Source organism: Lolium perenne, chromosome 5, assembly GCF_019359855.2.
Source record: "Lolium perenne isolate Kyuss_39 chromosome 5, Kyuss_2.0, whole genome shotgun sequence".
Taxonomy (NCBI): Eukaryota; Viridiplantae; Streptophyta; class Magnoliopsida; order Poales; family Poaceae; genus Lolium; species Lolium perenne.
The window spans coordinates 91,926,698-92,039,435 of NC_067248.2; the positions used below are offsets into that span (position 1 = coordinate 91,926,698).

Sequence of the window (112,738 nt, forward strand, 5' to 3'; positions counted from 1 at the left end):
AAAAGGCTAAGAACTCTATATGTGGTGGGTAAGGAGTGGATAGAAAACGAAAAAGATCAACGGAAAAGTCTATTGTCAAATGTGGGTAAGATCCAAAGTCAAATGTCAAAAGTGGTGATCTATGTCAAGGAAAAGACGGAAACACACACAACGGAGAACAATGGGGTTAGCGCGACCAAGGAAGTGAGCAAGTAACAAAGATGGTCCTAACGAAGACTATATGCTCGGTGTCACGCCAACACAAGAGAGACCGTAGCTTGGTTGCACAAGATAGAAGCAAAAAGATTTGCACAAGGGCCACTCTTCTCTTATCTCTCTTAGTGCTCACAAACTTTGCACTCTTTTTGTATCGGTGGACACACACTCTTTTTCTATTCCTTTTTCCTTTTCTCTTTTTTTCACTTTTTTTTTCTATGCTTAGAAGCTTTATTTTTCTATGTATATGTCACGTTTTTCTTCTTTTGTGTATCTTTCTCACCGAGCTTGCTTCGGAGCTTTGCTCAACACAACGCGCACACACACCCTCTCACGGTCGTGACACTTGTGCAATGCTTCGCAACACTCGGAAAACTACTCTCGATAGGATAGGTACACAAAGAAAAGAAACGGGGCTACAAGGTGTAAGGGGAGGCAAGTTATACCTATTGACGTTAGGCGGTGTCAAGCACACGAACTTGCGATGATGGTGATGACGATGGTGTCGAAGATGCGCCGGAATACGGGGTGCCGATGCCGTTGTCGCGGTGTTGATGTAGGCGCGAAGCGGTTCTCACGGTCCAAGGGCACTCCAAAACGGAAACCGGGCAAATTAAGTCAATGCCCGAAAAGTTGGGTCAAAACGAGCGGTCAAAATTTGGGGTCCAAAAATCATCAAAAATTAGACGTAGACTATGTAGAGTTGTTGGAGGATGTTGTTAAAATTTGGAGTCTAACGGGCTCCGGAAAGTTGTCAAAATTTGAGGCAAAAAGAGGAGTCAAATGGGCTCGGGAAAATTGTCAAAATTTGGAGTCAAGATGGTGGAATTATGGTCAAAATTTGAGGTCAAACGGGTTCCGGAAAGTTGTCAAAAGTTGGGTCAAAGTTGGGATCAAAAGTTGCTGAAATGGGGTCAAAAAAATTGCACGGGCGGAAATTCCGGTCTACTTCCGGCCAACTTCCGAAAATACACAGCGTGTATCCAGGGTGTTACTGCGACCAAATCTGCTAATTTCGGAACAAGGCCGGAACAAGGCCGGAAGTTCCGGTCATTCCGGCTGACCGGAAGTACCGGTTGGTTTGAACGGAAGTTCCGGTCTCACTTTTTCTGCGCTGAAGAAAAATTGGCTGTGCGATTTGCTTGGTGGCGGCGCTGGTTGCGGGAGATGGCTGTTCGATCTGGCCTGTTGTGCGTGGAGCAGGAGCTGGCGGCTGCTGCGAGCAGGGCCAGGAGCGCGCGGCTTGAGCGTGCGCCTGCGAGGCGGGCAAGTGGAGCGGCGGTTTGCTGCTGCTGTTGTGGGCCTGGAGGCGTGGATGGGTGCGGGCGGCCAGCGAGCGAGGCGGTTGGCGGGGCCTGCGCGCGAGCGGCCGACGATGTGGTGGCGATGCTGCTCTGTTAGCGGAGGCGTGATGCTGATGGTGGAGCGCTCGGGCGGATGCTGCAGGGGCGCGGGGCCTGGGCGAGGCGAGCGTGGAGCGGAGGCGATGGCAGATGGAGGCGGGCTGGTGGCGAGCGGAGGCACGGCAGCAGGTGCGGCCTTGGGCGGTTGCGAGGCGGCGGATTGGTGGGGTCGGGCCTGCGCGCGCGCGGACGTTGACCAGATGGAGTTCGTCCCCGATGAACTGTTGTTGAGGAAAACGAGCCAAAAATAGTCAGATCTGCACGAAATTAATGGAATTGGACAGCAAAATGATGGTGGATTTGTAGATCAGCACCAAAGACATGAAATCAGTGGGTCAAAACCACAAAAAACGCAACAAATTCGCAGATCCAATTTTGAGCTATTTTTTGGGGCAATTTTTGGGGAAAATTTTTAGGCGAAATTGGAGAGATTCGAGGGTCAAATTCGTGGCAACCTTTGCTCTGATACCATATGAACAAGCCCTAAGGGCTCGGTTGTGGCCCGATCTCACGAATTGACCAAGAACAAGAGGGGGTGAGGGATGAACACGAAGAACACGGCGAAGAACTAGATGAACACACGCAAACACACGCCAACCCGATACAATTCCGGTTTACTCCCGATAGCCCGAACCACTATCCCGATAGAATCTCTCAAGGGAGAGACACGCGGTAAAATCCCCGAGAGGAAGATCGGTATACGATCGGTAGAATCACACGAGTGAGAGACCGGTGGTTGAATCACAAGTGTGAGAGACTAATCATATAAGGAGTGCCTTGTACAATAGATTTGGGTAAATCTAAGGAGGGGGTTTCCCTAATCCCAAAGGGATGGTGGAGGCATCAGCCAAATTCTAGTTCATCAACTCTATCCTAATGAAGGGGGAGGTAGGAGCCTATATATAGGGAGCCACTAAAGGAGGGGTAGTTTAGGCATACATAGGAATAAAGGTAGGTTACATGGGCTAAGCCCCAAGTGTTGGACACGCATGGGTAGGGCGGATTATCCGGCCTTGGTTGGGGCGGATAATCCGGCCCCGGAAGTGATGCTTCATGCGGCTTCTTCTTGGCGACCTCGGACGACATTTCTTCCTTCTTCTCTTCCATGCCTCCGTGACCTCGGCCTTGAGTGTGGTTCTTGTCGTTGATGTACATGATGAAGCGAAGACCGTAGGTCGGGCTGCATCACACCCTCTCACGTTCGTGACACTTGTGCAATGCTTCGCAACGCTCGGAAAGCCACTCTCAATGGGATAGGTACGCAAATGAAGAAAGTTTGGCTACAAGGTGTAAGGGGAGCAAGTTATACCTAGTGAAAAGGTTAGGCGGTGTCGAAGTTGCGCCGGAATCCGGGTGCCGAAGGTGTCGCCGCGGTGTTGATGTAGACGCGGAAGCTTGGTAGACAATCCTTGCACTCCAAAACGGAAACCGAGCAAATTAAGTCAATGGCCGAAAAGTTGGGTCGAAACAAGCGGTCAAAAGTTGGGTTCCAAAAATTACGGAAAAGGTGTCAAAATTAGATTCACAATATTGTGAGATGGCTGTAAAATTTTGGAGTCAAACGGGCGCCGAAAAGTTGTCAAGATTTGGGTCAAAAAAATTGGACCCAAATTGAACGAAAATTGGGTCAAAACCGGTCCAGGAGCCGGTTGGACCGGGTCTGGGGTCGGACCATCCGGCGTGCCGCCCGGTTGGCTCCGATCCGAGCTGAGCAATGCGTAGTGGAAATTGGAAATCAAGTGCGGGGCAGAGCTGAGCTAGATGGAGCTGGCTGCGCGCTTGGTCGAATTGCAAGGAAGGTGGGGCGGCGAGCTGAGGCAGGGGCAAGCGGAGGCGGCACGATGCGGAGCGGAGCGAGCAGGGCCAGCGAAGCTGGAGGCGAGTGCGGCCAGCTGGGTGTGCCTTGCGGGCGAGCTGGGAGGTGGCCTGGAGGCGTGGCGTGAGCGGGGCGAGCCGCTCGATGGAGGCGTGCTGGTGGTGATGCGGCCCGGTGGCGTGTTGTGGCTGGGCTGCGCGGGAGCGCTGTGGGCAGGTAGGTGGCCGTGGCTTGCGCGGGCGGGCGGCCGCTGCTGCTTGGGCGCGCGATGGTGAGGAGCAAGGCGAGCGAAATCGAGTCTGGTGCGCGAGGCGAGCTGCTGGGCTTGCGCGATGCGGGCGATCAGGGACTCAGGGGAGCTGCTGCCGCGCGGGTGAGATCGAGCGGAGCCTGGCGGCGGTTGGCGAGAGGAGCAGCGCGGGGCGGTGGATGGTGGCCCGGGCCGAGATGGAGGATAGGGGATCGAGTTTGGCGGCGTTGACCTGCACAGGATGAACAGCTTGTGCTCTTCTCAAGAACACAGCGGAAAAGGGAGGCCAAAATCCTCAGATTTGCACGGAAGTGGATGAAACTGATGGGGAAAAAATGGGGGATTAATAGATCAACACTAGAAACACCAGATCCGTGGACCAAAACCACAAAAAACGCAACAAATTCGGAGATCAATTTTTGAGCTATTTTTTGGGGTAATTTTTGGCGAAAATTGGCAAAATTGGGAGGTCAAATTCGTGGCAACATGTGCTCTGATACCATATGAACAAGCCCTAAGGGCTCGGTTGTGGCCCGATCTCACGAATTGACCAAGAACAAGAGGGGGCGAGGGAGAACACGAAGAACACGGCGAAGAACACGGCGAACGCACGCAACACAACCCGATACAATTCCGGTTTACTCCCGATAGGTCGAACCACTATCCCGATAGAATCCCTGAAGGAGAGACACGAGGTAGAATCCCCGAGAGAAAGACCGATATACGATCTATGGAGTCACACGTGTGAGAGACCGCGGTAGAATCAAAAGCGCGAAAGATAAATCATATAAGGAGTGCCTTGATACAACTCATAGATTTGTGTCTAAGAGAGGAGGGGGTTTCCCTAATCCCAAAGGGATGGTGGAGGCATAAGCCAAGTTCTCACTCAAGTTATGTCTAACCTAATGAAGGTGGGGGTGGGTGCCTATTTATAGGGAGCCACTAAGGAGGGTAGTTTAGGGAAATAAGGGGGTACATGGGCCTTGGCCCGAATTGACTTGTGGCAGGCGCCTTCTCTTCTTGGCGACCTCGGACACTCTTCTTCCTTCTTCTCTTCCATGCCTCCGTGACCTCGGCCTTGAGTGTGGTTCTTGACGTTGACGCACATGATGAAGCGAATACCGTAGGTCGGGCTGCATCATGGTTGGTGTGAGCTGATTATGAGTATCCTCAAGTGTCAAAGAATCCATTGCAAATGCCAAAGATGAAATGAGAAATCCAAAGGAGAGCAACTTTTGGTGTGACGTGTGGCACAAGGTGCATAAGGTGTCTCTCACATGTATGACATGATCCTTGAGGTTCTCGGAGTGTATGATGATATCATCAATACGTACAACAACCATTGTGCCAACAAGATGTTTCAAGATATGTTGCATAAGAAACAAAAGAGGTGACGAGGAATTGGACCAAACCGGAAGCTCGACAAGAAATATTGGAAACACACGATGGCGAAGGCGTTGGGAAACATACCCTTTGGTTTGAATCCCGCGGGTTTGGTGATGGAGTTTGTCCTTGGTGGGGTAGCTCTCGATGGCCCGTGTCGTCAACTCATGCTCCGTGGCGGTGGATGTTGTCGTTCGGGTACCTATACACACAATGGAGAAAGCAAAAAAGCGTGTGTGCATGGTAGATGAATACATCATCCATCATGATGTTCCATGTCTTGTGCACATCACCATTAGTGTCAAGCAAGATAGTATGGAATGCATGGTGATGATGCATATGGCAAGAAGGTGCATTCATGGCATGTGGTAACTTAGGATCATCAAAAATTGAGAAGGCTATGGGGGCCATCTCATGGACAATGAAATAAGCATTCTTGCATACCAAGCATAAGAAAGAGTCATTATTCACAATCTTGGATGCAAGGAACATGGAATAGTGTAAACATTTTGGGCAAAGCATGTTTAACATGTTATCATTGTTGTCGACAACCCTATGGAAAGAGCAAGTGTTCATTAAGGGTGTCACAACACAAGCATTAGCATCATCATTTTTATTGCAAGCAATACATGGTAAAGAGTAATTGTTCGACATATTGCAAGCAATAGGAGAGAAAGTGATAAGGGCTAAGCCCAAGGATGTGCCCGATCTTCACGGATTTGAAGGGATTCGTGGGGGTAGGTGGATGAACGCGATGAACACGTGGGGGAATCGTGGGGATACAACACACACACGCACACAAGTCGAGTTTTCCCTCGTTGGCTCGAAACACCAACTCGATAGAGGTTGCGAGAAAAGACCTCCCGGTAGAAGTCCCGCAAAGAGATCGACAAAACGAAGCTCGGGAGATCTAGAAGGGCGAAAAGACCGGAAGGTTTGATAGAAGTGCAAGCAAAAGACCAAATAGGTAGAAGTGCAAGCAAAAGATCAAACAAACGATAGAAGTCGCCAAAGAGATCTTCACGAGTCGATAAGGAGCCCGGGTGGGGATACAATATCATAGATCTAGGTAGGACAATCTCCGGGAGTTACTGATCTTGCGGATGCACGATCAGCCTGACCAGCGAGGGTCTTAATTCCTACCTGAAATCGAGAACAAGTAAGAACTCAGAATATTGCGGATGAAAGATGAAAGCTTTATTGAATAAGGTGGGATTCCGAATAGTCGGTCTTGTTCTGGGCGTTGGCCTCAAAAGAAGTACACGAGAGTTGCAGCAATGGCTAACTTTTAATCTAATCAAAATCCCCGTCTAAACGTGACGGCAATGGAGGTATTTAAAGGAGGAAAAGGTGGGGTTTCGACCAGCCATACGTATGGTGGTCGAACCAAACCCTAGAAGGCCTTTCCCCCTTCAATACGGACTCTAAAAAGTGGCTGACTTAATTCCTGCGAAAATGACATGGGCCTGGCCCAAAACTAAAGGTGATGCAGCACCATATTATGCTATGGACGAAATTATGAAGTGGAGAACTCTATATTTCGTCCATGTCTTCATCTCTTCTTATGGTGGCTTCAAAGTTCTGAAATCTCCACTTGTGGCGTCATCTTCAATCCTCAAGTGCTTGCTGCCATCTCCTCCATGCGTGATCATGCTCCAATGCTTGTCCTCCTCATCCATGCTAGGTCCATCATTCCTAAGAGTAACAAACATATCTGATTTAGGCAGCATCATATTCTCATGTATATGAGGAATAGTTCCAAGAAACGAAAGTACCTGATAGTTAAGTTGTTTGGCACGAGCTCGAGTGATTGGTCCTTGTATTTGTGTGGCTGTAGGTACAGCGGTTGTATCCATAGATGGGATGTCCTCATCATGCCCCCCTTCTTGAATTGAAGTCGTCCTCGACGCAATCTCATCTTCTTCACCAAAGTAAGGCTTCAAATCTGCAATGTTAAATGTAGGACTTACCGGACCCAATTCTGCAGGAAGCTCAAGTTTATATGCATTATCATTTATTTTCTCTAACACCTTAAAAGGACCAGCGGCACGAGGCATTAACTTAGACTTGCGCAATGCAGGAAAACGATCTTTGCGCAAATGTAACCAAACAAGATCACCAACATCAAACACAACATGCTTTCTTCCTCTATCCCCAGCAATTTTATACTTAGCATTCATGCGTTCTATGTTGTCTTTAGTAGTCTCATGCAATTTTAATATCAATTCAGCATGTTGTGTAGCATCCAAATCATTTTGCACCGAAGATGGTAAAGGCAATAAATCAATAGGTGCACGTGGAACAAAACCATACACAATCTCAAAAGGGCACATCTTAGTGGTAGAATGCAGCGAACGATTGTAAGCAAATTCAATATGAGGCAAACACTCTTCCCACAATTTTAAGTTCTTCTTCAAAACAGCCCGCAGCATAGTAGATAATGTTCTATTTACTACTTCAGTTTGTCCATCAGTTTGGGGATGACATGTAGTACTAAACAGCAATTTAGTCCCCAACTTAGCCCATAAACATCTCCAAAAGTGGCTAAGAAATTTCGTATCACGATCAGAAACAATAGTATTTGGCACACCATGTAAACGCACAATTTCGCGAAAGAACAAATCAGCAACATGTGTAGCATCATCAGTTTTGTGACATGGAATAAAGTGTGCCATCTTAGAAAACCTATCCACAACAACAAAGATACTATCCCTCCCCTTACGTATACGAGGCAAACCCAAAACAGAAATCCATAGAAATATCCTCCCAAGGTACACTAGGAACAGGAAGAGGCATATATAAACCATGTGGATTAAGTCGAGACTTAGCTTTTTGACATGTAGTGCAGCGTGCCACAAATCTCTCAACATCTCGACGCATACGTGGCCAAAAGAAGTGTGCAGCAAGTACATCCTCCGTCTTCTTCACACCAAAATGTCCCATCAATCCTCCTCCATGCGCCTCCTGCAACAACAAAAGACGAACGGAACTATCTGGGATGCATAGCTTGTTAGCACGGAACACAAATCCATCATTGAGGACGAATTTGTTCCATGTTCTACCATCTTTACAATTCAGCAACACATCTTTAAAATCAGCATCATTCAAGTATTGTTCCTTTATGGTTTCTAATCCAAAAATCTTGAAGTCAAGTTGAGATAGCATAGTATAACGGCGCGACAAAGCATCAGCAATAACATTATCTTTACCCTTTTTATGTTTGATAACATAAGGAAAAGACTCAATAAACTCAACCCACTTTGCATGGCGGCGATTCAACTTAGCTTGACTACGAATATGCTTCAAAGATTCATGATCAGAATGTATAACAAATTCTTTAGGCCATAAATAATGTTGCCAAGTTTGTAATGTCCGAACCAACGCATATAATTCTTTATCATAAGTAGAATAATTCAGACTAGGCCCACTCAATTTCTCACTAAAATATGCAACAGGTTTGCCCTCTTGTAATAACACACCTCCTAAACCAATTCCACTAGCATCACATTCAAGCTCAAAAGTCTTATTGAAATCAGGAAGTTGGAGTAATGGAGCATGTGTTAACTTATCTTTCAGTATCATGAAGGCGTCTTGTTGTGCATCGCCCCACACAAAGGGCACATCCTTCTTTGTAAGCTCATTCAGCGGCGCAGCAATGGATCCAAAATCTTTCACAAAGCGCCTATAGAAACCAGCGAGGCCAAGAAAACTCCTCACTTGTGTGACCGTCTTTGGCTGCGGCCAATTCTCAATTGCCTCAATCTTGGCTGGATCAACTTCAATTCCCTGCGCAGTAACAACATAGCCAAGAAACGCAACTCGATTGGTGCAAAAGGTGCACTTCTCAAGATTACCATACAAACGTGCATCACGTAAAGCATTGAAAACAGCACGTAAAAGATCCAAATGTTCCTCCAAAGATTTGCTATAAATCAGAATATCATCAAAGTATACCACCACAAAACGTCCAATAAAAGCACGTAAAACTTCGTTCATCAGTCTCATGAAAGTACTAGGTGCATTAGTTAAACCAAAAGGCATTACTAACCACTCATATAAACCGAACTTAGTTTTAAACGCTGTTTTCCATTCATCTCCTAATTGCATACGAATCTGGTGGTAACCACTACGCAAATCAACTTTAGAGAACATAATAGAACCACTCAATTCATCAAGCATATCATCTAAACGAGGTATAGGATGACGGTAACGAATGGTAATATTATTAATAGATCTACAATCAGTACACAAGCGTGAAGAACCATCCTTCTTAGGTACCAAGATAATAGGAACAGCACATGGACTAAGAGACTCACGAATGTAACCTTTATCTTGGAGAACCTGAATTTGTCGCTGAATCTCTTTGGTCTCTTCAGGATTGGTACGATATGGCGCACGGTTGGGCAGCGAAGCACCTGGAATCAAGTCAATCTGGTGTTCTATCCCACGGACAGGTGGTAGTCCAGGTGGTACATCTTGTGGGTACACATCAATGAACTCCTGCAAAAGGTTAGCAACCGCAGGTGGCAAAGAAGGAGGCATATCCTCAAATGAAAACAGAACTTCTTTGCAAATAATAGCATAGCATTGAGTAGTGTTCACATCAAGTTCAGCAATATCAGATTTGCTAGCAAGCAAACAAGGATTTTTCAAACGAATTTCAGTAGCATGGTTTGAATCAGATTTAGTATTAGTCTTATGTGGCACAAAATCTGCAGCAACAATCTGATTCTCACTCTTAATTTTCTCCTCGTTTTTTACTCTACTAGCTCTAGCAAGATCATCTTTTAGTATTTGTTCAGGAGTCATAGGTTTGAGACCAATTTTCTTTCCATCATGCATAAGAGAATACTGATTAGTTTTACCATTATGAACCGATTCTCTATCAAATTGCCAAGGTCTACCAAGTAACAAAGAACAAGCTTGCATAGGTACAACATCACAATCCACAAAATCAGAATATGTACCAATAGTAAAATGCACACGTGTAATTCTTGTTACCTTGAGCTTCCGAGAGCTCTCAAACCATTGAATGTAATATGGATGTGTGCGCTGTCTTGTAGGAAGAGAAAGCTTCTCCACCATGTCAACGCTAGCCAGATTATTGCAGCTCCCTCCATCAATGATGATCCTTATAGCTCGCTCTTTGACAACGCCTCTTGTTTGGAACAGATTGTGGCGTTGATCATGCTCAGCTTTGCTCAATTGCACGCTCAACACACGTTGTGCAACTAAGCTCCTGTATTGATCAGCGATGTCAGCTTCCATTACCTCCATCTCTCTCTCAGAATCAGAATTGGCACCATCACGTGCAGCAATAAGGGCCAATGTATCTTCATCAAAGTCACTTGCAGAATCATATTCGCCATCTTCACGCACCAACATCACACGCTTGGTTCGGCATTCTCTCTCTATGTGTCCAAAACCCAAGCATTTGCGACATTGTATGTCGCGCGTCTTCCCCGTGGAGGCCATCGAAGATGAACTCCGAGGAGGACCAGCAGATGGTGGTGAAGTAGCAGCCGGTGGTGCTCGTGATGTAGGCGCGGTGTACTTGGAGGTAGAAGGTGCTGGTGTAGCCCCACGAGATTGTGGCGCTGATTGTCGCGTAGTCCATGACGATGTACGACCTGCGAAACATTAGCTTTTCTCCATGGTGGTTGACGATCCTGCACTTCACGTTCAGCTTTGCAAGCAAGATGAAACAAGCGAGTAATAGTGTTGTACTCCTTATAATCTAAAATATGCTGAATCTCTTTATTCAAACCACCAAAGAAACGTGCAAGCATAGCCTCATTATCCTCTACAATACCACGACGAATCATGCCGGTTGCAATTTTTGATAATAGTCTTCTACTGAGAATTTTTCCCTTGTTCTAAGCGAGACAATTTTTTAAGCAAATCACGCTGATAATGTGGAGGAACAAAAGCAGTACGCATAGCAAGTTTTAAACCAACCCAGGTAGTAGGAATATTAGCATGATGTACTCTACAATGTTCAGACCACCAAATAGATGCAAAATCTGTAAACTCACAAGTAGCAGCACTAACACGCAAGTGATCAGGATATTTCAAACATGCAAAGCGTTGTTCTACTTCCAATTCCCATGTAAGATATGCATCAGGATTATATCTACCCTCAAATGGCGGAATATTCAGTTTCAGTTTAGCAACATGATCATCATCATTACGTACCGGGCGGGGAGGTGGTCGAGCGTGGCGGTTCAGCTGCCGTGGACGACCAGGTGCGGGTTGTTGGACCTCCTCGTCATCCAGCACGTTCTCATCTACTTGCTCATCCTCGTTCCGCCATAGTCCTCGTATCCTTCATCAGAAGGCGCGTCATGTGCGGCTGCTGCAGCAGGAGCGGTACCCGCCGGAACGTCCGCACGAGGAACGCGGCGTGCGCGGCGCTGCACGTTGGCGCGAGGTGGCGGTAATCGAGTCAACAACTCCTGGAACTTGGCGTCGAGCTTGGAGTTGAAAGCTGCCTCGAGGCCCTCTATCTTGTCCAGCGCGTCGGTGAGTTTGGCGTCAACATCACCAAGGCGCCCATCCACGTCGGTTGCATGCCCGCCCAAAAGGTGGAGGAAGTGAGCATGCATCTCTGCATTCGTCATCGTATCCGGGTCAACGTTCGCCGACTCTGTGCCTGTCATGGTTAGTACAGAAAAAGCACAAATGTATATGCCTACAAACTACGGAATATGGTGGTTCACGCGCAATTCGTCAAGCAAAATACAAAGCTCTTACAAGTCCTTACCAAACAGGAGGAAGGCGATGTAACAACCAACAAGGATCAGCGTCTCCAAAGATTGCCAAAGCGATTACCAAGTGTCGACACAGTGCACGTGGAGACAATATGTAGAGCTGTAGGAAGGCTAATATGGTAGCAAAACAGCAATTGTCAAAACAGCGATGCAGTATTGAAAGTATGCTCAACGACGGTACTGTGCTGGTCCTAGGCTAGACCGTACTAGAGACGCGAGCCTAGAACACTAACGAGGTCACGGCGCGGCACACAAGCAACTAGCAGTGATGAGGTGGCGATGATGTGGCGACGCGAGGTGCGAAAAATCACTATGATGGCAAGTGTCTCAAATTGATCCCCAAGGTCTAAAAACAGTATAGCCTCAGAAATTTTTTTTTGTCCAAATTTCTGGAAAGTGCTCCGGAAAGCGCGCAGGCGCCAAAAAAATGTCGCTATAACGGCCAGTGGCGAAAAGTGATCGCCAAGGTGAAAAACCAATGTAGCCAGAGAATTTTTTTTTTTTTTTTTTTTGCTCCTTCCAATTCTTTACTGGCGGCCGAAACTTATCTCACGAAATTTTTTCTACAGCCCAGACGAAAATAGAAGGTAACAGCTAAGTAGGAAAAACAATAAAACCTAATTCTACACGGACTCTGTCGTGGCAGAGAAACAGCACGAATCTGTGTCGCAGTGGAAGACAGGGTATATGGCAGATGTATATGGCTGTGGCGGAAGTATATGGTGGTTGTATATGGCAATGGCGGAAGTATATGGTGGGTGTATATGGCGGTGATCTGCGTATGGTGCGAGCGGGCGGCGGCGGCGTGACTAATATGACCAGAACTCGAAACTCTAAAGGAACTAGACGCTAAGACCAGCAACTCGACACGAAGATGCAGACACAAATTCAACTATGCAAAACTGAAAAGACAATGCAAGGCGTGGCAGGGGGTTTATAGGACGAGATGATCTAAACCCTAACTGTATTTTTGGCTTTTTCGTGGTTTATGGGTATGATGGCAGATGCAATCTACACTAGTAAAACAGTAAAATCTCACCGAGCAACCTGAAATCTGATACCACTTGATAGGGCAAACGTGGCCGATCTTTCGATGAGACGTGGATAACTCGATTTGTTGGTGGAGTTCGTGCTTGACGATCCGACTACACGTGCAAAGCTCGTGCGCCAATGCAATCGCTAGGACAATCTCCGGGAGTTACTGATCTTGCGGATGCACGATCAGCCTGACCAGCGAGGGTCTTAATTCCTACCTGAAATCGAGAACATGTAAGAACTAATATTGCAATCAGAATATTGCGGATGAAAGATGAAAGCTTTATTGAATAAGGTGGGATTCCGCATAGTCGGTCTTGTTCTGGGCGTTGGCCTCAAAAGAAGTACACGAGAGTTGCAGCAATGGCTAACTTTTAATCTAATCAAAATCCCCGTCTAAACGTGACGGCTATGGAGGTATTTAAAGGAGGAAAAGGTGGGGTTTCGACCAGCCATACGTATGGTGGTCGAACCAAACCCTAGAAGGCCTTTCCCCCTTCAATACGGACTCTAAAAAGTGGCTGACTTAATTCCTGCGAAAATGACATGGGCCTGGCCCAAAACTAAAGGTGACGCAGCACCATATTATGCTATGGACGAAATTATGAAGTGGAGAACTCTATATTTCGTCCATGTCTTCATCTCTTCTTATGGTGGCTTCAAAGTTCTGAAATCTCCACTTGTGGCGTCATCTTCAATCCTCAAGTGCTTGCTGCCATCTCCTCCATGCGTGATCATGCTCCAATGCTTGTCCTCCTCATCCATGCTAGGTCCATCATTCCTAAGAGTAACAAACATATCTGATTTAGGCAGCATCATATTCTCATGTATATGAGGAATAGTTCCAAGAAACGAAAGTACCTAATAGTTAAGTTGTTTGGCACGAGCTCGAGTGATTGGTCCTTGTATTTGTGTGGCTGTAGGTACAGCGGTTGTATCAATAGATGGGATGTCCTCATCAGTTCTGGTGAGGGCTAAGCCCGGGGATGTGCCCGATCTTCACGGATTTGAAGGGATTCGTGGGGGGAGGTGGAGGAACGCGAAGAACACGGTGGTAGGTGGGGGTGGATCGGAGATACAAATGCAACGCACACACACAAACCGGTTGTTCTTCGTTGGTCCGATACACCAACCCAATAGAATTGCGAGTTAAAAGATTCACGAGGAGTAGAAGCCCTCACAAAAGATTGGCAATAGAAATCGATAGAGTTCCAAAGAGGAAAAGAGCGCAAAGATAGAATTGCAAATAGCAAAAGATCCAAACACTAGAATTCCTAGAATGGAAGAGATCGACTTAATAGAAGAGTTGATAACTTCGTAGATGGTAGATCTAGAAGGGTTCCCACAAGGGTCAAGAGCAAAGCTCGTGTTTTAGTTTCACATCAATCCTGATCTCAGATCTGAGCCAACTAGGCTATTTATAGTAGGGGGCGAAGGGGTAAGTTACACGCTGAAAAGTATTGTTGTGCTGAAGTTCGGGGTGGCGGAAGTTCCGGCCATCTTGGGCGGAAGTTCCGGTCAGGGGCGGAAGTTCCGGTCCTGGGAGCCGGAAGTTCCGGCCAAGTTCCGGTCAAGTTCCGAAATTGGCCCATTTCCTTGCAGTAACATCCAGGGGCATTTTGGTGGACTTTCGGAACTTGGGCGGAACTTGGGCGGAACTTCCGAGTGGGCGGAAGTTCCGGTCCCTCGGGGCGGAAGTTCCGGCTGGACCCTTTCCTCTGGGCGCTGGACGGCATCTTGGAAGCATCTGGGAGGTATCTGGCCGGAAGTTCCGGTCCTGGAGGGCGGAAGTTCCGGCCTGGGCGCTGTAGCTCCATCTTCATCATTTCCAGCTCTCTCTCCATTGGCTTGGACTCCATGGCTTGTGTCTTGACCGATGTACCTGATTGAACATAGTGTATTTGCATGAAGTAGCAAGCCATCCAAGGGGGTGTCAAACGCATAGGTAGAGAGGAGCGAATTCACCTCTTGGCGTAGCGCTTGGGCTCTAGCTCGTGTCATTGGACCGCGAGGAGGGCTCGTCGGTCTTGAGGCGGTGGTGTCCATAGGCCACCCCGTATCATCTCTCCCCCCCTTGGGAAAGAGTCGTCCTCGACTCTATGTTCTCCTCATCTCCATGATATGGTGAAAGGTCGGACACATTGAATGTGTTGCTCACCAAGTACTTTGACGTTGGGATGTCGACGACGTAGGCGTTGTCGTTGATGCGCTTGAGGACCTTGAAGGGACCATCACCTCGGGGCTTGAGCTTGGAGTTTCTTTCTTGAGGGAAGCGGTCCTTGCGAAGGTGTATCCACACTAGGTCGCCTTCATTGAAGATCCGTGCCTTTTTCTTCAAGTTTAGTCTTGTGGCTTGACGGAGAACTTGTTGCTCGATCGTTGCCCTTGTGTCTTCATGGAGTTGCTTCATGTATTGTGCTCGCTTGTCGATGTCCATGTTCACTTGCTCATGTAGCAGAAGAGGAAGGAGGTCAATCGCCGTAGGTGGTTCAAACCCGTAGACGACCATGAATGGGCTTCTCAATGTTGTAGAGTGCTTGGCGCGGTTGTAGGCAAACTCCGCATGTGGGATGCAATCTTCCCATGCTTTCAAATTCTTCTTGACAAGGACTCGTAATAGCGTGGAGAGGCTTCGGTTCACCACTTCGGTTTGCCCATCGGTTTGGGGGTGCGAGGATGATGAGAACAAAAGCTTGACGTTGAACTTGGCCATTAGTGTCTTCCAAAGATAACTCATGAACTTGACATCTCGGTCGGAGACAATGCTTCTTGGTACACCGTGGAGTCTCACAATTTCCCTAAAAAACAAGGAGGCAATGTGTGAAGCATCATCCGTTCGGGAACATGGTATAAAATGCTACCACAAAGATTGAATCATGACCATATTTAGTTCGAGGTAATCCTAGTACAAAGTTCATGCTTATATCGGACCAAGGAGCATAAGGAATAGGCAACGGTGTATAAAGACCATATGGATTGGAAGAGGACTTAGCTTGTAAGCATGTTGTACACCGACGGCAAAGGCGTTCCACGTCTCGGTACATTCTTGGCCAATAGTAGTGAGTGGATAGCATGGCATATGTCTTCTCTCGTCCAAAGTGACCCATGAGACCACCACCATGCGATTCTTGTAAGAGCAATAGGCGAAGCGAAGACATTGGAACACAAAGTTTGTTGCCCTTGAACAAGAATCCTTGGTGCAAATAGAAATCATCGATGCCCTTTTCAATGGAACACTTTGCAAAAATTGGGCCAAAGAAGGTATCGGAGGCATATTGATCTTTGATTTCATCAAGACCCAACACATGGAAATCCAAACGAGTGAGTAAAAGGGTGAGTTTGCGGGAAAGGGCATCCGCAACGACATTGTCCTTGCCCTTCTTGTATTTGATTACATATGGAAAGGACTCAATGAACTCAACCCATTTTGCATGTCTTTTGTTCAAATTGTGTTGACTTTTCAAATACTTCAAAGATTCATCGTCGGAGTGAATGATGAACTCTTTTGGCCAAAGATAATGTTGCCAAACTTCAAGAACACGAACCAAAGCATAAAGTTCCTTGTCATATATAGGATAGTTGAGGCATGCGCCATCCAACTTCTCGCTATAGTATGCCACGGGTTTTCCATTTTGCATGAGGACACCACCAATTCCAAGGCCACTCGCATCGCATTCTATCTCAAATGTTTTGGCAAAATCGGGAAGAACAAGTAGTGGTGCCTGATACGTCTCCAACGTATCGATAATTTCTTATGTTCCATGCTACTTTATTGATGATACCTACATGTTTTATGCACATTATATGTCATATTTATGCATTTTCTGGAACTAACCTATTAACAAGATGCCGAAGAGCCAGTTGCTGTTTTCTGCTGTTTTTGGTTTCAGAAATCCTAGTAAGGAAATATTCTCGGAATTGGACGAAATCTTCGCCCAGGGTCCTATTTTTGCACGAAGCTTCCAGAAGACCGAAGAGATAACGAAGTGGGGCCACGAGGTGGCCAGACCACAGGGCGGCGCGGCCTGGCCCCTGGCCGCGCGGCCCTGTCATCTGGGCCCCTCGTGTGGCCCCCTGACCTACCCTTCCGCCTACTTAAAGCCTCCGTCGCGAAAACCCCAGTACCGAGAGCCACGATACGGAAAACCTTCTAGAGACGCCGCCGCCGCGAATCCCATCTCGGGGGATTCAGGAGATCGCCTCCGGCACCCTGCCGGAGAGGGGATTCATCTCCCGGAGGACTCTTCATCGCCATGATCGCCTCCGGAGTGATGAGTGAGTAGTTCACCCCTGGACCATGGGTCCATAGCAGTAGCTAGATGGTCGTCTTCTCCTTGTTGTGCTTCATTGTTGGATCTTGTGAGCTGCCTAACATGATCAAGATCATCTATCTGTAATACTATATGTTGTGTTTGTCGGGATCCGATGGATAGAGAATACAATGTTATGGTGATTATCAATCTATTGTTTATGTGTTGTTTATGATCTTGCATGCTCTCCGTTACTAGTAGAGGCTCTGGCCAAGTTTTTACTCTTAACTCCAAGAGGGAGTATTTATGCTCGATAGTGGGTTCATGCCTTCATTGACACCTGGGACAGTGACAGAAAGTTCTAAGGTTGTGATGTGCTGTTGCCACTAGGGATAAAACATTGATTCTATGTCTAAGGATGTAGTTGTCGATTACATTACGCACCATACTTAATGCAATTGTCTGTTGCTTAGCAACTTAATACTGAATGGGGTTCGGATGATAACCTGAAGGTGGACTTTTTAGGCATAGATGCAGTTGGATGGCGGTCTATGTACTTTGTCGTAATGCCCAATTAAATCTCACTATATTTATCATATCATGTGTATGCATTGTTATGCCTTTCTCTATTTGTCAATTGCCCGACTGTAATTTGTTCACCCAACATGCTTTTATCTTATGGGAGAGACACCTCTAGTGAACTGTGGACCCCGGTCCTATTCTTTACATAGCATACAATCTACTGCAATTGTGTTTTACTGTTTTCTTGCAAACAATCATCTTCCACTCGATACGCTTAATCCTTTGTTACAGCAAGCCGGTGAGATTGACAACCTCACTGTTTCGTTGGGGCAAAGTACTTTGGTTTTGTTGTGCAGATTCCACGTTGGCGCCGGAATCCCTGGTGTTGCGCCGCATCACATTTCGCGACCATCAACCTTCAACGTGCTTCTTGGCTCCTACTGGTTCGATTAAACCTTGGTTTCATACTGAGGGAAACTTGCTTCTATACGCATCATACCTTCCACTTGGGGTTCCCAACGGACGTGTGCATCTACGCGTATCAAGCTAAATTTCTGGCGCCGTTGCCGGGGATCTGAAGAAAAGTTACACCACAAAGATTTCTAACTCCCACGTCAACTACACGCCAGCAAGTAAATTTCTGGCGCCGTTGCCGGGAAGATCAAGACACGCTGCAAGGGGAGTCTCCACTTCTCAATCTCTTTACTTTGTTTTTGTCTTGCTTTATTTTATTTACTACTTTGTTTGCTGCACTAAATCAAAATACAAAAAAAATTAGTTGCTAGTTTTACTTTATTTATTGTCTTGCTCTCTATATCGAAAACACAAAAAAAATTAGTTACTTGTCTTTACTTTGTTTGCCTAGTTTACTTTTTGCTTATTGCATCATGTTTCCTTTTAATTTCACCACAAAAGACATACCGGTAGGACGTGGGTCCATAGTTGGGAGAAATAATATAGAAGAATTTTTCAATCATGTTAGTATTACTGAAAATTTTGAAGATAAACACTTGGTAGAACTTGCACCTACCTATGAAATTGCTGCTGCTGCTTTAGTTCGCATGTTGGAAACTAAATTTGTTAATCTCAATCCTATAATCCAACACATGTTTCTCACACTTGGTGATATGGAAGAAGGGGAAAAGAAAGATTTTGTTTTAGAAACCCTTCTTAGAGAATTTGGTGGTCTAGCAAGAGAGGCTAGAAAGGTTTTTGCTAAATTTAATATGCTAGGTTCTCATACCAATTTTATTGGTCTCCTTGAAAAAATGGACATGGATAGAATAAGGTACACTAATAATATTAATGATGGTGGGGAGATCAAAGCACCAATACCATGTAAACTCCTAGCTATGAATGATGCACTAGAAAATAACTATGCTTGGCTTGTTCCTGAAAATTTGTTCGATGAGAGTAGCAAGCCTAAGACTAATGAAAAGGGAGACGCTAAAACTTATATATCAAATATACTATGCTTGGTTGAGAAAACTCCCAACACCCCTGGTTATGATGGTGATGCTTCTTCATTTGAAAATACTTGATTTGCACTTTCTGCGCCTAGCTGAAAGGCGTTAAAGAAAAGCGCTTATGGGAGACAACCCATGTTTTTACTACAGCAATTTTTTTGTTTTGTTGAGTCTTGGAAGTTTTTTACTACTGTAGCAACCTCTCCTTATCATGTTTTTGTGCCAAGTAAAGTTTCTATGCCAAAGTTGATGTTATATTTGGGATCGCTGCGCAGAAACAGCATTGCTGTCTGTCACGAATCTGGGCACAGTTCTCTGTAGAAAATTCAAAAAAATCTGCCAATTTACGAGCGTGATCCTCAGATATGTACGCAACTTTCATTAGTTTTGAGTTTTTCCATTTGAGCAAGTCTGGTGCCAGCTTTAAATTCGTCTTTACGGACTGTTCTGTTTTTGACAGATTCTGCCTTTTATTTCGCATTGCCTCTTTTGCTACGTTGGATTTATTTCTTTGATCCATTAATGTCCAGTAGCTTTATGCAATGTCCAGAAGTGTAAAAAATGATTGTGTCACCTCTGAATGTGTGAATTATTAATTGTGCACTAACCCTCTAATGAGTTTGCTTGAAGTTTGGTGTGAAGGAAGTTTTCAAGGGTCAAGAGAGGAGTATGATATACTATGATCAAGAGGAGTGAAAGCTCTAAGCTTGGGGATGCCCCCGTGGTTCACCCCTGCATATTTTAAGAAGACTCAAGCGTCTAAGCTTGGGGATGCCCAAGGCATCCCCTTCTTCATCGACAACATCATCAGGTTCCTCCCCTGAAACTATATTTTTATTCAATCACATCTTGTGTTCTTTACTTGGAGCGTCGGTTTGTTTTTGTTTTTGTTTTTGTTTGAATAAAATGGATCCTAGCATTCACTTTGTGGGAGAGAGACACGCTCCGCTGTTGCATATGGACACATATGTCCTTAAGCTTTACTCATAATGTTCATGGCGAAGTTTCTTCTTCGTTAAATTGTTATATGGATGGAATTGGAAAATGCTACATGTAGTGATTCTAAAATGTCTTGGATAATGTGATACTTGGCAATTGTTGTGCTCATGTTTAAGCTCTTGCATCATATGCTTTGCACCCATTAATGAAGAAATACATAGAGCTTGCTAAAATCTGATTTGCATATTTGGTCTCTCTAAGGTCTAGATAATATCTAGTATTGAGTTTTGAACAACAAGGAAGACGGTGTAGAGTCTTATAACGTTTACAATATGTCTTTTATGTGAGTTTTGCTATACCTGTTCATCCTTGAGTTTGCTTCAAATAACCTTGCTAGCCTAAACCTTGTATCGAGAGGGAATACTTCTCATGCATCCAAAATCCTTGAGCCAACTACTATGCCATTTGTGTCCACCATACCTACCTACTACATGGTATTTCTCCGCCATTCCAAAGTAAATTGCTTGAGTGCTACCTTTAAAATTCCATCATTCGCCTTTGCAATATATAGCTCATGGGACAAAATAGCCTTAAAAACTATCGTAGTATTGAATATGTACTTATGCACTTTATCTTTTATTAAGTTGCTTGTTGTGCGATAACCATGCTTCTGGGGAACGCCATCAACTATTGTTGAATATCATGTGAGTTGCTATGCATGTCCGTCTTGTCTGAAGGATCTATCATTTTAGTGGTTGGAGCATGCAAAATTGTTAGAGAAGAACATTGGGCCGCTAACTAAAGCCATGAATCATGGTGGAAGTTTCAGTTTTGGACATATATCCTCAATCTCATATGAGAATAATAATCATTGCTACATGCTTATGCATTTAAGAGGAGTCCATTATCTGTTGTCCATGTTGTCCCGGTATGGATGTCTAAGTTGAGAATAATCAAAAGCGAGAAATCCAAAATGCGAGCATTCTCCTTAGACCTTTGTACAGGCGGCATGGAGGTACCCCTTTGTGACACTTGGTTGAAACATGGCATGCAAAGATCCGGTAGTCCAAGTTAAGTAGGACGAGGTGCGGACACTATTAGTATACTATGCATGAGGCTTGCAACTTGTAAGATATAATTTACATAACTCATATGCTTTCTTACTACCGTTGACAAAATTGTTTCATGTTTTCAAAATAAAAGCTCTAGCACAAATACAGCAATCGATGCTTTCCTCTTTGAAGGACCTTTCTTTTACTTTTATTGTTGAGTCAGTTTACCTATCTCCTTCCACCTTAAGAAGCAAACACTTGTGTGAACTGTGCATTGATTCCTACATACTTGCATATTGCACTTGTTATATTACTTTATGTTGACAATATCCATGAGATATACATGTTATAAGTTGAAAGCAACCGCTGAAACTTAATCTTCCTATGTGTTGCTTCAACACCTTTACTTTGATTTATTGCTTTATGAGTTAACTCTTATGCAAGACTTATTGATGCTTGTCTTGAAGTACTATTCATGAAAAGTCTTTGCTATATGATTCACTTGTTTACTCATGTCATTACCTTTGTTTTGATCGCTGCATTCATTACATATGTTTACAAATAGTATGATCAAGATTATGATGGCATGTCACTTCAGAAATTATCTTTGTTATCGTTTTACCTGCTCGGGACGAGCAGAACTAAGCTTGGGGATGCTGATACGTCTCCAACGTATCGATAATTTCTTATGTTCCATGCTACTTTATTGATGATACCTACATGTTTTATGCACATTATATGTCATATTTATGCATTTTCTGGAACTAACCTATTAACAAGATGCCGAAGAGCCATTCTTTGTTTCTGCTGTTTTTGGTTTCAGAAATCCTAGTAAGGAAATATTCTCGGAATTGGACGAAATCTTCGCCCAGGGTCCTATTTTTGCACGAAGCTTCCAGAAGACCGAAGAGATAACGAAGTGGGGCCACGAGGTGGCCAGACCACAGGGCGGCGCGGCCTGGCCCCTGGCCGCGCGGCCCTGTCATCTGGGCCCCTCGTGTGGCCCCCTGACCTACCCTTCCGCCTACTTAAAGCCTCCGTCGCGAAAACCCCAGTACCGAGAGCCACGATACGGAAAACCTTCCAGAGACGCCGCCGCCACGAATCCCATCTCGGGGGATTCAGGAGATCGCCTCCGGCACCCTGCCAGAGAGGGGATTCATCTCCCGGAGGACTCTTCATCGCCATGATCGCCTCCGGAGTGATGAGTGAGTAGTTCACCCCTGGACCATGGGTCCATAGCAGTAGCTAGATGGTCGTCTTCTCCTTGTTGTGCTTCATTGTTGGATCTTGTGAGCTGCCTAACATGATCAAGATCATCTATCTGTAATACTATATGTTGTGTTTGTCGGGATCCGATGGATAGAGAATACTATTGATGCAGCCCGACCTTCGGTCTACACCGCATCATACACTTCATCGCCAAGAGAGGATGCCATGGAGACCCGAGGACGCAAGGCCGATGTCACGGAAGCATGGAAGAGAAGGAGAAAGAGGAGCTGGACGCTCCAGGCCGGAACTTCCGCCCCTGATGGCCGGAACTTCCGCCCCACCGGAACTTCCGCCCCCAAGGACCGGAACTTCCGCCCAGATGCCGCCAAGATGCCTTCCAGCGCCCAGAGAAATGGATCAGGCCGGAACTTCCGCCCCGAGGGACCAGAACTTCCGCCCACTCGGAACTTCCGCCCAAGTTCCGCCCAAGCTCCGAAAGTCCACCAAAACGCCCCTGGATGTTACTGCAAGGAAATGGGCCATTTTCGGAACTTGGCCGGAACTTGACCGGAACTTCCGGCCGGACCGGAACTTCCGGCCCCGAAGACCGGAACTTCCGCCCCTGACCGGAACTTCCGCCCAAGACGGCCGGAACTTCCGCCCTACCGAACTTCAGCACAACAGCACTTTTCAGCGTGTAACTTATCCCTTCGCCCCCACCTATAAATAGGCTAGTTGGCTCAGATCTGAGATTAGACTTGATGTGAACTTCAACCTGAGCATGGCTCACCCTTGTGGGAACCCTACCTAGATCTATGATCTTGTATCCCCACCCGGGCTCCTTATCAACTCGTGAAGATCTCTTTGGCAACTTCTACCGTTTGTTTGATCTTTTGCTTGCACTTCTACCTATTTGGTCTTTTGCTTGCACTTCTATCAAGCCTTCCGGTCTTTTCGCCCTTCTAGATCTCCCGAGCTTTGATTTGTCGATCTCTTTGCGGGACTTCTACCGGAAGGTCTTTTCCTGCAACCTCTATCGAGTTGGTGTTTCGAGCCAACGAGGGAAAACTCGAATTGTATCCGTGTGTGTGTGTGTATCCCCGCGATTCCCCCACGTGCTCATCTCGTTCATCCACCTACCCCTACGAATCCCTTCAAATCCGTGAAGATCGGGCACATCCCTGGGCTTAGCCCTTATCATATGGTATCAAGAGCTCCTTGGTTGCCACGGATTTGACCCCCACACCCACCAATTCCACCAATTTCGCCCAAAAAAAAATATGATATGGGCTAAGCCCAGGGATGTGCCCGATCTTCACGGATTTGAAAGGATACGTGGGGGTAGGTGGATGAACGCGATGAACACGTGGGGGAATCGCGGGGATACAACACACACACGCACACAATTCGAGTTTTCCCTCGTTGGCTCGAAACACCAACTCGATAGAGGTTGAAGGAAAAGACCTTCCGGTAGAAGTCCCGCAAAGAGATCGACAAATCAAAGCTCGGGAGATCTAGAAGGGCGAAAAGACCGGAAGGTTTGATAGAAGTGCAAGCAAAAGACCAAATAGGTAGAAGTGCAAGCAAAAGATCAAACAAACGGTAGAAGTTGCCAAAGAGATCTTCACGAGTTGATAAGGAGCCCGGGTGGGGATACAAGATCATAGATCTAGGTAGGGTTCCCACAAGGGTGAGCCATGCTCAGGTTTAATTTCACATCAAGTCTAATCTCAGATCTGAGCCAACTAGCCTATTTATAGGTGGGGGCGAAGGGATAAGTTACACGCTGAAAAGTGATGTTGTGCTGAAGTTCGGTAGGGCGGAAGTTCTGGCCGTCTTGGGCGGAGAAGTTCCGGTCAGGGGCGGAAGTTCCGGTCCGGCCGGAAGTTCCGGTCAAGTTCCGGCCAAGTTCCGAACATGGCCCATTTCCTTGCAGTAACATCCAGGGGCATTTTGGTGGACTTTCGGAGCTTGGGCGGAACTTGGGCGGAAGTTCCGAGTGGGCGGAAGTTCCGGTCCCTCGGGGCGGAAGTTCCAGCCTGATCCATTTCTCTGGGCGCTGGAAGGCATCTTGGTGGCATCTGGGCGGAAGTTCCGGTCCTTGGGGGCGGAAGTTCCGGTGGGGCGGAAGTTCCGGCCATCAGGGGCGGAAGTTCCGGCCTGGAGCGTCCAGCTCCTCTTTTTCCTTCTCTTCCATGCTTCCGTGACATCGGCCTTGCGTCCTCGGGTCTCCATGGTATCCTCTCTTGGCGATGAAGTATATGATGCGGTGTAGACCGAAGGTCGGGCTGCATCATCTCCCCCACTTGAAAAGGAGTCGTCCTCGACGATAACTCTTCATGAATGTGTAAAGGAGGTAGATGACACCAATGCTTGAATGTCCCTTCACTTGTCAAGAGCCCTATGAATAGCACAAGAAAAGCCAAGCAACACTCAAAGCGTAGCCAATGTTCAACGGATTTAGCAATATGTCCCAAGTATAAGGAGGTCACCTTAGTATAATGTCGGTGTGCTCTCATGGAGAGATCTTGTGTAGTCGAAGTGTGGGGTTGAACCCATTCGGTGACGCTCATCCACAAGTCACTTGTACCTTCACACAACAAAGACCAAGCAAAGTATATGTGTGCGTGATAGAGGAGCATATCATCAATGACATGTCCATTCATGTTCACAACACCGTTAGCACAAAACAAATATATCAAGAATAAGGCATGTGCAAGGTCAATGTGGAAGAACTCCTTATGAACATCTTCCAAATGTGGAAACACAAAAACTCCCAATTGTGAGACAACCGTGGTGTCCATCTCATGTAGAAAGTCATTTTCATTGTTGCTCTCAAGGCATCGGAAAGAGAAATTGTTCAACATCCTTGAAGCAACAAGTGGAGAATTTGGCAAAAACACATACGAAAGAGTGTCCAAAATGTCATCAACATGTGTGCACACAAACCATTGGAAAGAGAAATTGGTCCTCCTATTTGGTGCACCACACAACATATCTTCCAACATGTTCATCAAAACAACATTTACACAACCGTGTGTGCCAACAAACAAAATGAAATATGAATTGGTCAACTTGTTTGAGGCAACACCAACGGTAAGAATCACATCATCATGCTTGCCAAAGAACCATAAGAAAGAGAAATTGTTCGGTATGTTCAATGCAAAGCATGGGAAAGGTATTAGAGCCGGGTTCGATCTTGAACTAACTTGTATTATGCTCTCAATCAAATACGAAGCATCAAGTCGTTTCTCCAAGAGGCATTTTGCAAAAATGGTGATCAAAAGAGTTTCGATGTATCCAAAATGTGGTAGGACAAAGATTTGTGCAAGTAAAAGTTTGCTTTGAAAGGTGTCAAAAATGTTGTGTGTAGCCTTGTCCCACACAAATGGAACCATCAAAAGGCAAGTATCGGCGGCAAAATTTGAGGCAAAATTGTTATGTGCAATGGCAAAGCTATGGAGACTTCTAGCTTGGGAAAGTATGGTTGGCGTGAGCCTAGAATGGGTATCCTCAAGTGTCAAAGAATCCATTGTAATTGCCAAAGATAAAATGAGAAATCCAAAGGAGAGCAACTTTTGGTGTGACATGTGGCACAAGGTGCATAAGGTGTCTCTCACATGTATGACATGATCCTTGAGGTTCTCGGAGCGTATGATGATATCATCAATACATACAACAACCATTGTGCCAACAAGATCTTTCAAGATATGTTGCATAAGAAGCAAAAAAGGTGACGAGGAATTGGACCAAACCGGAAGTTCGACAAGAAATGTCGGAAACACAAGATGGCGAAGGTGTTGGGAAACATACCCTTTGGTTTGAATCCCGCGGGTTTGGTGATGGAGTTTGTCCTTGGTGGGGTAGCTCTCGATGGCACGTGTCGTCAACTCATGCTCCGTGGCGGTGGATGTTGTCGTTCGGGTACCTATACACACAATGGAGAAAACAAAAAGTGTGTGTGCATGGTAGATGAATACATCATCCATCATGATGTTCCATGTCTTGTGCACATCACCATTAGTGTCAAGCAAGATAGTATGAAATGCATGGTGATGGTGCATATGGCAAGAAGGTGCATTCATGGCATGTGGTAACTTATGATCATCAAAAATTGAGAAGGCTATGGGGGCCATCTCATGGAGAATGAAATAAGCATTCTTGTATACCAAGCATAAGAAAGAGCTATTATTCACAATCTTGGATGCAAGGACCATGGAATAGTGCAAACATTTTGGGCAAAGCATGTTTAACATGTTATCATTGTTGTCGACAACCCTATGGAAAGAGCAAGTGTTCATCAAGGGTGTCACAACACAAGCATTAGCATCATCATTTTCATTGCAAGCAATACATGGTAAAGAGCAATTGTTCGACATATTGCAAGCAATAGGAGAGAAAGTGAAACTCTCATAGCATGGCATGACCATATTGTCACAAGCAAGTAATTCCACATGATCAACAATGTTATCAAGCAAAGCATCACATGGAGGAACGAACAAAGCATGTGGCATAGCAATTGTATCCTCAAGATCATGCATGCACTCATAAGTCATCATGTCCACTAGTGGGATCATGGCATCATCAACACCCATATAGGTACCTTTGTAGTCCGACTCATTTGAGGTAGGTGTTGTGGAAGTGGTAGGATCCATGTGGTCGACATCTTTGACTTCTTGTAAGCATGGTGTGATATCATCATCTTCATGCACCATGTACATCTTCTCCATGATAGGGAACTCGTCCTCCATGGAACCTATTTGCTACGACACTACCTACCAGGAGCCGTAGAAGGAGAGACATGAGGAGAGCTATGGGCCGCCAGCCCAAGAAGGTGCCGACCCAAGACACAGGTCCAGCCCACGACGCGGACGACGACCTGGCCACCACTAAGTATCAGGAAGCGTAGCCGGAGAGAATAATCCATGACTGTAATGATACATCTCGTTTATCCTCTCTCTCGACCTTCTTCTTCCGCACGCAACATTCAGCTGTGTAGCGAATTCGAGACTATGATCCTGCTGCCTGTGCGTGACGCAAGGACCGTGATCTAGTACATAGCAGGTGGTACCAGAGCAAGGTTGAGATCCAGAAATTTTTCTCCGAATCGAGATCTCATCGAGTCGCGGTTGGTAAATCCGATTGAAGGGTGCGATCCAGTCGGATTCGCGCAAAACACTCTCGAGTGTACCCCAAATTGGTACGACGGACCTTGATTGAGTCACGAGGACGAAATCCGGGAGACTCAACCTCACCGAACGGGTGGAGATGGCGGAGCTGTCGGTCGTGGATCTCCGTCAGTTGATCGCCGCCACGGCGGAGGCCAACAAAGCCACGGCGGAAGCAGGGCAGGCCAACGCTGCCCGCATCACCGACATCAATACCGTCCTCGACCGGTTGGCGCTCTCCCAGCAGGAGATCGTCCGCAACTCCGCCAAGGTCGACAACACGCTGGACAGGGTGCTCCAGGCCAACACGGCCCTGGATCGCTCCGTCGTCGATCTGAAGCAGTCGATGGAGCTGGTGGCCTCCCGCCTCGATGCCATCGAGAAGACGCGGACCACGCTCTCGACCCCGGGCACCACCCATCTGGACCCGGGATCGCTTCGGCCTGAACGGCGCCGTCATCAGCAAAACCACCAGGGTACCAGTACTGGAGAGGATCTGACCTCCAGTCGTGCCCTGGTCAGGGGTGAGCTCACTGATACCCATCCTGATCATTATGTTCTCTCAGACGAGGATGATGAATTCCCTGAACATGACAACACACAGTACCGCCCCAATTCTGGACCTAGATTACCGAAATCTGATTTTCCTTATTTTGATGGTGATAACCCAAAATGGTGGAAAAAGAGCTGTGAAAAGTATTTTAGGTTATATCATGTTCAGTCTAATTTGTGGGTAGATTTTGCTACTATGCACTTCAAAGGCAATGCTGCGTTGTGGCTACAAACATATGAAGCCCTGCATAGCATTGCTACCTGGCCTGAACTATGTGTAGGTGTTTTTGCTAAGTTCAATAGGAACAAATATGCTAAGTTTATGGACTTGTTCTTTGCACACAAACAAACTGGCACAGTAGATGCTTATGCTCATAGATTTGAAGAACTCATGCACAAAATCTTAGTGTATAATCATTCCTATGATGAAACTTTCTTTGTAAGGAGATTTATTGCTGGTCTTAAAATTGATATTCATAGAGCTATTGCTCTGCAAAATCCTGGAACTGTTGATCTGGCCTATTCTTTGGCTCAAACGCAGGAGGCTTTATCGGTGGAAGATATTGCAAGAACTCCCAAGTATCTAGCTCGTGATGCTCTCCGAGTGAAATTCAACCAGCATGGACAGTTGCCTGGTTTCCTAGGTGCTCCTCCTGAAGAAAAGAAGAATGGAGAGAAACAAATGCCCTCAACAATCAGCAAGTTTGACTCGCTTCGAGCTCAACGTCGTGCCAAGGGCGAGTGTTTCAAATGCGGTGAGAAATATTCACCAGGTCACAAGTGTCCCGCCCAAGTACAGCTCCATGTGCTCGAGGAACTGCTAGAGGCACTGCAGATTGAAGGCTCAGATTCAGTTGAGGTTGATACAGATTCCTCTGATTCTGACCCGGATGACAAGGACACTGAACAGATGATGAAAGTATCGGTGCATGCCGTGTCTGGCACCACAAGTAAACGCAGCATGCGTCTGCAGGGGCTCGTGGGCAAACGCCTGGCACTAATCTTGATTGACTCGGGCAGTTCCAGTAACTTCATTAGCAAGAACTTGGCCGAAAAATTGCAGCATCCAGTCACCCAAATGACCAATTCAAAGGTCAGTGTGGCAGGAGGAGGCACTCTTGACTGCTGTGAAGAACTACAGGGTGTCATTTGGTACACTCAAGGACAAAAGTTCACCACTGATCTCAAGATCCTTCCTCTCAACTCCTATGATATCATTCTCGGCATGGATTGGCTTGAGAGTCAAAATGATGGGAAAATGTGGGTCAACTGGAAGAAGAAAACCATGCGTTTTCGACATGAAGGGAACAAAATAACACTGCGGGGAGTTCAGACCACCACTGACACTTGTAAGTTGGTGTCAGCTCAAGAACTAAACTCCATGATTCACCGAGGGGAAGTTTGTCAGCTAATGGAACTCTGTACAGCAGAGGATGCACCACACCAGCAACCTCCGATGGTGCCTCCCTCTGTCCAGGAGGTGATCAATTCCTACACAGCCCTTTTCGAGGATCCTCAGTCTTTGCCACCTCAGAGAAAGTTTGATCACCATATACCCTTGATCCCGGGAGCTACACCTGTCAACGTTAAGCCCTACCGGTACGCCCCACATCAGAAGACAGAGATTGAGAAACAAGTCAAGGATATGCTGCAGCGTGGTATAATACAGGAGAGCACTAGCCCTTTTGCTTCCCCTGTCCTCCTGGTTCGCAAGAAGGATGGTTCTTGGAGATTCTGTATCGACTATCGAGGGCTGAATTGTATCACAGTGAAGAACAAATACCCCATGCCTATCGTGGATGAACTCCTCGATGAACTAGCGGGCGCCAAATGGTTCTCCAAGATCGACCTTCGCTCAGGGTACCATCAAATCCGTGTGGTCCCAGAAGATGAGCACAAGACGGCGTTTAAGACGCACCAAGGCCTCTATGAATTTCGAGTGATGCCCTTTGGGCTCACCAATGCACCCGCAACATTTCAGTCAGCCATGAACAGTTTGTTTGCTAGCATGATGCGAAAGAGTGTCCTGGTCTTCATGGACGATATCTTGATATACAGTCCCAGCCTGACATCTCACATTGAGCACCTCTCTCAGGTTTTTGCGATACTACAAGCCAATCAGCTGTCTATCAAGCAGTCCAAGTGTTTCTTTGCTCAGCAACAGCTGGAGTACCTCGGGCACATTATCAGTGGGGCAGGTGTTGCTACAGACCCACACAAAATCCAGGCCGTGCAGAATTGGCCAGTGCCAAAGAATACCAAGCAGCTACGAGGGTTCTTAGGGCTGACTGGGTACTACAGAAAGTTTATACAGCACTTTAGTTTGCTCAGCCGCACCCTGACAAATTTGCTGAAGAAGGATGTTTGCTTCCACTGGACATTCAAGGAGCAACAAGCTTTTGACTCGCTAAAGCACAAGCTACTAACAGCTCCAGTTTTGGCCCTGCCCGACTTTACCAAGCCATTCACAGTGGAAACTGACGCTAGCAAGAGAGGAGTGGGGGCAGTGCTGACACAAGGAGGTCATCCTATTGCATACTTGAGCAAGGCGCTGGGACCAACCGCACAAACATTATCGACCTACGAAAAGGAGTGCTTGGCAATTTTGCTAGCAGTTGATCGCTGGCGACAGTACTTGCAACATGCTCAGTTCACCATCTTGACAGACCACAAAAGTCTGGTCCACTTGGCGGATCAGAAACTCACCAATGACATGCAACAAAAGGCGTTTGTGAAGTTAATGGGTCTCCAGTACAAACTTGTCTATCGCAAAGGCACGGACAATACAGCAGCCGACGCTCTGTCCAGAAATCCGTCAACAAATGAGCTGTACAACATTTCTTTGATCCGGCCTCGATGGATCGAAATGATTGTGGACGGGTATTCGAGTGATCCTCGAGCTCAAGTCCTTCTCCAGGAACTCAGCCTCTCAAATCCTAATGAACAGGGATTTTCTCTTCGGCAAGGTGTCATTCGATACAAGGATCGTATTTGGCTGGGCAACAATGTCGAGGCTCACAAGGCAATCTTGATATCTCTCCATGACAGTGGTATAGGAGGTCACTCTGGATTCTTGGGGACCTACCAACGGGTTAAAGCCTTGTTCTCCTGGCCCAAGATGAAGGAATATATACGACACTATGTCCAGCAGTGTCCAATCTGCCAACAGGCTAAGGCAGAGCACATTCGACTTCCAGGTCTGTTAAACCCTCTTCCAATTCCGACCGAAGCGTGGAGTGTGATTAGTTTGGATTTCGTGGAAGGTTTACCCAAATCTGGCCATTATAACTGCATTCTGGTGGTGATTGACAAACTGACTAAATATGGGCACTTCATTCCCCTGTGCCACCCCTTTTCTGCATTGACTGTTGCTCAAAGGTTCATCGACACCATCTACAAGCTGCACGGGCTGCCCTCAGTAATCATCTCTGACCGGGATCCAGTTTTTACAAGTAAGGTATGGAAGTACCTGTTCAAGCTTTCTGACACCAAAATGAATATGAGCTCAGCCAACCACCCACAAACGGACGGGCAGAAGGAGAAGTTAAATCAGTGCCTTGAGACTTATCTCCGCTGTGCAGTCCATGCCTCGCCTAAGAAATGGTCAACCTGGCTACCCTTGGCTGAACATTGGTACAACACTAATTACCATTCAGCTTTGGGAAAAACTCCGTTTGAAATTCTCTATGGATATAGACCACGGCATCTGGGGATCGAAACGGTCCCTCCAGATACACCTACAGACCTGGCTGGCTGGCTCCAGGAAAGAGCCGAATCAATGGTGCTCATCCGCCAACATCTTTTGCGAGCACAGCAGAGGATGAAATCGCAAGAGGACAAGCACAGAAGTGAGAGGGAGTTCCAAGTGGGAGATATGGTGTACATGAAGCTCCAACCATATGCTCAAACATCAGTGGCACGGCGCTCCAATCACAAACTGTCGTTCAAATTCTTTGGTCCTTATGAAATCCTGGCCCGAATTGGGAAGGTGGCGTATAAACTGAAACTGCCAGCTGGGAGTCACATCCATCCGGTCCTTCATGTATCACAACTGAAGAAGTCGGTGCCTCCAGATCAGGTTACTGACTCCAACTTGTGTTTCCAATTTCTTACTGATGAGTGCTTCGTCGTCCAGCCAATAGAAGTTCTGGCAACTAGGCAGATCAAACGGGGGCGTGGCTTTATTACTGAAGTGCAAGTCTCCTGGACGGGTCTCCCTCCATCTCTGACGACGTGGGAGACGGAAGCTGCTCTGCGCCAACGCTTCCCAGGTTCCACTGCTTGGGGGCAAGCAGTGTCTCAAGGAGAGGGCCCTGCTACGACACTACCTACCAGGAGCCGTAGAAGGAGAGACATGAGGAGAGCTATGGGCCGCCAGCCCAAGAAGGTGCCGACCCAAGACACAGGTCCAGCCCACGACGCGGACGACGACCTGGCCACCACTAAGTATCAGGAAGCGTAGCCGGAGAGAATAATCCATGACTGTAATTATACATCTCGTTTATCCTCTCTCTCGACCTTCTTCTTCCGCACGCAACATTCAGCTGTGTAGCGAATTCGAGACTATGATCCTGCTGCCTGTGCGTGACGCAAGGACCGTGATCTAGTACATAGCACTATTGCAACATAAGAAGACACAAACGAGGGAGAGGTTAATGTGTTAGCAAATGCGATGTCCTCCATGGACCTATCATCTACCTCTCTCAACTCACTTTGTGTATCACTCATGTCCTCCAAATGGAAGCACTCAAACTCACATATGGGGTGGAAGTCACTCAACTCACATGCTCACATGGGGTTGGTACCAACTCATCAATCAAGCATGTAGGAGTAGGTTCGACTTGCTCATCTCCATGCGCCTCCGTGGGTGAAGGGAGAATCCCATGCTCACCATTCTCAACTCCATTCGCCACCTTGGTTGAAGGGATCATCCCATGCTCAACCTTCTCAACTCCATCGCCCGCCATGTTGACACCATTTGATGGCGCTATGGTGTTGTTGAGAGCTACGCTCGAATCAACGTCACTCTTGTCTTGGCCTTCTCGTGCTCCATCTTGAAGTGTGGGCTTCATAGTCGTCATCTTGTCCATTTCCTTGCACCATTCTTTGAAGATGATGGTATCTTGAAGTGTCTTGTTGGCGAATTGGGCATCCAATTGGGCGAAGTAGAGCTTGTGGGCTTGAGGTGTGTTGCACTCCCATGTCATGTGCTTGTTGGATGTGCACACATCACAATGGAGATTGGGGCATTCCCAAAGATGATGACCGTCTTGTGTGCAACGAAAGCATTGGGAGCTACGTGGTCTAGGTGGACAAATCATTGTCATGTTGGCATAAAGATGGGTAGATCGTCCTTCATCTTGAAGTGTAGACTCCACGGTCTTCATCTTGGGGCTTGAGCTTCTTGTAGGCGCCATTGTGGTGGTGGCGGTAGGAGAGGGAGGTGCCATGATAGGTGGTTCCTCTTTATGTGCACTTGCCACCATCGTCCTTGTTGATGTAGCGTCTTGTCTCACACCATTGGAGATCTTCTCATGTGTAGGCGGTCTTGGAGATGCCATTTTGGTGGTGGCGCTAGGCTTTGTGGACACCCTATGGTTGGTGTTGTTGTTCTTTGTAGCCTTGGCCGCTTCATGTCGAGGCTCTCGTCTTCTTGCATCATCACCATGTCTTGGGGGGTGTCGTCGAAGATCCTTGGGAGGTGTTGGTCGATGGCGAACATGAGGTGACTTGTGTCGGCGATGATCATGTGGTGACGCATGTCGATGGCGAACATGAGGTGACTTGTGTCGGCGATGATCATGTGGTGACGCATATCGATGGCGATCATGAGGTGGTGATGGTCGACGACGATCTTGAGGTGACGAGTGGCGATGACGATCCTCAACATGCCTAGATGATGGTTCATGTAGCTTGGCACTTTGTTTGTGGTGCCTTCTTGAGCTCGGAGGAGAGTGTCGATGGCGATCATGGCGGGGACGCTCTTGTTGTTCCAAAGGACGAGCTCGATGTAGATGATCATGTGCGGAAGCACTCTCATGGTGGCGCTGTCTTGAAGGTCCGCAACCGTCATAAGTAGTTCCATTGGCCAAGGTGGGGAACTTGTAGGCACCGGTCTTGTGCAAGGTGGTGTCGAAGCTCGGTTCCACCATCATGTCGATGTCATAGTCGAGGTAGTGCTCGGTGCGGTGCTCCATCATGGTGTCGTAGTCGTAGTCGAGGTAGTGCTCGGTGCGCTGCTCCATCATGGTGTCGTAGTCGTAGTCGAGGTAGTGCTCGGTGCGGTGCTCCATCATGGTGTAGTAGTCGTAGTCGAGGTAGTGCTCCACCATGTCGTCGATGTTGTCGTCGAGCTCGGAGTGGTGGTCCACCATGTTGTCCATGCTTGGCGAGTCATGGTCGGTGTAGAGATGCTCGATGTCGGTCATGTCGCCAATGCTTGCGGAGCCATTGTCGGTGTCGAGCTCCCCATGGTCCTCCAGATCCGCGGTGCTTGCGGAGCTATCACCCTCATCGTACTCCATGTCGTCCTCCGTAGGTTCATCCTCACTATCCATGTTAGTCTCTATGATTGGTGTATATATATGGTGGAAGGAAAACTACCAAAAAGTCAAAACTTGCAAACCAAAATCGAAAAGGTGTTTCAAGTCGAGGAACAACCGATATGTATGTACACACACAAAACAAAAACTCTATATGGTGTTAGGTATGGATGTGGAAAGCCAAATGGAAGAACCAAACGAAGAGTCTATTGTCAAAAGTGGGTAAGATCCAAAAGTCTCAAGTCAAAGGCGGTGATCACAAAAGGCATACACAAGGTGGAACACACACGTGGGACAAAATGGGGTTAGCGCGACGGAAAATGAGCACGAACAAAAATGGTCCTAACGAAGACTACTAGCCTGGTGTCACGCTAACGCAAGAGAGACCGTGGCTTGGTTGCAAAATTGAGAAGCAACAAGATTTGCGCAAGACGCCTCTCTTCTCTTTTCTCTCTTTTGCTTATAAGCTTTGGACTCTTTTGTGTATAGGTGTCACTCACACTCTTTTTCTTTTTCTTTTTCTCTTTTTTTTGTATGCTTAGAAGCTTTCTTTTTCTTTTTCTTTTTCTTTTTCTCACTATGGCAGGCTACTACTATCTATGTAAGTATGTCACACTTCTTTTGCCTATCTTTTCACACGAGCTTGCTTCGTAGCTTTGCTCAACACACGCACACCCTCACGGTCGGGACGCTTGCGCAATGCTTCGCAACACTAGAAAGCCACTCTCGATAGGAAAGGTACGCAAAGGAAGCTAAGGCTACAAGTTAGGGGGCAAGTTATACCACTTGATGACGGTGGCCGACGATCTTGAACTTGCTATGGTGGGAGGTGTCAAATGAACCGCTTGGATCTTCGGGGTGCCGTCGTCGTTGTTGAAGTTGCGGAAGCTTAGTGGTAGCTGAAATGGCACACACAACGAAGTCCAAACACAAGGGGTTAGTGCCAAAACGAAAAACGAAGAATGCTGTCAAAATTTCGGCCAGGCGGAACTTCCGGTCCTGAGGGGCGGAACTTCCGGTCCCGGGTGGAACTTCCGGTCCTCAGGGGCGGAACTTCCGGTCCAGGGTGGAACTTCCGGTCCTACGGGGCGGAACTTCCGGTCGCAATCAGATCTGCGAGCTGTTCTTCGATTTGGGCGGAAATCCGGGCCGAAAATCTTCGAATTCGTGGATAATTTGGCACTAAGAGCGGTGGGAAGGTGGGGGAATTGCAGATCAACACCAAAGACAAGTTTCTATTGGACCAAAACCACCAAAAACTCAACAAATCGCGAGATCCAACCAAGGCCAATTTGGGGCTATATTTTTTTTTTGGGAAAATTTTTTGGAATTTTTTTTTGGGCGAAATTGGTGGAATTGGTGGGTGTGGGGGTCAAATCCGTGGCAACCAAGGAGCTCTTGATACCATATGATAAGGGCTAAGCCCAGGGATGTGCCCGATCTTCACGGATTTGAAGGGATTCGTGGGGGTAGGTGGATGAACGCGATGAACACGTGGGGGAATCGCAGGGATACACACACACACACAGATACAATTCGAGTTTTCCCTCGTTGGCTCGAAACACCAACTCGATAGAGGTTGCAGGAAAAGACCTTCCGGTAGAAGTCCCGCAAAGAGATCGACAAATCAAAGCTCGGGAGATCTAGAAGGGCGAAAAGACCGGAAGGCTTGATAGAAGTGCAAGCAAAAGACCAAATAGGTAGAAGTGCAAGCAAAAGATCAAACAAACAGTAGAAGTCGCCAAAGAGATCTTCACGAGTTGATAAGGAGCCCGGGTGGGGATACAAGATCATAGATCTAGGTAGGGTTCCCACAAGGGTGAGCCATGCTCAGGTTTAAGTTCACATCAAGTCTAATCTCAGATCTGAGCCAACTAGCCTATTTATAAGTGGGGGCGAAGGGATAAGTTACACGCTGAAAAGTGCTGTTGTGCTGAAGTTCGGTAGGGCGGAAGTTCCGGCCGTCTTGGGCGGAAGTTCCGGTCAGGGGCGGAAGTTCCGGTCTTCGGGGCCGGAAGTTCCGGTCCGGCCGGAAGTTCCGGTCAAGTTCCGACCAAGTTCCGAAAATGGCCCATTTCCTTGCAGTAACATCCAGGGGCGTTTTGGTGGACTTTCGGAGCTTGGGCGGAACTTGGGCGGAAGTTCCGAGTGGGTGGAAGTTCCGGTCCCTCGGGGCGGAAGTTCCGGCCTGATCCATTTCTCTGGGCGCTGGAAGGCATCTTGGCGGCATCTGGGCGGAAGTTCCGGTCCTTGGGGGCGGAAGTTCCGGTGGGGCGGAAGTTCCGGCCATCAGGGGCGGAAGTTCCGGCCTGGAGCGTCCAGCTCCTCTTTCTCCTTTTCTTCCATGCTTCCGTGACATCGGCCTTGCGTCCTCGGGTCTCCATGGCATCCTCTCTTGGCGATGAAGTGTATGATGCGGTGTAGACCGAAGGTCGGGCTGCATCATCTCCCCCCACTTGAAAAAGAGTCGTCCTCGACGATAACTCTTCATGAATGTGTAAAGGCCCCATACACAAACATATTCCTCCAAAAATGGTGATCAAAAGAGTTTCGATGTATCCTAAATGTGGTAGGGCAAAAATGTTGTGTATAGCATTGTCCCACACAAATGGAACAATCAAAAGGCAAGTATCGGTGGCAAAATTTGGGGAAAAATTGTTCTGTGCAATGGCAAAGCTATGGAGACTTCTAGCTTGGGAACGTATGGTTGGCGTGAGCCGAGTATGGGTATCCTCAAGTGTCAAAGAATCCATTGCAATTGCCAAAGATGAAATGAGAAATCCAAAGGAGAGCAACTTTTGGTGTGACATGTGGCACAAGGTGCATAATGTGTCTCTCACATGTATGACATGATCCTTGAGATTCTCATAGTGTATGATGATATCATCAATACATACAACAACCATTGTGCCAACACGATGTTTCAAGATATGTTGCATAAGAAGCAAAAGAGGTGACGAGGAATTGGACCAAACCGGAAGCTCGACAAGAAATGTCGGAAACACATGATGGCGAAGGTGTTGGGAAACATACCCTTTGGTTTGAATCCCGCGGGTTTGGTGATGGAGGTTGTCCTTGGTGGGGTAGCTCTCGATGGCACGTGTCGTCAACTAATGCTCCGTGGCGGTGGATGTTGTCGTTCGGGTACCTCTACACACAATGGAGAAAACAAAAAGCGTGTGTGCATGGTAGATGAATACATCATCCATCATGATGTTCCATGTCTTGTGCACATCACCATTAGTGTCAAGCGAGATAGTATGAAATGCATGGTGATGGTGCATATGGCAAGAAGGTGCATTCATGGCATGTGGTAACTTAGGATCATCAAAAATTGAGAAGGCTATGGGGGCCATCTCATGGACAATGAAATAAGCATTCTTGCATACCAAGCATAAGAAAGAGTCATTATTCACAATCTTGGATGCAAGGAACATGGAGTAGTGCAAACATTTTGGGCAAAGCATGTTTAACATGTTATCATTGTTGTCGACAACCCTATGGAAAGAGCAATTGTTCATCAAGGGTGTCACAACACAAGCATTAGCATCATCATTTTCATTGCAAGCAATACATGGTAAAGAGCAATTGTTCGACATATTGCAAGCAATAGGAGAGAAAGTGAAACTCTCATAGCATGGCATGACCATATTGTCACAAGCAAGTAATTCCACATGATCAACAATGTTATCAAGCAAAGCATCACATGGGGGAATGAATAAAGCATGTGGCATAGCAATTGTATCCTCAAGATCATGCATGCACTCATAAGTCATCATGTCCACTAGTGGGATCATGGCAACATCAACACCCATATAGGTACCTTTGTAGTCCGACTCATTTGAGGTAGGTGTTGTGGAAGTGGTAGGATCCATGTGGTCGACATCTTTGACTTCTTGTAAGCATGGTGTGATATCATCATCTTCGTGCACCATGTACATCTTCTCCATGATCGGGAACTTGTCCTCCATGGAACCTATTGCAACATAAGAAGACACAAACGAGGGAGAGGTTAATGTGTTAGCAAATGCGATGTCCTCCGTGGACCTATCATCTACCTCTCTCAACTCACTTTGTGTATCACTCATGTCCTCCAAATGGAAGCACTCAAACTCACATATGGGGTGGAAGTCACTCAACTCACCATCACTCTCGCTCAAGTGGGCTAAGTGGCTCTCATGCTCACATGGGTTTGGTACCAACTCATCAATCAAGCATGTAGGAGTAGGTTCGACTTGCTCATCTCCATGCGCCTCCGTGGTTGAAGGGAACTTCCCATGCTCAACCATCTCAACTCCATGCGCCTCCGTGGGTGAAGGGAGAATCCCATGCTCACCATTCTCAACTCCATTCGCCACCTTGGTTGAAGGGATCATCCCATGCTCAACCTTCTCAACTCCATCTTGAAGTGTGGGCTTCATAGTCGTCATCTTGTCCATTTCCTTGCACCATTCTTTGAAGATGATGGTATCTTGAAGTGTCTTGTTGGCGAATTGGGCATCCAATTGGGCGAAGTAGAGCTTGTGGGCTTGAGGAGTGTTGCACTCCCATGTCATGTGCTTGTTGGATGTGCACACATCACAATGGAGATTGGGGCATTCCCAAAGATGATGACCGTCTTGTGTGCAACGAAAGCATTGGGAGCTACGTGGTCTTGGTGGACAAATCATTGTCATGTTGGCATAAAGTTGTGTAGACCGTCCTTCCTCTTGAAGTGTAGGCTCCATGGTCTTCATCTTGGGGCTTGAGCTTCTTGTAGGCGCCATTGTGGTGGTGGCGGTAGGAGGGGGAAGTACCATGATAGGTGGTTCCTCTTTATGTGCACTTGCCACCATCTTCCTTGTTGATGTAGCGTCTTGTCCCGCATCATTGGAGATCTTCTCATTTGTAGGAGGTCTTGGAGATGCCATTTTGGTGTTGGTGCTAGGCTTTGTAGACACCATATGTTTGGTGTTGTTGACCTTTGTAGCCTTGGCCGCTTCATGTCGAGGTTCTCGTCTTCTTGTATCATCACCATGTCTTGGGGGGTGTCGTCGAAGATCCTTGGGAGGTGTTGGTCGATGGCGAACATGAGGTGACTTGTGTCGGCGATGATCATGTGGTGACGTATGTCGATGGTGATCATGAGGTGGTGATGGTCGACGACGATCTTGAGGTGACGAGTGTCGATGACGATCATGAGGTGGTGATGGTCGACAACGATCTTGAGGTGAAGAGTGTCGATGACGATCCTCAACATGCCTAGATGATGGTTCATGTAGCTTGGCACTTTGCTTGTGGTGCCTTCTTGAGCTCGTAGGAGAGTGTCGATGGCGATCATGGCGGGGACGCTCTTGTTGTTCCAAAGGACGAGCTCGATGTAGATGATCATGTGCGTGAGCACTCTCATGGTGGCGCCGTCTTGAAGGTCCGCAACCGTCATAAGTAGTTCCATTGGCCAAGGTGGGGAACTTGTAGGCACCGGTCTTGTGTAAGGTGGTGTCGAAGCTCGGTTCCACCATGGTGTCGATGTCATAGTCGAGGTAGTGCTCGGTGCGGTGCTCCATCATGGTGTCGTAGTCGTAGTCGAGGTAGTGCTCGGTGCGGTGCTCCATCATGGTGTCGTAGTCGTAGTCGAGGTAGTGCTCGGTGCGGTGCTCCATCATGTCGTCGATGTTGTCGTCGAGCTCGGAGTGGTAGTCCACCATGTTGTCCATGCTTGGCGAGTCATGGTCGGTGTAGAGATGCTCGATGTCGGTCATATCGCCAATGCTTGCGGAGCCATTGTCGGTGTCGAGCTCCACATGGTCCTCCATATCCGCGGTGCTTGCGGAGCTATCACCCTCATCGTACTCCATGTCGTCCTCCGTAGGTTCATCCTCACTATCCATGTTAGTCTCTATGATTGGTGTATATATATGGTGGAAGGAAAACTACCAAAAGTGTCAAAACTTGCAAACCAAAATCGAAAAGGTGTTTCAAGTCGAGGAACAACCGATATGTATGCACACACACAAAACAAAACTCTATATGGTGTTAGGTATGGATGCGGAAAGCCAAATGGAAGAACCAAACGAAAAGTCTATTGTCAAAAGTGGGTAAGATCCAAAAGTCACAAGTCAAAGGCGGTGATCACAAAAGGCATACACAAGGTGGAACACACGCGTGGGACAAAATGGGGTTAGCGCGACGGAAAATGAGCACGAACAAAATTGGTCCTAACGAAGACTACTAGCTCGGTGTCACGCTAACGCAAGAGAGACCGTAGCTTGGTTGCAAAATTGAGAAGCAACAAGATTTGCGCAAGACGCCTCTCTTCTCTTTTCTCTCTTTTGCTTATAAGCTTTGGACTTTTTTGTGTATAGGTGTCACGCACACTCTTTTTCTTTTTGTTTCTCTTTTTTTTTGTATGCTTAGAAGCTTCCTTTTTCTCACTATCTATGTAAGTATGTCACACTTCTTTTGCCTATCTTTTCACACGAGCTTGCTTCGTAGCTTTGCTCAACACACGCACACCCTCACGGTCGGGACGCTTGCGCAATGCTTCGCAACACTAGAAAGCCACTCTCGATAGGAAAGGTACGCAAAGGAAGCTAAGGCTACAAGTTAGGGGGCAAGTTATACCACTTGATGACGGTGGCCGATGATGTTGAACTTGCTATGGTGGAAAGTGTCAAATGAACCGCTTGGATCCTCGGGGTGCCGTCGTCGTAGTTGATGTTGCGGAAGCTTGAGGTAGCTGAAATGGCACACACAACGAAGTCCAAACACAAGGGGTTAGTGCCAAAACGAAAAACAAAGAATGCTGTCAAAATTTCGGCCAGGCGGAACTTCCTGTCCTGAGGGGCGGAACTTCCGGTCCTCAGGGGCGGAACTTCCGGTCCCGGGCGGAACTTCCGGTCCTCAGGGGCGGAACTTCCGGTCGCAATCAGATCTGCGGGCTGTTCTTCGATTTGGGCGGAAATCCGGGCCGAAAATCTTCGAATTCGTGGAAAATTTGGCACTAAGAGCGGTGGGAAGGTGGGGGAATTGCAGATCAACACCAAAGACAAGTTTCTATTGGACCAAAACCACCAAAAACTCAACAAATCGCGAGATCCAACCAAGGCCAATTTGGGGCTATTTTTTGGGAAATTTTTTTTTTTTGGGCGAAATTGGTGGAATTGGTGGGTGTGGGGGTCAAATCCGTGGCAACCAAGGAGCTCTGATACCATATGATAAGGGCTAAGCCCAGGGATGTGCCCGATCTTCACGGATTTGAAGGGATTCGTGGGGGTAGGTGGATGAACGCGATGAACACGTGGGGGAATCGCGGGGATACACACACACACACGGATACAATTCGAGTTTTCCCTCGTTGGCTCGAAACACCAACTCGATAGAGGTTGCAGGAAAAGACCTTCCGGTAGAAGTCCCGCAAAGAGATCGACAAATCAAAGCTCGGGAGATCTAGAAGGGCGAAAAGACCGGAAGGCTTGATAGAAGTGCAAGCAAAAGACCAAATAGGTAGAAGTGCAAGCAAAAGATCAAACAAACGGTATAAGTCGCCAAAGAGATCTTCACGAGTTGATAAGGAGCCCGGGTGGGGATACAAGATCATAGATCTAGGTAGGGTTCCCACAAGGGTGAGCCATGCTCAGGTTTAAGTTCACATCAAGTCTAATCTCAGATCTGAGCCAACTAGCCTATTTATAGGTGGGGGCGAAGGGATAAGTTACACGCTGAAAAGTGCTGTTGTGCTGAAGTTCGGTAGGGCGGAAGTTCCGGCCGTCTTGGGCGGAAGTTCCGGTCAGGGGCGGAAGTTCCGGTCTTCGGGGTCGGAAGTTCCGGTCCGGCCGGAAGTTCCGGTCAAGTTCCGGCCAAGTTCCGAAAATGGCCCATTTCCTTGCAGTAACATCCAGGGGCGTTTTGGTGGACTTTCGGAGCTTGGGCGGAACTTGGGCGGAAGTTCCGAGTGGGCGGAAGTTCCGGTCCCTCGGGGTGGAAGTTCCGGCCTGATCCATTTCTCTGGGCGCTGGAAGGCATCTTGGCGGCATCTGGGCGGAAGTTCCGGTCCTTGGGGGCGGAAGTTCCGGTGGGGCGGAAGTTCCGGCCATCAGGGGCGGAAGTTCCGGCCTGGAGCGTCCAGCTCCTCTTTCTCCTTCTCTTCCATGCTTCCGTGACATCGGCCTTGCGTCCTCGGGTCTCCATGGCATCCTCTCTTGGCGATGAAGTGTATGATGCGGTGTAGACCGAAGGTCGGGCTGCATCATCTCATATGATAAGGGCTAAGCCCAGGGATGTGCCCGATCTTCACGGATTTGAAGGGATTCGTGGGGGTAGGTGGATGAACGCGATGAACACGTGGGAGAATCGCGGGGATACACACACACACACGGATACAATTCGAGTTTTCCCTCGTTGGCTCGAAACACCAACTCGATAGAGGTTGCAGGAAAAGACCTTCCGGTAGAAGTCCCGCAAAGAGATCGACAAATCAAAGCTCGGGAGATCTAGAAGGGCGAAAAGACCGGAAGGCTTGATAGAAGTGCAAGCAAAAGACCAAATAGGTAGAAGTGCAAGCAAAAGATCAAACAAACGGTAGAAGTCGCCAAAGAGATCTTCACGAGTTGATAAGGAGCCCGGGTGGGGATACAAGATCATAGATCTAGGTAGGGTTCCCACAAGGGTGAGCCATGCTCAGGTTTAAGTTCACATCAAGTCTAATCTCAGATCTGAGCCAACTAGCCTATTTATAGGTGGGGGCGAAGGGATAAGTTACACGCTGAAAAGTGCTGTTGTGCTGAAGTTCGGTAGGGCGGAAGTTCCGGCCGTCTTGGGCGGAAGTTCCGGTCAGGGGCGGAAGTTCCGGTCTTCGGGGCCGGAAGTTCCGGTCCGGCTGGAAGTTCCGGTCAAGTTCCGGCCAAGTTCCGAAAATGGCCCATTTCCTTGCAGTAACATCCAGGGGCGTTTTGGTGGACTTTCGGAGCTTGGGCGGAACTTGGGCGGAAGTTCCGAGTGGGCGGAAGTTCCGGTCCCTCGGGGCGGAAGTTCCGGCCTGATCCATTTCTCTGGGCGCTGGAAGGCATCTTGGCGGCATCTGGGCGGAAGTTCCGGTCCTTGGCGGCGGAAGTTCCGGTGGGGCGGAAGTTCCGGTGGGGCGGAAGTTCCGGCCATCAGGGGCGGAAGTTCCGGCCTGGAGCGTCCAGCTCCTCTTTCTCCTTCTCTTCCATGCTTCCGTGACATCGGCCTTGCGTCCTCGGGTCTCCATGGCATCCTCTCTTGGCGATGAAGTGTATGATGCGGTGTAGACCGAAGGTCGGGCTGCATCATCTCCCCCCACTTGAAAAAGAGTCGTCCTCGACGATAACTCTTCATGAATGTGTAAAGGAGGTAGATGACACCAACGCTTGAATGTCCCTTCACTTGTCAAGAGCCCTATGAATAGCACAAGAAAAGCCAAGCAACACTCAAAGCGTAGCCAATGTTCAACGGATTTAGCAATATGTCCCAAGTATAAGGAGGTCACCTTAGTATAATGTCGGTGTGCTCTCATGGAGAGATCTTGTGTAGTCGAAGTGTGGGGTTGAACCCGTTCGTTGACGCTGATCCACAAGTCACTTGTACCTTCACACAACAAAGACCAAGCAAAATATGTTTGTGTGTGATATTGGAGCACATCATCGATGACATGTCCTTTCATGTTCACAACACCGTTAGCACAACACAAATATATCAAGAATAATGCATGTGCAAGGTCAATGTGTAAAAACTCCTTATGAACATCTTCCAAATGTGGAAACACAAAAACTCCCAATTGTGAGACAACCGTGGTGTCCATCTCATGTAGGAAGTCATTTTCATTGTTGCTCTCAAGGCATCGGAAAGAGAAATTGTTCAACATCCTTGAAGCAACAAGTGGAGAATTTGGCAAAAACACATACGAAAGAGTGTCCAAAATGTCATCAACGTGCGTGCACACAAACCATTGGAAAGAGAAATTGGTCCTCCTATTTGGTGCGCCACACAACATATCTTCCAACATGTTCATCAAAACAATATTTGCACAACCGCGCGTGCCAACAAACCAAATGAAAGAGCAATTGTCCCACTTGTTTGAGGCAACACCAAAGGTAAGAATCACATCATCATGCTTGCAAAAGAACCATAAGAAAGAGAAATTGTTCGGCATGTTCAATGCAAAGCATGGTAAAGGTATTAGAGCCGGGTTCGATCTTGAACTCACTTGTCTTATGCTCTCAATCCAATACGAAGCATCAAGTTGTTTCTCCAAGAGGCATTTTGCAAAAATGGTGATCAAAAGAGTTTCGATGTATCCTAAATGTGGTAGGGAAAAAATGTTGTGTATAGCATTGTCCCACACAAATGGAACAATCAAAAGGCAAGTATCGGTGGCAAAATTTGGGGCAAAATTGTTATGTGCAATGGCAAAGCTATGGAGACTTCTAGCTTGGGAACGTATGGTTGGCGTGAGCCGAGTATGGGTATCCTCAAGTGTCAAAGAATCCATTGCAATTGCCAAAGATGAAATGAGAAATCCAAAGGAGAGCAACTTTTGGTGTGACATGTGGCACAAGGTGCATAATGTGTCTCTCACATGTATGACATGATCCTTGAGATTCTCATAGTGTATGATGATATCATCAATACATACAACAACCATTGTGCCAACACGATGTTTCAAGATATGTTGCATTAGAAGCAAAAGAGGTGACGAGGAATTGGACCAAACCGGAAGCTCGACAAGAAATGTCGGAAACACATGATGGCGAAGGTGTTGGGAAACATACCCTTTGGTTTGAATCCCGCGGGTTTGGTGATGGAGGTTGTCCTTGGTGGGGTAGCTCTCGATGGCACGTGTCGTCAACTCATGCTCCGTGGCGGTGGATGTTGTCGTTCGGGTACCTCTACACACAATGGAGAACACACACAGCGTGTGTGCATGGTAGATGAATACATCATCCATCATGATGTTCCATGTCTTGTGCACATCACCATTAGTGTCAAGCGAGATAGTATGAAATGCATGGTGATGGTGCATATGGCAAGAAGGTGCATTCATGGCATGTGGTAACTTAGGATCATCAAAAATTGAGAAGGCTATGGGGGCCATCTCATGGACAATGAAATAAGCATTCTTGCATACCAAGCATAAGAAAGAGTCATTATTCACAATCTTGGATGCAAGGAACATGGAGTAGTGCAAACATTTTGGGCAAAGCATGTTTAACATGTTATCATTGTTGTCGACAACCCTATGGAAAGAGCAATTGTTCATCAAGGGTGTCACAACACAAGCATTAGCATCATCATTTTCATTGCAAGCAATACATGGTAAAGAGCAATTGTTCGACATATTGCAAGCAATAGGAGAGAAAGTGAAACTCTCATAGCATGGCATGACCATATTGTCACAAGCAAGTAATTCCACATGATCAACAATGTTATCAAGCAAAGCATCACATGGGGGAATGAACAAAGCATGTGGCATAGCAATTGTATCCTCAAGATCATGCATGCACTCATAAGTCATCATGTCCACTAGTGGGATCATGGCATCATCAACACCCATATAGGTACCTTTGTAGTCCGACTCATTTGAGGTAGGTGTTGTGGAAGTGGTAGGATCCATGTGGTCGACATCTTTGACTTCTTGTAAGCATGGTGTGATATCATCATCTTCATGCACCATGTACATCTTCTCCATGATCGGGAACTTGTCCTCCATGGAACCTATTGCAACATAAGAAGACACAAACGAGGGAGAGGTTAATGTGTTAGCAAATGCGATGTCCTCCGTGGACCTATCATCTACCTCTCTCAACTCACTTTGTGTATCACTCATGTCCTCCAAATGGAAGCACTCAAACTCACATATGGGGTGGAAGTCACTCAACTCACCATCACTCTCGCTCAAGTGGGCTAAGTGGCACTCATGCTCACATGGGTTTGGTACCAACTCATCAATCAAGCATGTAGGAGTAGGTTCGACTTGCTCATCTCCATGCGCCTCCGTGGTTGAAGGGAACTTCCCATGCTCAACCATCTCAACTCCATGCGCCTCCGTGGGTGAAGGGATAATCCCATGCTCACCATTCTCAACTCCATTCGCCACCTTGGTTGAAGGGATCATCCCATGCTCAACCTTCTCAACTCCATCTTGAAGTGTGGGCTTCATAGTCGTCATCTTGTCCATTTCCTTGCACCATTCTTTGAAGATGATGGTATCTTGAAGTGTCTTGTTGGCGAATTGGGCATCCAATTGGGCGAAGTAGAGCTTGTGGGCTTGAGGTGTGTTGCACTCCCATGTCATGTGCTTGTTGGATGTGCACACATCACAATGGAGATTGGGGCATTCCCAAAGATGATGACCGTCTTGTGTGCAACGAAAGCATTGGGAGCTACGTGGTCTTGGTGGACAAATCATTGTTATGTTGGCATAAAGTTGTGTAGACCGTCCTTCCTCTTGACCCCCACACCCACCAATTCCACCAATTTCGCCCAAAAATTTTTCCAAAATTTTTTCCCAAAAAATAGCTCCAAATTGGCCTTGGTTGGATCTCGCGATTTGTTGAGTTTTTGGTGGTTTTGGTCCAATAGAAACTTGTCTTTCGTGTTGATCTGCAATTCCCCCACCTTCCCACCGCTCTTAGTGCCAAATTTTCCACGAATTCGAAGATTTTCGGCCCGGATTTCCGCCCAAATCGAAGAACAGCCCGCAGATCTGATTGCGACCGGAAGTTCCGCCCCTGAGGACCGGAAGTTCCGCCCCTGAGGACCGGAAGTTCCGCCCCGGACCGGAAGTTCCGGCCCTCAGGACCGGAAGTTCCGCCTGGCCGAAATTTCGACAGCATTCTTCGTTTTTTGTTTTGGCACTAACCCCTTGTGTTTGGACTTCGTTGTGTGTGCCATTTCAGCTACCACAAGCTTCCGCAACATCAACTACGACGACGGCACCCCGAGGATCCAAGTGGTTCATTTGACACTTTCCACCATAGCAAGTTCAACATCGTCGGCCACCGTCATCAAGTGGTATAACTTGCCCCCTAACTTGTAGCCTTAGCTTCCTTTGCGTACCTTTCCTATCGAGAGTGGTTTTCTAGTGTTGCGAAGCATTGCGCAAGCGTCCCGACCGTGAGGGTGTGCGTGTGTTGAGCAAAGCTACGAAGCAAGCTCGTGTGAAAAGATAGGCAAAAGAAGTGTGACATACTTACATAGATAGTGAGAAAAAGAAAGCTTCTAAGCATACAAAAAAAAAAGAGAAACAAAAAGAAAAAGAGTGTGCGTGACACCTATACACAAAAGAGTACAAAGCTTATAAGCAAAAGAGAGAAAAGAGAAGAGAGGCGTCTTGCGCAAATCTTGTTGCTTCTCAATTTTGCAACCAAGCCACGGTCTCTCTTGCGTTAGCGTGACACCGAGCTAGTAGTCTTCGTTAGGACCAATTTTGTTCGTGCTCATTTTCCGTCGCGCTAACCCCATTTTGTCCCACGTGTGTGTTCCACCTTGTGTATGCCTTTTGTGATCACCGCCTTTGACTTGTGACTTTTGGATCTTACCCACTTTTGACAATAGACTTTTCGTTTGGTTCTTCCATTTGGCTTTCCACATCCATACCTAACACCATATAGAGTTTTTGTTTTGTGTGTGTGCATACATATCGGTTGTTCCTCGACTTGAAACACTTTTTCGATTTTGGTTTGCAAGTTTTGACACTTTTGGTAGTTTTCCTTCCACCATATATATACACCAATCATAGAGACTAACATGGATAGTGAGGATCAAGCTACGGAGGACGACATGGAGTACGATGAGGGTGATAGCTCCGCAAGCACCGCGGATATGGAGGACCATGTGGAGCTCGACACCGACAATGGCTCCGCAAGTATTGGCGACATGACCGACATCGAGCATCTCTACACCGACCATGACTCGCCAAGCATGGACAACATGGTGGACCACCACTCCGAGCTCAACTACAACATCGACGACATGGTGGAGCACTACCTCGACTACGACTACGACACCATGATGGAGCACCGCACCGAGCACTACCTCGACTACGACTACGACACCATGATAGAGCACCGCACCGAGCACTACCTCGACTACGACTACGACACCATGATGGAGCACCGCACCAAGCACTACCTCGACTACGACCATGACACCATGATGGAGCACCGCACCGGGCACTACCTCGACTATGACATTGACACCATGGTGGAACCAAGCTTCAACACCACCTTGCACAAGACCGGTGCCTACAAGTTCCCCACCTTGGCCAATGGAACTACTTATGACGGTTGCGGACCTTCAAGACGGCGCCACCATGAGAGTGCTTACGCACATGATCATCTACATCGAGCTCGTCCTTTGGAACAACAAGAGCGTCCCCGCCATGATCGCCATCGACACTCTCCTCCGAGCTCAAGAAGGCGCCACAAGCAAAGTGCCAAGCTACATGAACCATCATCTAGGCATGTTGAGGATCGTCATCGACACTCGTCACCTCAAGATCGTCGTCGACCATCACCACCTCATGATCACCATCGACATGCGTCACCACATGATCATCGCCGACACAAGTCACCTCATGTTCGCCATCGACCAACACATCCCAAGGATCTTCGACGACACCCCCCAAGACATGGTGATGATACAAGAAGACGAGAACCTCGACATGAAGCGGCCAAGGCTACAAAGAACAACAACACCAACCATATGGTGTCAACAAAGCCTAGCGCCACCACCAAAATGGCATCTCCAAGACCGCCTACACATGAGAAGATCTCCAATGGTGCGAGACAAGACGCTACATCAACAAGCAAGATGGTGGCAAGTGCACATAAAGAGGAACCACCTATCATGGTGCCTCCCCCTCATACCGCCACCACCACAATGGCACCTACAAGAAGCTCAAGCCCCAAGATGAAGACCGTGGAGTCTACACTTCAAGATGAAGGACGATCTACCCATCTTTATGCCAACATGACAATGATTTGTCCACCAAGACCACGTAGCTCCCAATGCTTTCGTTGCACACAAGACGGTCATCATCTTTGGGAATGCCCCAATCTCCATTGTGATGTGTGCACATCCAACAAGCACATGACATGGGAGTGCAACACACCTCAAGCCCACAAGCTCTACTTCGCCCAATTGGATGCCCAATTCGCTAACATGACACTTCAAGATACCATCATCTTCAAAGAATGGTGCAAGGAAATAGACAAGATGACGACTATGAAGCCCACACTTCAAGATGGAGTTGAGAAGGTTGAGCATGGGATGATCCCTTCAACCAAGGTGGCGAATGGAGTTGAGGATGGTGAGCATGGGATTCTCCCTTCACCCACGGAGACACATGGAGTTGAGATGGTTGAGCATGGGAAGTTCCCTTCAACCACGGAGGCGCATGGAGATGAGCAAGTCGAACCTACTCCTACATGCTTGATTGATGAGTTGGTACCAACCCCATGTGAGCATGGGACCCACTTAGCCCACTTGAGTGAGAGTGATAGTGAGTTGAGTGACTCCCACCCCATATGTGAGTATGAGTGCTTCCATTTGGAGGACATGAGTGATACACCGAGTGAGTTGAGAGAGGTAGTTGATAGGTCCATGGAGGCCATTTCACATTCTAACAACTTAACCTCTACCTCTAGTGTGTTTTCTCATGTTGCAATAGGTTCCATGGAGGACGAGTTCCCGATCATGGAGAAGATGTACATGGTGCATGAAGATGATGATATCACACCATGCTTACAAGAAGTCAAAGATGTCGACCACATGGATCCTACCACTTCCACAACACCTACCTCAAATGAGTCGGACTACAAAGGTAACAATATAGGTGTTGATGATGCCATGATCCCACTAGTGGACATGATGACTTATGAGTGCATGCATGATCTTGATGATACATTTGCTACGTCACATGTTTCCTTCATATTCCCATGTGATGCTTTGCTTGATAACATTGTTGATCATGTGGAATTACTTGTTTGTGACAATATGGTCATGCCATGGTATGAGAGTTTCACTTTCTCTCCTATTGCTTGCAATATGTCGAACAATTTCTCTTTACCATATATTGCTTGCAATGAAAATGATGATGCTAATACTTGTGTTGTGACACCCTTGATGAACACTTGCTCTTTCCATAGGGTTGTCGACAACAATGATAACATGTTAAACATGCTTTGCCCAAAATGTTTGCACTATTCCATGGTCCTTGCATCCAAGATTGTGAATAATAGCTCTTTCTTATGCTTGGTATGCAAGAATGCTTATTTCATTGTCCATGAGATGGCCCCCATAGCCTTCTCAATTTTTGATGATCCTAAGTTACCACATGCCATGAATGCACCTTCTTGCCATATGCACAATCACCATGCATTCCATACTATCTTGCTTCACACTAATGGTGATGTGCACAAGACATGGAACATCATGATGGATGATGTATTCATCTACCATGCACACACACTTTTTGTTTTCTCCATTGTGTGTAGAGGTACCCGAACGACAACATCCACCGCCACGGAGCATGAGTTGACGACACGAGCCATCGAGAGCTACCCCACCAAGGACAACCTCCATCACCAAACCCGCGGGATTCAAACCAAAGGGTATGTTTCCCAACGCCTTCTCCATCATGTGTTTCCGACATTTCTTGTCAAGCTTCCGGTTTGGTCCAATTCCTCGTCACCTCTTTTGCTTCTTATGCAACATATCTTGAAAGATCTTGTTGGCACAATGGTTGTTGTATGTATTGATGATATCATCATACACTACGAGAATCTCAAGGATCATATCATACATGTGAGAGACACATTATGCACCTTGTGCCACATGTCACACCAAAAGTTGCTCTCCTTTGGATTTCTCATTTCATCTTTGGCAATTGCAATGGATTCTTTGACACTTGAGGATACCCATACTCGGCTCACGCCAACCATACGTTCCCAAGCTAGAATTCTCCATAGCTTTGCCATTGCACATAACAATTTTGCCTCAAATTTTGCCGCCGATACTTGCCTTTTGATGGTTCCATTTGTGTGGGACAAGGCTACACACAACATTTTTGACACCTTCCAAAGCAAACTTTTACTTGCACAAATTTTTGTCCTACCACATTTTGGATACATTGAAACTCTTTTCATCACCAATTTTGTAAAATGCCTCTTGGAGAAACGCCTTGATGCTTCGTATTTGATCGAGAGCATAATACAAGTGAGTACAAGATCGAACCCGGCTCTAATACCTTTACCATGCTTTGCATTGAACATGCCGAACAATTTCTCTTTCTCATGGTTCTTTTGCAAGCATGATGATGTGATTCTTACCGTTGGTGTTGCCTCAAACAAGTTGACCAATTTCTCTTTCATTTGGTTTGTTGGCACACACGGTTGTGTAAATGTTGTTTTGATGAACGTTTTGGAAGATATGTTGTGTGGTGCACCAAATAGGAGGACCAATTTCTCTTTCCAATGGTTTGTGTGCACACATGTTGATGACATTTTGGACACTCTTTCGTATGTGTTTTTGCCAAATTCTCCACTTATTGCTTCAAGGATGTTGAACAATTTCTCTTTCCGATGCCTTGAGAGCAACAATGAAAATGACTTTCTACATGAGATGGACACCACGGTTGTCTCACAATTGGGAGTTTTTGTGTTTCCACATTTGGAAGATGTTCATAAGGAGTTCTTCCACATTGACCTTGCACATGCCTTATTCTTGATATATTTGTGTTGTGCTAACGGTGTTGTGAACATGAATGGACATGTCGTTGATGATATGCTCCTCTATCACGCACACATATACTTTGCTTGGTATTTGTTGTGTGAAGGTACAAGTGACTTGTGGATGAGCGTCACCGAATGGGTTCAACCCCACACTTCGAATACACAAGATCTCTCCATGAGAGCACACCGACATTATACTAAGGTGACCTCCTTATACTTGGGACATATTGCTAAATCCGTTGAACATTGGCTACGCTTTGAGTGTTGCTTGGCTTTTCTTGTGCTATTCATAGGGCTCTTGACAAGTGAAGGGACATTCAAGCGTTGGTGTCATCTACCTCCTTTACACATTCATGAAGAGTTATCGTCGAGGACGACTCTTTTTCAAGTGGGGGGAGATGATGCAGCCCGACCTTCGGTCTACACCGCATCATATACTTCATCGCCAAGAGAGGATGCCATGGAGACCCGAGGACGCAAGGCCGATGTCACGGAAGCATGGAAGAGAAGGAACAAGAGGAGCTGGACGCTCCAGGCCGGAAGTTCCGCCCCTGATGGCCGGAAGTTCCGCCCCACCGGAACTTCCGCCCCCAAGGACCGGAACTTCCGCCCAGATGCCGCCAAGATGCCTTCCAGCGCCCAGAGAAATGGATCAGGCCGGAACTTCCGCCCCGAGGGACCGGAACTTCCGCCCACTCGGAACTTCCGCCCAAGTTCCGCCCAAGCTCCGAAAGTCCACCAAAATGCCCCTGGATGTTACTGCAAGGAAATGGGCCATATTCGGAACTTGGCCGGAACTCGACCGGAACTTCCGGCCGGACCGGAACTTCCGGCCCCGAAGACCGGAACTTCCGCCCATGACCGGAACTTCCGCCCAAGACGGCCGGAACTTCCGCCCTACCGAACTTCAGCACAACAGCACTTTTCAGCGTGTAACTTATCCCTTCGCCCCCACCTATAAATAGGCTAGTTGGCTCAGATCTGAGATTAGACTTGATTTGAAAGAAAACCTGAGCTTAGCTCACCCTTGTGGGAACCCTACCTAGATCTATGATCTTGTATCCCCACCCGGGCTCCTTATCAACTCGTGAAGATCTCTTTGGCGACTTCTACCGTTTGTTTGATCTTTTGCTTGCACTTCTACCTATTTGGTCTTTTGCTCGCACTTCTATCAAACCTTCCGGTCTTTTCGCCCTTCTAGATCTCCCGAGCTTTGATTTGTCGATCTCTTTGCGGGACTTCTACCGGAAGGTCTTTTCCTGCAATCTCTATCGAGTTGGTGTTTCGGGCCAACGAGGGAAAACTCGAATTGTGTGCGTGTGTGTGTTGTATCCCCGCGATTCCCCCTCGTGTTCATCGCGTTCATCCACCTACCCCCACGTATCCCTTCAAATCCGTGAAGATCGGGCACATCCCTGGGCTTAGCCCTTATCATATGCAATACGGGGCGACCAAAGATGATGACCGTCTTGTGTGCAACGAAAGCATTGGGAGCTACGTGGTCTTGGTGGACAAATCATTGTCATGTTGGCATAAAGTTGTGTAGACCGTCCTTCCTCTTGAAGTGTAGGCTCCATGGTCTTCATCTTGAGGCTTGAGCTTCTTGTAGGCGCCATTGTGGTGGTGGCGGTAGGAGGGGGAAGTACCATGATAGGTGGTTCCTCTTTATGTGCACTTGCCACCATCTTCCTTGTTGATGTAGCATCTTGTCTCGCATCATTGGAGATCTTCTCATTTGTAGGAGGTCTTGGAGATGCCATTTTGGTGTTGGTGCTAGGCTTTGTAGACACCATATGTTTGGTGTTGTTGACCTTTGTAGCCTTGGCCGCTTCATGTCGAGGTTCTCGTCTTCTTGTATCATCACCATGTCTTGGGGGGTGTCGTCGAAGATCCTTGGGAGGTGTTGGTCGATGGCGAACATGAGGTGACTTGTGTCGGCGATGATCATGTGGTGACGTATGTCGATGGTGATCATGAGGTGGTGATGGTCGACGACGATCTTGAGGTGACGAGTGTCGATGACGATCATGAGGTGGTGATGGTCGACGACGATCTTGAGGTGAAGAGTGTCGATGACGATCCTCAACATGCCTAGATGATGGTTCATGTAGCTTGGCACTTTGCTTGTGGTGCCTTCTTGAGCTCGGAGGAGAGTGTCGATGGCGATCATGGCGGGGACGCTCTTGTTGTTCCAAAGGACGAGCTCAATGTAGATGATCATGTGCGTGAGCACTCTCATGGTGGCGCCGTCTTGAAGGTCCGCAACCGTCATAAGTAGTTCCATTGGCCAAGGTGGGGAACTTGTAGGCACCGGTCTTGTGTAAGGTGGTGTCGAAGCTCGGTTCCACCATGGTGTCGATGTCATAGTCGAGGTAGTGCTCGGTGCGGTGCTCCATCATGGTGTCGTAGTCGTAGTCGAGGTAGTGCTCGGTGCGGTGCTCCATCATGGTGTCGTAGTCGTAGTCGAGGTAGTGCTCGGTGCGGTGCTCCATCATGTCGTCGATGTTGTCGTCGAGCTCGGAGTGGTAGTCCACCATGTTGTCCATGCTTGGCGAGTCATGGTCGGTGTAGAGATGCTCGATGTCGGTCATGTCGCCAATGCTTGCGGAGCCATTGTCGGTGTCGAGCTCCACATGGTCCTCCATATCCGCGGTGCTTGCGGAGCTATCACCCTCATCGTACTCCATGTCGTCCTCCGTAGGTTCATCCTCACTATCCATGTTAGTCTCTATGATTGGTGTATATATATGGTGGAAGGAAAACTACCAAAAGTGTCAAAACTTGCAAACCAAAATCGAAAAGGTGTTTCAAGTCGAGGAACAACCGATATGTATGCACACACACAAAACAAAACTCTATATGGTGTTAGGTATGGATGCGGAAAGCCAAATGGAAGAACCAAACGAAAAGTCTATTGTCAAAAGTGGGTAAGATCCAAAAGTCACAAGTCAAAGGCGGTGATCACAAAAGGCATACAAAAGGTGGAACACACGCGTGGGACAAAATGGGGTTAGCGCGACGGAAAATGAGCACGAACAAAATTGGTCCTAACGAAGACTACTAGCTCGGTGCCACGCTAACGCAAGAGAGACCGTGGCTTGGTTGCAAAATTGAGAAGCAACAAGATTTGCGCAAAACGCCTCACTTCTCTTTTCTCTCTTTTGCTTATAAGTTTTGGACTCTTTTGTGTATAGGTGTCACGCACACTCTTTTTCTTTTTGTTTCTTTTTTTTTGTATGCTTAGAAGCTTTCTTTTTCTCACTATCTATGTAAGTATGTCACACTTCTTTTGCCTATCTTTTCACACGAGCTTGCTTCGTAGCTTTGCTCAACACACGCACACCCTCACGGTCGGGACGCTTGCGCAATGCTTCGCAACACTAGAAAGCCACTCTCGATAGGAAAGGTACGCAAAGGAAGCTAAGGCTACAAGTTAGGGGGCAAGTTATACCACTTGATGACGGTGGCCGACGATGTTGAACTTGCTATGGTGGAAAGTGTCAAATGAACCGCTTGGATCCTCGGGGTGCCGTCATCATAGTTGATGTTGCGGAAGCTTGTGGTAGCTGAAATGGCACACACAACGAAGTCCAAACACAAGGGGTTAGTGCCAAAACGAAAAACGAAGAATGCTGTCAAAATTTCGGCCAGGCGGAACTTCCGGTCCTGAGGGGCGGAACTTCCGGTCCGGGGCGGAACTTCCGGTCCCGGGCGGAACTTCCGGTCCTCAGGGGCGGAACTTCCGGTCGCAGTCAGATCTGCGGGCTGTTCTTCGATTTGGGCGGAAATCCGAGCCAAAAATCTTCGAATTCGTGGAAAATTTGGCACTAAGAGCGGTGGGAAGGTGGGGGAATTGCAGATCAACACCAAAGACAAGTTTCTATTGGACCAAAACCACCAAAAACTCAACAAATCGCGAGATCCAACCAAGGCCAATTTGGGGCTATTTTTTGGGAAAATTTTTTTTTTGGGCGAAATTGGTGGAATTGGTGGGTGTGGGGGTCAAATCCGTGGCAACCAAGCCCGAGGATGTGCCCAATCTTCACGGTTTGACCCGGGTGAGTGTGATTGCGGAGGGGATTCGCGGGGAAGTGGATGAACGCGAAGAACTCGATACAAACACACGCACACAACACAATCGGTTATCCTCGTCGGCCCGAAACACCAACTCGATAGAAGTTGCAGGAAAAGACCTTTCGGTAGAAGTCCCGCAACAAGATCGACAAATCGAAGATCCTATGAATCTAGAAGGGTGAAAAGACCAAACTCAATAGAAGTGCAAGCAAAAGACCAAATAGGTAGAAGTGCAAGCAAAAGACTAAGATTGGTAGAAGTCACCAAAGAGATACAATAGGATCCGATAAGGAGCCCGGGTTGTACAATAGGAATTAACCTAAGGTGGGGGTTTCCCAAATCCACAAAGGGAGAGTAGAGGCATAAGCCAATTCATCTAAACATCATCTCTCCCTCATGAAGGTGGGGGTAGGTGCCTATTTATAGGTAGGGGGCCGAAGGGGTAAGTTACAAGCCAAAAGGGGCTGAGATCTGGCTGAGGCTCGACAGGGCGGAAGTTCCGGTCGCTGAGGGCGGAAGTTCCGGTCATGACGGGCGGAAGTTCCTGTCATGACGGGCGGAAGTTCCGGTCGCTGAGGGCGGAAGTTCCGGTCGCTGATGGCGGAAGTTCCGGTCGCTGAGGGCGGAAGTTCCGGTCGCTGTGGGCGGAAGTTCCGGCCATGAGGGGCGGAAGTTCCGGCCTGGAGCGCCCAGCTCCTCTTTCTCCTTCTCTTCCATGCTTCCGTGACATCGGCCTTGCGTCCTCGGGTCTCCATGGCATCCTCTCCCTCCGTACTTGTCGTCGAGTTCCTATCATCAAGATATGACGGAGTATGAAGTAGTATATCGTCCCAAATAGGCGATTCGAGGCACGCGTAAAGGAGAAGATTCACCTTAGCGTGCCGTCTTGGCGATGAAGCACATGATGCGGTGAAGACCGAAGGTCGCCCCGTATTGCATATGATAAGGGCTAAGCCCAGGGATGTGCCCGATCTTCACGGATTTGAAGGGATTCGTGGGGGTAGGTGGATGAACGCGATGAACACGTGGGGGAATCGCGGGGATACACACACACACACGGATACAATTCGAGTTTTCCCTCGTTGGCTCGAAACACCAACTCGATAGAGGTTGCAGGAAAAGACCTTCCGGTAGAAGTCCCGCAAAGAGATCGACAAATCAAAGCTCGGGAGAACTAGAAGGGCGAAAAGACCGGAAGGCTTGATAGAAGTGCAAGCAAAAGACCAAATAGGTAGAAGTGCAAGCAAAAGATCAAACAAATGGTAGAAGTCGCCAAAGAGATCTTCACGAGTTGATAAGGAGCCCGGGTGGGGATACAAGATCATAGATCTAGGTAGGGTTCCCACAAGGGTGAGCCATGCTCAGGTTTAAGTTCACATCAAGTCTAATCTCAGATCTGAGCCAACTAGCCTATTTATAGGTGGGGGCGAAGGGATAAGTTACACGCTGAAAAGTGCTGTTGTGCTGAAGTTCGGTAGGGCGGAAGTTCCGGCCGTCTTGGGCGGAAGTTCCGGTCAGGGGCGGAAGTTCCGGTCTTCGGGGCCGGAAGTTCCGGTCCGGCCGGAAGTTCCGGTCAAGTTCCGGCCAAGTTCCGAAAATGGCCCATTTCCTTGCAGTAACATCCAGGGGCGTTTTGGTGGACTTTCGGAGCTTGGGCGGAACTTGGGCGGAAGTTCCGAGTGGACGGAAGTTCCGGTCCCTCGGGGCGGAAGTTCCGGCCTGATCCATTTCTCTGGGCGCTGGAAGGCATCTTGGCGGCATCTGGGCGGAAGTTCCGGTCCTTGGGGGCGGAAGTTCCGGTGGGGCGGAAGTTCCGGCCATCAGGGGCGGAAGTTCCAGCCTGGAGCGTCCAGCTCCTCTTTCTCCTTCTCTTCCATGCTTCCGTGACATCGGCCTTGCGTCCTCGGGTCTCCATGGCATCCTCTCTTGGCGATGAAGTGTATGATGCGGTGTAGACCGAAGGTCGGGCTGCATCATCTCCCCCCACTTGAAAAAGAGTCGTCCTCGACGATAACTCTTCATGAATGTGTAAAGGAGGTAGATGACACCAACGCTTGAATGTCCCTTCACTTGTCAAGAGCCCTATGAATAGCACAAGAAAAGCCAAGCAACACTCAAAGCGTAGCCAATGTTCAACGGATTTAGCAATATGTCCCAAGTATAAGGAGGTCAGCTTAGTATAATGTCGGTGTGCTCTCATGGAGAGATCTTGTGTAGTCGAAGTGTGGGGTTGAACCCGTTCGTTGACGCTCATCCACAAGTCACTTGTACCTTCACACAACAAAGACCAAGCAAAATATGTTTGTGTGTGATATTGGAGCACATCATCGATGACATGTCCTTTCATGTTCACAACACCGTTAGCACAACACAAATATATCAAGAATAATGCATGTGCAAGGTCAATGTGTAAAAACTCCTTATGAACATCTTCCAAATGTGGAAACACAAAAGCTCCCAATTGTGAGACAACCGTGGTGTCCATCTCATGTAGGAAGTCATTTTCATTGTTGCTCTCAAGGCATCGGAAAGAGAAATTGTTCAACATCCTTGAAGCAACAAGTGGAGAATTTGGCAAAAACACATACGAAAGAGTGTCCAAAATGTCATCAACGTGCGTGCACACAAACCATTGGAAAGAGAAATTGGTCCTCCTATTTGGTGCGCCACACAACATATCTTCCAACATGTTCATCAAAACAATATTTGCACAACCGCGCGTGCCAACAAACCAAATGAAAGAGAAATTGTCTCACTTGTTTGAGGCAACACCAACGGTAAGAATCACATCATCATGCTTGCAAAAGAACCATAAGAAAGAGAAATTGTTCGGCATGTTCAATGCAAAGCATGGTAAAGGTATTAGAGCCGGGTTCGATCTTGAACTCACTTGTCTTATGCTCTCAATCCAATACGAAGCATCAAGTTGTTTCTCCAAGAGGCATTTTGCAAAAATGGTGATCAAAAGAGTTTCGATGTATCCTAAATGTGGTAGGGCAAAAATGTTGTGTATAGCATTGTCCCACACAAATGGAACAATCAAAAGGCAAGTATCGGTGGCAAAATTTGGGGCAAAATTGTTATGTGCAATGGCAAAGCTATGGAGACTTCTAGCTTGGGAACGTATGGTTGGCGTGAGCCGAGTATGGGTATCCTCAAGTGTCAAAGAATCCATTGCAATTGCCAAAGATGAAATGAGAAATCCAAAGGAGAGCAACTTTTGGTGTGACATGTGGCACAAGGTGCATAATGTGTCTCTCACATGTATGACATGATCCTTGAGATTCTCATAGTGTATGATGATATCATCAATACATACAACAACCATTGTGCCAACACGATGTTTCAAGATATGTTGCATAAGAAGCAAAAGAGGTGACGAGGAATTGGACCAAACCGGAAGCTCGACAAGAAATGTCGGAAACACATGATGGCGAAGGTGTTGGGAAACATACCCTTTGGTTTGAATCCCGCGGGTTTGGTGATGGAGGTTGTCCTTGGTGGGGTAGCTCTCGATGGCACGTGTCGTCAACTCATGCTCCGTGGCGGTGGATGTTGTCGTTCGGGTACCTCTACACACAATGGAGAAAACAAAAAGCGTGTGTGCATGGTAGATGAATACATCATCCATCATGATGTTCCATGTCTTGTGCACATCACCATTAGTGTCAAGCGAGATAGTATGAAATGCATGGTGATGGTGCATATGGCAAGAAGGTGCATTCATGGCATGTGGTAACTTAGGATCATCAAAAATTGAGAAGGCTATGGGGGCCATCTCATGGACAATGAAATAAGCATTCTTGCATACCAAGCATAAGAAAGAGTCATTATTCACAATCTTGGATGCAAGGAACATGGAGTAGTACAAACATTTTGGGCAAAGCATGTTTAACATGTTATCATTGTTGTCGACAACCCTATGGAAAGAGCAATTGTTCATCAAGGGTGTCACAACACAAGCATTAGCATCATCATTTTCATTGCAAGCAATACATGGTAAAGAGCAATTGTTCGACATATTGCAAGCAATAGGAGAGAAAGTGAAACTCTCATAGCATGGCATGACCATATTGTCACAAGCAAGTAATTCCACATGATCAACAATGTTATCAAGCAAAGCATCACATGGGGGAATGAACAAAGCATGTGGCATAGCAATTGTATCCTCAAGATCATGCATGCACTCATAAGTCATCATGTCCACTAGTGGGATCATGGCATCATCAACACCCATATAGGTACCTTTGTAGTCCGACTCATTTGAGGTAGGTGTTGTGGAAGTGGTAGGATCCATGTGGTCGACATCTTTGACTTCTTGTAAGCATGGTGTGATATCATCATCTTCATGCACCATGTACATCTTCTCCATGATCGGGAACTTGTCCTCCATGGAACCTATTGCAACATAAGAAGACACAAACGAGGGAGAGGTTAATGTGTTAGCAAATGCGATGTCCTCCGTGGACCTATCATCTACCTCTCTCAATTCACTTTGTGTATCACTCATGTCCTCCAAATGGAAGCACTCAAACTCACATATGGGGTGGAAGTCACTCAACTCACCATCACTCTCGCTCAAGTGGGCTAAGTGGCTCTCATGCTCACATGGGTTTGGTACCAACTCATCAATCAAGCATGTAGGAGTAGGTTCGACTTGCTCATCTCCATGCGCCTCCGTGGTTGAAGGGAACTTCCCATGCTCAACCATCTCAACTCCATGCGCCTCCGTGGGTGAAGGGAGAATCCCATGCTCACCATTCTCAACTCCATTCGCCACCTTGGTTGAAGGGATCATCCCATGCTCAACCTTCTCAACTCCATCTTGAAGTGTGGGCTTCATAGTCGTCATCTTGTCCATTTCCTTGCACCATTCTTTGAAGATGATGGTATCTTGAAGTGTCTTGTTGGCGAATTGGGCATCCAATTGGGCGAAGTAGAGCTTGTGGGCTTGAGGTGTGTTGCACTCCCATGTCATGTGCTTGTTGGATGTGCACACATCACAATGGAGATTGGGGCATTCCCAAAGATGATGACCGTCTTGTGTGCAACGAAAGCATTGGGAGCTACGTGGTCTTGGTGGACAAATCATTGTCATGTTGGCATAAAGTTGTGTAGACCGTCCTTCCTCTTGAAGTGTAGGCTCCATGGTCTTCATCTTGGGGCTTGAGCTTCTTGTAGGCGCCATTGTGGTGGTGGCGGTAGGAGGGGGAAGTACCATGATAGGTGGTTCCTCTTTATGTGCACTTGCCACCATCTTCCTTGTTGATGTAGCGTCTTGTCTCGCATCATTGGAGATCTTCTCATTTGTAGGAGGTCTTGGAGATGCCATTTTGGTGTTGGTGCTAGGCTTTGTAGACACCATATGTTTGGTGTTGTTGACCTTTGTAGCCTTGGCCGCTTCATGTCGAGGTTCTCGTCTTCTTGTATCATCACCATGTCTTGGGGGGTGTCGTCGAAGATCCTTGGGAGGTGTTGGTCGATGGCGAACATGAGGTGACTTGTGTCGGCGATGATCATGTGGTGACGTATGTCGATGGTGATCATGAGGTGGTGATGGTCGACGACGATCTTGAGGTGAAGAGTGTCGATGCCGATCCTCAACATGCCTAGATGATGGTTCATGTAGCTTGGCACTTTGCTTGTGGTGCCTTCTTGAAGGTCCGCAACCGTCATAAGTAGTTCCATTGGCCAAGGTGGGGAACTTGGAGGCACCGGTCTTGTGTAAGGTGGTGTCGAAGCTCGGTTCCACCATGGTGTCGATGTCATAGTCGAGGTAGTGCTCGGTGCGGTGCTCCATCATGGTGTCGTAGTCGTAGTCGAGGTAGTGCTCGGTGCGGTGCTCCATCATGGTGTCGTAGTCGTAGTCGAGGTAGTGCTCGGTGCGGTGCTCCAAAAAATAGCCCCAAATTGGCCTTGGTTGGATCTCGCGATTTGTTGAGTTTTTGGTGGTTTTGGTCCAATAGAAACTTGTCTTTGGTGTTGATCTGCAATTCCCCCACCTTCCCACCGCTCTTAGTGCCAAATTTTCCACGAATTCGAAGATTTTCGGCCCGGATTTCCGCCCAAATCGAAGAACAGCCCGCAGATCTGATTGCGACCGGAAGTTCCGCCCCTGAGGACCGGAAGTTCCGCCCGGGACCGGAAGTTCCGCCCCTGAGGACCGGAAGTTCCGCCCCGGACCGGAAGTTCCGCCCCTCAGGACCGGAAGTTCCGCCTGGCCGAAATTTTGACAGCATTCTTCGTTTTTCGTTTTGGCACTAACCCCTTGTGTTTGGACTTCGTTGTGTGTGCCATTTCAGCTACCACAAGCTTCCGCAACATCAACTACGACGACGGCACCCCGAGGATCCAAGCGGTTCATTTGACACTTTCCACCATAGCAAGTTCAACATCGTCGGCCACCGTCATCAAGTGGTATAACTTGCCCCCTAACTTGTAGCCTTAGCTTCCTTTGCGTACCTTTCCTATCGAGAGTGGCTTTCTAGTGTTGCGAAGCATTGCGCAAGCGTCCCGACCGTGAGGGTGTGCGTGTGTTGAGCAAAGCTACAAAGCAAGCTCGTGTGAAAAGATAGGCAAAAGAAGTGTGACATACTTACATAGATAGTGAGAAAAAGAAAGCTTCTAAGCATACCAAAAAAAAAAAGAGAAACAAAAAGAAAAAGAGTGTGCGTGACACCTATACACAAAAGAGTCCAAAGCTTATAAGCAAAAGAGAGAAAAGAGAAGAGAGGCGTCTTGCGCAAATCTTGTTGCTTCTCAATTTTGCAACCAAGCCACGGTCTCTCTTGCGTTAGCGTGACACCGAGCTAGTAGTCTTCGTTAGGACCAATTTTGTTCGTGCTCATTTTCCGTCGCGCTAACCCCATTTTGTCCCACGCGTGTGTTCCACCTTGTGTATGCCTTTTGTGATCACCGCCTTTGACTTGTGACTTTTGGATCTTACCCACTTTTGACAATAGACTTTTCGTTTGGTTCTTCCATTTGGCTTTCCGCATCCATACCTAACACCATATAGAGTTTTGATTTGTGTGTGTGCATACATATCGGTTGTTCCTCGACTTGAAACACCTTTTCGATTTTGGTTTGCAAGTTTTGACACTTTTGGTAGTTTTCCTTCCACCATATATATACACCAATCATAGAGACTAACATGGATAGTGAGGATGAACCTACGGAGGACGACATGGAGTACGATGAGGGTGATAGCTCCGCAAGCACCGCGGATATGGAGGACCATGTGGAGCTCGACACCGACAATGGCTCCGCAAGCATTGGCGACATGACCGACATCGAGCATCTCTACACCGACCATGACTCGCCAAGCATGGACAACATGGTGGACTACCACTCCGAGCTCGACGACAACATCGACGACATGATGGAGCACCGCACCGAGCACTACCTCGACTACGTCTACGACACCATGATGGAGCACCGCACCGAGCACTACCTCGACTATGACATCGACACCATGGTGGAACCGAGCTTCGACACCACCTTACACAAGACCGGTGCCTACAAGTTCCCCACCTTGGCCAATGGAACTACTTATGACGGTTGCGGACCTTCAAGACGGCGCCACCATGAGAGTGCTCACGCACATGATCATCTACATCGAGCTCGTCCTTTGGAACAACAAGAGCGTCCCCGCCATGATCGCCATCGACACTCTCCTCCGAGCTCAAGAAGGCACCACAAGCAAAGTGCCAAGCTACATGAACCATCATCTAGGCATGTTGAGGATCGTCATCGACACTCTTCACCTCAAGATCGTCGTCGACCATCACCACCTCATGATCGTCATCGACACTCGTCACCTCAAGATCGTCGTCGACCATCACCACCTCATGATCACCATCGACATACGTCACCACATGATCATCGCCGACACAAGTCACCTCATGTTCGCCATCGACCAACACCTCCCAAGGATCTTCGACGACACCCCCCAAGACATGGTGATGATACAAGAAGACGAGAACCTCGACATGAAGCGGCCAAGGCTACAAAGGTCAACAACACCAAACATATGGTGTCTACAAAGCCTAGCACCAACACCAAAATGGCATCTCCAAGACCTCCTACAAATGAGAAGATCTCCAATGATGCGAGACAAGACGCTACATCAACAAGGAAGATGGTGGCAAGTGCACATAAAGAGGAACCACCTATCATGGTACTTCCCCCTCCTACCGCCACCACCACAATGGCGCCTACAAGAAGCTCAAGCCCCAAGATGAAGACCATGGAGCCTACACTTCAAGAGGAAGGACGGTCTACACAACTTTATGCCAACATGACAATGATTTGTCCACCAAGACCACGTAGCTCCCAATGCTTTCGTTGCACACAAGACGGTCATCATCTTTGGGAATGGCCCAATCTCCATTGTGATGTGTGCACATCCAACAAGCACATGACATGGGAGTGCAACACACCTCAAGCCCACAAGCTCTACTTCGCCCAATTGGATGCCCAATTCGCCAACAAGACACTTCAAGATACCATCATCTTCAAAGAATGGTGCAAGGAAATGGACAAGATGACGACTATGAAGCCCACACTTCAAGATGGAGTTGAGAAGGTTGAGCATGGGATGATCCCTTCAACCAAGGTGGCGAATGGAGTTGAGAATGGTGAGCATGGGATTCTCCCTTCACCCACGGAGGCGCATGGAGTTGAGATGGTTGAGCATGGGAAGTTCCCTTCAACCACGGAGGCGCATGGAGATGAGCAAGTCGAACCTACTCCTACATGCTTGATTGATGAGTTGGTACCAAACCAATGTGAGCATGAGAGCCACTTAGCCCACTTGAGCGAGAGTGATGGTGAGTTGAGTGACTTCCACCCCATATGTGAGTTTGAGTGCTTCCATTTGGAGGACATGAGTGATACACAAAGTGAGTTGAGAGAGGTAGATGATAGGTCCACGGAGGACATCGCATTTGCTAACACATTAACCTCTCCCTCGTTTGTGTCTTCTTATGTTGCAATAGGTTCCATGGAGGACAAGTTCCCGATCATGGAGAAGATGTACATGGTGCATGAAGATGATGATATCACACCATGCTTACAAGAAGTCAAAGATGTCGACCACATGGATCCTACCACTTCCACAACACCTACCTCAAATGAGTCGGACTACAAAGGTACCTATATGGGTGTTGATGATGCCATGATCCCACTAGTGGACATGATGACTTATGAGTGCATGCATGATCTTGAGGATACAATTGCTATGCCACATGCTTTGTTCATTCCCCCATGTGATGCTTTGCTTGATAACATTGTTGATCATGTGGAATTACTTGCTTGTGACAATATGGTCATGCCATGCTATGAGAGTTTCACTTTCTCTCCTATTGCTTGCAATATGTCGAACAATTGCTCTTTACCATGTATTGCTTGCAATGAAAATGATGATGCTAATGCTTGTGTTGTGACACCCTTGATGAACAATTGCTCTTTCCATAGGGTTGTCGACAACAATGATAACATGTTAAACATGCTTTGCCCAAAATGTTTGCACTACTCCATGTTCCTTGCATCCAAGATTGTGAATAATGACTCTTTCTTATGCTTGGTATGCAAGAATGCTTATTTCATTGTCCATGAGATGGCCCCCATAGCCTTCTCAATTTTTGATGATCCTAAGTTACCACATGCCATGAATGCACCTTCTTGCCATATGCACCATCACCATGCATTTCATACTATCTCGCTTGACACTAATGGTGATGTGCACAAGACATGGAACATCATGATGGATGATGTATTCATCTACCATGCACACACGCTTTTTGTTTTCTCCATTGTGTGTAGAGGTACCCGAACGACAACATCCACCGCCACGGAGCATGAGTTGACGACACGTGCCATCGAGAGCTACCCCACCAAGGACAACCTCCATCACCAAACCCGCGGGATTCAAACCAAAGGGTATGTTTCCCAACACCTTCGCCATCATGTGTTTCCGACATTTCTTGTCGAGTTTCCGGTTTGGTCCAATTCCTCGTCACCTCTTTTGCTTCTTATGCAACATATCTTGAAACATCGTGTTGGCACAATGGTTGTTGTATGTATTGATGATATCATCATACACTATGAGAATCTCAAGGATCATGTCATACATGTGAGAGACACATTATGCACCTTGTGCCACATGTCACACCAAAAGTTGCTCTCCTTTGGATTTCTCATTTCATCTTTGGCAATTGCAATGGATTCTTTGACACTTGAGGATACCCATACTCGGCTCACGCCAACCATACGTTCCCAAGCTAGAAGTCTCCATAGCTTTGCCATTGCACATAACAATTTTGCCCCAAATTTTGCCACCGATACTTGCCTTTTGATTGTTCCATTTGTGTGGGACAATGCTATACACAACATTTTTGCCCTACCACATTAAGGATACATCGAAACTCTTTTGATCACCATTTTTGCAAAATGCCTCTTGGAGAAACAACTTGATGCTTCGTATTGGATTGAGAGCATAAGACAAGTGAGTTCAAGATCGAACCCGGCTCTAATACCTTTACCATGCTTTGCATTGAACATGCCGAACAATTTATCTTTCTTATGGTTCTTTTGCAAGCATGATGATGTGATTCTTACCGTTGGTGTTGCCTCAAACAAGTGGGACAATTGCTCTTTCATTTGGTTTGTTGGCACGCGCGGTTGTGCAAATATTGTTTTGATGAACATGTTGGAAGATATGTTGTGTGGTGCACCAAATAGGAGGACCAATTTCTCTTTCCAATGGTTTGTGTGCACGCACGTTGATGACATTTTGGACACTCTTTCGTATGTGTTTTTGCCAAATTCTCCACTTGTTGCTTCAAGGATGTTGAACAATTTCTCTTTCCGATGCCTTGAGAGCAACAATGAAAATGACTTCCTACATGAGATGGACACCACGGTTGTCTCACAATTGGGAGTTTTTGTGTTTCCACATTTGGAAGATGTTCATAAGGAGTTTTTACACATTGACCTTGCACATGCATTATTCTTGATATATTTGTGTTGTGCTAACGGTGTTGTGAACATGAAAGGACATGTCATCGATGATGTGCTCCAATATCACACACAAACATATTTTGCTTGGTCTTTGTTGTGTGAAGGTACAAGTGACTTGTGGATGAGCGTCAACGAACGGGTTCAACCCCACACTTCGACTACACAAGATCTCTCCATGAGAGCACACCGACATTATACTAAGGTGACCTCCTTATACTTGGGACATATTGCTAAATCCGTTGAACATTGGCTACGCTTTGAGTGTTGCTTGGCTTTTCTTGTGCTATTCATAGGGCTCTTGACAAGTGAAGGTTCATTCAAGCGTTGGTGTCATCTACCTCCTTTACACATTCATGAAGAGTTATCGTCGAGGACGACTCTTTTTCAAGTGGGGGGAGATGATGCAGCCCGACCTTCGGTCTACACCGCATCATACACTTCATCGCCAAGAGAGGATGCCATGGAGACCCGAGGACGCAAGGCCGATGTCACGGAAGCATGGAAGAGAAGGAGAAAGAGGAGCTGGACGCTCCAGGCCGGAACTTCCGCCCCTGATGGCCGGAACTTCCGCCCCACCGGAACTTCCGCCCCCAAGGACCGGAACTTCCGCCCAGATGCCGCCAAGATGCCTTCCAGCGCCCAGAGAAATGGATCAGGCCGGAACTTCCGCCCTGAGGGACCGGAACTTCCGCCCACTCGGAACTTCCGCCCAAGTTCCGCCCAAGCTCCGAAAGTCCACCAAAATGCCCCTGGATGTTACTGCAAGGAAATGGGCCATTTTCGGAACTTGGCCGGAACTTGACCGGAACTTCCGGCCGGACCGGAACTTCCGGCCCCGAAGACCGGAACTTCCGCCCCTGACCGGAACTTCCGCCCAAGACGGCTGGAACTTCCGCCCTACCGAACTTCAAAGACAACAAGACTTTTCAGCGTGTAACTTATCCCTTCGCCCCCACCTATAAATAGGCTAGTTGGCTCAGATCTGAGATTAGACTTGATGTGAACTTAAACCTGAGCATGGCTCACCCTTGTGGGAACCCTACCTAGATCTATGATCTTGTATCCCCACCCGGGCTCCTTATCAACTCGTGAAGATCTCTTTGGCGACTTCTACCGTTTGTTTGATCTTTTGCTTGCACTTCTACCTATTTGGTCTTTTGCTTGCACTTCTATCAAGCCTTCCGGTCTTTTCGCCCTTCTAGATCTCCCGAGCTTTGATTTGTCGATCTCTTTGCGGGACTTCTACCGGAAGGTCTTTTCCTGCAACCTCTATCGAGTTGGTGTTTCGAGCCAACGAGGGAAAACTCGAATTGTATCCGTGTGTGTGTGTGTATCCCCGCGATTCCCCCACGTGTTCATCGCGTTCATCCACCTACCCCCACGAATCCCTTCAAATCCGTGAAGATCGGGCACATCCCTGGGCTTAGCCCTTATCAACTATGTTATGATGATTATCAATCTATTGTTTATGTGTTGTTTATGATCTTGCATGCTCTCCGTTACTAGTAGAGGCTCTGGCCAAGTTTTTACTCTTAACTCCAAGAGGGAGTATTTATGCTCGATAGTGGGTTCATGCCTTCATTGACACAGGACAAGTGATGTAAAGTTCTAAGGTTGTGATGTGCTGTTGCCACTAGGGATAAAACATTGATTCTATGTCTAAGGATGTAGTTGTCGATTACATTACGCACCATACTTAATGCAATTGTCTGTTGCTTAGCAATTTAATACTGAATGGGGTTCGGATGATAACCTGAAGGTGGACTTTTTAGGCATAGATGCAGTTGGATGGCGGTCTATGTACTTTGTCGTAATGCCCAATTAAATCTCACTATATTTATCATATCATGTATATGCATTGCTATGCCTTTCTCTATTTGTCAATTGCCCGACTGTAATTTGTTCACCCAACATGCTTTTATCTTATGGGAGAGACACCTCTAGTGAACTGTGGACCCCGGTCCTATTCTTTACATAGCATACAATCTACTGCAATTGTGTTTTACTGTTTTCTTGCAAACAATCATCTTCCACTCGATACGCTTAATCCTTTGTTACAGCAAGCCGGTGAGATTGACAACCTCACTGTTTCGTTGGGGAAAAGTACTTTGGTTTTGTTGTGCAGATTCCACGTTGGCGCCGGAATCCCTGGTGTTGCGCCGCATCACATTTCGCGACCATCAACCTTCAACGTGCTTCTTGGCTCCTACTGGTTCGATTAAACCTTGGTTTCATACTGAGGGAAACTTGCTTCTATACGCATCATACCTTCCACTTGGGGTTCCCAATGGACGTGTGCATCTACGCGTATCAGTGCCTCGATGAGTCTCTTTTTCAATTCATCAATAGCGTTTAGTTGTGCTTTGCCCCAAACAAACGGAACATTCTTTTTAGTAAGCTCATTTAAAGGGCAAGCAATGGTGCTAAAATCTTTCACAAAGCGGCGGTAGAAACCGGCGAGTCCATGAAAACTCCGAACTTGACCAACATTTGTGGGAGTGGGCCAATTGTGGATGGCCTCAACTTTGGAGGAATCAACTTCAATCCCGTTGGCGGAAACCACAAAACCAAGAAAAACCAATTTGTTTTGAGCAAAGGTGCATTTTGGGAGGTTGGCATAGAGCTTCTCGTGGCGTAATATGCATAAGACTTCTCTCACATGTTGAACATGGTCCTCGAGAGTTTTGCTATAGACGAGAATGTCATCAAAGTAAACAACCACGCTCTTGCCAATGAGCGGTCTCAAAATGTGATTCATAAGACGCATGAAAGTCGAAGGAGCATTTGAAAGACCAAATGGCATGACGAGCCATTCATATAGACCAAGCTTGGTCTTGAATGCCGTCTTCCATTCATCACCAATTGCCATGCGAATTTGGTGGTAGCCACTACGCAAATCAATCTTAGTGAAAATGGTGGCACCACTCAATTCATCAAGCATGTCGTCTAAACGCGGTATGGGATGGCGATAACGGACGGTAATGGCATTGATGGGGCGACAATCCATACACATCCGTTGCGTCTCATCCGGTTTAGGCACAAGAATCACGGGAACGGCACAAGGGCTAAGGCTTTCTCAAACGTACCCTTTAGTGAGGAGGTCTTGTATTTGGCGTTGAATCTCCTTTGTGTCTTCAGGGTTGGTGCGGTAGGCGGCGCGGTTTGGAAGGGGAGCGCCGGGTATGAGGTCGATGCGGTGCTCGATGCCCCGAAGCGGTGGTAATCCATGAGGTAGCTCGTCGGGGAAGACGTCTTGGAATTCCTTCAAAATAGACAACAAAGACGAAGGAATGTTGGTTAAGTCGTTAGTCCCCGCCGAGGGGCCCTTGCAAATGAGCACGTAGTGTAGGGTGGTGGATGGGTTGTGGTGCACTTCTCTCATCTCACTCTTGGTAGCTAGGAGGACACTCTTCATCTCACTCACATATGGTTTGTGGCGCTCACTCTCTTTTTGGTGGATCACTCTCTCACCTCTCAACTCACTAGTGATAGTGGCTTCCTTAGCCCTCGCTAAAGCCTTTGCATTGTCCGCAATTACTTGGCTAGGAGTCATTGGGCGTAGGATGTAGGTCTTGTCGTTGACCTTGAAGCTATAGGCATTTGTGTAGCCATCATGGTTGGCTTTCTTGTCATATTGCCAAGGGCGACCAAGTAACATATGGCACACCGTCATAGGCACGACGTCACAATCAACGGTGTCTTCATAGGCGCCAATCTTGAAGGATATCGTGACGGTGTGTTGGATCTTCACATTTCCATTGTCACTTAGCCATTGCACATGGTAGGGGTGGGGATGTTTCCGGAGCGGGAGGTTGAGCTTGGTGCATAGTTCGGTGCTTGCAAGATTGTGGCAACTCCCGCCATCTATGATAACCTTTATTGACTTGCCATTGATTCCGGCTCTTGTTTGGAAGATATTGCACCTTTGGTCTTCATTGGGAATTGCATGGGTTGTCAACACTTTGGTCACCACAAGAGATGGGCTTGCATCATGCACACATAGGACTTGCTCTTGGTCTTCCAAGTCATCATCTTCATGAGTGGTGGCGGCTTGTACCAAGGCTTCATATTCACCTTCACTCAAGTACTCCACATCTCCATCATCTCGAGTGATCATAACTCTTGTGTTCTTGCATTCAAAGGATTTATGGCCTTGAGCACCACACTTGAAGCAAGTGATGTTACTAGATCCGGTGGAAGCTTTGGAGGACATGGTTGATTGCTCCGGCTTGAAGCTTGTTGTCTTGATGGCACTTCTTGCTTGCTTTGGAGGATCCTTGGAGGTAGGTGCACTTGTGTTCTTGATGCTTGAGGAGGCATTCATTGCATTTCTTGCGGCGAAGAAGGTCTTTGTCTTTGCACTTGCTAGGTCTTCTCGCACTTGGCGCTCGGCCCTTGTTTCTTGGTGGAGTAACTCAACCATGTTTTTGTAAGGCAAGAATTCCACTATCCTCTTGACGGGGATGTTTAGTCCATTCAAGAATCTTGCCATAGTTTGCTCTTCTCGCTCATCCACATTTGCACTCATCATGGTCATGTGCATCTCCTTGTAATATTTCTCAACGGACTTGTAGCTTTGCTTGAGTTGAGTGAGCTTGTTGAAGAGGTCACGCTTGTGGTGAGTTGGTACAAAGCGGGTGTGCATGACTTCTTGCATCTCTTCTCATGTGTCAATGGGTGCTAAGTCTTCCTTCTCACGCTTCTTGTTTACCTCTTCCCACCAAACATTTGCATATCCTTCAAACTCAAGTGATGCCATGGCAACTTTCTTTGCCTCGGAGAAGTTGTGTGATGAAGTCTAAGACCCCGATTGTGGCCCGATCTCGCGAATGACCCAAGAATCAAGGGGGAAAGAGAGGGAGAGGCGGAAGAACACGAAGAACTCACGCACACCAACCCGATACAATGGATGCTTACCCTCGTGGCTCGATGGACCATGCCAATAGAATCCACCCGGAAGAGACTCGAGGTAGAATTTCGAGAGGAGAGACCGGTGGGGAGGATGAATCAAGGAGTGGGAGAGAGAGTGGGTGCACTAGAATCTCACACATCCAAATCCATACATCCACAAGGGTGGCCTTGATACAAAGGGGATGAAACCCTAGGGAGACAAAGCTCAAAGTTATGTTTAAGCCTAAATCTTGTCTAAGGAGTAAAGGGGGATGACCTAGGTGCTTATATAGAGGTACAAGGCGACTTGGGTCGAAAAGGTACGCGGTTGGTCGACTCGGGCCGTTTTCGGTCGAGTCTGTCCCGTGAAATCCGGTCAACCGGGTTTCAACCGGGCTGTAGACCGGGCAGCCTGGTGCAGGGGCCGGTCAACCGGCCGCCAACCGGGAAGTTGGCAAAAGTTTCCCGGTTTGGCGTCGGTACGATGCCGGTTGTCGCCGGGGTGGATCCGGTCTGGGGCCCGGTCTGACCAGCCCTGGGACCGGCCTGGCCGGCCTGGGGCCCGGTTTGGCCGGCCTCTGGGCCGGCTGGGCCTCTTCCTCCCGCCTCTTCTTCCTCTTCCTTCTTCTCTTCTTTCCTTCTTCTTCCTCTCTCTTCCTTGCACCATGGGATTTCCTTCTCTCCGGTTCCTCGATGACTCTTGTACCTAATGACATGTAACACACCGACATGAGGTAGCATTCCATCCAAGGTATTGACGAGGTCGAGTGTCGAGAGGAAGGAGTTCACCTTGACATATATGGCGGGGGTTTGTGTTGTTGGTCCACTTGGGGGACTCCTTGGCCATGGTGTAGCGTCGATGATAGTCGGGGCTTCACTTGTTGGTCTTGAGGCGTAGGTGTCCAAAGGCCACCCCGCATCATCTCCCCCCCTTGGGGAAGAGTCGTCCTCGACTCTTGTTCCTCCTCACCGATGAGGTAGACGGGAAGGACTTGTATAGGTGCCCTTGTGTCCTTAGGGATGCTCGTCGTAGTGCAGGCGTCTTTGTTGTAGTCCATAACGGGTCTCCCATGTAGTGGTGGAGGGGCCAAGTCTCGGTCGAAGAAGAACAAGGGGAAAAACAACTTGCAAATGGAAAGCTTGTGGATGCCAATTTGGTGACCGGATAACAAGAGGCTCTCAATCAAATACGAAGCATCAAGTCGTTTCTCCAAAAGGCATTGGGCAAAAATGGTGATCAAAAGAGTGTCGATGTATCCAAAATGTGGTAGGACAAAAATTTGTGCAAGTAAAAGTTTGCTTTTGAAGGTGTCAAAAATGTTGTGTGTAGCATTGTCCCACACAAATGGAACAATCAAAAGGCAAGTATCGGCGGCAAAATTTGGGGCAAAATTGTTATGTGCAATGGCAAAGCTATGGAGACTTCTAGCTTGGGAAAGTATGGTTGGCGTGAGCCGAGTATGGGTATCCTCAAGTGTCAAAGAATCCATTGCAATTGCCATAGATGAAATTAGAAATCCAAAGGAGAGCAACTTTTGGTGTGACATGTGGCACAAGGTGCATAATGTGTCTCTCACATGTATGACATGATCCTTGAGATTCTCGGAGTGTATGATGATATCATCAATACATACAACAACCATTGTGACAACAAGATGTTTCAAGATATGTTGCGTAAGAAGCAAAAGAGGTGACGAGGAATTGGACCAAACTGGAAGCTCGACAAGAAGCGTCGGAAACACATGAGGGTGAAGGATTGTGGGAACATACCCTTTGGTGTGAGTCCCGCGGGTTAGGTCCTTGATGGGGTAGCTCTCAATTGCGCGTTTCGTGAGCTCATGCTCCGTAGCGGTGGAAGTGGTCGTCCGTGTACCTACACATGGAAGAAACAAGACAAAAAGCGTGTGTGCATGGTAGATGAATACATCATCTATCATGATGTTCCATGTCTTGTGCACATCACCATTAGTGTCAAGCAAGATAGTATGAAATGCATGGCGATGGTGCATATGGCAAGAAGGTGCATTCATGGCATGTGGTAACTCATGATCATCAAAAATTGAGAAGGCTATGGGGGCCATCTCGTGAACAATAAAATAAGCATTCTTGCATTCCAAGCATAAGAAAGAGCAATTGTTCGCAATCTTGGATGCAAGGATCATGGAAGAGTGTAAACATTTGGGACAAAGCATTTGGAAGCTAATGTCATCCTTGTCATTATCATTGCAAGCAATAGATGGGAAAGAGCAAGTGGTCGACATGTTGCAAGCAATGGTAGAAAATATGAAACTCTCATAGCATGGCATGGTAATGGTATCACAAGCATTCACTTCCACATGATCAACAATGTTATAAAGCAAAGTATCGCATGGGAAAATGAAAGTAGCATGTGACGTAGCAAATGTATCATCAAGATCATGCATGCACTCATAAGTCATCATGTCCACTAGTGGGATCATGGCATCATCAACACCTATGTTGTTACCTTTGAAGGCCGACTCATTTGATGTAGGTGTTGTGGAAGTAGGAGGATCCATGTGGTCGACATGTCCGTCTTGAAGCAAGCATGGTGAGATATCATCGTCTTCATGCACCATGTACATCTTCTCCATGAGTGGGAACTCATCCTCCGTGGAACCTAGTGCAACATAAGAAGACACAAACGAGGGAGAGGTTAATGTGTTAGCAAATGCGATGTCCTCCATGGACCTATCATCTACCTCTCTCAACTCACTTTGTGTATCACTCATGTCCTCCAAATGGAAGCACTCAAACTCACATATGGGGTGGAAGTCACTCAACTCACTAGCACTCTCACTCAAGTGGGCTAAGTGGCTCTCATGCTCACATGGGGTTGGTACCAACTCATCAATCAAGCATGTAGGAGTAGGTTCGACTTGCTCATCTCCATGCGCCTCCGTGGTTGAAGGGAAATTCCCATGCTCAACCATCTCAACTCCATGCGCCTCCGTAGGTGAAGGGAGAATCCCATGCTCACCATGCTCAACTCCATCGCCTCCTAAGACATTCTCAAGTGGTGGCATCTTGGAGACTTGTGCATTTAGCTCGTCGAAGTAGAGCTTCTTGGCGCTTGGCGTTGTGCATTGCCATGCCATGTGACCCTTGCCCTTGCACACCTCACATAGGAGATTGGGACATTCCCGTGGAGGGTGGCCTTGTTGCTTGCACTTGTAGCATCGGAGTCCATAGGCATATGACGAGGTAGGGGCCATTGTGGTGGTGGCACAAGAGGTAGAAGTCGCCTTATGAGGAAGGTCTTCATGTCGAGGCTCTCGTCTTCTTGCCTCATTACCATGTCTTGAGTGGTGTCGTCGAAGATCATGTGTGGGCGGATGTCGATGTAGACCATGAGGTGGTGGTGGCCAACGACGATCATGAGATGGTGTGAGTCGATAACGGTCCTTGCCATGCCTAGATGATGGCTCATGTTGGGGGCGCTCTTGATGCTCCATATGATGTCCGTGATGTCGATGATCTTGTGCATAGGCACTCTCATGATGGCGCCTTGTGGAGCTCGGAGAAGTGTGTCGATGCCTAACATGTTGGGGACGCTCTTGATGATCCATATGATGGTGCCATCGGGGAGGTCCTCGATCTTCATATGTAGCTCCATTGGCCAAGTAGGGGTATGTGGGAGCATCGGCGGTGTACATGGTGGGGTCGATGTCGTCCTCGTAGTGGTGCTGCACCATGTCGTCCATGCTTGTTGAGCAAGTGTCGATGTAGAGCTCGTCGATGTCGTCCATGTTGGCGATGCTCTCGGAGCCATAGTCGGTGTAGAGCTCCTCGATGTCGGTCATGTTGGCGATGCTCGCGAAGCCATAGTCGGTGTAGAGCTCCACATATTCCTCCACATCCGCGGTGCTTGAAGAGGCATCCTCCTCGAAGTGCTCCGTGTACTCCTCCGTATCTTCGTCTTCGCTATCCATGTTAGCACGACAATATCTATATGGTGTATGTTAGTGGAAGAACACTACCTCGCAATCTTACCGTGGTATGACAAGATTGGGGTGATCCAACAAACCGAGAGTTAGAACAATTGTATCGGGCACTCACACAAAGACACACGCAAAAGCTAGCAAATATGGTGTTAGGTGAGTATGGTGGAAATCCAAAAGATGAAATCCGAAATCAAGTTTGTTGTTAAGGGTGGGTGAAATCCAAAAACTCAAATGTCAAAGCGATGATCACTATAAACACGGAAAAGATGTGGAACTCACACACGGGATAAGCGGGGTTAGTGCGACCAAGGAATGAGCGGAAAAGTGTATGAAGCCCGAAAGCAAGGGTGGCTCGGTGTCACACTAACACAAGGAGAGGCAAAGCTTTGGTTGCTAACGATGAGACAACAAGATTCACACGCGGCCTCTCTTCTCTTTTCTCTCTTTTGCTTAAAAGCTTTTTCTCTTTTGTGTTTGGTGGCACTTACACTCTTCGTGTATTTGTATGTATGATGGCACTCGCACACTTTTGCTCTATGGTGCACTTGCACTCTTTTTGTGTTTTGGCGGCTTTTTCTCGCATTATGTTAGCGTTAGCTCGCTTTTGCTATCTTGCCACACGAGTTTTGCTTAGAAGCTTGACTTCACACTACACACACACCTCACAATCAGGGCCACGTGCAATGTCTCGCAACACTAGATAAGCAATGCTCGATAGGATAGATCGCAAAAGAAGAGGGGTTACAAGGGTAATGCAAGTTATACCTAAGATGTTAGGCGGTGATGAACACGCAACTTGCGATGACGGCGGTGGTGTCAAGAGTACGTTTGCAAGTCCGGGGTGCCGAGGATGTCGTCGCTTGCTTCGGAGCTGCGGGTTAGTTTCACAAACAAGGCACTCAAACCGGAACAAGCAAACACAAGTTAGCGGAAGAAATGGGTCAAACTAGCTCGGCGGTGGGGGCGGTGGTGGCGGTGGTATGCCGGTGGTGGGTGGTGTCGATGCTCTTGCGGATGCGGTGGTGGCGGTGGGGCCGCGGCGGTGTTTACCCGTGGGATGGAGGGTGGCGGTGCTTGCCGGCGATGGGGAGGAGTGGCGGTGGTCGGCGGTGGTGGTGGCTGTGTGGCGGCGCCCGGTCTGGGGCCCGGTTGACCGGCTCCTGGACCGGCCTGCTCGGTTGGCGGCCGGTTGACCGGGTTCTGGGCCGGCCTGGCCGGTCTGCAGCCCGGTCGACCGGATTTCTCAACCGGCCTGTCGTGTTCTTGAGCCAAATCATCCAAATCGACCCAAATCGAAGGAAAACAATGGAATTGGGGGCTGGAAAGTGGGGGAACTAGTAGATCAAGCACCTCAACACCAAATCCATGGACCAAAACCACTCAAAACGCAACCAAATCGCAGATCCATCCAAAGGAAAATTAGGGCTATTTTTTGGGGATTTTTGGGGAAAATTTTTAGAGACGAAATTGGGTGGGTGGGGGGTCAAATTCGCGGAAACCAAAGGCTGCTGATACCATATGATGAGGTATCTCTGGCTCTGATTACCATATGATGAGGTCTAAGACCCCGATTGTGGCCCGATCTCGCGAATGACCCAAGAATCAAGGGGGAAAGAGAGGGAGAGGCGGAAGAACATGAAGAACGCGAAGAACACGAAGAACTCACGCACACCAACCCGATACAATCAATTCTTACCCTCGTGGCTCGATGGACCACGCCAATAGAATCCACCCGGAAGAGACTCGAGGTAGAATTCCGAGAGGAGAGACCGGTGGGGAGGATGAATCAAGGAGTGGGAGAGAGAGTGGGTGCACTAGAATCTCACACATCCAAATCCATACATCCACAAGGGTGGCCTTGATACAAAGGGGATGAAACCCTAGGGAGACAAAGCTCAAAGTTATGTTTAAGCCTAAATCTTGTCTAAGAAGTAAAGGGGGATGACCTAGGTGCTTATATAGAGGTATGAGTGCGAGGTAGTCTCCTTCCACTAACATCCACAACATAGTTCTTGTCTAGTGATCATGGATAGGCACGGAGACCAAGCAAAGGAGGATGAGGTCCTACACCCCTCCGAAAGGTTGGCCACCCAACACAACCTATGGGTGCAACGACAAGAGTTCAAGGACCAACTAAACTTGTTCGAGACACGCATCGACGAGCAATATGAAGAAGTGGCTCACAACTTCGGCCAAGTGAACCAAGATATGATTCTTCTTCGCGAAGCTACGGACAACTTGCATGACCAAGTGACGGCCAATGATGCAAACATGGAGCGGCGCATGGATAGCCTCGAGCGCGCCATCAACAACTTGGGACGCCGACATCGACATCGACATCGCTCTACTTCCTCATCGTCATCGACCTCCTCACATGATGACTACTCCCATGATCACCATTCGTCCTCAAGCTCCGACTCAAGGCATGGAGATCATCATCGCTCTCGTCGACCGCACGCTCGTCATGATGATTCTCGCTCAAACTCAAGGCGCGGAGAGTTCCATCGCCATGCTCGTCCTCATGAGCGTCCTCAACAAGACCAAGCTCTTCACCAAGATCGTCATCAAGCGGCTCACCATGCCCACCATGGGCATGACGACCAACCCCAAGACAACGTCCTCCACAACATGGACCCGGCACCTCATCGTCAAGCCCATGTGGATGCTCAAGACCAAGGTCATCAAGATCCACCAAGGCGTGACCTCCGGAACCATCCTCGCCATGACCAAAGGGGTCGAGGACAACCACAACATGATCAAGATGAGAGGGCCATCATTGGACAACGCCAACAACCTCGTCAAGATCCGCAACAACATCATCAATGTGAGCCAAGTGAAGCTAGTGTTCACCTCCAACGCCAACCCAATGCTATGGTTGGCCGTGGAAGACCTCCTCTACAACCTCAAGCCGCAAGAGATGAAGGCATCCGTCCTCGCCGCCGAAACTTGGAAGATGAAGAGAACATGTATGGGAAACTCAAGTTCAACATGCCCAAGTTCAAGGGTGAAGACGACGCCGAGGCCTACCTCTCATGGGCACTCAAGGTTGACAAGATCTTCCGCATCCACAACTACTCCGGTGCCAAGAAAGTAGCCATGGCCTCCCTCGAGTTTGAAGATTATGCCAACACTTGGTGGGAACAAGTTGTCACTCTTAGGGAAGAAAAGGGTGATCCTCCAATTGATACTTGGGAAGACATGAAGGAGGAGATGCAAGCTCGCTTTGTCCCTACACACTACAAGACTCTTCAACAAGCTACAAAAGTTGAAGCAAGGCACCAAGACCGTTGAGGAATTCTTCAAGGAGATGGAGCTAACTATGATGCGAGCAAACATCCAAGAGTCCGAGAACCAAACCATTGCTAGGTTCTTCAATGGCCTCAACTACCCCATCAAGAGGATTGTGGAGTTCCAACAATACTCCAACATGGTTGAGTTGGTTCACCAAGCTTCCAAGGCCGAGCGTCAAGTGAATGAGGACATCAAGTACTCGAAGTCCAAGCAATACTTCGCCTCCAAACTTGCTACATCAACTCCCACAACAAGTGTCAAGCCAACCGCATCCTCTACACCTTCCAAGCAACCTTCTATACAAAGTCGCATGAAGCAAACCGTGTCCTCCACCGCCTCCTCCAAGGCCTCTACGGGACCCTCCAATGTCACTTGCTTCAAGTGTGGCACTCAAGGCCACAAATCCTTTGAGTGCAAGAACACCAAGGTTATGATCACTATGGAGAATGGTGACATAGAGACGCTAAGTGAGGGCGAATATGCAGCCCTAGTGCAAGCCGCCGTTGCTAATGAGGAAGAGTATGATGAAGAAAGTGGAGAAGACCCTCTCTTATGCACCCACGACCCAAGCCCTTCACTTGTGGTCACTCGAATGCTCACCACTCAACCCCAAGCTATGGAAGACCAAAGATGCAACATCTTCCAAACTCGCGCCGGAATTGGTGGCAAGTCAATCAAGATCATCATCGATGGTGGGAGTTGCCACAACTTGGCAAGCACCGAGTTATGTTAGAAGCTCAACCTCACGCTTCGCAAGCATCCTCATCCATAGCATGTCCAATGGTTGAGCGACAAGGGCAATGTCAAGATTCAACACACTGTCACCGTCAGCTTCAAGATAGGACCTTATGAAGACACCGTTGAGTGTGACGTGGTGCCTATGACCGTGTGCCACATGTTGCTTGGCCGCCCATGGCAATTTGACAAGAAGGCTATACATGATGGTTACTCCAATGCATACACCTTCAAGGTCAAGGACAAGAAGTTCGAGCTTCGCCCAATGACTCCTAGCCAAATCATCGCCGACAATGCGAAGGCTTTAGCGAGGGCACAACACCACACCCACCATAGTGAGTTGAGAGGAGAGGGAGCTATCAACCAAAAAGAGAGTGAGCGCCACCACCCACATATGAGTGAGCGAAAGAGTGTCCTCTTAGCCACAAAAAGTGAGTGGAGAGAAGTGAAAGACAACCCATCCACCACCATACACTACGTGCTCATTTGCAAGGGCCTCTCGTCGGAGACTAACGACTTAACCAACATTCCTTCGTCTTTGTTGTCTCTTTTGAAGGAGTTCCAAGACGTCTTCCCCGACGAGCTACCTCATGGACTACCACCGCTTCGGGGCATCGAGCATCGCATCGACCTCATACCCGGCGCTCCCCTTCCAAACCGCGCCGCTTACCGCACCAACCCCGAAGATACCAAGGAGATACGACGCCAAATACAAGACCTCCTCGCTAAAGGGTACGTCCGAGAAAGCCTTAGCCCTTGTGCCGTTCCCGTCATTCTTGTGCCTAAACCGGATGAGACGCAACGGATGTGTATGGATTGTCGACCTATCAATGCCATTACCGTCCGTTATCGCCATCCCATTCCGCGTTTAGACGACATGCTTGATGAATTGAGTGGTGCCACCATTTTCTCTAAGATTGATTTGCGTAGTGGCTACCACCAAATTCGCATGGCAATTGGTGATGAATGGAAGACGGCATTCAAAACCAAGCTTGGTCTATATGAATGGCTCGTCATGCCATTTGGTCTTTCAAATGCTCCTTCGACTTTCATGCGTCTTATGAATCACATTTTGCGACCTCTCATTGGCAAGAGCGTGGTTGTTTATTTGATGACATTCTCATCTATAGCAAAAATCTCGAGGACCATGTTCAACATGTGAGAGAAGTCTTATGCATATTGCGCCACGAGAAGCTCTTTGCCAACCTCCCAAAATGCCATTTCGCTCAAAACAAATTGGTTTTTCTTGGTTTTGTGGTTTCCGCCAACGGGATTGAAGTTGATTCTTCCAAGATTGAGGCCATCCATAATTGGCCCACTCCCACAAATGTTGGTCAAGTTCGGAGTTTTCATGGACTTGCGGGTTTCTACCGCCGCTTTGTGAAAGATTTTAGCACCATCGCTTGCCCTTTAAATGAGCTTACTAAAAAGAATGTTTCGTTTGTTTGGGGCAAAGCACAACAAAACGCTTTTGATGAATTGAAAAAGAGACTCACCGAGGCACCATTACTTGTTCTTCCCGATTTCACTCAAACATTCGAGATAGAATGTGATGCGAGTGGCCTTGGGATTGGCGGTGTCCTCATGCAAAATGGAAAACCCGTGGCATACTATAGCGAGAAGTTGGACGGCGCACGCCTCAACTATCCTATATATGACAACGAGCTTTATGCTTTGGTTCGTGTTCTTGAAGTTTGGCAACATTACCTTTGGCCAAAAGAGTTTGTTATCCACTCGGATCATGAGTCCTTGAAGTATTTGAAAAGTCAACACAATTTGAACAAGAGACATGCTAAGTGGGTTGAGTTCATAGAGTCCTTCCCTTATGTAATCAAATACAAAAAGGGCAAGGAAAATGTGGTTGCGGATGCACTTTCCCGCAAGATTACTCTTCTACTCACCCGCTTGGAGTTTCACATTTTGGGTCTTGAGGAGATCAAAGAGCTTTACCCATCCGACTCTTTCTTTGGACCAATCTTTGCCAAGTGTTCCGTTGACCGAGGTTTTGATGATTTCTATTTGCATGATGGCTACTTGTTTAAAGCTAACAAAGTTTGCATACCCGAGTCTTCTCTTCGTAAGTTGCTTTTACAAGAGTCACATGGAGGTGGCCTCATGGGTCATTTTGGACGCGACAAGACTCTTTCGATGCTATCCACACACTATTATTGGCCACGCATGAAGCGAGACGTGGAGCGCCTTTGCAACCGTTGCACCACTTGCTTACAAGCTAAGTCAACATCCAATCCCCATGGTCTTTACATACCTTTACCCATTCCATATGCACCTTGGTCGGATATAAGCATGGACTTTGTGTTAGGCTTGCCAAGAACAAAGCATGGGCATGATTCAATCTTTGTGGTAGTGGATAGGTTCTCAAAAATGGCTCATTTCATACCATGTCATAAGAGCGATGATGCTTCACACATTGCTTCATTGTTTTTCAGGGAAGTGGTTCGCCTACACGGAATACCGGCAAGCATTGTGTCGGATCGAGACGTCAAGTTCATGAGTTATCTATGGAAGTCGCTCATGGCAAAGTTTGGAGTCAAGCTCTTATTCTCATCGTCCTCGCACCCTCAAACCGATGGACAAACCGAAGTGGTCAATCGAAGCCTCTCCACACTCCTCCGCACACTTGTGAAGAAAAACTTGAAGTCATGGGAAGATTGCCTCCCCCACGCGGAGTTCGCCTACAATAGAGCCAAACACTCCACAACATTACGGAGTCCCTTCATGATCGTCTATGGATTCGAACCTCCAACGGCACTCGACATCCTCCCACTACCTCTTCATCAAAGGACGAACATGGACTTCGACGAGCGCACCACCGCCATGAAGAAACTACATGAAGAAACAAGAGCAACCATACAAGACCATGTCCTTCGCCAAGCTACCCGCCTCAACGCCAAGAAGAAAGAACGAGTGTTTGAAGAAGGAGACCTCGTTTGGGTTCACCTAAGGAAAGAAAGGTTCCCTCAAGAACGCAACTCCAAGCTCAAGCCAAGAGGAGATGGGCCTTTCAAGGTACTCAAGCGCATCAACAACAACGCCTACGTCATCGACATACCGACATCCAAGTACTTGGTGAGCAACACTTTCAACATCTCGGATCTATCCCCACATCATGGAGATGAGGAGGGACAAGAGTCGAGGACGACTCTCTCCCAAGGGGGGGGGAGATGATGTAGCCCCGCTCGCCAACGACACTACATCAAGGCCAACAAGTCCCCCAATTGGACCAATGACATGGGCTCGAGCTAAAGCGATACATGACAAGGTGAACTCGCTCCTCACTACCCTCGACCTAGGTACCCCATTGGATGGAATGCTACCTCATGCCGAAACCCTTTGTGTGATTAGGTACATGGAGCATCAAGACCCCGGAGAGGATGAGACGCCATGGTCAAGGGAAGGAGAGGAGCAGCGGAACCTGGAGACGAACATGAAGCTGAAGCCGACGTCGCCCGAAGAGCTCCAAGGAAGAGACGGACGCTGGCGGGTCCAGGACCCGGTCAGACCGGACCCACAACCGGACTCCCCAGTCAGAGGCCCGGTCAATCGGGCGCAAACCGGGCCAGCTCCCTCATACCGGACGACGACCGGACCCAGGACCGGACTCTTCGCAGATTCCCGGTTGGCGACCGGTCGACCGGACCCATGACCGGACAGCCCGGTCACAGGCCCGGTCGGACCGGACCCCTGGCCGGACAACCCGGTCACAGGCCCGGTCTGACCGGACGCACAACCGGATCCGACGGGAATACCCCACCAAACTGCCTTAACTTATCCATTCGCGTACCTGTTCGCCCTTGCTGGCTGTGTGGCCCTATATAAGTAGCTGGAACCCCTCCTTTACTTTTCAGACTTGTTTAGAACTCAAACCTAACTTTGAGCTTAGTCTCCCTTGGGTATCATCCCTCTGTAATCAAGGCCACCCTTGTGGATGTATGAATTTGGTAGTGAGAGATTCTAGTGTATCCACTCTCTCTCCCACTCCTTGATTCGTCCTCCCCACCGGTCTCTCCTCTCGGAATTCTACCTCGAGTCTCTTCCGGGCGGATTCTATTGGCACGGTCCATCGAGCCGTGAGGGTAAGCATCGATTGTATCGGGTTGGTGTGCGTGGATCTTCGTGTGTTGTTCGCGTTCTTCGTGTTCTTCCGCCTTTCCCCCTCTTTCCCCCTTTGATTCTTGGGTCATTCGCGAGATCGGGCCACAATCGGGGTCTTAGACCACATCACCTGCAGCAAGTGGAACTGGTTCTAGTATGTCTACAGCGCGCAACCGTGATATGCTTTGTCATACATGTGGTGGCAAGGGTCACTTCAAGAAGGATTGTCCTAACCGCAAAGTTATGATCATTAATGAGGACAATGAATATGAAACTGGAGACGATGCTGATCCGGATGCTCCGGAAGATGATGATTATGACAGCGATAGTTTTGATGCTTATCCTTCAGAAGCTCAAACTATAGTTGTTTGACAGCGTGTTCTCAATGTGCAGCCTAGTGCATCTACGCAAAGCTGCAATTTGTTCCAAAAAAAGGCACTTGTTGGTCCTGATAAAGCTTGCAAGGTTATTATTGATGGCGGAAGTTGTCGCAATTTAGCAAGCAAAGAGTTATGTGCCAAGCTGAAACTGAAGTATCTACCGCACCCACATCCATATTATATTCAGTGGTTGAGCAATAATGGTGAGATGAAGGTGAGCCACATGGTGCGTGTTGATTTTGAGATTGGACCGTATAAGGATTCCATTGACTTTGATGTGGTCCCTATGACGGTGTGCCATCTACTGTTGGGCCGGCCATGGCTATATGACCGTTCTGTGCAACACAATGGCCGTGACAATACATATCACTTGGAGTTCAAGGGCAAGAAAATTAACTTACAGCCTATGTCACCACAACAGATTGTCAATGAGTCTCGTCATAAGATTGAAGTCAATTTGGAGGATGCATCCATAGATAGGCGAGAGAATTGTAATACTGTCAGTGATATAACGAAAAGTGAGCGAGTGCATTCCTTAGTCTCATTAGCCACCAAAGAAGACATGAGAGAATTTAGTGAGGATCCTACGGCCATGCCTCTTGTGCTTTTGTACGGGGGTACGGTTTTGGTTTCTAACGACATGACCCCTCTTCCTCTTGGTGTTTCTAATGTTTTGCAGGAATTTAGCGACGTGTTTCCGGAGGAGGTGCCCGCAGGACTACCACCATTGCGAGGTATTGAGCATCAAATTGACTTGATTCCCGGAGCTTCGCTGCCCAATAGGGCGCCATATCGCACTAATCCCAAAGAGACGAAGGAGATACAGAAGCAAGTACAAGCGCTACTCGACAAAGGTTATATCCGCATAAGCCTTAGTCCTTGTGCTGTTCCTGTTATTCTAGTTCCTAAGAAAGATGGTACTTGGCGTATGTGCGTAGATTGTAGAGCTATAAACAACATTACTATTCGATATCGTCATCCTATTCCCCGTTTAGAGGATATGCTAGATGAATTGAGTGGTGCTGCTGTGTTCTCTAAAATTTATTTGCGTAGTGGTTATCATCAAATTAGGATGAAAGAAGGGGATGAGTGGAAAACAGCCTTTAAAACAAAATTTGGTTTATATGAGTGGTTAGTAATGCCTTTTGGGTTAACTAATGCACCTAGTACTTTCATGAGACAGATGAACCATGTTTTGCGTGATTTTATTGGCAAATTTGTGGTTGTGTATTTTGATGACATATTAATATACAGCCGCAATGAATCTGATCATACTATACATATTCGACATGTGTTGCAAGTGTTGCGTGATAATAAACTCTATGGTAATCAAGTTTTCATGGTCTAGCTGGGTTTTATAGAAGATTTGTGCCCAACTTTAGTACTATTGCTGCACCTTTGAATGATTTGACTAAAAAGGGTGTTGTCTTTGAGTGGGGCGCAGCCCAAGATCATGCATTTGATGAACTGAAACGATTGTTAACTTCTGCACCGTTGCTTGCACTTCCTGATTTCAATAAGCAATTTGAGATTGAATGTGATGCTAGTGGTATTGGAATTGGTGGTGTGTTGATGCAAGAGGGTCGCCCAATTGCATATTTTTCTGAGAAACTGTCTGGTGCTAAGTTGAACTATCCTATATATGATAAAGAATTGTATGCTTTAATTCGAGTTCTTGAGGTTTGGCAACATTATTTGTGGCCAAAAGAATTTATCATACATTCTGATCATGAAGCTTTAAAGTATCTGAAAGCTCAATCTACTTTGCATAAGCGTCTAGCTAAGTGGGTTGAGTTCATTGAGTCTTTTCCATACATTATTAAACATAAGAAGGGAAAAGATAATATTGTTGCTGATGCTCTATCTAGGAAGAATATGCTATTAACTCAACTTGATGTTAAAATTCCTGGTTTAGAGATACTATGTGATTTGTATGCCACTGATCATGATTTTGCTGAACCATATCGCTTATGTGCTCTTGGTAAAGCATGGGAAAAATATCACATACATGATGGGTTCTTGTTTAGAGCTAACAAACTATGTGTTCCAGAATCGTCTGTGCGTTTGCTCTTATTGCAGGAATCACATTGATAGGGCAAAGGTGTCCGATCTTTCGATGAGATGTGAATAAATCGATTTGTTGGTGGAGTTCGTGCTTGACGATCCGACTACACGTGCAAAGCTCGTGCGCCAATGCAATCGCTAGGACAATCTCCGGGAGTTACTGATCTTGCGGGAGCACGATCAGCCTGACCAGCAAGGGTCTTAATTCCTACCTGAAATCGAGAACAAGTAAGAACTAAAGATGCAATCAGAATATTGCGAATAGAGATGAAAGCTTTATTGAAAAGGTGGGATTCCGAATAGTCGGTCTTGTTCTGGGCGTTGGCCCCAAAAGAAGTACACGAGAGTTGCAGCAATGGCTAACTTTTAGTCTAATCAAAATCCAAGTTCTAATGACGGCTACAGAGGGATATATATGGGGGAAGTCAAGGGATTTTCGTCCAACCAGCTAGGGTTGGCCAAAAACACCCCTAAATGGGCCTTCCTCCACTTATATGGCCTCTTAAAATCCCCTAAAATACCTAATCCGAAAATACATGGGCCTGGCCCATTAAATAAGGTGACGCAGCACCAAAATAACTCTTTGGACGAATTTTATGATGGAGTAACTTGTATAATTCATCCAAGCATCGTTGCTTCACTATGGTGGCTTCAATGTTCTGAAATCCTCGCTTGCAACGCCATCCTGAATCCTTGCAGGTCTGCTGCCATCTCCATGCATGTTCCAATGCTTGGTGTCCATGCTAGATCCATTCCTAAATATAAATACATTTGATTTAGGTAGCATCATATTCTCATATATATCAGGAAGGATTCCTAGTAACGAAAGTACCTGAGATGTTGTTGTAGGAGTATTGGTTGTATCTATCATAGCGATGTCCTCATCATCCTCCCCTACTTGAATTGAAGTCGTCCTCGACGTAGTCTCATCTTTTTCACCAAAATATGCCTTGAAATCGCAGGTAATCATGTCCTCATCATCCTCCCTTTCTTGAAAGAAAAGCCGTCCTCGGCGATGTTTATTCTGTAAACATGCTAACAAAAGAGACAAGGTATATGCATGGTATATGTATATGTCATCCGTTTTAACAGATCTCTCATGTTTCCCATTTAAGTTTGTACATATTCCATTATTGTAGTAGCGTAGGAGCTTATTAGTCCCCATTAAACATTTATCACAACTCAATTTGCAGATATAAGTGAAACACATATTAACTCCTTTCAAATTATAATGCTCATCATTAAACCATCCCAAAGTTGGTAAACCAAAATGTAAGGTCTCAAATTTACTAGCCACACAATGTTGAATTAAACAATTTTGCAGCAAGTTATTTGGCATAGAATGAATACCAACATTGGAGGTCATATCAAAATGAGAAAGCATATACAAAAATCCAGTTTTATTGGAACTATAAGAATCATCACACATGATGCAAATCCTATGTACCATAAAAACATTGGTGCTGACATACTCCCCAACCAAATGAAAAGTAACATCAGGGGCGTAGACACTCTTTAAACAAGGAAGTTCATCGATTTTATGTCTAGCATGTAACAAAGATATAGGTGGATCCATCACAACAGAAAACAAAGAATTAGCATGAGAAATCTTAGCCAACACTTCATTGTTCATAGCCAGTTTTATATGATCCATACTAGAGTCATCTTTCAAGTCACAAGGTGCATTATCAGGAGCAAGAATTTCAGTTTGTGCACTCATAGACATGGAAGAATTAGCTTGTACAGTAGGTGTACTCAACATAGTTGGTATATCATTTACACAAGTTCCTAACACATGGTCATCATCGGAAACAAAATTCTCCGTTGGTACACTCATATCAATAGAGGAACGAAAACCAGCACATGGTACACCCAAATCTGTAGGTTTGTCATAACTATAGTCAACCAAAATATTGCGAGTCATATCAATGATAATTTCAGTGGGTGCACTAATATTCCAAGACAGATTAAAGAGATCAATTGGTACACCCAACCCAAAATCTCTCTTAGCATGTAACTCATTTGGGGCACTCGAATTGATAGATGCATGAATGTCCGCAAAAGAAGCACACAAAAACATTTTGTATTGTAGCATGCAATTCAGTGGGTGTACTTAAATCAATAGAAGAATCCATTTCAGCATTAACAAGTTCAGTGGACGCACACATAGTCAAAGAAGAACTGAAAACATGACTAGTTGCGCTCACAACAACATCAATCTCAGTGGTATGATCACATGGTACTTGCAACTCAGTAGTATGATCCTCTAATATAGGTGGTGTGACCAAATTATTTTCTACCTCATCACATGGCATAATTAAGACAACGTTGCATTCACCAATCTCATGTGGAGGGACAAAATCAGTACCTTTATTTTTACCTTGTGAATCCAACTTAGAAGATGTCCGTAGCGACGTGTCACAAGTCTGTGGCTGGAAGACTCGCACAACAATATTCATGCGTGGAATGGTGGAAGAAACAACCGGTGCTTGTGTGCATGACTTGGAGGACTTGGAATGGTCCAACGTTTTCACCTGTATGTGTTTCTCAAAAGCACAAGCTCGAACATATATACCAATAGTTGAACGAGGAATATACTTAAACATAACCTTAATATCAGGGTTCAAGCCATTGAGAAACATGTTTCTAGTACTTTCCTCAAATTCATTTATATCACAACGGTACATGTAAAATTTAAATTCCTGATAGTAAACATGCACGGTGTTACTACCTTGGTCTAATCGTTCAAGTTTGCGGAGCATTTCACGTTGATGAGAAAGAGGCACAAATCTACGTCTCAAAACAGATTTTAAATCTACCCAAGTAGTAGGTTTATTATCAACATTTTCTTTATAATTCCAGTCCCACCAAACGGAAGCAAGATCAATAAAAGTTTGGGCGGCAATTCTTACTTTCTCATGTTCAGTAAAATCATGGCATCCAAAAATATTGTCAACCTCAAACTCCCAATCAAAATAAGCATCTGTATTATATCTACCCTCATAAACTGGTAAGGATATAACCTGATCATGATCTCCTGTAAATGGTTGCACATGCAGCTCCGTAGTCGTCATGGTACTCGGGTCGATGGCTTGGTCCTCAATTCCTGTCATGGTTAGTACCCAAAAAGCACAAATGTATATGCCTACAAACTACGAAATATGGTGGTTCACGCGCAATTTGTCAAGCAAAATACAAAGCTCTTACAAGTTCTTACCAAACAGGAGGAAGGCGATATGGCAACCAGCAAAGATCAGCTTCTCCAAAGATTGCCAAAGCGATTACCAGGGGTCGACACAGTGCACGTGGAGATATCTGTGGAGCTCTGGGAAGGCAAAGTATAGTGATATGGTGGCACAGTAATCAAATCAGCATTGCAAATTGAGTAAACGCTCAACGAAGGTACTGTGCTGGTCCTAGGCTAGATCGTATTAGAGACGCGAGCCTAAATCACCAACGAGATCACGACGCGGCACAAGATACAAGAGGCAGCGAAACTGGCACTGGAGGATAGAGGCACCTATGGTAAGGCGCCCAGGTTTTTTTTTTTTGGACTCAATCTTGGCGCTTGACCCTAGAGGTCTCTATGGTAGGGCGCCCAGATTTTTTTTTTTTTCGGAATTTTTTTTTTTTTTGCAGAATCTACCCCTTGGCGCTAGAACATAGAGGTCTCTATGGTCGGGCGCCCAGAAATATTTTTTTTTTGATTTTTTTTTTTTTTTTTTTTGCAAAATCTACCCCTTGGCGCTACACCATAGAGGTCTCTATGGTCGGGCGCCCAGAATTTTTTTTTTTCGATTTTTTTTTTTTTGCACCTAGACTGCTATCAGAATTCCGACGGAAACCGCGGAATTGACCAAGAAAACGGATCTAAAACCCGGAAAAACTCAGAAACAAAGATCAAGAAAGACCCTACGATGGTGGGAATCAAAGGGGAACAACAAAGAGTTGATGGCAGATGTGGCGGAAGTGTATGGTGGCGGTGATATGGCGAGGACTGCAAGCGGAGATGGTGCGGCGGCGACGTGACTACTATGACCAGAACTCGAAACCCTAACGACTCTAGACGCTAAGACCAGCACGCGACACGACGATTGCAGACGAAGACTCAAAAAGCAAAAACTGAAAAGATCATGCAATGGCTTGGCAGGGGCTATGGGACGGATGATCTAATCTAACTTGTTTTTGTGGGGCTTTTTCTGGGTTATGGGTAAAACAAATCTACACTAAGAAAACTGTAAATCTCACCGAGCAACCTGAAATCTGATACCACTTGATAGGGCAAAGGTGTCCGATCTTTCGATGAGATGTGGATAAATCGATTTGTTGGTGGAGTTCGTGCTTGACGATCCGACTACACGTGCAAAGCTCGTGCGCCAATGCAATCGCTAGGACAATCTCCGGGAGTTACTGATCTTGCTGGAGCACGATCAGCCTGACCAGCAAGGGTCTTAATTCCTACCTGAAATCGAGAACAAGTAAGAACTAAAGATGCAATCAGAATATTGCGAATAGAGATGAAAGCTTTATTGAAAAGGTGGGATTCCGAATAGTCGGTCTTGTTCTGGGCGTTGGCCTCAAAAGAAGTACACGAGAGTTACAGCAATGGCTAACTTTTAGTCTAATCAAAATCCAAGTTCTAATGACGGCTACAGAGGGATATATATGGGGGAAGTCAAGGGATTTTCGTCCAACCAGCTAGGGTTGGCCAAAAACACCCCTAAATGGGTCTTCCTCCACTTATATGGCCTCTTAAAATCCCCTAAAATACCTAATCCGAAAATACATGGGCCTGGCCCATTAAATAAGGTGACGCAGCACCAAAAATAACTCTTTGGACGAATTTTATGATGGAGTAACTTGTATAATTCATCCAAGCATCGTTGCTTCACTATGGTGGCTTCAATGTTCTGAAATCCTCGCTTGCAACGCCATCCTGAATCCTTGCAGGTCTGCTGCCATCTCCATGCATGTTCCAATGCTTGGCGTCCATGCTAGATCCATTCCTAAATATAAATACATTTGATTTAGGCAGCATCATATTCTCATATATATCAGGAAGGATTCCTAGTAACGAAAGTACCTGAGATGTTGTTGTAGGAGTATTGGTTGTATCTATCATAGCGATGTCCTCATCACACACGCTGGAGGTTTGATGGGTCACTTTGGGCGTGAGAAGACGCTACTCATGCTAGCTGACCACTTTTATTGGCCAAAGATGAGGCGGGACGTGGATAGATATGTGAAGAGATGCATTACTTGCAACAAGTCCAAGTCCAAGCTGAAGCCTCACGGTTTGTATACTCCTTTACCGGCACCTACTACACCCTGGGAGGATATTAGTATGGATTTTGTGTTGGGTTTGCCGCGTACTAAAAGAGGCCATGATTCTATATTTGTGGTAGTGGATAGATTCTCTAAGATGTCACATTTTATTGCCTGCCACAAGAGCAACGATGCGTCGCATATTGCTAACCTGTTTTTCAGGGAGATTGTACGTCTACATGGAGTTCCAAAGACTATTGTTTCTGATCGTGACGTGAAGTTTATGAGCTACTTCTGGAAGACGCTTTGGAGAAAGCTGGGGACGAAGCTGCTGTTCAGCACTACTTGTCATCCCCAAACTGATGGGCAAACTGAAGTGGTGAATAGAACATTGTCACAATTGTTGAGATCCATGATCAAGAAGAACCTGAAGGAGTGGGAAGAGTGTTTGCCGCATGTGGAGTTTGCTTACAACAGGGCGGTACACTCTACCACGGAGCTGTGTCCTTTTGAGGTGGTGTATGGTTTCAAACCCATTACTCCACTTGACTTGTTGCCTTTGCCCATTGATACGTCTCCAACGTATCGATAATTTCTTATGTTCCATGCTACTTTATTGATGATACCTACATGTTTTATGCACATTATATGTCATATTTATGCATTTTCTGGAACTAACCTATTAACAAGATGCCGAAGAGCCGATTCTTTGTTTTGCTGTTTTTGGTTTCAGAAATCCTAGTAAAGAAATATTCTCGGAATTGGACGAAACTTTCGCCCAGGGTCCTATTTTTGCACGAAGCTTCCAGAAGACCGAAGACCTAACGAAGTGGGGCCACGAGGCGGCCAGGAGGGAGGCCGGCGCGGCCCAGGCCCTGGCCGCGCCGACCTACCCCCTGGGCCCCTCGTGTGGCCCCCCGCGTTGACCCTCCGCCTACTTAAAGCTTCTGTCGCGAAACCCCCGATCGAGAGCCACGATACGGAAAACCTTACGGAGACGCCGCCGCCGCGAATCCCATCTCGGGGGATTCTGAGATCGCCTCCGGCACTGCGCGGAGAGGGGATTCATCCCCGGAGGACTCTACACCGCCATGGTCGCCTCCGGAGTGATGAGTGAGTAGTCCACCCCTGGACCATGGGTCCATAGCAGTAGCTAGATGGTCGTCTTCTCCTTGTTGTGCTTCATTGTTGGATCTTGTGAGCTGCCTAACATGATCAAGATCATCTATCTGTAATACTATATGTTGTGTTTGTCGGGATCCGATGGATAGAGAGTACTATGATTATGGTGATTATCAATCTATTGTTCATGTGTTGTTTATGATCTTGCATGCTCTCCGTTATTAGTAGAGGCTCTGGCCAAGTTTTTACTCTTAACTCCAAGAGGGAGTATTTATGCTCGATAGTGGGTTCATGCCTCCATTGAATGCAGGACGGTGATGAAAGTTCTAAGGTTGTGGATGTGCTGTTGCCACTAGGGATAAAACATTGATGCTATGTCTAAGGATGTAGTTGTTGATTACATTACGCACCATACTTAATGCAATTGTCTGTTGCTTTGCAACTTAATACTGGAGGGGGTTCGGATGATAACTTCGAAGGTGGACTTTTTAGGCATAGATGCGCTTGGATGGCGGTCTATGTACTTTGTCGTAATGCCCAATTAAATCTCACTATATTTATCATATCATGTATATGCATTGTTATGCCTTTCTCTATTTGTCAATTGCCCGACTGTAATTTGTTCACCCAACATGCTTTTATCTTATGGGAGAGACACCTCTAGTGAACTGTGGACCCCGGTCCTATTCTTTACATAGCATACAATCTACTGCAATTGTGTTTACTGTTTTCTTTGCAAACATCTTCCACTCGATACGTTTAATCCTTTGTTACAGCAAGCCGGTGAGATTGACAACCTCACTGTTTCGTTGGGACAAAGTACTTGGGTTGTGTTGTGCAGGTTCCGCGTTGGCGCCGGAATCCCTGGTGTTGCGCCGCATCACATTTCGCGACCATCAACCTTCAACGTGCTTCTTGGCTCCTACTGGTTCGATTAAACCTTGGTTTCATACTGAGGGAAACTTGCTTCTATACGCATCATACCTTCCACTTGGGGTTCCCAACGGACGTGTGCATCTACGCGTATCAAGCTAAATTTCTGGCGCCGTTGCCGGGGAGATCAAGACACGCTGCAAGGGGAGTCTCTACTTCTCAATCTCTTTACTTTGTTTTTGTCTTGCTTTATTTTATTTACTACTTTGTTTGCTGCACCTAAAACAAAACACAAAAAAATTAGTTGCTAGTTTTACTTTATTTACTGTCTTGCTCTCTATATCAAGAACACAAAAAAAATTAGTTGCTTGCATTTACTTTATCTAGTTTGTTTTATTTACCGTTGCTAAAATGGCCAACCATGAAAATACTAAATTGTGTGACTTCACAAATGCAAATAATAATGATTTCCTATGCACACCTATTGCTCCACCTGCTACTACAGCAGAATTCTTTGAAATTAAACCTGCTTTACTAAATCTTGTCATGAGAGATCAATTTTCTGGTGCTAGTTCTGATGATGCTGCTGCCCATCTCAATAATTTTGTTGAACTTTGTGAAATGCAAAAGTATAAAGATGTAGATGGTGACATTATTAAATTGAAAGTGTTTCCTTTCTCATTAAGAGGAAGAGCTAAAGATTGGTTGCTATCTTTGCCTAAGAATAGTATTGATTCATGGACTAAATGCAAGGATGCTTTTATTGGTAGATATTATCCTCCCGCTAAAATTATATCTTTGAGAAGTAGCATAATGAATTTTAAACAATTAGATACTGAACATGTTGCTCAAGCTTGGGAGAGAATGAAAACTTTGGTAAAGAATTGCCCAACCCATGGACTAACTACTTGGATGATTATCCAAACCTTCTATGCAGGACTAAATTTTTCTTCGCGGAATTTATTGGATTCAGCTGCTGGAGGTACCTTTATGTCCATCACATTGGGGGCGGCTACAAAACTTCTTGATGATATGATGATAAATTACTCTGAGTGGCACACGGAAAGAGCTCCACAAGGTAAGAAGGTAAATTCTGTTGAGGAAACCTCTTCCTTGAGTGATAAGATTGATGTGATTATGTCTATGCTTGTGAATGGTAGATCTAATGTAGATCCAAATAATGTTCCTTTAGCTTCATTGGTTGCTCAAGAAGAAAATGTTGATGTGAATTTCATTAAAAATAATAATTTCAACAACAATGCTTATAGGAACAACTCTGGTAATAACTATAGGCCATATCCTTCTGCTAATGGTAATGGTTATGGTAATTCTTATGGGAATTCTTACAACAATAATAGGAGTGTACCCTCTGGTCTTGAAGCCATGCTTAAAGAATTTATTAGTACACAAACTGCTTTTAACAAATCTGTTGAGGAAAAGCTTGATAAAATTGATACTATTGCTTCTAGAGTTGATAGACTTGCCTCTGATGTAAATCTTTTAAAATTGAAAGTTATGCCTAATAATGATATTGATAATAAGATTACTACTACAGCAAATGCCATCCAAGTTAGAATTAATGAGAATATAAGATTAATGGCTGAACTGCGTGCTAGGTGGGATAGAGAAGAAAATGAAAAACTAGCTAAAGAGAATAATGTAGCTAAAGTTTGGACTATCACCACCACTAGTAATGCTAATTCTCCACATGTTGCTGCACCTCCTACTATCAATGGTAAAATAATTGGTGTTGGCAATGTTTCTACTCCTAGTGCGAAGCGTACAAAACTGCCTGAAATTGCTAAAACTGCTGAAACTGCTTGTGATAAAACTGCTGAAATTTTTTCCAACCTTGGGAACAATGATCCCATTGCTGTAGCTCATAATGATTTAGATTTTGATGATTGCCACATCTCTGAAGTTATAAAGTTCTTACAAAAACTTGCTAAAAGTCCCAATGCTAGTGCTATAAATTTAGCCTTTACAAAACATATTACAAATGCTCTCATAAAAGCTAGAGAAGAGAAACTAAAACTTGAAACTTCTATTCCTAGAAAGTTAGAGGATGGTTGGGAGCCCATCATTAAAATGAAATTCAATGACTTTGAATGTAATGCTTTATGTGATCTTGGTGCAAGTATTTCTGTTATGCCTAAAAAGATTTATGATATGCTTGACTTGCCACCATTGAAGAATTGTTATTTGGATGTTAATCTTGCCGATAATGTTAAAAAGAAACCTTTGGGGAGGATTGATAATGTGCATATTACGGTTAACAATAACCTTGTCCCCGTTGATTTTGTTGTTTTGGATATCGAATGCAATGCATCTTGTCCAATTGTGTTGGGAAGACCTTTTCTTCGAACTGTTGGTGCTGTTATTGATATGAGGGAAGGTAATATTAAATATCAATTTCCTCTCAAGAAAGGTATGGAACACTTCCCTAGAAAGAGAATGAAGTTGCCTTTTGATTCTATTATTAGAACAAGCTATGATGTTGATGCTTCTACTCTCGATGTTACTTGATTTGCACTTTCTGCGCCTAGCTGAAAGGCGTTAAAGAAAAATGCTTATGGGAGACAACCCATGTTTTTACCTACAGAAATTTTTTGTTTTGTTGAGTCTTGGAAGTTGTTTACTACTGTAGAAACCTCTCCTTATCATGTTTTTGTGCCAAGTAAAGTTTCTATGTCAAAGTTGATGTTATATTTGGGATCGCTGCGCAGAAACAGCATTGCTGTCTGTCACGAATCTGGGCACAATTCTCTGTAGAAAATTCGAAAAAATCTGCCAATTTACGAGCATGATCCTCAGATATGTACGCAACTTTCATTAGTTTTGAGTTTTTCCATTTGAGCAAGTCTGGTGCCATTTCTAAATTCGTCTTTACGGACTGTTCTGTTTTTGACAGATTCTGCCTTTTATTTCGCATTGCCTCTTTTGCTATGTTGGATTTATTTCTTTGATCCACTAATGTCCAGTAGCATTATGCAATGTCCAGAAGTGAAAATAATGATTGTGTCACCTCTGAATGAGTGAATTATTAATTGTGCACTAACCCTCTAATGAGTTTGCTTGAAGTTTGGTGTGAAGGAAGTTTTCAAGGGTCAAGAGAGGAGAATGATATACTATGATCAAGAGGAGTGAAAGCTCTAAGCTTGGGGATGCCCCCGTGGTTCACCCCTGCATATTTTAAGAAGACTCAAGCGTCAAAGCTTGGGGATGCCCAAGGCATCCCCTTCTTCATCGACAACATCATCAGGTTCCTCCCCTGAAACTATATTTTTATTCAATCACATCTTGTGTTCTTTACTTGGAGCGTCGGTTTGTTTTCGTTTTTGTTTTTGTTTGAATAAGATGGATCCTAGCATTCACTTTGTGGGAGAGAGACACGCTCCGCTGTTGCATATGGACACATGTGTCCTTAGGCTTTACTCATAATGTTCAAGGCGAAGTTTCTTCTTCGTTAAATTGTTATATGGTTGGAATTGGAAAATGCTACATGTAGTAATTCTAAAATGTCTTGGATAATGTGATACTTGGCAATTGTTGTGCTCATGTTTAAGCTCTTGCATCATATACTTTGCACCCATTAATGAAGAAATACATAGAGCTTGCTAAAATTTGATTTGCATATTTGGTTTCTCTAAGGTCTAGATAATATCTAGTATTGAGTTTTGAACAACAAGGAAGACAGTGTAGAGTCTTATAATGTTTACAATATGTCTTTTATGTGAGTTTTGCTGCACTTGTTCATCCTTGAGTTTGCTTCAAATAACCTTGCTAGCCTAAACCTTGTATCGAGAGGGAATACTTCTCATGCATCCAAAATCCTTGAGCCAACTACTATGCCATTTGTGTCCACCATACCTACCTACTACATGGTATTTCTCCGCCATTCCAAAGTAAATTGCTTGAGTGCTACCTTTAAAATTCCATCATTCACCTTTGCAATATATAGCTCATGGGACAAAATAGCCTTAAAAACTATCGTAGTATTGAATATGTACTTATGCACTTTATATTTTATTAAGTTGCCTGTTGTGCGATAACCATGCTTCGGGGAACGCCATCAACTATTGTTGAATATCATGTGAGTTGCTATGCATGTCCGTCTTGTCTGAAGGTCTATCATTTTAGTGGTTGGAGCATGCAAAATTGTTAGAGAAGAACATTGGGCCGCTAACTAAAGCCATGAACCATGGTGGAAGTTTCAGTTTTGGACATATATCCTCAATCTCATATGAGAACAATAATCATTGCTACATGCTTATGCATTTAAGAGGAGTCCATTATCTGTTGTCCATGTTGTCCCGGTATGGATGTCTAAGTTGAGAATAATCAAAAGCGAGAAATCCGAAATGCGAGCATTCTCCTTAGACCTTTGTACAAAGCATGGAGGTACCCCTTTGTGACACTTGGTTGAAACATGGCATGCGAAGACCCGGTAGTCCAAGTTAAGTAGGACGAGGTGCGGGCACTATTAGTATACTATGCGTGAGGCTTGCAACTTGTAAGATATAATTTTCATAACTCATATGCTTTATTACTACCGTTGACAAAATTGTTTCATGTTTTCAAAATAAAAGCTCTAGCACAAATACAGCAATCGATGCTTTCCTCTTTGAAGGACCTTTCTTTTACTTTTATTGTTGAGTCAGTTTACCTATCTCCTTCCACCTTAAGAAGCAAACACTTGTGTGAACTGTGCATTGATTCCTACATACTTGCATATTGCACTTGTTATATTACTTTATGTTGACAATATCCATGAGATATACATGTTATAAGTTGAAAGCAACCGCTGAAACTTAATCTTCTTATGTGTTGCTTCAACACCTTTACTTTGATTTATTGCTTTATGAGTTAACTCTTATGCAAGACTTATTGATGCTTGTCTTGAAGTACTATTCATGAAAAGTCTTTGCCATATGATTCATTTGTTTACTCATGTCATTACCTTTGTTTTGATCGCTGCATTCATTACATATGTTTACAAATAGTATGATCAAGATTATGATGGCATGTCACTTCAGAAATTATCTTTGTTATCGTTTTACCTGCTCGGGACGAGCAGAACTAAGCTTGGGGATGCTGATACGTCTCCAACGTATCGATAATTTCTTATGTTCCATGCTACTTTATTGATGATACCTACATGTTTTATGCACATTATATGTCATATTTATGCATTTTCTGGAACTAACCTATTAACAAGATGCCGAAGAGCCGATTCTTTGTTTTCTGCGGTTTTTGGTTTCAGAAATCCTAGTAAAGAAATATTCTCGGAATTGGACGAAACTTTCGCCCAGGGTCCTATTTTTGCACGAAGCTTCCAGAAGACCGAAGACCTAACGAAGTGGGGCCACGAGGCGGCCAGGAGGGAGGCCGGCGCGGCCCAGGCCCTGGCCGCGCCGACCTACCCCCTGGGACCCTCGTGTGGCCCCCCGCGTTGACCCTCCGCCTACTTAAAGATTCCGTCGCGAAACCCCCAGTACCGAGAGCCACGATACGGAAAACCTTACAGAGACGCCGCCGCCGCGAATCCCATCTCGGGGGATTCTGGAGATCGCCTCCGGCACCCTGCCGGAGAGGGGATTCATCCCCCGGAGGACTCTACACCGCCATGGTCGCCTCCGGAGTGATGAGTGAGTAGTCCACCCCTGGACCATGGGTCCATAGCAGTAGCTAGATGGTCGTCTTCTCCTTGTTGTGCTTCATTGTTGGATCTTGTGAGCTGCCTAACATGATCAAGATCATCTATCTGTAATACTATATGTTGTGTTTGTCGGGATCCGATGGATAGAGAGTACTATGATTATGGTGATTATCAATCTATTGTTCATGTGTTGTTTATGATCTTGCATGCTCTCCGTTATTAGTAGAGGCTCTGGCCAAGTTTTTACTCTTAACTCCAAGAGGGAGTATTTATGCTCGATAGTGGGTTCATGCCTCCATTGAATCTGGGACAGTGACAGAAAGTTCTAAGGTTGTGGATGTGCTGTTGCCACTAGGGATAAAACATTGATGCTATGTCGAAGGATGTAGTTGTTGATTACATTACGCACCATACTTAATGCAATTGTCTGTTGCTTTGCAACTTAATACTGGAGGGGGTTCGGATGATAACCTGAAGGTGGACTTTTTAGGCATAGATGCAGTTGGATGGAGGTCTATGTACTTTGTCGTAATGCCCAATTAAATCTCACTATATTTATCATATCATGTATATGCATTGTTATGCCTTTCTCTATTTGTCAATTGCCCGACTGTAATTTGTTCACCCAACATGCTTTTATCTTATGGGAGAGACACCTCTAGTGAACTGTGGACCCCGGTCCTATTCTTTACATAGCATACAATCTACTGCAATTGTGTTTACTGTTTTCTTTGCAAACATCTTCCACTCGATACGTTTAATCCTTTGTTACAGCAAGCCGGTGAGATTGACAACCTCATCTTCGTTGGGACAAAGTACTTGGGTTGTGTTGTGCAGGTTCCGCGTTGGCGCCGGAATCCCTGGTGTTGCGCCGCATCACATTTCGCGACCATCAACCTTCAACGTGCTTCTTGGCTCCTACTGGTTCGATTAAACCTTGGTTTCATACTGAGGGAAACTTGCTTCTATACGCACCATACCTTCCACTTGGGGTTCCCAACGGACGTGTGCATCTACGCGTATCACCCATACATGAGAGAGTCAATATGGAGGCATCCAAGAGGGCAGATTTTGTGAAGAAAATTCATGTGAAGACTAAAGAGTTGATCGAGCAGAAAGGCAAGAGCAATGCTGCAAGGAAGAACAAGAAGCGCAAAGAGATGTTGTTCAAGCCTGGTGATATGGTCTGGGTACATTTTCGCAAGGATAGGTTCCCGAAGCTGAGGAAGTCTAAGTTGAAGCCTCGTGGTGCTGGTCCTTACAAAGTGCTTGCCAAGATCAATGATAATGCATACTCGATAGATCTTCCAGAGGATGAGTTTGGTGTCAGTAATTCTTTCAATGTTGCTGATTTAACACCATATGACGGAGAAGACCTTGGAGCGTCGAGGTCGACGCCTTTTGAAGGGGGGGGGGAGATGATGAGGACATCCCTACCTCACTACTATCTCCGTCATTGCAAGATGAAGACGATGTTGCTGCGAAGCGCAAGTCCGATGAAGTTAGGATTGGACCCATTACAAGGGCTCGTGCGAAGCTACTTAAGCAACAGGTGAATTCGCTCCTAAACGATACTTTGGTTGATGAGAACTTTATACTACCTAAGTCATTTCACTTATGTATGATCAGGTATGAGGAGGGAGGAAGCGTCGCACGAGGAGGAGAGGGAGGCATGCGCAAGACAAGAGGAAGTCAAAGACAGTGCTGAGACAGACCGAAGTGCTGATTTTGAAACGGACGTCATTTCTTCATACGAACTCGGAATCAAGCAAATGAGCACTCGTTGGAAAGATAATTTCAAGACCTTTCCAATGAATGTACCACCGGCACTGCCGGCCAAGGAGGGGCGGCACTGCCGGCCATACGGCACTGCCGGCCATGCAGGGGCAGCACTGCCGGCCTGTGCACCCCGGCACTGCCGGCCGTGACACCCCGGCACTGCCGGCCACACCGGCACTGCCGGCCTCGACACCCCGGCACTGCCGGCCTTGCCCGAATTCGACCCAGTTTTGGCCGAACCTGTTTTAGGTCGGTTTGTATCGAACTATTTTGACCCTTGGTCGTCCTGGACGCCTATATAAGCCCCAGGGACGCCCCCAAATTAGGTTTAGACCACGTTTAAGATAAACCCTAGTTCTTAGTTGTTTGCTATGCAAATCTATTGAATCCCAACTCTCCAATTCGTTGCGATCTGGAGTTTTATTGCTACTGAAAGTTTGTGTGATCTGCTGTTCCATTGGGGATTAGAAGATTGCAATCTACCGCTTCGTGGTCGGCGGCTACGTGCGCAAGTGTGTGGAGTTGCGAATATCTTGCAGGGTTGAGATCTGTTGCATTGGCTACAGGAATCAATCGAGAGACTTCGTCGGCGTCATACAAGTTATCTACACCATATCATCGATTCCCTCTGCTGCATATACCATCGTGTTCATCACCACCCGTCGCTTACTGAGAAGATCGGGCAACCCCTTATCACTAGTTCCGCGACACCGACGGAATTTCAACTTTGGGAGTCACACATCGGAGGTGGGTTTGCGAGATGCAAGGAGTTTGATGGTTCGTTTGGTGGCCAGACGGAATTTGTTATTGCATACAGGCGTGTTGATGATGTTGTGGCTAGTTGGTACCGTAATGCTCTCATCGTTCAGGGTATCGTTGGTATACGGTCTAGTTGGGCAGATTTCAAGCGGTTTCTGCGTCATAGCTTTCAGTTTGCAAATTTGAGCAAGCCGGTGATGTGCTCTAACACTACCGTGGAGGATGTTGTTCCAGTTCAGGCAGTCACTGAAGAGAGGAAACCTGGCTCTGATACCAAGAGCACTACTGTGACTGTTGAGGAGGATGTACCATTGAGTGGGCTGAATATGCAACTCAAGAAGGTACAAGATGATGCTTGCAAGGCAGTTGACAAGGTTCAGCGGTGGAGTTTGTTTCAGACTCAGTGCATTATCAAGGGCAAGGCTTGCAAGTTGATGATTGATGGTGTTAGCTGTACTAATGGCATTAGCAAGGCGATGGTGGCAGCATTGAGGTTGTCTACATGGCGTCTTCCTGAACCTAAACGTCTTGAGTGGTTGAATAGCTGTGGTATGCTGAAGATTACTCACAAGGTGTGTGTGCCATTTACAGTTGGTGATTATATTGATGAGATCGAGTGCGATGTGTTGCCATTGGAGGTGTGTGGATTGCTACTTGGGCGTCCTTGGCAGTATGATCGCAATGTGACACATGCTGGGCGAGCAAATACATATTCTTTTATGCATGGTGGCAAACAACGGACTTTGAAGCCTATGGGTGATGATCATATCAAGTCCGATGTGGAGTTAGTGGTGCGTAAAGAGAAGTTGCACAAGCCTAAAGTGCAGCAAGAGGTGCATGTTGTTCCGAGCATTGATGTTGGTGATGTTTCAGCCATGCCTGTAGATGACAAGCCAGTTCTTGTTGGTGACAAGCCGGATGAAGCTACACTTATTGTTGATGAAGATGTGGCAGCATGTGCTACAGTTCCAGTTTGTGTTGATGCCAGTATACAGACTGATGATGTTTGTGCTGATGATGTTTCAGTACATGTGGCGCAGATGCGCGTGGGAGGAGTGGGAGGCAAGCGCGTCAGTGGAGACAGTGGGCAGCGGCACTACCGTGCTAGGAGTACTGTCTAGTTTTCCGCGACACCGCGGATGCATCGAGGCAAGGATGGACGTGTGAGACATCTATGTGGCCCAGGAATTACACATCTTGTGCAGGGTCATGTGCAGCGACATAGGGGTCCATCAAAACCTCGCAAGAAGAAGGAATTGGTGCCAAAGTCCAAGCTCATGTGGAGAAGAAAGAAGGCGCCAAGTGCTGTATCAAGTCAAGCAGGCCGCGAGGGAGGATGTGGTGTGGAAGGCAAGCAAGACTTGAAGACGGCGAGGACGTGTCATGTTCATATCACGTCACCTTTTTCAGAAGACCCTCACGCGTTGGGGACAACGCTTCTTGAAGGGGGGAGGATGATACGGGCATGGAGGCCTATGTGGAGCCTAGATTCAGGACTCCACCAGCTTAATTATCTTAGTTTAGGTAATGGTCATATGTGGGCCAATTAGGGTTTTTAATAAATTGAGTCAGTTTGGTTTGGGCCTGTCCAAACCAAGGTAGAGAGGCCCACTAGGGGCTGGCCGGCAACTCCACCCCTCATATAAGTGGAGGTGCGGCTAGGGTTTGAGAGAGACAAGTTTAGACTAAAGATTAGGGTTTTCCCCATTGCGTGTGTTCACGTGTATCTTCCCTCCGGGGGGTACGGCGCTGCCGTTTATCTATATTATTATCCGCTGCGAAGGTTCTTGTGTTCATCAAGGATTATCTAGCTCTTGGTTTGAGGCGTATCGTTCATCGATCCGTTGCTTGCTGGATTCGTTCCCTCTTCTCCAGGCTGCGTTCATCGCGTTGTTGGGAGGATTCTCTACCCCGTGTTCTCGCTGTGAAAGATCGGGCATCAACCGTAGGTGGATCCGCTTGGATCCACCGTATCAGCAGGTATAACTTGCAGTACCCTTGTAGCCCTCTTCTTTTTGCGATCTATCCCACGAGCGAAGCTTTTCGAGTGTTGCGAAACATCGCACGAGGTCCCGACCGTGAGGGTGTGCGTTGTGTGAGTAAAGCTCATAAGTGGAGCTCGTGAGTGGCAAGCAAAAGAGTAAGAGCATAGTGTGCTAGTGAAAAAAAGGGAGCAAAGCAAAGTGCATAGTGCCACCGATACAAAAAGAGTGAAAAGCTTTTAAGCAAGCAAGAGAGATAGAGAAGAGAGACCTCGTGTGAATCTTGGTGTTTCTACTCTATGCAACCTAGCTTCGACCTTGATGTAGCCCCACCCAAGGTCGACACTACATCAAGACCGACAAGCCCTCCTCGTGGTCCAATGACACGAGCTAGAGCCCAAGCACTACGCCAAGAGGTGAATTCGCTCCTCTCTACCTATATATGCCTTTGACACCCCCTTGGATGGCTTGCTACTTCATGCAAATACCCTATGTTCAATCAGGTACATCGGTCAAGACACAAGCCATGGAGTCCAAGCCAATGGAGAGAGAGCTGGAAATGATGAAGATGGAGCTACAGCGCCCAGGCCGGAACTTCCGCCCTCCAGGACCGGAACTTCCGGCCAGATTCCTCCCAGATGCTGCCAAGATGCCATCCAGCGCCCAGAGAAGTGGAGCCAGCCGGAACTTCCGCCCCGAGGGACCGGAACTTCCGCCCACTCGGAACTTCCGCCCAAGTTCCGCCCAAGTTCCGAAAGTCCGCCAAAATGCCCCTGGATGTTACTGCAAGGAAATGGGCCAATTTCGGAACTTGACCGGAACTTGGCCGGAACTTCCGGCCGGGCCGGAACTTCTGGCTCCCAGGACCGGAACTTCCGCCCTTGACCGGAACTTCCGCCCAAGACGGCCGGAACTTCCGCCACCTCGAACTTCAGCACAGCAATACTTTTCAGCGTGTAACTTACCCCTTCGCCCCCTACTATAATTGGCTCAGATCTGAGATTAGACTTGATGTGAAAGAAAACCTGAGCTTAGCTCACCCTTGCGGGAACCCTACCTAGATCTATGATCTTGTATCCCCACCCGGGCTCCTTATTAACTCGTGAAGATCTCTTTGGCGACTTCTACCGTTTGTTTGATCTTTTTCTTGCACTTCTACCTATTTGGTCTTTTGCTTGCACTTCTATCAAACCTTCCGGTCTTTTCGCCCTTCTAGATCTCCCGAGCTTTGATTTGTCGATCTCTTTGCGGGACTTCTACCGGAAGGTCTTTTCCTGCAATCTCTATCGAGTTGGTGTTTCGAGCCAACGAGGGAAAACTCGAATTGTGTGCGTGTGTGTGTTGTATCCCCACGATTCCCCCACGTGTTCATCGCGTTCATCCACCTACCCCCACGTATCCCTTCAAATCCGTGAAGATTGGGCACATCCCTGGGCTTAGCCCTCACCATATGGTATCAAGAGCTCCTTGGTTGCCACGGATTTGACCCCCACACCCACAAATTCCACCAATTTCGCCCAAAAAAATTGCCAAATTTTTTTCTCAAAAAATAGCCCCAAATTGGCCTTGGTTGGATCTCGCGATTTGTTGAGTCTTTGGTGGTTTTGGTCCAATAGAAACTTGTCTTTGGTGTTGATCTGCAATTCCCCCACCTTCCCACCGCTCTTAGTGCCAAATTTTCCACGAATTCGAAGATTTTCGGCCCGGATTTCCGCCCAAATCGAATGATACGGGGCGACCTTCGGTCTCCACCGCATCATGTGCGTTAACGCCGACACGTCACGCAAAGGTGAATCTTCTCCTTTATGCGTGCCTACAATTGTCTCTCATGAATGGTATGCTACTTCATCCTCCTTCATATGACCATGATAGGAACACATCGCCAAGTACAGAGGAAGTGGACGACACCATGGAGGCTCGAGGACTCAAGGCTGAGGTCGTGGAAGCATGGAAGAGAACGTCGAGGATAAGGAGACGCGCCAGGAAGACCGGCACTGCCGCACCGCCACTACGCCTGAGGACGACGGCACTACCGCCCTACCTGCGCCGGCCCTATCGCCCTACCTGTGCTGGCCCTGACGCCCCACTGCAAAGAGCATCAAATCTGAACCCTTTATCCCTTTGTATGCCTAAACTACCCCTCCTTTGGTGGCTCCCTATATATAGGCTCCCACCTCCCCCTTCATTAGGTTAGACATAACTTGAGTGAGAACTTGGCTTATGCCTCCACCATCCCTTTGGGATTAGGGAAACCCCCTCCTCTCTTAGACACAAATCTATGAGTTGTATCAAGGCACTCCTTATATGATTTATCTTTCGCACTTGTGATTCTACCGCGGTCTCTCACTCGTGTGACTCCATAGATCGTATATCGGTCTTTCTCTCGGGGATTCTACCTCGTGTCTCTCCTTGAGGGATTCTATCGGGATAGTGGTTCGGGCTATCGGGAGTAAACCGAATTGTATCGGGTTGTGTTGCGTGCGTTCGCGTGTGTTCATCGTGTTCTTCGCCGTGTTCTTCGTGTTCTTCCTCTCCCCCGCCTTTCCCTCGGTCAATTCGTGAGATCGGGCAACACACGTGGCCTTAGGCCCCATCATCGAAGAACAGCCCGCAGATCTGATTGCGACCGGAAGTTCCGCCCGGAAGGACCGGAAGTTCCGCCCGGGGACCGGAAGTTCCGCCCCTCAGGACCGGAAGTTCCGGCCAGCCGAAATTTTGACAGCTTCCTTCGTTTTTCGTTTTGGCACTAACCCCTTGTGTTTGGACTTCGTTGTGTGTGCCATTTCAGCTACCACAAAACTTCCGCAACATCAACAACGACGACGGCACCCCGAAGATCCAAGCGGTTCATTTGACACCTTCCACCATAGCAAGTTCAAGATCGTCGGCCACCGTCATCAAGTGGTATAACTTGCCCCCTAACTTGTAGCCTAAGCTTCCTTTGCGTACCTTTCCTATCGAGAGTGGCTTTCTAGTGTTGCGAAGCATTGCGCAAGCGTCCCGACCGTGAGGGTGTGCGTGTGTTGAGCAAAGCTACGAAGCAAGCTCGTGTGCAAAGATAGGCAAAAGAAGTGTGACATACTTACATAGATAGTGAGAAAAAGAAAGCTTCTAAGCATACAAAAAAAAGAGAAAAAGAAAAAGAAAAAGAGTGTGAGTGACACCTATACACAAAAGAGTCCAAAGCTTATAAGCAAAAGAGAGAAAAGAGAAGAGAGGCGTCTTGCGCAAATCTTGTTGCTTCTCAATTTTGCAACCAAGCCACGGTCTCTCTTGCGTTAGCGTGACACCGAGCTAGTAGTCTTCGTTAGGACCAATTTTGTTCGTGCTCATTTTCCGTCGCGCTAACCCCATTTTGTCCCACGTGTGTGTTCAACCTTGTGTATGCCTTTTGTGATCACCGCCTTTGACTTGTGACTTTTGGATCTTACCCACTTTTGACAATAGACTTTTCGTTTGGTTCTTCCATTTGGCTTTCCACATCCATACCTAACACCATATAGAGTTTTGTTTTGTGTGTGTGCATACATATCGGTTGTTCCTCGACTTGAAACACCTTTTCGATTTTGGTTTGCAAGTTTTGACACTTTTGGTAGTTTTCCTAACCCCCACAACATAGTTCTTGTTTTAGTTTGTAACCATGTCTAGTGGAGAAGGGAACCAACTACCCATGACGCGGCATCAACATTGGATCGCTACTCAAGCCGTCAACAAGAGCATACATGACCTCACGGCAAGGATGGATGAGACCGTCTTACGCTATGAAGAGCGAGCTCAAGTACAAAGAAGGGACCTCAATGTCCAAGTGCAAGACCTCCATGACAAGCTTGATGCTCAAGGTCATGAGATGAAGACCACACTCGCTAATCAAGGTCAACAAAACATGGAAAGCATGAGAAGACAAGAAGAAAGGTTGGTACGCCTTGAGCAAGCAATTGCCAACATCGCCAACAATCGAAGCCAACACTCAAGGTCTTCGCACTCTCATAGCTCAAGGTCACGAGCTCCTACATCGTCGCATCATGATTCCAATCAAGACTCACGCCACCATAATGTGGATGCTCAAGTGCTTCAACAACAAGCTCAAGAAGCGGAGCAAGCACGACTTCGACTTGTCCAAGAACGTCTACGCCTTGAAGAAGAACGCCTTCAACAAGCGAATCTCCATACCCAATTCCAAGAGGAACAACAACGTCTTCGTCATGATCAAGATCTCCTTCATGCACGTGAGCAAGAACGGCGCCGCCAAGAGCAAGACGCACGTCATCATCAAGGGCAACCTCGCCCATCTCAAGTGGCCAATGCTCAAAGGCACCACCATAATGCCGAACAAGAAGTGAACCAAGACCGCCGCATCATCAATGTTGATCAACCTCCTCGTGATAGGGCACCACGCCGTCAAGGTCAAGACAACCGTCGTCATCATGATGATCGCCCTCATGGTAGAAGACCACCTCATCAAGCACGAAATGTTGAGATGGAGGAAGACTCAAGTCATCACCAAGCATCAAGTGAAGAAAGTGTGAGACCTCATCAACGCCACAACAATGATGATCATGATGAAGGTCATGGAAGACCACCTCCTCCTCAACAACATAGAAACAACAATGAAGATGCTCAAGGCCCACAACCTCAACCTAAACAACGTCAAGACCATGGTGAAGCAAGACCACCTCCTCGACGCAATGACCGCAATGAGGAAGAAATCTTTGGGAAGCTAAAATTCACCATGCCCAAGTTCCAAGGAGAGGAAGATCCCGACGCATACTTGTCTTGGGTCCTCAAGGTTGACAAGATATTCCGCATCCACAACTTCTCCGAAGCAAAGAAAGTTGCCATGGCATCACTTGAGTTTGAAGGATATGCAAATGTTTGGTGGGAAGAGGTAAACAAGAAGCGTGAGAAGGAAGACTTAGCACCCATTGACACATGGGAAGAGATGCAAGAAGTCATGCACACCCGCTTTGTACCAACTCACCACAAGCGTGACCTTTTCAACAAGCTCACTCAACTCAAGCAAAGCTACAACTCCGTTGAGGAATATTACAAGGAAATGCACATGACCATGATGAGTGCAAATGTGGATGAGCGAGAAGAGCAAACTATGGCAAGATTCTTGAATGGACTAAACATCCCCGTCAAGAGGATAGTGGAATTCTTGCCTTACAAAAACATGGTTGAGTTACTCCACCAAGCAACAAGGGCCGAGCGCCAAGTGCGAGAAGACCTAGCAAGTGCAAAGACAAAGACCTTCTTCGCCGCAAGAAATGCAATGAATGCCTCCTCAAGCATCAAGAACACAAGTGCACTTGCCTCCAAGGATCCTCCAAAGCAAGCAAGAAGTGCCATCAAGACAACAAGCTTCAAGCCGGAGCAATCAACCATGTCCTCCAAAGCTTCCACCGGATCTAGTAACATCACTTGCTTCAAGTGTGGTGCTCAAGGACATAAATCCTTTGAATGCAAGAACACAAGAGTTATGATCACTCGAGATGATGGAGATGTGGAGTACTTGAGTGAAGGTGAATATGAAGCCTTGGTACAAGCCGCAACCTCTCATTAAGATGATGACTTGGAAGACCAAGAGAAAGTCCTATGTGTGCATGATGCAAGCCCTTCTCTTGTGGTGACCAAAGTGTTGACAACCCATACACTTCCCAATGAAGACCAAAGGTGCAATATCTTCCAAACAAGAGCCGGAATCAATGGCAAGTCAATCAAGGTTATCATCGATGGAGGGAGTTGCCACAATCTTGCAAGCACCAAACTATGCACCAAGCTCAACCTTCCGCTCCGGAAACACCCCCATTCCTACCATGTGCAATGGCTAAGTGACAATGGAAATGTGAAGATCCAACACACCGTCACGATATCCTACAAGATTGGCGCCTATGAAGACACCGTTGATTGTGACGTCGTGCCTATGACGGTGTGCCATATGTTACTTGGTCGCCCTTGGCAACATGACAAGAAAGCCAACCATGATGGCTACACAAATGCCTATAGCTTCAAGGTCAACGACAAGACCTACATCCTACGCCCAATGACTCCTAGCCAAGTAATTGCGGACAATGCAAAGGCTTTAGCGAGGGCTAAGGAAGCCACTATCACTAGTGATGCGGCCTAAGGCCACGTGTGTTGCCCGATCTCACGAATTGACCGAGGGAAAGGCGGGGGGAGAGGAAGAACACGAAGAACACGGCGAAGAACACGATGAACACACGCGAACGCACGCAACACAACCCGATACAATTCGGTTTACTCCCGATAGCCCGAACCACTATCCCGATAGAATCCCTCAAGGAGAGACACGAGGTAGAATCCCCGAGAGAAATACCGATATACGATCTATGGAGTCACACGAGTGAGAGACCGCGGTAGAATCACAAGTGCGAAAGATAAATCATATAAGGAGTGCCTTGATACAACTCATAGATTTGTGTCTAAGAGAGGAGGGGGTTTCCCTAATCCCAAAGGGATGGTGGAGGCATAAGCCAAGTTCTCACTCAAGTTATGTCTATCTTATGAAGGGGGAGGTGGGAGCCTATATATAGGGAGCCCATAAGGAGGGGTAGTTTAGGCATACAAAGGGATAAAGGGTTCATATTGGTGCTCTTTGTAGTGGGGCGGTAGTGCCGGCGCAGGTAGGGCGACAGGGCCGTCATCCTCAAGTGTAGTGGTAGGGCGGCAGTGCCGGTGGAGATGGGCGGCAGTGCCGGTCGTCCTGAGCGGCAGTGCCGGCCTTCGCGGCGCGTCCCCTTCTCCTTGACGATCTCTTCCATGCTTCCCATGACCTTGACGTTGACCTTGAGTCCTCGAGCCTCCATGGCATCATCCACTACCTCCGTACTCGGCGATGCATACCTATCATGGTCATATGACAGAGGATGAAGTAGCATACCATTCAGGAGAGACATTTGTAGGAACGCATAAAGGAGAAGATTCACCTTTGCGTGACGTGTCGACGTTGACGCACATGATGCGGTGGAGACCGAAGGTCGGGCTGCATCAACTAGTGAGTTGAGAGGTGAGAGAGTGATCCACCAAAAAGAGAGTGATCGCCACAAACCATATGTGAGTGAGATGAAGAGTGTCCTCCTAGCTACCAAGAGTGAGATGAGAGAAGTGCACCACAACCCATCCACCACCCTACACTACGTGCTCATTTGCAAGGGACCCTCGGCGGAGACTAACGACTTAACCAACATTCCTTCGTCTTTGTTGTCTATTTTGAAGGAATTCCAAGACGTCTTCCCCGACGAGCTACCTCATGGACTACCACCGCTTCGGGGCATCGAGCACCGCATCGACCTCATACCCGGCGCTTCCCTTCCAAACCGCGCCGCCTACCGCACCAACCCCGAAGACACAAAGGAGATTCAACGCCAAATACAAGACCTCCTCGCTAAAGGGTACGTTCGAGAAAGCCTTAGCCCTTGCGCCGTTCCCGTGATTCTTGTGCCTAAACCGGATGAGACGCAACGGATGTGTATGGATTGTCGCCCCATCAATGCCATTACCTTCCGTTATCGCCATCCCATTCCGCGTTTAGACGACATGCTTGATGAATTGAGTGGTGCCACCATTTTCTCTAAGATTGATTTGCGTAGTGGCTACCACCAAATTCGCATGGCAATTGGTGATGAATGGAAGACATCATTCAAGACCAAGCTTGTTCTATATGAATGGCTTGTCATGCCATTTGGTCTTTCTAATGCTCCTTCAACTTTCATGCGTCTTATGAATCACATTTTGAGACCACTCATTGGCAAGAGCGTGGTTGTTTACTTTGATGACATTCTCGTCTATAGCAAAAATCTCGAGGACCATGTTCACCATGTGAGAGAAGTATTATGCATACTACGCCACGAGAAGCTCTATGCCAACCTCCCAAAATGCACCTTTGCTCAAAACAAATTGGTTTTTCTTGGTTTTGTGGTTTCCGCCAACGGGATTGATGTTGATTCTTCCAAAGTGGAGGCCATCCACAATTGGCCCACTCCCACAAATGTTGGTCAAGTTCGGAGTTTTCATGGACTCGCCGGTTTCTACCGCCGCTTTGTGAAAGATTTTAGCACCATCGCTTGCCCTTTAAATGAGCTTACTAAAAAGCATGTTCCGTTTGTTTGGGGCAAAGCACAACAAAACGCTTTTGATGAATTGAAAAAGAGACTCACCGAGGCACCCCTACTTGTTCTTCCCGATTTCGCAAAAACATTTGAGATATAATGTGATGCGAGTGGCCTTGGCATAGGCGGTGTCCTCATGCAAAATGGAAAACCCGTGGCATACTATAGCGAGAAGTTGGATGGCGCACGCCTCAACTATCCTATATATGACAAGGAACTTTATGCTTTGGTTCGTGTTCTTGAAGTTTGGCAACATTATCTTTGGCCAAAAGAGTTCATTATTCACTCCGACCATGAATCTTTGAAGTATTTGAAAAGTCAACACAATTTGAACAAAAGACATGCAAAATGG

General features: G+C 46.8%; 1 pseudogene; it reads right to left on the reverse strand.

Moving 5' to 3' along the window:
• Nucleotides 1-3,355: 3,355 nt before the first annotated feature.
• Nucleotides 3,356-72,040, reverse strand: LOC139831548 (uncharacterized; annotated as a pseudogene).
• Between the last annotated feature and the right edge of the window lie 40,698 nt (nucleotides 72,041-112,738).